Here is a 141861-nt window from a genome sequence, read left to right on the forward strand (position 1 = left end):
GGGACTTCACAGGTCACAGGGAGGCAGTTCTGGGCTTAGTTTCAGACAATGAGAGCTCTTCTAAGATGACATGCACTGAGCTTCCCACCAGAGGAGGTATTCAAGCTGTTGTGTGGTACCAGTTGCAGACAATTCCTGTTGCAGGTTTCATTCCGTCAGGGCACACACCTAACACACCTAGGTTTTGGGATCAATCCCTAGTCAGTCTGCATATGGGAGGTAACCGATTTCTCTCTCACATCTCTCTCTCTCTCTCTCTCTAACACATCCATGGGTGAGGATTAAAAAAAAAAATTCCTTCTAGGACACTGAGTCCCAGTCTCGGAAAGCAGCAGAGCCCTTTTGGTCGGCAATCTTGCTGGGCCCCCCAAATATAAGACACGCTCAAGGCAAGGAGTTCTAGTTTCAGCACTGGAGGAGGCAGAGGCCGCCCCCTCCGGGCCCCCTTGTCCTGAGCAGGAGGGTCCCTCTCAACAGTGGCCTGGCTGTATTGCCGAGTCATTAGATCAAAGGCACCATGTCCATTTCTTTTTCCTAAGAGGCCATACCAGGGACAGGAGCGTCAGACCCAACGCCCTAGCTCTACTCCTCCTACGGTGCCCGCAGGGGCTCATCCGGTCAGCTACAGAGATGCCCACAGAAGCCCTCCAAAAACACTGCATTTCTGACACCGTAGATCTGGGGTCACTGGGCAGAGGGAAGTGGGCAGGGAGCAGGCAGTGCTGCAGGCTGCTGCAGAGCACAGAGCCGAGGCTGAGTCTCGGGATTGGATTAGCAGTGAATGTGGAGCTCCCAGCCCTGCTGCCCACAGGGACCTGGGGATTACCCAGGCCTCTGGCAGGGGCCCACATTCCCTGCCAGGTCTCAGAACAAGGATCGTCCCTGAGCCGCAACATATGGGCCCGGGATTGTCCACCGCCTCCCACTTCCAGCCGTTAGCCCTCAGCACCCACCCCCAGCTGCCTGGGAAGACACCTGCCTCCGCGAGCCTGGGATTTGTAAGTTATTTAAATTGTGGTCCACAGCCTGGGCAGCATCCGCATTCCCCGGGAGCTTGTTAGGGATGCGAATTCATGGACCCCAATCCTAACACTGAGTCACAAGCATCAGAGTAGGGTCAGATCCATAGCTTAACAAACCCTCCAGGTGACTCTTAACACGCTGAAGTTTGAGAACCACTGGCTTGGGTACCTGAGTCCGTCCCATACCCCGGTCTGATTATGCCCCACACCTGACTCCAGGCAACTTCTTCCTCAGACTTCTCCTTTGGGCTCCTTCAACCCTTCACTTACCCGCATGAATTACAACGATGCTAATGGATTAATATTGTTAGGTGGCACAACTCCACTGCAGTTAGGTCAACAGCGGCCCCTGGAGGTGTGCAATGCTATGCCCTGAGAGCCCTTACTGTGGACTTCATTGCCCTTTATTATCCCCATGTTACATCTCAGTGAACTGAGGTTCAGAGGGGACAGGACTGGCCCAAAGTCACACAGCAAAGCCCTTCTGCTTCCTGCTCCGTGGAGAGGTGGCAGCTGTTTCTACATCTGTCCCCTCACACACACGCTGGGATCTCCTCCAGGGCCAAATCCCTGTCACCGCTTCCTGTGGAAAGCCTCCCTGACCTCCCCAGGCCTCCTGACCATACCTGACGGCCGGCCTCTGCCTTTTTCCTTACTGGCAGCACCACAACTTGTAATCACGTCACAATACGAGTATTTATGTCTGTTCCCTAACCAGTGGGAAAGCGCCGATAAGACAGGAAGTGGGCAGACCCCTCTAGATGCTTACCCACTATCCATTCTTTTTCTTACACAGCAGGTCCTTGATGAGATGCCCAGGAACTTAACTCCTGCTTATATCCACTAGCCTGTGGTAAAACTGATATCATTATGTGTCGCTTCACTTAAAGCAGCGGAACCTATTGACACCATTAAGCAGGGACTTGCTGTAGAACCTGATACTGTGGCAGCTGCGCACCCAGCTAAATTACCACCCCATCTCCCTGCAGCTAAAGGTGCCGGGTTCTGGCTTCTGGTCAGTGAGGAAGTGGCTGGGTACCTAGTGGCACCCAATAAATGCCGGCTGACTGCAGGGATGTTCGGCCAGTTCTGGGTGTGCAGCTGGTACTCAGGAAACGTGGCTAACCAGGCCCAAGAGGGAAAGACCCCACGCGGCCTTGCTCTCGGAAATGTTTTTATTGGTTCTGAGATAACAAGGCTGAGGCGAGCTGGGATGGGCACAGCGCTGAGGAGGGCAGCAAGGGCTTTGCCCTGGGGCAGACATGCTATGTGGGATCTGCTGGCGGGCTCCCTGGCCCGTCCAGCCGGCAGCGGCTGGGTACATGGCACTTGGCGCCTTGCATAACCTCTGTGGGCTTGGCACTGTGGCCTCCTTGTCGGTGGGCGCCCCCTTTCCAGTTGCAGGAGTTGTGAGTCTTTCACAGTGCGGAGGGCGGGGCTCCGGGGTGCAAGCAGGCCCCCTCCACCAGTCCATCCTGGGCTCTCGGCAGCTACGCAGCGGAGCGAGGAGAGCTCTGCCCCTCTTCTCCCGCCTGTGGGAGCTTGGCAGTCCTGGGGGGCCCTCACGGCCTCAGCGGGACATCATCCGGACGAACTCTGGTGGGTACAGGGCGGGGGGGAGGGGGGGGGAGAAAACAGCCGTCAGGGCCCAGCTCAGGACCCTGCCTCCGAATCGCCCTCAACCTGTCCCCTCGCCACCGCCCCTGCTCCTGATTCCATGCTGGTCCCCACCTCCATGCGGCCTCCTCCCGTCCGTCTTCTACACACAGCGGCTCGGGCTTTCTAAGCTGCATGTCTGACCCGTTCTTAAACCTCTCACGGACCCCACGGATCATGTCCCAGACACTGGCATGACCGCAGGCCCTCCCAGTGCCGGCCCCAGCTGGCCTCTCCGGCCTCCTCTCTCCCCTCACCCCCACCTCATGCCCCAGCCACACAGCTCTCCCTTCCAGCACCTCAGGTGCCGCTGGCTCCCTCTCCCTCCTCACTTTCCAGCTTTCCTGCCACTTGTCCCCTCCCTTCTCTTTTTCAAACTAGACTTTCTCTTTTAGAGCAGTTTTAGGTTCACAGCAAAATTAAGCAGAAAGTACAGAGTTCCCATATACTCCCGACCTCCACACAGCACACCCTCCCCCATTATCAACAGCCCCACCGGAGTGGTACAATCGTTAAAATTGATGAACCGACATTGACAGATCAGTACCACCCCAAGCCCAGGTCACAGGAGGGTCCACTCTTGGTGGTGCCCATTCTATGGGCTTTGACAAGTATATAATGACACATATCCACCATCATAGTCTCGTACACCATCGTTTCCCTGCCCTAAGAATCCTCTGTGCTCGGCCTACTCATCTCCCCCTCCCAGCACAGCCGCCGGCGACCGCTGGTCCTTTCACTGTCTCCAGTTTTGCCTTTTCCGGAATGTGATATCATTGGAATCATACAGTATGCAGCCATTTAAGTTTTCTTCTTCTCTCTGATAGCATTCCACTGTCGGGTGGACAGTCCATTCATCTACTAAAGCACTTCTTGGTTACTTCCAGGTTTGGGCAGTTATGAATGAAGCTGCTATAAACATCCATGTGCAGGTTTCATTTGGATAAACAGTTCTTCCTTCTTTTCCCCTGGTAGCTCCTGCTCATTCCTGAGGCTCTGCTTATTCACAGCCTCCTCCAGGAAGCCTTCCCGAATCCCCCTCCAGCTTGGCATAGGGGCCCCTCTGTCCCCACAGCCTGCTATACACTCCCTCAAAACAGCAGGAACTATACTGTTGGGTTCTGTTTTCCTCGCTGGTCTTAGGCTCCTCAGGGCGGGGGTCCGGTCTCAGCCCGCAGAGGTGTACAATACGTGCTGGTAGAATAAATGGGGGGCCTGGGCTTTCAGGGAAGGGCAGGCATCTGTGAGGGGCACTTACCTGGACACAGGACATCCTGAGATGTTTGGATCTTGTGGTAGCAAAGCCTTCTCTCCATCTAGTCACATTCTACCCAACTGTGAGGGACAACTACTCGCCATAAAGGCCTCCCCCCCTGTGTGTTCTGGACGCACTTACTGTCTGGCACATACTTATCCTGCCTTCCCTAGAACTCAAGTATCTGAGTACAGAGTCAACGTTTGACTGTCTTTTCCCTGCATCTCACACAGTTCCAAATGGTGCCATGCACAGTGTTATGTGTGGGTGAGAGTCCAGGCCTGGGTTTGACACAGCTCTGCCTCTTAGTCAGGTAACCCAAGCAAGTTACACTACTTCTCTGAACCTCAGTTTCCTCATCTCATGCGGGACTAATAGAGCAATCCATAGAGTCACTGTGAGAATTAAATGAGATAAAATATGTAAAGCTAATCAGTACAGTGACTCGTACATATATTTACAATAAATGATAATTATTGTAATTGCTACTGATTCCTTAGAAAAAGTGTTCATGTAGCATTAGCCAGGCACTGAGTTATGTGGAAAATGCAGTGATAAAGAAAGGAGGTTCCTCTTCTGGAAAAGTTCAGAGTCAAGTGGAGAGACCATAGTAGTCCTTGGAGGACAGTGTGAAGGACAAGGATGACCCTGAGGTGCTGTGAGGCCCAAAAGTTCAATCTGGAGAATCAGGGACGAAGGGCTGAACAAAGTGTCCCACTGCTGGATCTTGAAGGATGAACAGAATTGAGCCCAAGTGAACAATAGAATAAAAGGCATCTTGATCAAAAGAACCGTGTGTTAAACAGGAACCTAGCAGGTTCATGGACCACAAGTACTTTGGTGCAGCTGTAAGGTGCGGTGGGAGTGAAGGAATGGTAGGAGCTGTGGTCAGATCTTAGGGGCCTGAGTGTCATCTTGAGGCATGTGGCATTCAGAAAATACTTTCCATGGATGGAGGAATGTGGACAGACAGATGGATAGAGATGGATGGGGAAGATGGACACAGTAACAGATGTATGGATGAGTAGATGGCTACTGATAGGGAAATGACTAGACAGACAATTAGATCAATGGAAGTATGGGTAGAAATATAGGCAGGTGGTTAAAGATATATAAATATATGAACGAATGTAGAGAAGTACAGATGCATGGAGAGATATACATAGGTTGATGGGTGCGTGGATGAATGAATGGGTGAATTATGGAAGAAATAGGCATGGGTGGATAGATAAGTGCATGGATAAATGGTTCTATGGATACTTGTTTAGAGATGGATGAATGGATTAAATCGGACAGGTGAAGAGATGGATAAATGAATAGATGGGATGGGTGGATGGATGGATGGATGGATGGATGGATGGATGGATGGATATAGAGATGGGAGGCAGACTGAAGTGGTGCATGGATGGCAGGATGGAAGAGTAGGGGATGGAAAGTTGGAATGAAATGATGGTTGCATGATGGATATACAGTTGGAGGGCTCCATGAATGGTCCCTTTCTCTCCCACTTTCAAGCCCACCTACCTTCAAAGTCCACGTGGCCATCCCCATTGAGATCCACATCTCGGATAATTTCCTCTATGTCTCGGTGTCCCACCTGATGACCCAGGAGTTTCCTCATGGCCTCTCGCAACTCACTGGTGCTTATCTCCCCATCACCATTGGTGTCAAACTAGACCGGGCAGGAAGGAGGGAGAGGGAGCTATAACATGGAGACCATCAAGAGCAGATCCCAAAGTTGAGCTCCTTCTCCAGAGTCACTGTCCCCTTTCCCCCAGAGACTGTTCTCTGTCCAAGCTCCTTCCCTGGTCTGGGACCCAGGGTTCAGGGTTCTTTTCAAGTTGCCATGCTGGGGTTGGGCTTCTAACAGCCTGCCACCCCCTGCCTGTCCACTGCCCAGGACTCACCTCTCGGAAAGCATCTCGCAGTTCCTTTACACCAATCATATCTGCCGTCTCCGCCAGGAGTTTAGGTCCCATTAGCTCCACAAAGTCATCAAAATCCACTTGGCCACCCACTGGGGACAAAGGAAAGAGCTAGGTCATCCATCTAACCATTCTCCTCCTAGGCAATGGAAGGTACTACCAACCCACCCTGACTTGCACAGGGCCAGGCCCAAGGTTTAACCAAAGGCCAAATGATGACGGAGAGGTGACTATATGCAGGTAGTTTGTCAAAGAATGGCTCAGGGAAGTGGCCAGGGGTTGACAAAGGGAACAAATCAGGAAGTGAGTAGAGATAGATATTGATGAGAGGAAGAAACATTAGGTCACAGAGACAGGCAAATAATTTCAGAGACAGACACATGCAGTAAGGCAGAGAGGGAAGCAGAAATTCTGGGTGCCTGGCCCACGTGCTCCAAGCCTTACCCTTGTGCAAATGGAAGCTCAACTTCCAACAGGCTCTCTCAGGAGGTACAAGTGACTCCGGGCCCCTAGCAGCTGCTAACAGGCCTGCTCAACAACAGCTTTCACCAGTGACTGGCAGGAGTTTGGGGGGTAAGTGCCCCAGGTGAGGGCTACAGGCTAGCCCTGAGGGGAGCTGCTACACTGACTCCCCAAGTTCCCCAACAGAATTAGGCTCGCGTCAGTGGTAGCTGGCTTGAGAATGCACCCTTTGCTGGCTCCTCCTCTTCCCTGTCTCACTTCCCTATTCATCGCCTATTAAATAAATGACCTGTGCTTTCAAGTTCTTGTCTCAGGCTTGCTTCTGAGAGAACCCAGACAAGAGGAAAACAGTAATAACAGCATCCCTCTGTCCAACTCACTGCGGGCCAGGTACTGGGCTGCTTCAAACATAGTCCCTAGGTGACTTCCCGAGCTTCACTCCCCGCCACACCCCTCATTTTCCAGGAGAGGAAACGGGCACGTGGTTTTCCCCAGGCCACAGAGCTGCAGAGAGCTGGGCCCAGAACGTGAGCCCAGGCCGGAGTGACCGCAGAGGGCTGCAGAGGTGAGGACGGGAGGGAAGGAGGTGCCCAGTGCCCAGTGGAGGGACTCACGGTTCATGTTGATCTGCTGGGACAGCTCGATAAGCTCCATCTCGGTGGGCATGTAGCCCATGGTGCGCATGCAGTTGCCCAGGTCTCGGCAGTTGATGTAGCCGTCCTTGTCCTTGTCAAATTCTCTGAAGGCCTCTCGGAGCTCTGGGGAAGGGAAGAAAGGTGGACATGGTTGGGGCTGGGAGCTGCAGAGCCTCTGGAGCCAAAGGCAGACATAGGGCCCACTAGCGTGGGCAGCCAGAGCCGGAGCTGCCGGCTGTACACTCCTCTGGCCCCGGCTCCCTACCAGGCCCTGTCCCTGGAGGTCAGGGGGTCTCCGCCTCTCTTCCCACCGGTCTCCCTTCCCTCAGCTTCCTGGATGGCTGAGTAACCCTTTCCCCTAAGGGGCCGGGTCTCACCTTCAATCTCCTCTGGCCGCAGTGATCTGTCCTGAAACAGAAGAACGTGTCCTGTTAGCAGCTGCTAGGGGCCCGGAGTCACAAAGTCCAACCTGAGGGCCATGCAAGTGGCAGCAGGCGCTGGTGGAGCTGGCGGGGCTGCAGCCGAGCATGCCTGGGCCGTGTCCTTGAGGGGGAAATGAGCACCCCCACATCTCCCATAATGGCCAATGCCCAGGGCCCCAAGAGCCCCATGCAGCCGGGGCACAGGCCTCTACACCCAGCCCCTTGTTTCAGACACAAGAATGTGTCAGAGGACAGAGCTGGTCCGAGGCAAAAACCTGTAAATGAAACAGCGTCAGCGGGAGGTCACCGCAGAGAGGAGGCCTGCAAGGTAATGGGAGCAGAGAGGGCGGAGGAGAGAAAGCAGGGACCAGGCAGGCAGCCCGAGGGAGACGGAGGGGAGGACCCGAGGTGTGGAGGCAGGGTTAGGGCTGCGCCCTGCTTCCCGGGCACTGCTCTACCTTCTCCAATTTGACCCCCATGCTACACCCTGCCCTGCCACGGGCACAGCATAGGAGCCTGGGGGCTGCCAGCGCCTCCGGCCGCCGCCAGGCCCCAAAACACACATCCAAAGCGTCAAGCAGGGCCCAGCTCTCCTTGGGGAGCCAAGGAGACCCTGGGTCTCGGCATCACAGCAGATGGCAGAGGAGTCTCGAAAGAGCAGGCCCGGAGGACACGGGGCAGCTCCAGCTGGTGAGGGGCCCGTTGCCCCGGGCCTGCCCAGGAGGACAGACTGGCACGAAATGGATGGCTGCCCAGCTGGACCTGCTTAGTAAGCTCCCAAACTGGTCCACGGGGCTCCTCCTCCCCAGATGGCACAGTTCTCTGCCTCTGGGCAGGGAGGACATGGGGCAGGTGTGTCCGCCCTGAGGAAGCACGCCAGGTAGAGGCACACCTGTCATGAACACAGACACGCGGTGTGCGCCCGTGAGCGGGAGGCTGTTCTAGCCAACAGGGCCAGGGTGCCCACCCACTCCAAACTGGCCCCAGGGCATGGGACCCTGACTCTGGAAAATCTAAAATCTGAGCGTCTTCTAGAAGGGGCTCCTGAGCAACAGCTAGCGGAACAAGCAGGTGCACAGGCCGGTGCTTAGGAGTGGCTGTAGGTGGCGGACCGTGTGGAGTGTGTCCGTGTGCTTGGGCCCGGCAGCTGCAAGCTCCGGGTCCTGCAGGTGGCGTCTCTACCTGAGGGTGGGTCACGGAGGTATGTCTGTCTCTGTTAGGTGCCTTGCGGCGCACAGCGTGCGGGTCCTGTGGGTCGTACGCTTTCGCATACGTAATCCGACCTCTGTCACCCACGAGCTGCTTCAACTCAGACTTGGTGCTCGGGTTTTTGCGGTGCCCACACCCCCAGTAAGTGCAAGCGAGCAAGTGAGCGAGGACGTGCCCGCGCACGCACACACGGAGGACTCTCGAGGACAAGTTACTCAGATATAGCAAGTCCTTTCCACCGGTCAGGCTCCAGCACCCAGCTCAGAGGCGCTGGAGAGAAGTGAGGTGCTGCTGCCCCCACTGCACCTCCTCACACATCTCGCATAGACAGAGTCAGGGAGCGGAAAGCCAGGGGCCCCGCTGCGGGGGGCCTGGGGGCTGGCTGAGTCCTGGTGGCTGGTGCTTGGGTCGCCCCCGCCCCCCCCACCCCGGGTGCAGAGTGGGGGAGCTGTGTACTGTGCTTGGAGTAGAGCCAGAGATGCCCTCCCGGGTGGCAGGAAGACCATGAGCAATTGCGGGGGGGGGGGGGGGCAGGTGGAATGGAGCCTACATATATTCCTTTCACTCCAATGTAATGGTCGGGGGGAAGAGCTTGGCCTCTAGAGTCACACAGACCCAGGTGCAAAGCTCAGATCTGCTGCTTCCTAGCCATGGGCCTGGAGCAGGTCACTTCTGTGACCTAGCCAGTCTCCGCACCTGTAAATAGGTCAGTGCCAGGCCCCCCTGCCAGGGCCTCAGTGAGCATACCGTGAGACAAGACATGTAGCATTTAGCACGTGGCATTCAGGAAATGGAACCTACAAACATTTCCACCTGTAACACCATCCTTGTTCCCCCCTCCCTGTGGCTGTCCAATGCCTGCAGGAGGCTGTCCAGTAGAGGAGCCACACGTGGCTATTTAATCCGAATGGGAATGAAACAGAATTAACATCCAGTTCCTCAGCTGCACTAGTCCCACGTCCAGCGCTCCGCAGCCACACGTGGCCAGTGCAGCCACACGTGGCCAGTGCCGATCTCAGGAGGCTTCCATCCTGGCAGCAAGTCCTCTGGACAGTGCTGTGTGCTCAGCACCGATGCTCCGAGCACAGGAGGCCTAGTCAGACTCCCGAGTCTGAGTCCTACCTCCATCGCCCACAAGCTGTTACCTTCAGCAGGTTACTGCTCCAACTCAGTTTCCTCATCTGTAAAATGGGGTAACAGTACCTACCTCTTGGAGTTGCTCTGAGTCTTAAGCGAGGCAATGGGCCAAAGCTCTTAGCACAGTGCCGGGCACACAAAGTGTTCGGAAAGTCTCCCCAAACGTGCCCTGGCTGGTGTGGCTCGGTTGGTTGAGCGTATCCCATGCACCAAAAGGTCGCAGGTTCGACTCCCAGTCAGGATGTGGTGCAGAGAGGAGACAGCTGACTGATGTTCCTCTCTCTCTCCCTCTGCCTTCTCTCTCTAAAATCAATAAAAACACGTGTATTTTTAAAAATCCCCACAATGTTGGCTGCTGTCCTCATTCCTTGCTGGTGGAGGTGGGCTCAGCAGTGCTCTGCAGCCATGAGTGGGAAACTTCAGGGGTCAGATTTGCAAATGGAGGGTTTGGGGTGTATCTGCGGGGGAAGCACACTTCTGTGTACAGAGCCCCTCCTCTTCCCAGCACCTCCTCACGCCCGTGAAGCCAAGTCGAGCACAGCTCCACTGGGTGCGCTCCACCGGGGCCAACTTACGTACAGGCTGCCTGTTCTCAGCGAAGCCCTTGCGAAGGAAGATGCAGGCAGGGCCCAGCAGGTTGTGCATGACGGCGCAGTTCTGGGCCAGCATCAGGAGCGGTCCCGGGAGCTCGCCGCTGGCTGCCAGCCCCTCCTCGCTGGTCTGCACCACTCTGTAGCTGGCAGTCTCCTCCTGGCGCATCTTCAGCCAGCACCACGCAAATGCAAAAGAGAGGCAGGCATCACCTCCCTGCCCCGCCGGGCCTCCTAGAAGGGGCTCCTCAAGAGCAGACCCTGGGAGTCCAACAGCAGGTTCAGAGCCCTCAGAGGCACGGGGGCAGCATCCAATTGGTCCAACAGATGGAGTCGCCAATCCTTGACTGAAGCAGATGCTCCAGGGAGAGCTGGGTGTGGTACCCACCAGGTGGCTCATGTGCACGCGCGCACACACACACACACACGACACATACGTGTGCCTAGAATCGCACTCACGTGCATGCAAAGGCTCAGAGAGAAAAGCAGGCAGCAGGAGGCTTCTGTTCCCACCAATGGGAATTCGTTAAGAGATAAATGGAATACATCCTTTTCCAACACTGCCCCAATGTCCCAGCACAAACCCTGGGGCTAAGTTCCCAAACTGACTCCTGACCCTACCCCCACTGGACCCCACTGGACCCCGCTGGACCCCACTGGAAGGCAGTGAGGACAATCAGAGCAGCAACGTGGAGAGCAGGCTCGGCTAGACTGGAGGTTGCAAACACAGGGGCCATGGCTAACAAATGAAGCGCAGGTGGAAGAGGTGGGAGACCGGGACTAAATGATGCTGGGAGTCCGTCTTAAGGAGCAGCACTACGTAACTCCAGCCCAAGGTTGCCAGAGACCTTCCGGTGGGCGTGGGCGACACAAAGCACGCCTGTGGGTCGGATCCCACCATTTGCAACCTCGACACTAGACTCTCACACCAGCAAGTCTCCCTCCCCCTCCCGCCTTCTCTGGCTCCCTGCCGGGCCCAGCCTGCCTGCGACCTCTGAGGCTGAGACAGGGGCGCTGCTTACCGAATATAGCTGTGCCCCAGGCCGGGCCAATCCAGTCTCCTCCCTGATGGTTCCCATGCAGCTATAAAAAGTCAGCGCTGCCCACAGACTGCCCACCCCCGCCCCCAGGGCAGGATCAGCATCAGCATCAGCATCAGACACAACTTTCTATCCCACCCCGGCTCCCCAAGACGCCCAGGGCCCCACGCTCGCCACACTCTTCTTCCTGCCACGTTCCTCTAGCTCAGCGGTTCTCAACCTGTGGGTCGCGACCCCTTTGGGGGTCGAACGACCCTTTCACAGGGGTCGCCTAAGACCATCGGAAAACACATATATAATTACATACTGTTTTTGTGATTAATCACTATGCTTTAATTACGTTCAATTTGTAACAATGAAATTGGGGGTCACCACAACATGAGGAACTGTATGAAAGGGTCGCGGCATTAGGAAGGTTGAGAACCACTGCTCTAGCTCCATGAAGGCCACACCCAGAGGACGATCCTAACGTCGGGGCGGCCTGTCCTCCCGGGCTGAGAAGCAGAACAACCTGCCCCTTCTCGCCTTGTCCTCTCATGTGTCTTCTCCCCAACGCCCCACACTGTGGGCTACACACTAGACTCCCTTCCCCCTCCAGGCCTAGAGGGAGACAGTGTTCCGGTTCCTCGAAGGAGCCGCAGCAGCTCAGATTCGCGGTGAAGCACCTCAGCCCAAGGCCCAAGCTCAGTGAGTGCCATAGGGCCAGGCTCAGCGCGTCTCAGAGCGTAAGGGGTGTCAGGTGGGTCAATGGCCATTCGGATTTATGCCAAGTGAGGTCAAAGCCTCGGCCACACTCACACAGGCCTCCGGGACGTAGCTAGAGTGAGGGCAGAGCCAGAGGGGCCCTCCTGGCTGAGGCCGGCCCCCAGGAAGCCTGGGATTCCCGTGGCTTAGCCCCGGACGCAGTCTCCGGAGGTGCCGTGGAGAGGCAGCCTTTAGTCCTAGTGACTCGCACACACTTGGCTCAGAGTGACACGGCCCAGGAGGTGACACGGCAGCAGGGCAGAACTCTGACAGGTGCTTTTGTACACTGACTTTGGCCTCCCAATTCTGGCTCTGCCACCTGCTTGCTTTGTGACCTGGGGCAGGTCACATCACCTGTCTGTGCTCTATTTCCTTCTATACGCCATGGGCATGGGCATGGTGACTCACAGGATTCCTGTGAGAAGTCCATGAGCTATTGCATAGTGCCTAGAGCGTGATGAGAGTGGGATAGATGGAGTTGCCACGGTGACGACAGGATGATGACGATGACGGTGACAGTGATGTAACTTAGAGAGATGCTGGTGCAGAAGGCATTCACTTCTGGCCTCAGAGGAAGTGGGAGAATATTTGCCAATCAGAAGTGAGAAGGATGGAGAATTTGCTCCCACAGAGAATGCGCCAGTGGTGGCCGAGGAATTTCCACCGCATCTCTTGATGGTAATCCTGCCCGGCACCACGCTGCCCCGGGAAGCTGCTGTTCTTCCCGGCCAGTGATGGCACCTGACAGCTGGTCTGCTGCTCAGAGCCTGGAGCGGCCGCCTCTCACCGTTACCAGTTCCCCGAGTACCACTCAGGAAGCCAAGTGGGCAGCGGCCCACAGGCTGACCATGTCTCCTGGCACCGAGGGGCCGTCTCCTGAGTGCGGCCTAGCAACAGGAGGGCCCAGCGTGCCTCAGGACCTCACAGCTTTCTAACAACAGAGCTGGCCAAGAGTCTGCAGATCAGAGCTCCCACACTGAGGGATTCAGGAGAAGCTGAGTGAGCACTTGGTGAGGTAGGAGAGGCGACTGCTGTAGCCGGTGGGAATTTGGACCAGATGACGTGTAAGGGCAGACTCAGAGGTCTAAGAATAACGTTTTTGACAGCAGGAAGAAGAGAAAGGCAAAAATAAAAAATAAAAATACCAGCTCTGGATTCACACAGACCAGGGTTTAAATCCCAGCTCAGAGTCCAGTCAGCTGAGTGGCCTCAGCCAAAATAACTATTTGGTGGAAAAGAGAAAATAAGATAACAAGTTGGATACATTGTGAATATTCAGGAAAAAGCAATTATTATTTTTATAAAAAACATGACATTTCCCTGGCCAGGTAGCTCAGTTGGTTAGAGCATTGTCCCAATATGCCAAGGTTTCGAGTTTGATCCCTGGTCAGGGCACATACAAGAAGCAACCAATTAATGCATAAATAAGTGAAATAACAAATCGATGTTTCTCTCTCTCTAAAATGAATTTTAAAATGTTTTAAATTTAAAAACATGAAATTAAATGCAATAAGTTGCATGATCTTTAACCTTACTCCATGGACTCAAAACCTCTCCTATATTCTTTTTCCTCCATCCCCCTTTTCAGAAAACCCAGAGTGGAAAAATTATGATTATAACAATGGTACTAGCTAACATTTGCTGAGTACTATACTCCAGGCAGTGAATACAGCGCACAACACTTTTAGTTCTCACAATCACCTTGCAAGGTGGGTATTAGTATTTATACTTGATGGACAAAAGAACTGAGGCCCAGAGAAGTCAAGTAACTTGCCCAAAGTCACACAGCTGGAAAGTGGAGACCTGAGAAGCCCGATTCTTAAGCCCTCTGCTATGTAAGGAAGATGGGTGGGGTGGAACCAAAGGACAATCCTTATTCTTAAACTCACCTCTTCAAGCTCTGGACAAAGCCAGGGGAGGGGCTTTCACCCCGTGGTCCTTTAAACTAATTCTGACCAGTTTCTGTTCCTCTGCGACAGCGTGGAGGCCACTTCTGGTACAAAGACTCCGCTAAGAAGATAGCAGATGATGGGGGGAGGGTGCACAGAAGAAACAGTCACCCCTCAGAAGGATGTGAGGAGCAGCAAAGATGAAAAGGGATTTGATGTGAGCAGCTTAGCCACATGAGGAAGCCGATGAGCAGCAGAAAAGCCTGAGATGCCCTAAATGGAGAGGCTGTCAAACGGACGGAGGAGTGAGGATGGGCTTGGGGCAGAGGTGCCATTAGCTCACCTGAGACCTTGGGTAAGTGTCACTTAACCTCAGTGGCAATTAAGCTCCTTGTCTGGGAAATGCCAGCCCTGCAGGAAAACGTCCCTATCATGCCTCTTCCTTTAGATGCTATCAAGGAGTGTCTCACACGGCCTGACCGCAGAGGGCTAGACACACAGGTGGAGTCCACTTGAAGCAAAGCCCTATAGATGCCAGCCCAGTGCTTATTTGCTTTCCAAAAGGAATTCTTGCAAAAAGACAGCATCCTGGTGTGAGAGCAATAAATCCGCTACAGAAAGTGACACACGGACCCTTTGACTCAACATCCTCTTTCTCAATGGAGACAGTTCTGGTCCCTGAACCAGCCTGGTCCTAGTTGAGATTCTCTGACCTGGTTCCGTTCAGTGGCAACAGGATCTACTTCAAAACCCGCAGCCCTGAAGGTGTAGAGACCACCAGGGAGGGTCAGAGGCCCTCCTGCTGAGGAGGCTTAGCAGCAGCAAGGTCAAAGCTCAACCCCCTTCCAGTCCTGCCAGTGCCAAGGGGTCTGTCCGCTCTGACATCCTAAGGACCCACGCTTTTCACTCACATCCTAGCAGCCATGTGGCTCTTTCCTAAATCTTGTACCGATTCCCAAACACAGTCCCCCAGGCAGCTCCAAGTCCCAACTTCCTGGGACACAGGAAACTGTGACAGGAGGTAATCGGAGGTCAGAACAGGGCAGCAGCTCTAGGCAGAACCCACGGGAAGGTGACAAGCCTCAGATGCCCACCCCTCCATGCCCAACCCCTGGGGCCGATGGGAAGATGCCCCAATCCCCCAGCCCGGGTTTGGAAGTCCAGGAACATACCTTCCTTGAGAGATTTCGCAGTGGAGACTTGACACAGTTGCCCATCCTAAGCTGAGGCAGCGCCTCTCAGGATCCTGGGGTCCATGGAGGAGGCTCTTGGGCTGAGAGACCTCAGGCCCGGGCACTGCCAAGCCCAGCCGCCCTCTGCCTGCGCCGCTCTCCCTCCAGGACCGAGCCCTCTCTCGCGCGCGCGTGCTCTCTCACTCGTCTGCCTGCTCCTGCCTGCTCCTGCTGGTTCTTTTTTTTTTTTTTTTTTTGGTGGATTGTGTGTGTGTGTGTGTGTTTGTGTGTGTGTGGGTTTAACTTTCTGGGCACTTTCTTAAGGAGATGAAGGCAGGAGGGGAGCATGCAGGGCACAGAGAAAATCACCCAGAGAGCTGCTGGAGAGGGCAGCGGAGCTGGAGAAGGCGGCCAGATCAGCCCCACCAGATTAGCGCTCAGTCCCCTTCCCGCAGCCCCTCCTCTCCCGGCTGCCAGAGCAGCGGAGAGACTGCCTTGGGGAGGGGGGCCCCCAAGGGCAGCTGCAGCTGGGAATTAGGCCAGCAGACCCAGGAGGGGAATCAGGCTGGTTTGGGTCCTCAAAGCCAGGGTGCCTCCCAGCTGTGTGCTTGCACACACACACACACACACACACACACACACACGAAAGCACACAGGGACGAACACACAGGGCACCTCCTGACAAGTGCAGCTGGATTGAGCAGGCGGCTCCAGTTGAGGGCTTGGGGGAGTTGCGACGTCTCCATCACGCTTTTTCCACACCTGCCCGGGCACTGGAATGGGATGAGGCTCGGGGACTGGAAGCTCAGCTGAGCCAACAGCAGTTAGCAGCGACGCCTGCTCCCTTCCCAGGGCGCAGTCTCGGAGGGCGTGAGTGAGGGCCACTGACCTCGTAATCCTCCGCCTAATCTGAGCCAGGATCTCTCACCAGCTTCCTTGGGGTGTGGAGCAGAGAGGCCGCCCTTGCAAAGCGGCCTTCGAGGTCCCACGATGGACTTTGAGGGGACTGGCTCTGCCTCCTGTCCAGGCTCCAGCTGTGATGTCAGTCATCTCCAGGCTCACGTCCCAGTGGAGAGCTACAGCCCCAGCCAGACGACCCAAGAGAGAAGTCCCATCCCCGGCACCCAGCTTCCCCAGCAGGGGGCGCCAGAGGCAGGTCAGCCCCAGATGGACACCTTACACGCAGGCCTGAGCGTTCAGTCCAGAGGGGCTCCTCTCCCAGGAGCTTTCTGCCCAGTTTCGAGTGGCTGGTCAGACCTCCCCTTAGGGAGGATGAGCGGGAGGCCTTGCCCAGAAGGTGCCACCAGCTCGGTCCCAGGGAGCCGGGGAAGGAGGTCCCTGGATAGCTCTTGTCGACAGAGCTGCCGCTGACGATGTCACTGACATGGGGAGGGTTTAATCAGGCTACTCAGCGGCCCGTGTTTGGGCCAAACCTCCGGAGAGGGAATGGGAGAAGGAGGGGTACCCCCTGAGGGCCGATGGAGGAGGCTGGGGAGTTGTTTTCGCCTAACGTGTAGAAAGGAGTGAAGACGCTGGCGAGTTGGAATTGAAAGAGCAAGCAGCCAATTTAAGTGCCTTCTTCAAAGCCGCGTTCCTTGGAAATAGCTTAAAGCAGCATCTGGGGTCAGGGGTCAGGGTCATTCATGAAGAAGAGCAATGGACTGGATGAATGAGAGGATGGGCAGGCCTGGGGTTGAGTCCTGGCTCTGCTGGCTTCTGACTTCTCACATTCCAGAGCTTCAGTGTCCGTGCCTGGAAAATGGGGTTTCCTCTCTCTTACTTAAAATGCCTACATGGCAAAGTGCATGGCACATACGGGGACTCTATAAGTAATTATTAAAATGGAGAAAGAAGGATCATTTGTCCAGTATTTATGTGCCAGGCACTGTGCCTGGCCCTGAGAGCCTGGGGAACAAGAGAAACACAGTCCCTGCTTTCAAGGAGCTTCCATTCTAGCAGGTGGGCAAGAGCTATTACACAGCTGGGAACACACTGACTTCATTACATTTTAGTTACATGCTATGAAGGGGAAGCACAAAAACTCTAGGGATGCGCCTTAATTCAGGAAGATCAGAAAAGACATGCAGACCAAAGCCAGGAAACTGGCCATCTGCAGATTCTGTTGAAAAGCTAGGGCTCACAAATGAGGTATTATAGAATTATAGCCCTGAGACCTATATAATTTAATTAACCGATGTCACCCTAATAAATTCAATAAAAAATTAAAATTGAACAATTTTAAGTAAAAAAAAAAAAAGTAAAGCTAGAACTCACCAGGGACCCCATAGGGAAATGCGTTAAGCTTCACACAGGAACCCAGTTCATACGAACTACATGAGCAGATACGTGAGCAGGCAGGCAGCACAGTGTGAAGCAGCTTCCCTCCCGTGGCCACCGATGAGACTCACTGGGAGCTTCCCCGGAGATTCGGACTCATCAGGCACAGGTGGGCTCCGGACATTGCCGATGAGCGCACTCCAGGTAACTCTAACCTGCAGCCAGTGTTGAGAACTACTGACACAGCCTACTGGTAAGAGCTTGGAGTGCAGAGTCAGACTTGGGTTCAAATCTTGCCCTGCTGCCTAGCAACTACTGGCTGATCTTGAGGACAGTTAATCTTTCTGAGCCTCAGTTTCTTTATTGATCAAATGGGTAGTCTAATAACCCTTCCCTCAAGGGCTCTTCCGAGGAGTTAACGAGACAATACATGCAAAGGGCTTGGCACAGTGCCACAAGCATTGGTCATATATGGCCAGGGCACCCACTCCTGTCCCCTGCAGGCCATCCCAGAGCACAGCACCCACTTGTCACCCTTGTGATGTGCCTGTCCTTGGAAACAGCACACAGGACAGCTGTCTCCTGCAGAAAAGGCACGCGCTTTGCCCTGGCACACTCTTCAAAACGTTGCTCACTTTGGATGTAGATATTTGGATATGGGTCAGAGGTTTTGCTTGTAATGGACCGTGTGGACAGTTAAATAAGATAATAAATCATACCCCTCAACATGAAGCCTGGCACACAGTAGACACTCAATAAATGCTAGTATGATATTAAAGAATGTAGAATGTGGAGTCCCAACAGCTGGATTTGAGGCCCAGTTTACCATTTCCTAACCACATGGCCTGTAGAAATGATTCAATTTCTCTGGATCCCAGTTTCCTTAATTATAACATGGAAATAAGACCTGACCTTTCAATTTTGGAGGATTATGGTGAAGACCATGAGCTACAGATATGAAAATACTGTTAAGTACAGGCTTTGCAACGTACGGTATTATTTCTGCCCTCTTTTGTCACCCAGGGAAAAAAAAGATTAAAATAATAAATTCCTGATCTTAACTTGTTAAATGAAAAGTCAGGTACTTTGAAGAAACCCATCATTCTTTAGGGAAGAGGATGCAGTATTAACTTGAGTCTTCAGGGCAGGAAGGGATTCAGGGATTCAAACCTAGAGCTTGCTTAAGCTGTGTTTGGCTCTGCGGGAGGGGTGCTGATGATTGGAAGGGGCAGATGGCTTGACCTTCAGCAGAAAATTTTTAAAAAATATATATTTACTTATTAATTTCAGAGAGGAAGGGAGAAGTAGAGAGAGAGAGAAACATCAATGATGAGAGAGAATCATTGATCGGCTGCCTCCTGCAAGCCCCGTACTGGGGATCAAGCCCACAACCCAGGCATGTGCCCTTGGCTGGAATTGAACCTGGGACCCTTCAGTCCGCAGGCTGATGCTCTATCCACTGAGCCAAGCCGGCTAGGGCAGCAGAAAATTTTTAAAGGGCTGAACCGTGGGAGCTTCTAGAAGGAGCAAAGGCATCACACAGCCCCATCCCACCCCCATTCCTATTCACTGAGGCATCAGGCCCTGGGCCTCTGGAAGCCACACTGTGAGATTCCGACTCATGAATGGAATAATAGGATCAGGGGGATGAGAAGGATAAAGCCGTTGCTGATTATTCCTGATTAGGAGGGAGACTGGTCTTCAGTGGCCCTGATCAGTTCTATCGCTGCACGTGACCTTGGATGGCAGCCCAGTGCTAAGACGCTCAGGGAAAGCTGGGTCGTTACCTGAGAGGCACTTTGTGGCTGCTTCTGACAAATAGGAAACACACTTAGGTGACTTGCCACCAAACCAGCATGGCGCGGCACATGCAGGCTGTTCAGAGAGGCAGACCACAGCACAGTCCTGTGTGACCTTTGGACAAGCCACTTCCCCTCTGAGTCTCTCTTCTCATCTCTAAAATGGAGGAAGAGAATGCTAACCTTCACAGGTTGCTGTGAAGTTAAGATAATGAGAAGATACATTTTGTCAATTGTTTAGTGGGCTCTAGACTAAGGTCTCAAGTACCCTTGTTGCTTCCCCAGAACAGCTAGAGGCAAATGCAGACACCTGGGGGACTCTCTCTGATTTATGTTAATCACAACTGACCTTTTCAGGCCCCAGAGAAAAGGCCATTAGGGCTACCAGCCTTCTCAGAGAGCAGAGGGAGAAAGGTGGCCGGGCAGGAGTGAGTACTATACTCAGTCCCCATCCTAAAAACATAGGCCTAGTAGGACTAGATCTGTTAGGACCCAAGCCATCATAGCCTCTCTCCCCATCGAAACGATAGGAGCTAAGAACCCTCTGCAGTCCGTGGCTGGAGATATCAGCCATTCATTTGCTGATTCACTCATTAGGATACAGGATCACAGTGATCCTACTATGTGCAAAGCAGTTTGGGAATTGGAATAGCATACCCAACTCCAAAGAGGTGTCTCTACAGCTAGAAAAAGAAGGGTGGGACAAAGCTGTGGGTTTTATTTGCATTTGCTCCTCTACAAGGGGTGTTACTTCCCAAATGTAAGGTAAGGAGCAGAAAGACTGTTCCAAGACCCAGTGCCAAGCACTGCCCTAAGTTATGTCTATTCTGAGTTAATTTCTGGTACCACGTCTTCTCTCCGGGTGACATGTCCGCAGCTAGCCACTAAGAGGTTACTAGGAAAGGTCCTTTGCCATTCAGCTCCTTCCTTTAACATCCTTCCTCACCTGGCTCAGAGACAGCTTTTAAAGTACAGGCCCTCATTGGGACACTTACTCTATAAATAACAACAATAACACTAATGAAGGCTGCCCTTTTCCCAGCACCCCTCTGAGCCAGGCCATTTGACATACTGAGTCTTGTATACTTCACACAACTGTGCAAGGTAGTTTCTGTCAACCTCATTTCTGGATGAACCCAGACTGAAAGAGAAAATAAGAGGCCCAAGGCCACAGCACTAGGCAATGACGGCTCTGGGATTGGAACCTGCAGCTCTACTGTCTCCCCAGCCACCATCCCATGCTTTAGTCTCCCTGCAGGCAGCGAGGATGCCCTGTGAGGTCACTAGAAGAATCCTAATTGCTGTTCCCCCTAATTTAGGAGTCTATCTTGGTACCTTCACTTTGAACCCTTATTCTATTACAAATATAAGGAAAACGGCCCGACACAGCCCTTGGTGGTTAATCAACAGCAGCTGCAATAATAATAATAACATTGATAGAGCCTTTGGTCTGAACCACACACTGGTCCAAGCTCCGTACATATCACCTTATTTAATCTCCCCTAAACCTGGTGAGGTACTACGAATTATCCCTATTTTGCTGATAAAGAAACAGGCTTAATGAGGATGAGTCACTTAAGGTTAAGAAATATGAACTTGGGAGACATGACAAATATACTTCCCCAGGGTGATGTTTTGCCTAAGCAGGCCCGACCTGAAAGTGTCTGTACTCAGAAGCCCATTTGCCTTCCCTTGGTCCTGACCCTGTCTCCCGGGCAGAAATCTAAATGCAGAAAGAAGGGAGAGGAAGGGCAGCAGCGGCGGCGCGGTGGCCGGTGCGGGTGCTCAGAGGAAAAAAAAGAAGAAGAAGGGAAAGGAAGCCTCATTCCCCCTCGCAGGAGCCTGGCACCAAGTCCCAGGCCAGGTTTTGTTGTTGCTGCTGCTGTTCAGATGCCTGAGAGCTGTCAGCAGGAAGCCCAGACTGAATGTGCCCCAGCTTTAAAGGAAACGTCTGCAGCTCCAAGGGCAAGAGCTTCCAGAGGGAGTAAATATTTGATGGGCCTTCCAGCTCTTCCTGGCTCAGATGACTCTGGTGACATTTCAGAACATGGGGCTGGAGAATACTCTCCGTTTAATGATTGAGACAGTAGAAGTGGGAAGAAAAGCAGGCAGCTGAGAATGAAGAATGAAGCCGGATCACCAGCAAACTAACCTGAAAATGAGCGATTCTGAGCCAATAACCTACCCTTCCAAACTGCTAAACTGTAAGCTTCAAGGGCATCAGCTAGCAGACTGAAGGGTCCCAGGTTGGATTCCAGTTAAGGGCACATACCTTGAGGCTCAATCCCTGGTCCTGGTCAGGGCGAGTGTGGGAGGCAACCAATCATTATGTCTCTCTCACATCAATGTTTCTCTCTGTGTCTCTCCCCCTCCCTTCCACTCTCTAAATATCAATGGGGGACAGTATCCTCGGGTGAGGATGAACAACAACAACACACACAAAATACCCAGAACTCCAGCTACCTTGTTCACTGTTGTCTCCCTGAAGCCAGGCCAACGCCGGAGCAATGCCCTAACGCCCTACACCTGCTCACTAATACGTAAGCCACTGCAGTGAACTTCTCCCTCATCACGTTGGCACACTAACTCTCCCAGCTCTGCATCCACATCTCCACGATGGAGAACTGTTCCCAGCGAACTCGGAGGACTCCCCGCAGGAACAAAGCCACACGCCGGAGCCCTGTCACCCCACCACAGCAGCCCCGTGCAACCCAAATCCACGCGCAGCTGCCTTCATGTCAGCCCTCCTCCGGCATCAGCCGCTGCGCAGTAGTACTTTGAAAAGGAATGTGCGGATCTGAAGCCACACACACGGCCTCCTTGGAATTCTGATCCAGCATGGCAAGCCGGGAGCTTCAAACGGCTGCTTTACGCTACTTCCTAGCACAGACAGGCTCAGCCGCCTTCCCCCACACACCATGCAAACAGCCTGGTCAGACCTCTGCATCCGCCCCCCCCCCCGCCCCCCCTCCCCCCGCCGCAGAACTGTCTCAAGGCTGTGCAGTGAGTTTGATTTAATTATGGGCTCAGAACCAGAGGCTATCCTGGCTTTGCTCAGGAGTTCACAGGTTCCTTTCCGCCGAGCCTCTCCCCCCAGCAGCACACCCTCAAACTGGATTATGACTAAGGGATTGTTTTTAAAGGGCAGCTGCCCAGCTGCCCCGGACCCTTGAGAGAAAGGCCTAGGAAACCAAAGGAGCCACTGCTGACTCCGGAGTGACCTTTCTGACCCGAGAATGCACACCACCTCAAGCTAGGCGGCTCTGGGTACTGCCCCACATCCTCTGACTCACAGCTGCCCAACTGCCATCCGAATGGCATCCCTGAAGCAACAGCCTCCGGCAAACACCCCAAAGTTCCAGTTTGAGCAGTAGCTGTACAGCCCTCCAGACACTTCTCTCTTCCCATATTTTAGCTCTCCTAACTTTCCCCAGGTCTTTGTGGCCACCACAGGCAATGGTTAGGGTCCTTCGTCCCCAAGCAAGGCTGTGTGCCCCAAGGTCCCCCACTCTTGACCCCAAGACTCCAAACCCTTTGCTCTCTTGAGTTGCTCACTGGTGGTCTTGGCCAGAGTCCAGGGTTTCGCGCCCCCTGCTCAGAGCGCCCCTCCGTGACCCCTTCAAATCTCCGGGTGGCGTGCGGAGGCCGATCCCTCCCAGGACGGGCCCATTCTGGCAGGTGGACGGCGGCTTTGCAGGGTGCCTCGCCCCAGAAGAGGCCGGAGCGTGGACAGCGCCCAGGGTGCTGAAGCAGGCACCGGGGGAGGCAAGCGCAGGCAGGGGCGCGTGGCTGGGGGTCCCGGGCAGCAGGAGGACGGCTGTGGGGGCGCAGCCCGCGGCAGGGTCCCGAGCGCCTCACCAGCGAGCACGGACGGACGGGAGGTGCGGCCCTTACCTGGCCGAAGGCGGAGCTGAGCATGGGGCGCAGCCGGTGGAGGAACGGGTCTGCCTCGGACGCGGCAGCTGGAGCGGAGACCCCGCGACTCGGGGCTCGCTGCGCGCACCGGAGGCCGAGCGCCGGGGACAGCCCCCGTTCCTCCCCATCCCGCCCGCGGGCCGGCGGCAGCGGCGACTGGGGAGAAGGTCGGGACGCCGCGGCCGCCCGCAGCGCCTCCCGGGGCCTGCAGTGCGCCTGGGGGAGCCCGCAGCGGCTTCCCCTCACGCCCTCCTCCCGCGGCGCCGGCCGGCACAGGGGCCTCCGCAAACTGGGGTCCCCGGACGGCGGTGGCGTGCCAGGGCAGGTGCCGGGCAGCCGGCGGCTAGGCAGCCCGGGCTCCCGGGCAGGGCCCTGGCGGGGAAGCCGGCTGCCCCCGCTCGTCGCAGCCGCCTTCAGCAGCGACGTCTTGGACTCGCTTTTGGCGATGTGCGAGCTCATCGCAGCGGGGCAGGCGCTCGCATGGCCGGGCAGCGGAGGCGCGGTGCGGCACCGAGCGGGCCCCCCGGTGGGCAGAGAGCAGGGCGTCCGGCGGGAGCCAAGCCCGAGGACGCGCTGGAGGCGGGCGCCGTACCCGGGCCGCTTAAATGCGGCCCCGACTCCGCCACCCATGTGATAGCGCAGCCTCTACACCCGGAGTCCCGAGCTCCCAGGTGGCCGGCGGTCCAGATCTGTGGGGGTGCCCGCCGGCTGTCCCCTGAGAGCCCACCCCCAGCTCCGGGCGGCCCAGGTACTGCCTCGCCCCGCCCCTTTCCCCGCCCAGCGCTGGAGGAGCCTCGCTTCCGGGCGGCCCCTGGCGGCTTAGGGGGCGCTGCGGCACGGAGCAGGGAGCACAAGGGAAGGGGTTTGGCCCAGGGCCCCAAAGATGTCCAGTCTTCGGTATCGCCGGAACTGACCCTTAACACGCCTGGAGGCCCCCACGGGAACCCAGGACCCCCGGAACCTCCAGAAATGCAGGTGGGATGCACTCCCCAGGGGATACAACTTTGGAACGGAGGATGAGAGCCAAGGACGATGAAGCACTCCGTGACATCACCGCTTACACAGCATCCAGAATGACGTGGAAGGACAGGCTCCACTCTGGGTACGTCATCAAGTCCCAAGATCACGGAGTGGGGCTGGATGACCTGGTAAATCAGCCACAGAGTTCCCAGTTCTCGGAACAGAAGAGCAGCCAGGTGCCATGTCTAAGTGGATTTGCAGGGCCCGCTGATGCTCAAGTCTCAGGTAGGACCCATGTGTTGCCCTCAGCGCTCGTGTCCCCTCTCCTTCACGCCCTTCTAGATGAGAGACGTTTTTGCTCTTGGTACTTGGTAGGCAGCCAGGGAATCACAGAGGCCTGGGTTTCATGTCAGCTCCCAGCTCTGCCACTGCCACCGGGATGTCTTGGCCGGTGTCACCCACCTCTCCGGACCTCGTGTGCTTCTTCTGTTAAATGCAGATGATAACCCCAACTGCTTGGTCACACCGATGGCACCATGCACATAAGGCCTAGCCCAGTGCTTAGAACAGGGCACCCATGCGTGAAGCTAGTTCCTTTCCCTCTGAACCTTTTGAGGACCCAGCGACCACTCTTATTTAGTAATAGGAGACTTGAGAGTTAAAGGGGGTAGGGATGAACTTCCCAGGCTCTCCCTGTTCTGGTCTCTGGCCCTGATGCCACCCATGCATGAGAACAGGGAAAGTCTGGTCAGCCTCAATAGGAGGACAGGTGTGCTGACTGCCAATATGCTCCACATCACTCATGCCAAGTGCTCACCCTTCTCTCCACTGCCGTCTTCTGGTACATACCCAGGTGCGGGGAATTAAGAAAAACAGGATGAGCCCTAACCGGTTTGGCTCAGTGGATAGAGCGTTGGCCTGTGGACTGAAGGGTCCCCGGTTCGATTTCGGTCAAGGGCATGTACCTTGGTTGTGGGCACATCCCCAGTGGGTGGTGTGCAGGAGGCAGCTGATCGATGTTTCTCTCTCATCGATGTTTCTAGCTCTCTATCCCTCTCCCTTCCTCTCTGTAGAAGATCAATAAAATATATTTTTTAAAAAACAAAACAGGATGGGCCTTGCCAGTATGGCTCAGTGGATAGAGCATCAGCCTGCAGGTTGAAGGGTCCCAGGTTCGATTCTGTCAGGGCACATGCCCAGGTTGTGGGCTCAATCCCCAGTGGGGGTCATGCAGGAGGCAGCTGATCAATGATTCTCATCATTGATGTTTCTCTCTCTCTCTCCCCTCCTCTCTGAAATCAATAAAAACATATTTTAAAAAAAGAAAAACAGGATGGGCGGGGAAAGCAACTGCCCATAGGCCAAAGTGAACAAGAGAAGTTAGGTGTTCGCTGGATCACCTACTATAAGGGACTGAACTGCCATATCCGAGCTACGCAGGTGCCTATAGCACAGATACTGAGGCAGGCTGGGTGCCACTGCCCTGAAGCATCACTGCAATGTCCACTCGGATGTGAAGGGTGTAAAGGCCCCCCCAGAGTCTGGGGTCAATCAGTGTCGTACCTGTTCCGGCCTCAGAGTAATCAGTGTTGGGCAGGATTAACCACAAATGTACATTTCATGTAAATCCCAGGAGATAAAGTCCTTATCAGAATCCCTCAGGAGCTGATGAGATGCAATGGGCTGAAGGGTATTGTTAATCCCTGCTGTGCCACTAGAGCAGCGGTTCTCAACCTGTGGGTCTCGACCCCTTTGGGGGTCGAACGACCCTTTCACAGGGGTCACCTAAGACCATCGGAAAACACATATATAATTACATATTGCTTTTGTGATTAATCACTATGCTTTAATTATGTTCAACTTGTAACAATGAAAATACATCCTGCATATCAGATATTTACATTACGATTCATAACAGTAGCAAAATAACAGTTATGAAGTAGCAACGAAAATAATTTTATAGTTGGGGGTCACCACAACATGAGGAACTATATTAAAGGGTCGCGGCATTAGGAAGGTTGAGAACCACTGCACTAGAGGTTATCTTTCTGAAATTCCCTAAATAGTCTGGGCAAGACCTCTGTCAGTAACTGATTCCTGAAAAAGTGAAAAACCTGCTTACATCACCTATGAAATTAGAGAAAATAAATCAAGATTATGTTCATGGAGCAAATGAATGAGGCATATGTACACAGATCCTGGATAATCCTGGATATGTGCCAAGATTCCATTTCATTTATAAAATGTGTTAATTTGGTCATTCACTTAACAAATATTTCTAGAACTAGGCACTGTGTTAGATACCGAGGAACAAAGATTTATCCAATCATTCAATAAATACTTGAGTGACTGTTATTTCTTAGGCACTGTCCTAGGTACCATGGACATACTAGTACATGGTGATGAACAAAACAGTCTCCATCCTCAGCAACAAATAAGCTCTATAAACGCATGGAAAATTAATGGTGACAAACTGTGGCATGTAGTGCTGAGAAATAACGCAGGGAGAGGAGGGCTTCGTGGAGAGCGCTACTGTAGACAGTGATTAGGGAGGGCCTGAGAGGGGACATCTGAGCAGAGGCCACAATGAAAGAAGGGGGCAAGCCATGCACATATCGGGGGAAGAGCTTTCCTGGCAGAGAGGAGACAGTTCAGAGGAGGGAACATCTCGGCCTATTCGAGGAGAAGCAGAGACAATGAGGCTGGACTGAGCAAGGGGGGAGGGGTGGGAGAGATGAAACTGGAGAGGAAAGCAAGGGCCAGAGCGCCAAGGGCTTTGTTCTCCCTCCTCCCCCCCCAGTCTGAAGGGAAGCCACCAGCAGGTGTGTGGCAGAGGAGTGGCATATGGTTGTTTACATTGTTAAAGGATCACTGGCTGCTTCACAGCAAGTCCGCTGCTGGATAGCAGTGTGGCAATACGGAGCCAGTCAGGTGCTGTCACATGGAACAGGTGAGAGTGACAGCTTGGACTAGAATGGTCGTGAGGGGGGTGGGAAGAACTGACCAGATTCAGGAGATATGTAAAGAATTACAGAAAGACTTAGTCCCTGCTCTCAAGGAATTTGCAACAGCAACAACAAATAACAAAACCCACCATAATATAATGGGAATGACATGCTAGGCCACACGGAATCACCAATGCAGACCCTTTAGGGACGTTGGAGAAGGCTTAGAGAAGGTGACATCTGAGCTGCATTTTGAAGAAGTGAAAGTCCACCAGATGAATGGGGAAGGTGAAAGGAAGGTCACTTCAGGCAGAGGGAGCAGCTGAAGTGGAGGCCTGGGAGTGTGACACTGCATAATGTGCCTGGGAATCGGTTAGTGGCCTGGGGAGCAGGGTAATAGGGCTGAAAGTCAAGCCTAGAAAGATGGCTGGAACCAGACTGTGAAGGATCCTGAAGGTGATATTCAGGAGTTTATCCTTTTTTCTATAAACAATGGAGAGTCCTTGAAGGCTTTATGCGTGTACACAGGACGTTAGCAGAACTGTCTTGTTGAAGATAATGCTGACTCATTGTGGAGGAGACTAGAAGGACGCTGAAGACAAAACCAATTAGGAAATTAGGTTCATTCATTTAACAAAACTGACTGAGTACCCACCATGTGGTAGGCATTGGGAACAGGGCAGTAAATCAGTAAACACAGTGCCTTTCTTTATGGATTTTAAGTCTGGTGCAGAGGTAAGGACAATGTAGAGGCTGGCTCAGACTCAGGAAATAGTTCAGAAATACCATCATTACGACACAGAAAGTCTTGGGTATGGAAGTGCAAACGGCTTGCCTCTCTGTGCGATATAAGGGGAATATAGTAACTGCAAAGTGTCCTGCCACGTAGAAACAATTTTTAAATAATGTTTTTGGGTTGTATATACCTTTATAGCTTTAAAAGCATTTTCACATAAAGCCTCTCGCTTGCTCTAACTGGTTTGGCTCAGTGGATAGAGCGTCGGCCTGCAGACTGAAGGGTCCCAGGTTCGATTCCGGTCAAGGGCATGTACCTTGGTTGTGGGCACATCCCCAGTAGGGGGTGTGCAGGAGGCAGCTGATCGGTGTTTCTCTCTCATAGAGGTTTCTAACTCTCTATCCCTCTCCCTACCTCTCTGTAAAAAAAACAATAAAAAATATATATATACACACACACACATACACACACACACATATATAAAAGCCTCTCGCTTGCCTTTAAGTGTTATACAAATTGTAATTATTAAATAATTGTCATTATTTGACTGTATATCCTTGGGTGAAAGAAGCGCTATTTTGCAGATGCTGGAAAGACATCCCGTAGACAAGGGCAATAATAGAGAGAAGATGGGCCTGGGGCCACAACATCAGTCTAGAGCAGTGGTTCTCAACCTTCTGGCCCTTTAAATACAGTTCCTCATGTTGTGACCCAACCATAAAATTATTTTTGTTGCTACTTCATAACTGTAATGTTGCTACTGTTATGAATCGTAATGTAAATATCTGATATGCAGGATGGTCTTAGGCGACCCCTGTGAAAGGGTCGTTCCACCGCCAAAGGGGTTGCGACCCACAAGTTGAGAACCGCTGGTCTAGAGAGATCAGTGTGTTTAGCTGTCTTCATGTCTCATTTCTAAGAGGATCCATTCAGAAGGAGTAAGACAGGGTTAAGGACAAAATTCCTAAAATGTACAGGGGTCTCTCATAGAACAGGTGGCAGTTTAATAATGCCACAGCCCTGCAGTAAACTCCTTTAAAAACCGATCTTTCCTGACCAGGACTGTCTTACTCCTGAATGGAAGGAGTTTAGTCTTGAAAAAGGTTGTGGAGCATTTGCATGGTGGTGCTTGAATTAATTCTCTGTGACGTTTCTGGTCTAGCTGGTTCCTTTCTGCTGTTGTCAGAACCGAATTCTGCACTAATCTTTCCCTTGTTTTCAGATGACAAAATCTCTGTTAGGTTTCAGAAAGCTGGGATTACAAAATGTTCTGATGGCTTTAAGTCCTCTGTGGTGATTGGGGAACTCAGGAAAAGATTGGATAAAAATAATTTGGGGGTGGGGGGGACAGTCAGTGGACTGAATAGGGGATTCCTTTCCAGAAATCTGCCTTTGGGTCCAAATGTTCACCATTTAAGAGGATTCCAAGATTTTTTAAAATAAAATGCAAAGGGATGTGGATTACAAGAATATATGCATGTGTCAAAACTGAACTCTAGCCCAGCCAGTGTGGCTCAGTGGTTGAGTGTTGACCTATGAACCAGGAGGTCACGGTTTGATTCCCAGTCAGGGCACATGCCCAGGTTGCAGGCTCGATCGCCAGTGTGGGGAGTCGGAAGGCAGCTGATCAATGGTTCTCTCTCATCATTGATGTTTCTCTTTCTCTATCCCTCTCCCTTCCTCTCTGAAATCAATAAAAATATTTTTTTAAAAAACTGAACTCTACACTGAAGACTGTACATCTCAGTGTGTATAATTATAATTCAATAAAAGGAAAAATCAAGCAAGCAGGACAAATAGAGCAAAAATAATTAATACTGACAAGTAGAGCCAACTACTCTGGACTGTCTTAGAGATATGAATTATAATTTTCAAAACAGGGTGGCTGAACTCCGTGGGTAAGAAACTCTGACAGTGAGGCCAGGGTTGTCAGAAGCTGATTTCCTATGTAGGCCGTTAGCTATCCATGGTTTTGTGGGTACAGTTCATACCCCTCATCTGAGCTAGCAAGTTGTGTATTTGTTTCCTGGTTTCAAGGACAAAGGAGAGAAAAGGCATAAATGAAGGAAATTCTACCTCCTACAGATATCTGATTGGTCAGAATTTACCATCTTTCAGAACAGCATATCTGGTCTCCAAATATTAGAACATATAGTTGCCATGGTTCTCATTCAGAATCTTTCTCCCTTTCTGTCCCTAATCCAGAGCAGTTCTCAGCCTCTCTGAGATCTTGACTGGAGGTAGGAAGTGATCACCCCCCTCCCCATTCCATTACTCCTTTAATACAGATGCCACACCCCTGAACTCTAACAATGTAGACACATAGGATTAGCATACTACCCACCGGAAGTCACCATTACACCCATGCAGTTTCCATTAGTTGAAATGCAACCCATGTTCAGTGACCTACTAACACTCTAACCACAGCAGCCTCCTCTATTATCTGTCACCCCCACTGGACTGTGCATTCCATGAAAGCAGAGACAGGGTCTGTCTTATTCACTCCTGGATATCCAACACCTAACACGGTGACTGACACATAATAACATAGTAAGTGCTCAACTAATATTTATGACTAACAAATTAAAAGGAGCAAAAAGTTATTGTTTTTATAAAATGAGTCCCCTATGCTTAGACTCAGTGGGGGGAATGAAATTGAAAGATTCTACCTGGTTTAGTTTGTTTTTCTCCTTCAGACAGATCATTTCTGTTGTACAATCCGGGTGCTGAGTGACCAGCCAGCATAAAGGCACAGGTGACCTTTAGGGACCAGGCTTGTTTTTGCCACGGCGGGAAGGTTCTATGTTTTAATTGCCTGGGGGTTCCATCAAAAAACGGAGTCAGCCAACAGTGCAGTCTGTGAGCAGGGCGGTTACATCTGTGGCACTGGCATTGTGCCTGGCCCTACACCAAGCAGACCTCCTGGTACCACATGGTTGGAAACAAAATGGGTTCAGCAAAGGAAGCTCATGTTGCTGCCCGGAAAGGTACAACTATATTAATGAAATTACCTAAAATAAGACCCTCTCAACAGACAAGTATTAGCAGAGGGATGGGAGGCACTTGGGAGCTCAAAGAAATAACTATTTTCCCACTGATGTGAAAGTATTTCAATATTTTAACAACTGAAAGGCAACACTGGAACATGTCAGCTGATTTCCGGTCCAAAGTATCAGTAGAAATATATCCACTACAGAATGTCCATGAAGCTTCGGCTTCCTTGGAAGTTGCCATTTCTGGGTTTTTACTTTTTTATTTTTAAAAATATGTTTTTATTGATTTCAGAGAGGAAGAAAGAGACAGAATGATGAGACAATGATGAGAGAGAACCATCGATTGGCTGCCTCCTGCATGCCCTGTACTAGGGATTGAGCCCACAACCCGGGCATGTGCCCGGACTGGGAATGGAACTGTGACCTCCTGGTTCATAGACTGATGCCCAACCACTGAGCAACACCAGCCGGGCCATTTCTGGGTTTTTAGATGAGACATACAAGCAATGTCTTTGCCTGGACATCTAAACATTATGGTTTTGGCTGACGGCTCCTCACCGTACAGAGTTCTGAGATAACTTTCCTTTAGCAAGGGTGACATCGCTGACCTGAAGGTGGACTCTAGACAACTGCCCTACTGGGGACAATCAGGTACACGTATGCAGGTATGGGACTCACTGTGGGGGAGAGGAGTTCAGAGCCCTGATCAAGCGGATCTCCAGTCTTCCAGCTCTGTCCCTGGACTGCGTGTAACCCAGTAACAGGATGTACAGGAGGGACCAGGCAGGGTGAGGAAGTCGGAGGTATGGAGCTAAAATCTCAGAGACGCCCAGCTTTTCACGGAGGAAAAGATCTGGCTTTTAGAAAAGATCTGGCAAATTCTCTGCCCCTTCAACTTCACTTTCTGTTCTCTTTTTATCTGCATTCAGTATTTCCAATTAATTCCGATTGAGAGCCCAAGGCAAGAAGCCAGTGGTGCCTGAGGAATGCTAAAGAGCAAACGGATCCAGGGAAACAAATGCCAGCAAGGGACCCCACAGCAAAGAGACAGACACTGTGAGCAACTCTCCTGCTGCCATGAGGCTTCGAGGCGTGTGCGCGGGTCTCCGCATTGGCACCATCTGCCGATTCCTCGGGAGGACGGAACAAACTAGCGAGGCATGAAGATTAGATTATGTAACGCTCGAGGATTGCTGTTTTCAAAGAGGAAACAAATGGAACGAATTGATTTGCTTGTCAGAGTCATGTCACTAAAGGCGACTCGTTCCCCCCTCTACCAAGAGGATCTCATTAAAAAGAATGGTCTCACAGATTCAGAATATGGGAGACCACCGACTCCATTCATAAGAAAGTGAGTCCAATTTCCAGAACTGCACTGATAAATCCTATTTTGATCCCCTTGCCTGAAAAATGACTATTTACTACCTAAAAGGTACCAACATGGCAAGGAACATAACAGTCAGTTGTCAGCCATAAACAAGACTCAAAACCTGGGTGTTTTACCTGAACTGAACTCTCCTGCTTTTGGGGAAAAAGCACCTGATTTTGAGACCAGTGGGATCATATTTACTAAAGGGGTGCTAGGATGGAGTGAAGATATGTTCTTTAAAAATACATCCATCAGGAAAGAGATTCATTGCATTTCTGGGAACCTTTTCTCAAAATGCCCAGCACAATACTTTCTATCGTATGTTCAGTAGATCTGAAGAGTGAACCAGTGATGACCCTGAACCTGCTGCCATAACGCCATTCCTGACGGTTTCATTGTCTCACTAAGATAAGAAGATTTAAATGTTAAGTCTTCATTCAACATGAAAATGAAGCCTACGGTACCAGACTTTTCCCACTTGCTCCTCCAGACCCAGTGTCCACCCATCCTGCTCTCTACCCTGGGTGCTAACCCATCTGGACTACCGGCCCACTCCTTTGCCCTCTAGCTTCCCACTGGGCACAGCCAAGAATTGGAGGGCAGAAGGAGAATGCGGTGGAAGGATTTATTCTTCCCCAGTTCTCTCCCTGCCAGATCGCCTCAGGTTGGTTGTGTCTTTTAATAAAAGGTCACAGCTCCTTCTCAAGGAAGCCCTCTCCACACACAGCTCTCTTTCTGGGTTCTGTTATTTCTTAACCTTCAGCTTTCAGATCGAGCAGTAGTGAAGACTGGTTGTTACCAGCCCCCGGGTCCTGCACTATCCTTATGGTTCCCCTACACCCTACCCAAATCTTTATAAACCTTTCTCTAGCGATCCAACTTGAGCGTGCCATCTGTTTCCTTATGCAAACCCGGACTGATACACCTACCACATGTGTCAGTCTGTTCTCAGCCCTGCACTGCAGTTTTTAAAAAAGCAGCGAAATTAATAATACAATATGCTACTACTTTATAGTTATTCTTAATGTTCACCTTTTCCCAAGGCTATAATAACAACTTAAAGATAAAACCTAATCCTCTTTACAACATAATTGTGCGGTAGAGTTTGTATGAGCTAAATATAATTCGGAGAACAAGCTTTTCCATGCCATCAAAATTCATGTTAACTATAAAGAGAGAACTACAGAACTGATGCTCCTAGCTTAAGATTTTGCAGAAAACATATTCCATTATTTAAATCAATCCCACAAATATTCAAAAGCCTCCTCTGTGGCCAAAAAGAGATGATCTTACAGTGAGGGTTAACATAGAAATAGGCTTGTGGGCAAAGGACCTAAATAGACACTTTTCAAAAGAGGACATTCAGAAAGCCAAGAGACATTTGAAAACATGCTCAAAGTCACTAATCATCCGAGAGATGCAAATCAAAACAACAATGAGGTACCATCTCACACCTGTCAGAATGGCTATCATCAACAAATCAACAAATGACAAGTGCTGGAGAGGATGCAGAGAAAAAGGAACCCTTGTGCACTGCTGGTGGGAATGCAGACTGGTGCAGCCACTGTGGAGAACAGTATGGAGTTTCCTCAAAAAGTTAAAAATGGAACTCCCATTTGACACAGTGATCCCACTTCTAGGAATATTATCCCAAGAAACAAGAAACACCAATCAGAAAGGATATATGCACCCATATGTTCATAGCAGCACATTTTACCATAACTAAGATTTGGAAACAGCCTAAGTGCCCATCAACAGATGAATGGATTAGAAAACTGTGGTCCATCTACACAATGGAATACTACACTGCTGTAAAAAAGAAGGAATTCTTACCATTTGCCACAGCATGGATGGAACTGGAGAGCATTATGCTAAGTGAAATAAGCCAGTCAATGAAAGAAAAACACCACATGATCTCACTCATATATGGATAATAAAGACCATTATAAACTGATGAACAAAAATAGATACAGAGGCAGACCAGCATCGACAGACTGTCAAACTACAGCAGGAAGGCGGGGGGGGGGGGGGGGGGGGGGGGGGGGGGGGCGGGGGAGGGAGATCAACCGAAGGACTTGTATGCATGCATATAAGCATAACCAATGGACAGAAGACACTGGGGGGTAGGGGAGGCTGAGGGAAGGTCAAGGGGGAAAAAAAGGAGACATCTGTACTGCTCTTTGTAATACTTTAAGCAATACAACAAAATTTTTTAAAAAATGGGCTTGTACTTTGTGAACCTTGGTCTTGTTTTATGCAATAAATGTGCTCTTTAACAGTTGAATACAGCCCTAGTGTCGGCCCTCAGACTGGAGGGTCTCAGGTTCGATTCTGGTCAAAGACACATACCCCAGTTGCAGGTTCGATCCCTGACCACGGTCAGGGTGCATGTGGGAAGCAACCAAACGATGTGTCTCTCTCACATCGGTGTTTCTCTCTATCTCCATCCCTCCCTTCCACTTTCTCTAAAAATCAATGGGAAAAATATCCTCAGGTGAGGATTAACAACAACAACAAAAAGATGACTACAAATTGTATGTCTATATATCAAATATGTTGTGTAATCGTGGGGAGCTCACTACTTGAACAGTAATTATGTAAAATAATCACCATCTGATCTTTGAACCAATGCAGAGTTTTCATCCATCCAGTGCACTTCAAATGAAATGCATCTTCAGTCTGTAGGGAGGATTGGTCTCCTCTGCTGCTCCTGGAATAGCAGAAATTACGGAATTCAGAGGGAAGATAAGGGAACGACTATTTATAGGCCCATATAGAAGCCTAGGCAATCTGCATCTGCTAGCACATTTCATCCTGGAGTAACTACATATTCTACCATTCCCTTAGTTTCTACTTATGAAAAAATTAAACAATAAAAAGTAGTGAGGCAGGTGTGGAACTCAAATCTTTTTTCTTTTTTTTTTTACGAGCAAGCCAGGCAAAAATATTATTCCGTACAGGACTGTAAGGATCACATTAGCCCGGCTTGGCTCAGTGGTTGAAGGTTGACCTACGCATCAGGAGCTTGGGGTTCAATCCCGGGTACCGGGTTGGGTTGCGGGCTCGGTCCCCAGTGGGGGGCGTGCAGAAGGCAGCCGAGCAATGATTCTCTCATCATTGATGTTTCTCTCTCTCTCTCTCTCCCTTCCTCTCTGAAATCAATAAAAATATATTTATATATATACCACATTATTCCCCGGCTTCAAGGGCTTCCCACTGCTCTTAGGCTCAGCCCAAGATGCTTCCCGGCCGGGTTCGGCCCGAGCGCCCTCCACATCCCGGCCTCCTCCCACCTGCGCCCTGTTCCCGGGTCCCCGCGCGCCTCCTCCCCGCGTGTCCAGAGCTCAGCTCAGCCTCCCTTCTCCTCGCTTACACTCCCGGGAAAGGCCCGGTGTCCCCGCCCCAACACCTCCGGAACCAACGGGAAGGGCGGCCCGGGAGGCTGTCCTGCCGGACTGCGGCCATATTTACCGATTCCTTGGTCGGGGTTCCTTCGCTTCCGGGGCCCAGCCAAGCCTCCCCGGCAGCGGAAAGGCGGAAGGAACCTGGGTGGGGATTCCAGAAGGTTCGCATTCTCGCTCCACCTCAGGCGCATATGCAGGCGCCCGGGAGCCGGAGCCGGAGCTCCCGTCTCGGTGACGGGCCCAAGGGTCACAGAGCGAGCGGACTGTCCTCCCGCCTCGCACCTGCCGGCTGTGTGGCACCGGCCACGTGACTTGCAGAGGCTGCGCATGCGCGGAGGGTTACTTATCACGTGATCTCCCCACTGTAGCCTGGCTCTTGCGGCTGCTTGAGGGCAGGAGGTGGTATGGGGGTAGGAGAAGGATTCAGGAGGCACGGGCTGGCTTGGGATATATTGAGCACCGCCTAGGGCCGGTCATTGGCATGAATTATCTCACAGAATACTCTCAAAGGCTGAGTGTAGTAGGGATCGATGTGTCCATCTTACAGATGGGAAAGCTGAGGCTCCTGTGGTTTTTAGGACTTGTCCGAAGGTACAGCTCCCTCCCCCAGATGGCTCAGTGGTTGAGCGTAGACCTACGTTAAGGTTCGATTCCAGGTCAGGGCACATGCCCAGATTGTAAGCTTGATCCCCAGTGTGGGGCGTGCAGGAGGCAGCCAATCAGTGATTCTCTATCATTGATGTTTCTCTCTCTCTCTTTCCCACACCCATCCTCTCTGAAATCAATAAAAATATATTTTAAAAAACAACAACAAACAACAAAAATACACAAAGGTACAGGTACTGATAGCCCTGGGATTTGAACCCAAGTTTCTCTGGCTCCCAAATGCCCAAGCTCTATTAGAGCCAGGCTCATCTTTCAAAAGTTTGTTTCCCCAAACGTGGTTGCCACTGGGAGGAGGTTCCCTCTCTTCTTCCCCAGTAGTTCTAAGCCATCTGCCTGCCCAGGTTCATATCCTCCCTGTTTAAGTCATGTCCCCTCTGAGTCTCAATTTCATCATCTATAGAATGACAGTATTGCCTGCTGCCCATTTCTTATGAAAATTAACTCTCGTAACAAAATGTAGTGATGCCTACCAGATGCCAGGACTATGCTAGGTAAGCCGGGATATGCCAAAACAGAAGAGATCATGTAATTAAATGAGGTAGTGTGTGAACATGATAAAAATCCCAAAAACCCAGTAATAACATATGTAATATGTTAGATGGTGGTAAGAGTCATAGAGAAAATTAAGCAGGGAAAGGAAATAAGGAGTGCATTGTATGGATGTAAGTTTAAGTAGAATGATCAGGGAATGCCTCACTGAGAAGTTTGCATTTGAGCCCGGCTGGCGTGGCTCAGTGGGTGTCGACCTATGAACCAGGAGGTCACGGTTTGATTCCCAGTCAGGGCACATGCCCGGGTTGTGAGCTCGATCCCGAGTGCGGGGCGTGCAGGAGGCAGTTGATCTATGATTCTCTCTCATCAGTGATGTTTCTGTGTCTCTCTACTTCTCCCTTCCTCTCTGAAATTAATTAAAAATATATATATTTTTTAAAAGAAGTTTGCATTTGAGCAAAGACCTGAAGGAAGTGCTAGAGGAAGGCACGCCAGGGATTGCTATAAAACCTGGACGAGTTTGGACCGACTTCCCACTAAGAACAGATGAGATCTAAAAATGGCCCGGCATCCCCACGGAAGCCTGCAGGTCTCCTGTGGGCTTCCCTCCCTGAAAGGCAGGCGGCTCCCCGGCGGCTCTCACAGCTGGCTCCTGCGGAGAGGAAACAGCCTGTTACAGGTGTGAGGACTCAGCCAACAGGATCTCCCTTGCCTCTGCAGAGCAGTGGGTGTTCCCATCAGTTAGAGGAGGGTCTGCCCTGCCCTTGGAAACATCTACTTCCTGCTCCATTGCAAACAAAAAGAAGCAGGAGGACAGAAATAGAGCCAGGGCTAACGTTTTGCTGAAAGTCCCCTCTCAGCCAGGTTCCCAACACATGTAGAGGCTCGTTCACACAAATGCATCTGCTCACAGCCCCTGACATAGATGCAAGAGTGGTGGAATAGCTGCTCACAGGCTTGAACGCTCACAGAGAAGCTGAATCTGGCAGAAACATACCAAGCCAGGCCTTGGCCAGCTCTCCCATTAGCAAATGTTGTGGAAAAAATCCTAAAAGTTAGGCTGAAAGGAGAGAGCCCTAGGGCTGTCTGCACAGGGAGGTGGCTGAGTCTCACAGACTAGGGTCCGGAAAGGTGAAGTGAGCTGTCCAAGGTTCTGCAGCAGGTCCGTGACAATCCCAGTGAGTTCATGCAGCCACGTGTTCACTGAGCACGATCTGTGTGCCAGGCACTGTTCTAGGCACCAGGAACACAGCAGAGACCAAACCAGACAAAATGTTCTGTCCTCCCGGAGCTGACATTCTAATAGGAGCAGACAGATACCTGGGCCCATAGTCTCCCTTTATCCACGGTTTGCTTTCCACGGTTTCAGTTACCTGCGGGTCTGAGAATATTAAGTGGAAAATTCCAGAAACAATGCATATGTTTTAAATTGCTCACTGTTCTGAGTAGTGTGATGATCTCGCTGCCCTGCTCTGGCCCCCCCAGGACGGGAATCATCCCCTTGTCCAGCGTGTCCGTGCTCTAGCTGTTCCCCACCCGTTAGTCCCATAGTAGCCATCGCAGTGATCGGGTAGACTGCTGTGGTCCGCGATGCTTGTGTTCAGGTAACCCTTATCTTACTTCACAATGGCCCCAAAGCACGAGCGTGGTGATGCTGACAATTCAGATATGCCGAAGAGAAGCTGTGAGCTTCCTCATAGTTCGGTGTGTGTGGGGAAAGCACAGCGTAGAGGGTTTGGTGCTATTTGTGGTTGTAGGCATCCACAGGGGGGTCTTGGGATGTGTCCCTCTAGATGAAGGGGGGCTACTGTGATATGTACTATGCTAGATGATGGCAAGCGCCATGGAGAAAAATCAAGGCGGGAAAGGGTGTAGGAGTATAATGCATGAGTGTAACTAGGATGGCCAGGGAAGGCCTCCTGACAAGTTGGCATTTAAGCAAAGGCTGGAAGGAGGTGAGGGAGGAAGACATACCAGTATCCTGGGGGAAAGAGTCTTCCAGGAGGTGGGAACGGCCCTAAGGCAGGGACATACCCTGTATGTTCCCAGAAGCAACAAGCGCCACCGAGGTGAACAAGGAGGAGAGGGCAGAAGGGCCTGTGCGAGCTTTGTAGCCACCGTAAGGACCTTCCCTTTTACGTGCAATGAGATGGGGGATCACTGGAGAGTTTGAGGCAGAGATATGACATGATCTGACCTAATTAAAAAGCCTGCAGCTACTGCCATTCATTCATTCACTCGCTCATTCACGCCTCGCAGGTGCAAGGCACTGCTGACAAGCTGGACCCCTCCACAGTGAGCTACAGGGCCGTGAATTTGGTGCTGATTGGAGAGTCCAGAGCAAGGTGAAAGGAGGCTCAGGCACGGCCTTCCTCACCGCCTACCTTCCCCGCCTCGCCCAGGGAGAAGGAAGGGCCCAGGTGTCTGCGGCTTCTCGCTCAGAGGCTGCAAGAACCTGCAGGTTATAAATAGCATCTCCTGTGGCTGCTCCTTCTGAATGAGTCAGAGGCTCAGAGCCGCAGGCCCCCACACTGCGGCTTCACTCCCCCACACACCACTCTACCCGGACTCCCTTAATGATCTCTTTTTATTTTTTAAAATATATTTTTATTGATTTCAGAGAGGCAGGGAGAGGGAGAGATAGAAACATCAATGGTGAGAGAGAAACATTGCTCAGCTGCCTCCTGCACGCCCCCTACTGGAGATCCAGCCCGCAGTCCAGGCATGTGACCTCTGGGTTCATAGGTCAACTCTCAACCACTGAGCCACACTGGCCGGGCTCTTGCTGACTTCCTGATGGAGGCTGGGCCTCTGCTTCTCCCTAGGACCCTCTCTGGCCCTGTCACTTTCTCCTTATCCCAGGTCTACCTCCTAGAGCACAGCAAGCCCTTGGCTCATTAGTTCAGAGAGGCAGGATTGTGAATATTTAAAAGCCCACGATCTGCACGTGGACCTACCTGGACTTCGGTCCAGCTGTGTTACTTTCTGGTTGGGTGGCCTCGGACAAGTCACTTCACACCTGGGAGCCCCATTGTCCTCATTCATAATCATGGGGATGATGGTAATAGCAGCACCTACTTCGTGTAGCATTCGTACGGGGAGTCAGCGAGGTGCCCCACACAGAGTGCTGGGCCCAGAGCCTGGCATACAGGAACTGTTCAATGATCAGAGTGACAGTCCCTGTGTCTATTCGATTACAATCAGAGAAGTGTAATATAAATACGAAGACGACAGTGCTCACGTATTCTACTGAGTATCTACCGTGTGCTTGAAGTGTGGGTTCCTGACATATAACGCAGTACCTCTAATCTTCAGAGACAAGCAAATTTCACTGTCTCCTTTTATTTTTTAATATTTTTATTGATTTCAGAGGGGAAGGGAGAGGGAGAGAGAGAGAGAAACATCAATGATGAGAATCATGGATCAGCTGCCTCCTGCACGCCCCCTACTGGGGATCGAGCCCGCAACCTGGTCATGTGCCCGTGACCGGCATCAAACCCAGGACCCTTCCACCCGGAGGCTGACACTCTATTCACTGAGCCAAACCAGCCAGGGCTATCTCCGTCTTATGCAGGAAGAAACGGAGACTTGAAGAGACCAGGTGACTTGTGCAAGGCCACACACTGCCTGGGAGGCAGGACCTCATGGCAGCAGAGAGGCATCACCACACCCCCGGAGGCCCTGGGGGCAGGTACAGCCACTGCTCCTCGCTCACCCCACGCCCTACATGCCGCTGTGAGTGGACGCGAAAAACTAGAGATGGAATTGGGGGAGGAGGAAAAAGGGGGGCCAGGCAGGTGGGGGCGCAAGGTTCCTATAGCCACCCCTCCAGCTCCTAAAGCGAACCCTTTGTCACCTCCCCAAAGCCTCCTTGGGTGACACTGAGTAGCACTCTCACGACCGAGTGGCTCCCCCAGAGAGGCTGTTTAATTAGTTTTATACAGTCCACACATTGTTTAAGGATGAAGGTGATGGGGACAGGTTGGCTTCCTTGACCCTCTTTGGTCCAGGGTTGTGTCTGGTCATCCCCCGGAGCCCCCAGGTTCCAGAGAGACCCCTTAGTCCCCTCCTCCACCGGCTGGGCTCCCTCCTGGCTCATTACCAGCTGCGTGGCCTCAAGCAAGTCCCTGCAGTTCTCTGAGTCCCATTCGCTTCTCCATTTGTTTTGAGTGGCGGTCGCCAACCTTTGGACCTCCCGGACCGCCGGCTGGCGGCTGCCGGTTTGGGGAGTGCGTATTCGGCAATGCCTGCCCGGTGCCGGCTCTGAGGCAGCCCCTGGCGCCACTACAGTGGGTGCGAGACAAGCCTCTGCCTTCGTGGGGCTTTCATTTTGGTGGAGGGAGAGGAGAGGCGTTCTAGGCAAGCAAATCATCTCAGAAGTGGTATGTCCATGAGAAGATGAAGCAAGGTGGGTGGTCATCACTAGGGTGGGGTGGGGTGGGGTGGGGTGAGTGCTCTTCTAGAAGCAGTGGTTGGGGAGAAAGGGACGGTGACTCTGAGACCTGAATGATAAGCCTGCATATATGCCTTGGCGAGAAAATGGGTTTGCTGGTTTGGCTCCGTGGATAGAGCGTTGGCCTGGGGACTGAAGGGTCCGGAGTTCGATTCCAGTCAAGGGCACGTACCTCGGTTGCAGGCTCCTCCCTGGTCCGGGCCCTGGTCGGGGCTCGTGCAGGAGGCAACCAATGGATGTGTTTCTCTCACATCGATGTTTCTCTCTGTCTTTCCTTCTCTCTTCCACTCTCTAAAAATCGATGGGAAAATATCCTCGGGTGAGGATTTAAAAAAAGAAAGAGAGAATGAGTTGGGAGTAGAGTTGGCGTGGTGGGAGCGGAGCGAGCGGAGGGAGGGGACGAGGTGAGAGAGGGAGGCAGGGGCTAGACCACAGACACCCAGTAACTGGAACCCCAGCCTCATACGCTTGGGCATTGGTGAGATGAGGCATAAATCCAGCACAGGCCTGGCATATAGAAAGTGCTCAGTGCTCAGAAACAGTATGACGCTGATGAGCCTTCCTGCCCCCGCCCCAGGCACCCCCATGCCCTGCCTGCCCTTCGCCCCTCTCTGCCACCGCTCTCTCTGGTCCCAGGAAGAAGACAAGGACACCCGCAGTTTCACAGCAGGCGGAGGAGGCAGCCTCCTCCCTCCCCTCCCTCCTCCACACCCTCCACCACAGCCCATGGTTTTCCTGCCTTTAACAAGGCGATTTTATTAAACATCTCGAAAAAATATTCTCACTCCCTCTCTCTTTATTTATAAAAATCAACTTAACACCCTGCTCCTTTGTTCTATTTGGAAACTGGAACAGCCTGGTTTATATTTAGCCGAAATCCTGCTCCTTTCCCCGCGGATCCCAGCACAGCCCAAGGCCCGGAGGGGCGCGGGGGCTGGAGGAGGGAAGGGGGTCCTGAAGGTGCTACCTCCAGAGGCCCAGGTCTCAGCTGGGCTGAAAGGTCCCAGAAGGGTAAGAGCCGAAGAGTCCTTGTCAACACTCGGTGTGTCCCGAGCCAAGGCCTGGCCCATCGTTCCGTCCCTCTCTCGTCCTGTTCAGATGTTCCCAGAAGAAGGAAGACAGAATACGGAGAAGACAGAGCCCACTGGAACTAGACTTGGAAAGGCAGTGGACGGCCATCGTTAACGGTGTGGGTCTGCCTTCCAATCCAAACTCCCCGCTGCCTCTCACTCCTGGCTGCCCTGGGGAACGCAGTGTGCTCATTGCAGTGTATGGCACATAGTAGGTGCTTAATGGCTGTTGCTATTAGTCACTGTGGGCTGAAGGAAACCATGCAACTTCTCAAATCCTAAGTTTCTATTCAAGAGCTTCTCCTAGGAAGACTTCCCAGGCTAAAGCTCATCTAGTCAGCTGAGAGCACTGGGCTAGACACTGGCGCAACGGAGACAAATTAGCAGGAATACACAGGGCCCCTGGGTCAGAATTGGACAAACAGTTGCCACAGAGGCTCCTGAGTTCAGAGGAGACTTAAGCTCCACTTGGGCAAGGGCACTTCTCCTTTGTTCCCTGCTGTATCTGTAGAGCTAAAGAGCACCCAGTACATGGGGAGATGGCATAGAATAGTGGTTATGAAGATACCTGCTTTAAAATGCGGTATGTCCACACAATGGAATATTATACAGCCATTAAAAGGAAAGTCGTATTGACACAGCTACAATGTGATCAACCTCAAAAATGATATGCTAAGTGAAAGAAGCCAGATGGAAAAGGTCACATATTGTATGATTCTATTTCTATGAAGTGTGCAGAATAGGCAACTCCATAGAAACAACACAAACTGAGGGTTGCCAGGGACTGTGAAGAGGGGGAATGGACGTAACTGTTTTATGGATGAAGAGTTTCCTTTTGGGGGTGATGCAGATGTTCTGGGACAGGACAGAGGTGATAGTTGTGCAATACCACTGACTTGTTCACTTTAAAATGAGTTAACTGTATGTTATGTGAATCTCACCTCAATTTTTAAAAAATAATATATCTGGGTTCACTTCACAGTCATGTCATGTCAATTGATGTGGGAAAATATTTAATAAAATTAACACCTATTCATGGTTTTTTTTAAAAAAATCCTCGTTGTTACCTATTCATGGTTTTAAAAGACAAACTAACTTGAGCAGTGTGAGAACAGAAGGGAACTTCCTCAACATAAAATGTAATTCCTACCCCCCCCCCCCCATGGTGAATCTATCCTAATGAAAATTCCAGGAGGTTTTTATTTTCTTTTGTAGAAATGATCAAGTAGATTCTAAAATGTATATGGAAATACAATTTTTTAAAAAAAACTAGAACAGTGAAAGCAATTTTGAAAAATAGGAGCAAAGTTACAGCACTAAATCCTATTTAATTTCAAGAATTACTATAAATCTGCAGGAACCAAAACAGTGTGGTATTAGCATCAGGATAGACACGTAGATCAATGAAATGGAATCAAGTCCAAAAATAGATCACATACATACAATCAATTGATTCTTGCCAAGGTGCCAATATGCTTCAATGAAGAAAGGAAGCTGGCGCTGGAACATATCTGTACAGACGAAAAAATGAACTGTGACCCCTATCTCACACTATACACAAAAACTAACTCTGAAACTTCTAGAAAACAAGAGAACATCTTTGTGGCCTAGGGATAGGCAAAGATTTCTTAAGACACACAAAAAAAAAGCATGCATAATCAAAACAATTTATAAATACAACTTCATCAGAAGTTTAAACTTCTGTCCTTCAAAAGACATTGTTAAAAAATGAAACTGCAAGCCACAGACTGAGAGAAAACATTCATTTTATGGGTGTATATATGACACAGGACTTGTATTCAGAATATGTAAAGAACTCTTACAAGTTCATGGAAAGATAATAAAAATAGACAAAAGAATTGAACAGCCTGGCTGGTATGGCTCAGTGGTTGAGCGTGGACCTATGAACCTGGAGGTCACAGATTTGATTTCTGGTCAGGGCACATGCCCGGGTTGCGGGCTCGATCCCCAGTGTGGGGCGTGCAGAAGGCAGCCGATCAATGATTCTCTCTCATCATGGATGTTTCTATCTCCCTCTCCCTTCCTCTCTGAAATAAATAAACTCAATAAAATTATTTAAAAAATAATTGAAGAAATACTTCCCAGAAGAAGACAGGTAAATGCTCAATGTGCTACGAAAAGAGTCTCACTGTTTTTAGTTGAAGGGAGGTGCACACGGAAACCACCACAAGCTCCCCCTGCACACAGGTCAGTGGCTGAAACAACAAAACGTTAGTGAGGATGTGGAGCAACTGGAACTCGCATCCACTCCTCGGGGTGAAGCACCCATCTTATATAAAAACTGCTGTTTGAAATTTTAACCCTGATAGTATGGCTTCTGTAAATGCTTGCTTGCTTAAATGATAAGGAAAATAAGACCACTCCCATTCCAGAGAGGCCGTAACTATGCCCCAGACGAAGTTATCAGTGCTGGCACCCAGACAGTTGCAGGCCTTGAGATGTGGTCTCTTGGCCCCTTCCCAGCACGCAGGCCTTCTTTCTCGGAAGGCCCGGAAGTCTCATTCCAAGTTTGGGAGACAAAGGACTGGAAAAAGTATAAATAGAGTTTCCTCCATGCTGGGGGGGGCCCAGAATTTGAAAGACATTTTTCTCTGGGCCTGCACAGAATCTGATAATAAAATGTAACTCCCTTTCTCTAAGCGTGGCTTGGTTTTTAACCCGGTCTTCCACAACAAGGGGACTGTAAAATGGTACAATTACGTTGAAAAAGTTTGGCAGTGTCTTATTAAGTTAAATAAACACTTACTGTATGATTTAGAAATTCCACTCCTCGCTATTTACCTGACGTAAATGAGAACATAACCATACAAAGACTTTTACATGAGGCTCATCGCAGCTTTACTCATAACAGCCCCAACTGGAAACAACCAAATGTCACTCAACGGAGAATGACACCAAGGAATTATGCTACATCTACGCAGTAGAATACGACTAAGCAATAAAAATGAAAGAAGAGCCCTGGTTGGTTTGGCTCAGTGGATAGAGCGTCGGCCTGCGGACTGAAGGGTCCCACGTTCGATTCCGGTCAAGGGCATGTACCTGGGTTGCGGGCACATCCCCGGTAGGAGATGTGCAGGAGGCAGCTGGTTGATGTTTCTCTTTCATCGATGTTTCTAACTCTCTATCCCTCTCCCTTCCTCTCTGTAAAACATCAATAAAATATATATTTTTTTTTAAAAAAAGACTAGCAAAAAAAAAAATGGAAGAAGAGTTGCCAATCCATTAAACAATGAAGATGAACCTTACAAACATTTTTGTTCAGCAAAAGCAGCCAGTCACAAAATGCAACATCCCGTACGGTTTCATTTCTATGAAGGTCTGGAACAGAAAAAACAATCGTGGCAGGAAGCAGTTCAGGAACTGCCCGGAGCAGGACTGATGGCAGGGGGGCACGAGGGGAACTGGGGAGGGATAAAGATGTCCTATATCTCCATTGGAGTGGGGGTTTTTCATCTTTGTTGTTGAAAGTATTATAAATGTCCCCCCTCCCCCCCATGACCTCTTCTCCCTCGCCTCCACCCCCTGCCCCAGGCCTTCACCATGGAGGGGGGGGGGGTTTATTGTATGTATATTATAGCCCAATAAAATTGATTTAAAAAAAAGACCACCTGGGTTCAAAGTCTGGCTTTGCCCCTTACTAACTGTAATATTGGGTAAGTTATTTCACTTTTCTGCACCCATATTTCCTCACAGAAAAGTGAGAAGAATAATGATACTTCCTTTAAAATTTTAAAAATAAATAAATACAGAACTGTGGGGAAAACAATAATAATAATTAATAATAATGCTTACCTCATTGTTTTGGTATTTTTGTTTGTTGCTGTTTTTAGATAATCTCATAGGATTTTTAAAGGATCAAACGAGCAAATGTTTTATTACAAACCGCGGTAGCCAGCCTCCAAGGACTCCTGCCTCGGGGTGTCCTGCCCGTGTGGCCCCTCCTGGGTGCCTAGTCTATTGTCAAAATGATGGTCTGTGGCTTGAGATTAGGCCAGGAAACACACTGAGCCTGCGCCTCTTAAATCTCTCTTTCTCGGGGAGCCAGCACCACATCACGAGGACTCGCAGCAGCTGAAGGGAGAGGTCTGGGTGGCAGGGCACTGAGGCCTCCTGCCAGCAGCCAGCGCCAGCTGCCAGCCCTGGGTGAGCCAGGTGGGTCCTTCCTTCAGTCAGGCCTTTAGACGGCGGAGTGACAGCCGGACTGTCGCCGCGGGAGACGCGAGCCAGAACCACCTGCTCAGCTGTCCCAGTTCTTTTCTTTTTTTTTTTTTTAATATATTTTATTGATTTTTTACAGAGAGAAAGGGAGATAGATAGAGAGTTAGAAACATCGATGAAAGAGGAACATCGATCAGCTGCCTCCTGCACACCCCCTACTGGGGATGTGCCCGCAACCCAGGTACATGCCCTTGACCGGAATCGAACCCGGGACCCTTCAGTCCGCAGGCCGACGCTCTTTCCACTGAGCCAAACCGGTTTCGGCAGCTGTCCCAGTTCTTGACCCACAGAAACTGAGGTGATAAACGTTCACGTTGGCAGCCGCTAAGTCGTGGGGCCATTTGTTACGCAGCAGAAAGTGACGAATACGAGCGGTGAGAGCAGCAACACCCAGTGAGTGAGCTTCCTCCTGTGACCTGTGGGCTGGTGGTGGGTGAAAGTGGGATATCTAAACCACTCGCCCCCTTTTCTAACCTGCTCCGTGCCCTGGAGACTGACCTGTGAGCCTCACAGTCTTCCCTATTTCCTGGCCCCCCCAGGAGGGGATGGAGGGACAGGAAGAGACAGGAAGAGGGGGCTCAGGATATTTACTCCTCTCTCCCTCCAGGCAGGGGACCTCTGGCAGGCTGTGTCCCTCCACAGGGCACAGCTGGCTCTGGGGCGCAACTCCTTCCGGCTGTGAAACTGCTCCGTCAGCCCACCCCCCCCCCACACCCCATCATAGCCCGGCTGCACCCTGCGACTCCCCCCACCCCCACCCCCCGGCTCACACCTAAGTAAGTCCCTTTATCGCCCTTTCTCAAGTTACCCAGTTTGAGCAGCCATCTGTCTCCTTCGGGACTGACCGGCCACCCTCATTAGCTCCTCTACTTTCCAGAAGGACGTGGAAATGCAAAGAGACGCAGAGGTGACTCAGGAGCTAATGGGAAAGCAGCAGAGCCACCCAGAGGTGTCTGCAGGCAAAGGGCACTAACAGACGCTCGTGGGATGAATCCATGAATGAATGAAGAATGAACCGGCAAGGGAATGGCTCTGCGACCACCAGCCTTCGCCCTGCTTCCCTGAAGGTGGTGGGTGCAGGGAGAGGCTGACCCACCTGACTGCACCCACCACCTGCCGCAGCCTGGCCAGCGAGCACCAGCCCCGCCAGCCCGGCCAGCCCTGCGGCTGCAGCTGCGGCTGAGGCTGCGGCAGTCCCGCCTTGGGGGGATTAGCACACAGGCCGGGACACCAGGAAGCAGCCCCCGCCTTGAGAGATTCAAGAGTTATTTTTGAAAAGCAAGCAAGGCCCGCGGGCGGCCCTGGCAGAGCGCAGAGCCGGGAGGGAGAGGAACAGGCAGCTATAGCAGAACCCACGCCCCGACCTGTGACGTGGGCCCCACACACTGTGATATAACCGCGTGGCAGAGGGGGAGGCATCCTGCGTCCCCTCAAGGACTTGGATTGTGGCAAAATATATGTACCGTGAAATATCCTCGGGGATTTTTGAGCTGCTCCCAGCCCAGGCCGGATGGCACTGGGGACGAGTCCAGCAGGAACAGGGGCTGGGAACACCGGCCAAAAGTATTTGTGTCTAAATGGTGTGTGAGATTCTGCTCAAGTCAGGAAAAATCCTGAAACTGACGGAAGGGTCACTGCTGAGAGGCACAGCTGGGGCCAAGGGTTAGGAAGCAGTTGCCATCCCCCACTCTTGCAGAATAGGGGGAAGGCAGGAGTGGCCTTGGGGCAGGGAGGAGGGGAGCGAAAGCAGGGGTCAGGGGTCTGAGCTGAGGGCTGCAGGCGCAGAAGTGAGCAGTCGGGCCGGCTGGTGTGGTTCAGTGGTTGAGCATCAACCTCTGAACCAGGAGGTCACGGTTGGATCCAGGTCAGGGCACATGTCGGGGTTGCAGGCTCCATCCCCAGTGTGGGGTGTGCAGGAGGCAGCCGATCCATGATTCTCTTTCATTTTTGATGTTTCTATTTCTCTCTCCCTCTCTCTTCCTCTCTGAAATCAATAATATATATATATTTTTAAAAAGAGCAGTTGGGAGGCATCTGATGAACCCTGTGGTTGACTAGACAGGTGCTTGCACCTGGTAGGAGGGTCAGAGGCAGCCAGAGGGAGCCATCAAATCCCCCAAATAACTCCTGCTCCTGCAGGAAGACGCTGGAACCAGTCAAGGCGGGGATCATCTGAAAGCCCATCAGGGTGGAAGCTGAGAGCCTGGTGTCTCCAAGCAGGGATTGGAGGGAAGGGAAATGAACAAAAGCTGTGGTGTGCAGCGAGGGGCTGCTGTCCTAGAAGCCGGGGCCGTCATGAAGGTGAAGTCTGCCTAGGGCTTCCGTCGGAGGGGCAGCAGGCACTACCATCTGTTGAGTGCCTACTGTGTGCCCAGCCCTGGAGCATAATATGGCTAAGAATGTGAGCTCTGAAGTCAGCCTGCCTGGATTTAAGTCCCTGCTCTAGTCCTTGCTGGCTGTGTGATCTTGGACAAGTCACTTTTCTCCCACTCTGGGCCTCAGTTTCCTTATCTGGAAAATGGGGATAAAATGCCTACCTGCCCCAGAGCGTAGTTGAAAATAAGTGTTCGGTGCATGAGAACTTCTCATAGGAATGTTCTCAGCAACCCTGAGTGAGGGAAACATGAGTAGGTTTCCATCTCCCCATCTTCCAGGGGCGTAAACTGAGGCTCAGAAAGTCCAAGACCGCATGGTTAATATGTGGAAGTGTCAGGAACCCGACTCAGTCTCTATCGGAAGCATGTGCATCACTAGGTCTGGTGCCCTGGCTCCTCCTCAGTTGAGCAGAATGAAGGGCAGGAGCCCACAGGCAGGGCCCTGCCCCTCACCCACCCCCGCTCTCCAGGTCCCAATAGGGAGGCGGATCCGGTGTGGACACTGGAACAGCCTCCAGGTGGGACTATGGGGCCCAGTGGAGAGAACGTTGCCTGTGACTCAAGTCCTTTCCCCTCTCTGGGCCTCCGTTTCCCCAGGTGGTCACAGTTGGCAGTAGTCCTGGAAAGTCTAAATTCTCGCTCACTGTTCCTTTGTGGGCGCCTGGGCAGGGGCATGAGGACTGGCTGCTGCAAGGCCATCTTTCCTTCATTATTCCCATTCTGTCCTCTGGGGACCGGGTCCAGGCACAGGGAACAGCACACACAACGGTCAGAAGTGAGAGCGAGCGCGGCATGTTTGGGAGCTGAAAACAGAATAATCTAATAGCCTGCTTTATTCATCCCTTTGATCTGTTTTTTTCTTTTTTAAAACATATTTCTATTGATTTCAGAGAGGAAGGGAGAAGGAGAGAGAGAGAGAGAAACATCAATGATGAGAGAGAATCATGGATGGCTGCCTCCAGCACACCGCCTACTGGGGATCAAGCTCATAACCCAGGAATCAAGCCATCGACCTGGGTCATAGGACGATGCTCAACCACCAAGCCACACCAGCTGGGCCGTTTGATTATTTTACCGATGTTTTATACTGTGGGCCAGGCCCTGTGCTGGGACAGGGGACACAGCAGTGAACAACAGAGACAAAACCACCATCTTCAGGGGGCTCACATTCTAACTGGGGAGATGGAAAAAGCAAGTAAACAAACCAACAACCTGGGTAGTTTCAGAATGGGAGGTGTGCTATGTGAATAATAGCAAATATTTATAGAGCATCTACTCTGGGCCAAGCATCGTTAACAGATGTTCAATAATTTCATCCTTTCTCAACCCCGTGACGGGGTGATTAGCATCACCCCCATTTCACAGCTGAGGAACCTGGCACAGAGGGTTAAATAACTTGCCCAATGCTACCCAGTTAGGCAGCAGCAGAACTGAGGTCCAGACCAGGCCATCTGGCTCACTGCTGCTTGTGGGAAGAGCAGTAAATAGGGCAGTTTGTTCAGGGAAGAGCACTCTACAGAAGGTGACATTTGAACTGAGACACACAAGATGTCAGCCCGCCATGGGGAGTTCAGGAAGCAAAAGTTTCCAGGTGGAGGGAGCACTGAGTGCAAAGGCCCTGGGGCAGGTGGGAGCTTGAGATGTTGGGGGGAAAGCCAGGAGGTCAGTTCTACCCGGAGCAGAGTGACAGAAGAGGTCAGATGCTGGAGAGCAGACGTGGAGGCAGAGAGGAGGCTCAGGAAATGCTTCCAGGATCCTCCCAGGGACTCCCCAGGAGTCCAGTCCTAGTCCCGTGAGGAGTTGGGGTGTTCTTCAACCCGGTCTAACCCTATAGGCCAGAGTTAGAGTCCAGATTCCAGCCCTCGCCGGCTTGGCTCAGTGGACAGAGCGTTGGCCTGCAGACTGAAGGGTCCCGGGTTTTATTCTGGCCAAGGGCACATACCTCGGTTGCAGGCTCAATCCCGGCCCTGGTCAGGGCATGTGTGGGAGGCAACCAATCGATGTGACACATCGCTGTTTCTCTCTCTCTGTTTCTCCCCTCCCTTCCCTTCTCTCTAAAAAGCCAATGGAGCTGAAACCGGTTTGGCTCAGTGGATAGAGCGTCGGCCTGCGGACTGAAGGGTCCCAGGTTCGATTCCGGTCAAGGGCATGTGCCTTGGTTGCAGGCACATCCCCAGTAGGAGGTGTGCAGGAGGCGGCTGATCGATGTTTCTCTCTCATCGATGTTTCTAATTCTCTATCTCTCTCCCTTCCTCTCTGTAAAAAATCAATAAAATATATTTTAAAAAATAAAAAATAATAAAAAATAAATAAAAAAAATTAAAAGTCAATGGAAAAATATTCTCAGGTGAGGATTAACAAAAACAACAACTTTGTTTTAAGCCACAAAGTTTGGAGTTATTTATTATGCAAGGATACGTAACCCATTCTGCCTCTACACAAAGTTGCCGTTTCTCTCCAGTATTCTCAGCCAAGTCTTCTCCTTCCGGGCAGCAGTCTACTCACGTCACTCTAACCTCCTGAGGTGTAGCCTCTCCGGAACCTTCTAGCCCTGCCCTCATTCTCTCCGCCTTCCAGATAGTACCCAAACCCTTGGTGTGGCATCAAGACCCTGCCTGGCCCGGCAGGTGTGTTCCGTGGTTAAGCCTTGACCTATGACCCAGGTCAGGACACATGCCGGGATTGTGGGCTCAGTCCCCACTAGGGGGCGTGCAGAGGCAGCTGATCAACCATTCTCATCATTGACGTTTCTCTCTCTCTCCTCCCCCCTTCCTCTCTAAAATCATCAATAAAAATATATATATATGTATATATATATTTTTTTTAAAAAGGCCCTGAGTGGCCTGTCCCTGCCTATCTCTGCAGCCCCAGCACTCCTCACACACACCTCTAGCCCCACCTACTCACAGCTCCTGGAACTCAGCACTTCCTCTCAGCACGAGCTATCCCCCATCTGCAACACGCTTTCCTGCCACTTCTCTCTCCTGGAAGCCTCAACAGCCCTCACCACCTCCAGGAAGCCTTCCCTGACCTTCCGAGCTGAGTTAGATCCTTCCTCCGGGAACCCTCTTGCCCTCATTCTTCTCCTCATCACAGCAGTTGCCCCTAAATTGCTCTGACCACTTTAGAAACCTGTCTCTCTCAACACACTGTGAGCAATTTCAGGGCAGGGATGAAGTCTTCTCTGAGTTCTCAGAGCTTAGCACAAGCCTGGCACATAGTAGGTACTCAAGGAAACCCAGAGGAATGGCGGTGGGAATTTAGTAGTATGAGCTAGGGACCACCTCACATCTGACATGGGACTGTGTGGGGTGCTGGGGTGATAAATGTCAAGGCTGGGACTGTGGGCCCTCCTCCCTGTGCCCAACACTCCCACCCAACCCTAGACGGCAGCAAGTGAGCGACTTGTACATCTCCCCAGAAAAACGGGGGTCATGCGCTGGTTACTTGCATGAGCTGTGCGGCAGGGCAGCCAGGGTTTCAAATCCTGGCTCTGCTGCCTCCGGGCTGTGTGACCCTCTGAGCCACACTCCCCTCCTCCGTAAAACAGGCACGATAATGGCTCCCAGACGCCGTCATACGGAATCAGCGAGATATGCAGATAAACATGCTTAGCTCAGTAGCTGGCACAGGGCAGGTTCCCTGCAATGTCTCTGCTTGCCACGCTGTGAGCGACCCTGATCCAGGCCCAGCTCCGTGCCTGGTGCATGGCAGGAGTCCAGCCAATACCTTGGGAATGAATGAGTGAGGAGTCCGATAAGAAAATAATGATAATCATAACAGCACTCAAGTATTAACTTACTCACTCTCATGACTAACTACAGGAGGTGGGTGCTGTTATTGTGCCCATTTTACAGGAGTGAAATTGAGGCCTGGGAGCAGGCAGATCATAAGCAGTGGAGCCTGGATTCGAGCCCAGACAGTCCAAGTCCTGTAAGCCGTTACCCACCTCCCTATCCTGCCCCTCAAAGCCCCGAGGCCTGCCCTCCCTGGAAGCGTGGCTTCTGGCGGCTTTGTGATCTCAACCGCATGCGCCTCTCTCTGGGCCTCAGTTTCCTCACCTGCCAAGAGAGGATTGTAGGAGCCAGTGTTGGAAGGCACTTCCAATGGATCTACGAACCCAGACCCTGGCTGGCATCTGGCCAGAGCCAGTGACCTGCTGGCCAGTAGCCCCAGCTGGGCCAACACTTTCCAGGGGCTGGACCATCAAGGGTAAGTCCCTGTATATTGACGGCTGCACTACCCCCCTCCAACCACACTGGGGGGAGTCTGGCCGCTAGCTATTCCCAGCGCCCCCCCAGAGCCCTGAAGGAAGCTAAGGCGGCCACCCCCAGATGCCTATTCCTGTGCTTGGCCTAGCGCCGTGCTGGGGAAGCAACAGCTATTTTGAGCCCTTCTCCCTCCTAGCATGAGCGGTGGGAAGGCGCTGGGAACATCCCAAAGGGGAGGCCGCCCATCGCAGCCTCCCTCTGGATCTGGGCCACACCAGCCCTGCGGCTCTGCCCGTTTTTTTCCAGCTCTGGTGATGCGATCAGTTCTGATCACACCACCACACTGAGATAACCCAGGAGAACTGACACAAAGGGCTTCACCGGGGGCTGGAGCCGAGGGCAGCTGGGCCTTGCCCTTCGGGGAGAAAATGAGTAGCCACAGCTGGACCCCCATCCAGGAGAAGGACCCGCTCTGAGCTTGAAGTTGGGGAAGATAATGTTAGCAAAATGCCCTGGCCAGTGTGGGCCATTGCTTGGGTATTATCCTGTGCATCAAAAGGCTGCCTATTCCATTCTGGGCCAGGGCACATTCCTGGGGCGTGCGGGAGGCAGTTGGTCAATGTTTTCCTCTCACATCAATGTTTCTCTCTCCCTCTCCCTTCTTCTCTCTAGAAATCAATAAAAATATATATTTTAAAAACACCTGACTTTCATTGAGCACTCAGGGTGAGACAGGCAGATGTCAGCGTCTGTCAGGGGATGGAGGGACAGGAGGAGGGGAGCGAAAGCAGGGGTCAGGCCGGGGTCTGAGCTGAGGGCTGCAGGCGCAGAAGTGAGCAGTCGGGCCGGCTGGTGTGGCTCAGTGGTTGAGCATCAACCTCCGAACCAGGAGGTCACGGTTCTAAGCATTTGCCTTGGAGATTAGCCCTTTAACCCTCGGAGAGGAGACTGAGGTTCAGAGGGGAAGTGAGTTACCCAGGTCACACAGCTGGTGAGTGGCTGAGTCAAAACTTGATCCCAGGCAAGCTGGCCCAGAGTCCATGCTTTCACCACTTTCCTCTCCTCTGCCCCGTCCCAGCCCCGGAGGCCAATATAAACTAGGGGCATGAACGCCGGCTTGAGAGTCAGTCCCCTTTGCCATTCCTAGCCAGCGGCTGCTTAACAACCCCTGGGTGAGCTCCGCTTCCTCCCTGTAAAATGAAGATAAAGATAGCGCCCACTTCCAGGATAAAGGCCAGGATTACTAATAACATACTTTGGGGTCCGGGGCACCTATAAAATTAACATACGCACATGGTAAAACAAAATAACCCAGAGGACACGGTAAAAAGTGAGTCCCCTCCTACTTCACACCTTGAACTCCTCTCACCAGAGGAAACCATCATCAACATGCTTGGTATCACCGTTTGGGAATTTTCCACACGCAGAGAAGCTGTATAGGAGCCGGTTAAGGACATGGGCTGCCTGTGGCTCTGCAGCTTACTGGCTATGTGGCGCTGCCTTTTGCTCACAGACAAATGCTGCATGACACATCCTGTTCACCTGTCATTTGGCACAAGTGCAAGCATCTCTGTGGGATAAATTCCTGGCGGAGAAATTGCTGGGTCAAACAGTAGTGCCCTTGTAATTCCAATTAATTTTTGGATGAGCAAATCCTCGCAGCAGGTGAGGGAAGGGAAAAGAGGCCCACCTAGCAGTGAGGACGAGGGGAGCTGACATGTGATGTTCTGACTCTGAGGTCCAGGGAGGGCCATGTCTGCCCCAGCAACTTGGAGGATGTGGCAGCTCCCCAGGCCCCTGACCAGGCAGATGGAGGGTTTAATTTTATCCAGATCGTCCCCATAAAGGCTTGACAGGGAATTGGTTGATGGGATTAGAGGAGCAGGAGCCCCTAATGAGCAGCGGCTGCTTAACAACATGCCAAAGCCGACACGATTTTCCTTTGCCATCGTCCGCCATGGCAGCATTGCCCCGGCTCTGATAGGGAACCCCTAGGTGCCAACTGGCTTTGCCTTCTTTGAATATCCTTCTAGGTCCCAGCCATCCCAGAAGAGGCAGAGAGCAAGGGGTTAAGAGCCCAGGTTTGGAGGCGAGACCAAGGTCTTTTGTCGACTGGAATTGCTGTGTGACTTTGGGCAAGTCCTTTCCCTCTCTGAGCCTCAGAGACTCATGGGACCGGCGGGCTGGGAGGTGCTGAGAGGATTAAATGAAGTCTGGCACAGAAAGCGCTTGGTTCCGTGCCTGGCACATGGTCAGAGCCTAATCAGTGGCAGCCCATTGGATGAAGAAGACCCCACCCCAGAAGGCCCTGGACAGGTGGACAATTGTAGCTCCCCCTCGCGTTTTACCGAGCATCGCAGCAGTCGCCCCACCACCTCGTGGGATTGTCCCGGATTCCCGGTCCGAGAGATGCACTGTGTGATTTTCGTGTTCAAGAAAATTTTAAGGCTTTGCCAGGATTAATATTCGGTTTTGTGTCTGATCCAAACGCACAAATGGAGCGTGGGAACCCTCAGATGGGAAGAAGGGGAAGCGCTCAAAGGAAGTTTCCTAAGCCCCCCTCCTCCCCTGCCTCTCCCCCATCATCCGATGGGGACCTTCCCCCGAGTCCCTGGGGTGGCCACGGGCAGCCCCGGGACCGCTGGGGCGCGGGCTCGGGGTCGCGGTGGGCCTCTCCCCGCGCGAGCTCCGCCCGCGGGAGCGCTCCTCCTCGAGCCCCACCCTCCCTCCCTGCAACTGCGGACAATCGGGAGAGAGTGGGGGGCGCGGAGCACCCGGCCGCGCCCGCCCTGCATTCCGGGGACCCGCCCCGCCCCGGACACACACCGGTCCCCGCCACGCGAATCCCGCCGCAGGGAGGAGGCCGCCGCCCCCCACGCCTCCGGGGCGGGATCCGCGCGGCGGGGACCGGTGAGCGCGCGCCGCCCGCGGCCTCCTTGCAGGCGCGGGAGCAGCGCTGGCGGAGCCGGGGCCGCACTGGCTCGTCGCCGCGGACCCGCGGGGCTGCCGCCGCGTCCTGATCCTCGTGGGCGGCGGGAGGCCCGGCCTGGCCCGAGGAGTCTCCCTCCGGGGCTCGCCCGCGGGGAGGGGGAGATGGTTCATTCAAAACCGCGTTTACAGTCACTCCCCGCGGGCGAGCCCCGCGTCCCCGCGCTGAACTCAACCCGGCCTCCGGGGGAACCTGATCGCATCGCTCAGCGGGGACTGAGGTCTCGGGGCGGGTCAGCGTCCCCGAGGGGATGGGGCTGGGAAATGGCCAAGAGAGGATTCGAGCCTCGCGGTCTCTCCATTTACACAAAGTGGACCAGCGAGGCCGGCACGGACATCGCCTGTACGTGAGAGCAAGGACCGGGAGTCGGAGGCTTTGGTTCGAATTCTAAGCCCGCGTCTTACGGTGTGAGTTTGGTCTGCGCCCCAAGTGCATCCCATAAAATGTTGGATTAATGAGCTGAAGGCTGGATGTGTTAGGGGAGTTGTCCCGCGGGAGGGAGAAGGGGGAACTCGGAGTCCGTCTTTCTCCCGGCACCGCGGGCCTCTGACGCCCCCTGCTGGCGAGGGGGGCGCTGGCGAGAGGCCTTTTAGATGCTGAGGCTGCTCTTGGGTGAGGAGGGCGGAGACACCTCAGCAGGGCCACTGCTCTCCTGTCTCCTTGACTCCCCACCCCTCTTCCCTCCGCATCCCTCCTTTAAGGTGCTGAAAAGTGAGAGGTGGGAAAATCATTCCACATCTTGCAAGTAATCAGCTGTGAAACTGGCCTTCCTTTATGGAGCTCACAGGGCCAGCCAAGCCCTTGACAGTTCTAATAGGAATGGGGATAAAGAATAAAGACCTAACCACAGGCTGTGCACTCAACACAGGAGCTGCCGTGACCCGCACTGGCCATTTACAGAGAAACGGCACCGGGGACCTGGTGTCCACAAAGCAACACTCGGCTTCCCCCAACTGGGACACAGGTCCCACCACCACCCCCGAGCGACAGCCCACCAAATCGCAGCCAACGCTGCCGAGACCTCATGGCGCAAAATGCGGCCGACAGCCCAGCCCAGCTGTGGGTAGTGGGTAATGATGTCATGTAGCAACGCCCAGCTTCCTCACCCTAGCAACTAGCCTCCTTGGAGTTTCTTCAGCCCAGGAACACAACTTGCTTTATAGCCAGGTGCAAACATTTCACACTGTAACCAAATGTCTGTGAAGCGTTTTCCCGTGCCTCATTTGATCCTCACAGAAGTCCTGGAGTGGGTAGATAGGAGACTCAGTAGAATCCTATTTTCTTTTCATTAGCTGGAAAATAGAGATTTAGAAAGCTTAGAAACCTGAAAGCTTAGAAACCCAACTGAAAAGAAATAAGAAATGGTGGACCTTGAAAATGACTTCAGGTTTTCTCCCTGAGCAGAATATAGTCAAACACTGCTGCAGTTAAATATTTTACCCTTTGTTCTCCCTGAGTGATCTACAATAATAATCTGCTTCGTGCTGATATTTACTGCTGTGTTGAGACAATTACCTGCAAGAAGTTGGGGTGCCTCACTGGGCTTCTAGTCTTTCATAATAGAAGTCAGAATAGAGGCTACTTCTGGGAAGGATTTTGACTGTGAAGGGGGCGTGGGAACCTTCTTGGGCGCTAGAAATGCTCCCTTAATTTGGGCAGTGGTTTCACAAGTCTATGCATTTGTAAAAATACATTGAGTTGTACACTTATATGCATTGTATGTATGTTATACCTCAATAAGACATTTTAAAGAAGATATTCAAGCAGGAAAAAAGAGTACTAAACAGTATGATCCTCCTCTAAAAAGAAAATAAAAGAAAAATATAACAACATAGGGCAGCAGTTCTCATCTCAAACGTTTTTCATTATCTCAGGACCCCTTTACACTCACATTATTGAGGATCCCAAAGAGCTTTTGTTTTTGTGGGCTATATCGATACTTATCATGGATATTAAAATAGGAATATTTAAAACTCAATTGCATTAGCCATCAAAGTGAATAACGTTAGCATGTCATGTAACCTCTGGAAAACTTTACTGTCCATTGTGAGAGAGTAAAAAAGACAAATAACATCTTGCTGTTATTATGAAAGTAATTTTGAGCTCGGAGCCTTGGAAAACCCTGGGGTCCCTCAATCTCACTTTGAGGACCGCTGGGGGGGGGGGGGGGGCGTGGCTAAGGGAGACACACCACATCACCACATGATAAATTATTCTCTCTCAGTGATGGATTATAATTTATTTTTATTTGCTTCTTCGTGCTTTTCAATTTAAAAAATGGAAAATATGCCCTGGACGGTTTGGCTCAGTGGATAGAGTGTCAGCCTGGGGACTGAAGGGTCCCAGGTTTGATTCCGGTCAGGGATGCAAACTCAGTCCCCAGTGTGGGGCGTGCAGGAGACAGCCAGTCCATGATTCTCTCTCATCATTGATGTATCTCCCTCTCTCTCTCTCTCTCTCTCTCTCTCTCTCTCCCCCTCTCCCTTCCTCTCTGAAAACAATTTTAAAAAATTTTTAAAGGAAAATATAACGACCACTGATTGGTTTTGCAAACAAAAAAACGAGACTCATCTCCGTGAGACTGTTGAAAAGCCCAAACATACTTGGCGGTAAGGAAAAAGCAAGCCGAGCCCTAACCTGCAAGTAAGGCCGGATTTCCTGTGTCAGTCCTGGCCTGTAGGCTGAGAGCTCCACCGTCCAGCTTTAAAGATGGAATATGTAAGTGCATACGCGACTGTGTTGTAAGGGAATAGAAAGTAAGCGTCCTGAGGGCCCACGGGCAGCAGCTGCATGCTCTGCAGGATTGCACACCCCGGCGCGGACCGTAACTACCCATCACAGGCACCAACCCCCCAAACGCTGAGCCCAGCACCCAAATCAGGGTGAAACTCTGCAAACGCAAACGGGGGCGGGGCTTGAAGGAGACTGACACTGGGCTCGGCCTCTCAGCATTACAGCTCCGCCTTTCTAGCCTACATCCCTCTCTGAGTGGTTGAAGACTGCGGAGGTGAATTCCCATTGGCCACCAGCAGACACCAGCTTTGCGCGTCAGGGCGCCGGAGCGGAAGTCGCCATGGTGCGGTTCAAACACAGGTAAGCGGCTCGTGGCTCGCCCCTCGTGCCCTTCCCTGCCCGGTGCCCGCCGCCCTGGCCTCTGCTCACCTCCCTCTCGTCCGCCCCAGGTACCTGCTCTGCGAAGTGGTGTCTGACGACCCCCGCTGCCGCCTGAGCCTGGATGACCGAGTGCTGGGCGGCCTTGTACGGGACACGGTCGCCCGCCTGCACGGGACTTTCGGCGCGGCCGCCTGCTCCATCGGCTTCGCGGGTACGAAGGTGCTGGGGAACCCAGAGGGCTTGGGGGCCGGAGGAGGGAGAAGGGGCACAAGCGGCCCACGGAGCTGCCAAGCCTGGTGCACCATCCACGAAGTGTTTTTTGTTTGTTTTTAATATGTTATTCATTCAGAGAGGGAGAGGGAGAAACATCAGTGATGAGAACCGGCTGCGTCCTGCACGCCCCCTACTGGGGACTGACGTGACCTCCCGGTTCATAGGTCCAGGCTCAACCACTGAGCCAGGCGGCTGGGCCACGAAGTGGTCCTTTCCAGGCGTCTGGGACTCGGAGCTCCAGGTGTGGACAGTCCAAAGTCAGGCGGAGAGCTAAGACAGAAGGCAGTGGAACTTTGGGCAAGAATCCCCTGTACCTATTTGACACGTGTATATTGGTGATTGCTACTGAATTTAATAGGATGACTAGAATTAAATGAGGGGAGGTGTGTATAGTTCCTATGAAGTTAGGTGACTGGTTACATTAGTATCACATGGGGAAAAGTCAGAATTAACCCTGAAAAGCCCTTAATAGGGCCTGTAAAGCACAGAACACACAATTATATGAAAATGAGGAAGAACTGGTGCCTCCCAGGAGCCACACAAATCTATATTCCTTCCCTTTTACTATATGTTTAAATGGGATCCTGGGAAACTATATGCACACTAGGGGCCCAGTGCATGAATTCGTGCACCTTGAAAGGAACTGTGGGCCGAGAGGCTGTGGTGGGCACAGGGGCGGGTCTCGGCCTATCCTCCGTGGCCCCTGTACCCTCTCTGCCAGCAGCCACGCTTCCACCACTGCCGCTGCTCCCACGCACTGACAGCTCCAGCCCCACTCGCACCCGCTGACTGCGTGGAGCAATTGGGCCAGCACCAGCAGCAGATGCAAGGGGGTGCAAGCAGTGGCTGCTGCTCCAATCACCCCTCAGGAGCAGGGGGAGGTGGAAAAGCCCTCAGAGGTGATCAGGGCCCGCAGCCGCTGCTCGCACCCACTGATGGCGCCATGCGATTGGGACCAGCGCCAGGCACCAGCAGCGGGTGTAAACGAGGCCAGCACCAGCAGTGAGTACGAGCGGCGGCTGCCAGCGCTGGCAGCAGGTGCAAACACCAGGTGGGACCACAGTGCACGGGAGCGAAGAATTTTCAGTAATCACCAGAGGCTCGCCCCAATGACAGCAACCAGCACCCCACCTTGGTCTGGCACCCCTGCTCACCTCCTCCACCATCCCACCATGGCTGACACCCACCATGTTCCGCGTGCACCCCCTGGTGGTCAGCGCACATCATAGTGACGGGTTATTTGGTTGTTCTGCTGTTCGATCTATTTGCATATTAGAGTTTTATATATGTATAGATAGAAGACAGGCACAATGGTACATCAGGTGAACCTCAGCTGGCTACAGAGCCTAGCTGCAGAGCCTTTCTTCAGCCAAGGGTTTGGATCTCCACCTCCCCACCCCCAACTTATTAGCCAGTCAGTGAATTAGAAGAACATTCAGAATTCTAAATTCATCAGTTGTGAGTGGTGTGCAAGGCACTGGCTATTGTCTCCCTCTGCCCCTTCCATAAATGACAATCCTTTTCCTTCAGGAATCTGTTCTTACTCAGTGATGTGTCCCAAGTGCCACTGCTTTGAACAGTTGTTGGCACTTAGTAGGCTTAGTTACCCTAAGACCTTTGACCTGCTGCTAAGAATCCAGTTTCCCAAAAATTTTTTTCCTGCTGTAGTGCGATACCTCAATGCCTATACTGGAATAGTGCTACTCCGATGCCGAAAGGAGTTCTACCAGCTTGTGTGGTCAGCTCTTCCCTTCATCACACACTTGGAGAACAAAGGACACCGTTACCCGTGTTTTCTCAACACCTTGCACGTGGGAGGTAGGCTGCATGGGGTGTGGCTGATTTTCAGTGGGTGTCAGGCTCAGAGTTCAGTCCTATCTGGTGGGTGGGTCTTCCTATCCTGCCAAGAGCAAGATGCTTTCCCCTAACTCTGAAAGTCTCTGAGGCAGACACCTGTCACCACAAAGCTCTCTCATGTGCCAGGTACAATTAGAACATGTCAAAAGTTCCTGATTCAGTACAACAGGAGACAGCTGTTGATCTTGTTGCAGAACTGCACTGATGAAGGTAAGCAACACTAACCCAGTGCGTACTAAGCAGACTGGCTCCCAGCTGTCAAGAACATCTTTCACCCATGCTGCCTGCCTTTCTCCAGGAGAGCGGGAAGCTATCCAGAAGTCCGTCACAAGAAGCTGTTTGCTGGAGGAGGAGCCGGGTGAGGAGGAGCTTTCAGATGGTGAGGAGGCTGCTGAAGCAATGGAGTGAACCTCTGCGGGCTGCACTGTTCCAGGCCTCAGGGGCCCACTTATTGAACAGGGCATTCTGGGAGGCAGCTGGATCTGCATTTCTAGGATCTGCTTTCTCCATCCTAGAATGGATGTCACTCAGAGTCCCGGACACATCTGGTAGATTTGTGACTTCTGCCTCAACCTGCCCTTTCACCTCAGGCTGGAACGCCCTCATCCCCCCCGAGTTCCTGACCCTGGATTTCTGAACGGCTTTCGGTTAAGAATGACAGGTTAAAGCTAAGCCCAGCTCACACTCATACTAGCTGATACTTTAACTTATTTATAATAAGTATGTCCAGCTGACCTGAATTGAACTTTTTTTTTTTAAAAAAAAGCTGCCCTATCCAGGCAGCTCAGTTGGTTAGAGCATCTTCCCGATACGCTAAGGTTGCAGGCTCGATCTCCAGTCAAGGAACATACAAAAATCAACCAATGAATGCATAAAGAAGGGGAACAAAAATCGATGTTTCTCTATTTTTTCCCTCTCTAAAAACTCAATGAATTAAAAAAATAAAACAGAAAGCTCATATTGCTTGTGCAGGTAATTTATTGCAACTGTTTGCCTTCACATTCTGTTAGACCTAGAGGTTACTTTATTAAGCAGCAAAAGAATTCACATCACTCAAATTTAGCTCAAACCAAGGCATAAGACTACTCTAGACAACAGAGGCAGTGGGCAGCCCTGCCGCTTTCAAACCTGTCCTACTCTACCTCCAGGTGTGCTGGACGCCTGCTCCTACAACTCGGGCTACTGTCACTTTAAACAACTTTGATTTAAAGGTTGGAAGGTCCTAAGCCTTCCTTAGTGAGTTATGTCTTTCCTTGCCAAACAGAAGCCGTGTGGAAGAGGCAAAACCCTCCATCATACATGCAAGTGCAGCCTAGGTCTAGCCCCAGAGCCTGGCCATGTCAGACGAAAAACTGCAATTCGAGCTGAGTATCCTAAATCCATTTTATTCCATCCCTCTGTTTCTTTAGAGGACTGGACAGACAGAAAAGATTCAACTACTTTTAAAAGACTCACTGAAAGGTGCTAAAACCAGGATGCTCTGGCACATGACGTCAGAGCACAATAGTGCTATTTAACACTCTGTTCTGGGCTGCTTTTCCAAGGGATGTTGAAGGGACTTGTTTATTTAAGGTTGAGAAAAACTAATTACACATGGTCAAAAAGACTAACCTATAACAAACTAAAAACCTTGGCAGGAAGAGATCTCTTATGAGTGTCAATACTTTATTTTGGTGTAAAGACGGGAAGCTGGAAAATACACTGTATTTAAAATCTTGGTTCCCCCTCATATTGTGGAAACCCCCTCCCCCCAGAACTAATCTGTTCAAACTCAGATACTTAAAAATTACAGCAGCAAAACAAAAGCATGGAAAAAAGAAAACCAGCTGGAGAAGTCGCCTGGGCCGGTAGTGTCACTTGGTGTGGACGACTGAGGTGCTGAACAGGAGCTTCTGTTTCTGTTTTTTTCTTTTCTTTCCTCCTTTCTCTTCTAAACGGAAACAGAAAGAGAACTTAGCTTAGAATGCCACCCCTTGTCCCCTGGCCAGTTTTCATGACTGAGAGTGACAATGGCAGCTAAGAGTACAGGTTCTGGAATCAGAATGCCAGTATTCAAATACCAGTCCTTGCACACTCTTTGTTTTTGGACAAGTCTCTTTATCTCCCTAGAACTGTTTCAACTGTAACAGAGTTATACCTATTTAATCTGGCTAATGGGAGAGTAAATTAGCGCAATGCCAGCCACACACAGGAAGCACAACATAAATGTCATTCTCTAATCATGAATGTCAGAGTTGGCATGGGCTTCGAGCCCAATTTCTGCATCTATGAGCCACCCTTTACCAACTCAGGATTCCAAAGTCTACTCTCCACTGCTGTGTCTTAGAAGCGGAAATAAAAGTTCCTTCGAACGTCATATCCAGGCCTCAAGAATGAATCTGAGGTGGCAAAAAGGTGCTATGTGACACCCAATGGAATGTTAGCTGCCACGAGAAGGTGAGCCTAAGGGCTCAGGGAAATGCCCGGCTGATGAGTGCCATCTGCCACAGGACCCAGGCTGGAAGGATAACCCTGTGCTGAGCACTCCCCCTGCCTTTACCAGAGAGGGCATCTGAAGTAGCGGGCGTGTCCAGTTTCATGAAGGCTGCTTCGATAGCTTGGCTGAAGGAATTCTGGAAACTGGGCACAGGAACACGGTCCGAGTTATCACTCTCCCCATCACTGTCCATGGTGGCAGGAGGGACTAAGCTGTTTTCATCTAAAAAACAACCAGTGTTACGATTCTAGGAACAACTCTAGAGACTTCTATCTTCTGAAAAGAGAAAAACCGCCCTTCACCAGGAGGGCCATCCTCACCTTTCTTTGGAATAGTTTTGGGCCACACATCTGCTTTTGCTTTTCCAACTCTCAGCATCTGCCAAAGTGGGAAAGGGGGGGGGGGGGGGGGGGGGAAGAAATCTAATGATTTGCTGAATAATGAGAACACTGATTCTCCCTCAACTACTCTTAGCCTCTCTCTTTGGTACGTCTACGATAATATCTGAGACTAAATCTATGAACTTCCCTCTTAAGAAAGCCTTGTGATTATCAGAATCAGTGCAACATTAGCCTATGAGCCCGTCCCACCCCCCACCCCCCAAACAGAGTGGTTTCCAGAAAGAACAAGCAGTGGAGTTTGTGTTAAATATCCTTGGCTGCTTCCCAAGCACAGGATTTACCTGGGCAAACGAAGGGAAGGGAGAGTCTTCCTCCAGGCTCCCAATGCAGAGTGAAGGACTGCCCTGGCTCGCAGTGGGTGACACAGGGGTCAGCAGAAAGTCTGAAAGGGAACCAGATATCTGATTATACGAGTCAAGTTCCAAAGAGCTTGTGTCTTAACAAGAGTGAAGAGATGAACCCTGAATCAGGTATGGATAATTACCAATCTCAACTCAAAAAGCAAACTTTGACCCAATTTCAACTCTGCCATATTCTCAAAAAGCCAAGAACAAGGCCTATTATTCATACCAGTGATCAGAAGAGAAATGTTTTGCGTTTACAATAACACTAGAAGGTCTGGCAGAATCTAGTCCCACAGTAAAAGACCTTTCCACATCAGCTGACTCTCAAGGACTAGGTTTGGTCTGTCATGACTTGGTTTTATGTAGATGAAAACACTCCAAGGAAAAGCTATAAAATGGAATCAGGTCAGCTTTTATGTTCCAGTCAGCAGATGTCTAAGACTTGGGAATATTCAGTTAGAATCCAAACACACATCAACAAATCCCAAATGAAGATACCAGCTTTTTCCTGATACTCCCTTGGGAACAGTCTTCCCCATCCTTTGACCTTAGGTTGAACGTTTCCCACAGATCAGGTCTACCTGCTGTCCTGATCACTACCCGGGGAAGAAGCCTATTCACTCTCCCACTAGCAGGCCCTTCCCCCGCCAGCCAGAGCTGTTCTATTTCTAGGACCATCCAACTGCTCTTGCTCAAATACCTTCAGAAAAACTAATATGTGAAAACACAATCTTTATATCACATATAACGTGGTTGATATTCTGCTGTATTCCTTTGTATAGCAGCTCTCTTCTTAAATATGCTCTTCAGAGCATCATGGTCGTGTAGCCCTCAAGATCAGCCCAGGTTCTAATCCCAGTCCCGGCCACTAACTAAGGCCCTGCCTTAACCTTAGGCTCCTAATCAATGATAGCCATATCATCAAAGGGTAACCAAGAGTTTTAAATATTATGATCTTGGACATTTTGTTTAAAATAGCTGAAAAATAAAATTTAAGTATCACAATGTCTGCCAGGTGGATGAAGATCAGAAATGATAGCTCTGAAATTATAGCAACTCTTTCTTATGTGTTTAATTTCATAACATAGTAATACATTCTACAGGAGGGAAAAAAATATTTTTTAAAGGCTAAAGGCCTCTTTGAACACTCTCTCAATCCTGGTCTCACTCCCTAGAGTGGAACACAATTACCTGTTTGGAATATAATCACCCCACTATTTTTCTATACACCTAGACATACAAACCCATAACATGTTTTGCGTGTTTTTCTTTAAACCCACAAATGGTATCATGTTCTGTTTGTTCTAAAAGTTCCTTTTATCCTACAGGTCTACCCATTAGTTCATGAAGAGAGCTATTTCTTTCTTCCTTAGGTATAAAGTACAATGTTTCAAAGTATAAATACTATAATTTAGCCATTTACTTATCAGTACACTTTGTAAACTATTTCACCCCCCCCCCCCCACGCACCTGCTATCCTATCTAATAAAAGAGAAACATGGTAATTAGCGTACGAACGCTACCCTTCCCACTGGCTAATCAGGGTGATATGCAAATTAACTAGCAGCCAAGATGATGGCCGGCAGCCAGGCAGCTGGAAGTGAACATGAGGCTTGCTTGCTTCAGTGAAGGAGGACTCCAACGTTCCCTGCCTGCCTTGCTGGCCTCTGAGCTGGCTGGCAGTCTGAAACATTGTAACAAATATAGAAGCTAAACAAAACCCCAGAATCCAGCTTTCAGCCGCAGGGATCTCAGAGCTGGAGATGATACAGTGTTTCGATTATAGAACCCAAACAAACCAGATACCTGCTTTTACCTGCAGAGGCCTTGGCCCAGAATAAAAAGAAAAAGAAAAAAAGGAGTGGTTGGGAGCTTCAGTCACCCACCAGCCTGAAAACAGCCCTCAGCCCCTCACCCAGACTGGCCAGGCACCCCAGTGGGGACCCCCACCCTGAAGGGTGTGTGACCAGCTGCAAACAGCCATCATCCCCTCATCCAGGCTGGCCCGGCACCCCAGTGGGAACCCCCACCCTGATCCAGGACACCCTTCAGGGCAAACCAGCCAGCCCCTACCCATGCACCAGGCCTCTATTCTATATAGTAAAAGGGTAATATGCCTCCCAGCACCGGGATCAGCGGAACCGCGAGGCCTCCTGGCACCGGGATCAGCAAACAGGGGGCAGCGCCCAAACCCCCTGATCGCCCTGCGGCTCTGTGTGTGACAGGGGGCGGGGCCACAACCTCCCTATCCGCCCTGCTCTGTTCGTGACGGGGAAGGCGCCCCAACCCCCTGATCAGCCCTGCTCTGTGCCTGATAGGGAGGAGCTCCCCAACCCCCTGATCGCCCTGCGGCTCTGTGTGTGACAGGGTGCGGCGCCCCAACCCCCCCCCCCCAAAAGGCCCTGCTCTGTGTGTGACAGGGTAGAGCCATAACCTCCCCATCAGCCCTGCCCTGAGTGTGACAGTGGCGGCGCCCCAACCCCCTGATCGGCCCTGCTCTGTGTGTGACAGGGGGCAGTGCCCCAACTCCCCTATCGGTCCTACTCTGTGCATGACAGGGGGGAGCTCCCCAACCCCCTGATGGGCCCTGCTCTGTGCGTGTCGGGGGGGGGCTCCCCAATCCCCTGATCGACCCTGCTCTGTGTGTGACAGGGTACGGATCCCCAACCCCCCTGATGGGCCCTGCTCTGTGCGTGACAGGGGGCAGCGCCCCAACCCCCTGATTGGACCTGCTCTGTGCGTGACAGGGGGTGGCGCCACAACCTCCCCATCGACCCTGCCTTGAGTGTGACAGGGGGCGGTGCCCCAACTCCCCAATCAGCCTTACCCTGAGCATGATTGAGGGTGGCATTGCAACCTCCCGATCCGCCCTGCTCTGTGCATGACAGGGGGCAGCGCCCCAACTCCCCAATCGTCCCTGCTCTGAGCCCTACCAGGGGCTGCACCTAGGGATTGGGCCTGCCCTCTGCCACCCGGGAGCAGGCCTAAGCCAGCAGGTTGTTATCTCCCGAGGGGTCCCAGACTGCGAGAGGGCATAGGCCGGGCTGAGGGGCCCCTCCTCTCCCCCAAGTGCACAAATTTTTGTGCACCGGGCCTCTAGTCTATATATATAAAAGGCTAAGATGCTATATGTGTCTGAATGTCTGACCGGTTGCTATGGTGCGCACTGACCACCAGGGGGCAGACACAGGAGCTGCCATGACCCACACTGGCCATTTACAGAGAAGCGGTACCATGGACCTGGCACCAACAAAGCGACACTCGGCTTCCCCTAAGTGGGACATAGGTCCTGCCACCAACCCCAGAGTGACTGCCCACCAAATCACAGCCAACACTGCCGAGATCCCATGGCACAAAATGTGGCCTACAGTCCAGCCCAGCCCAGAAACGGTCGCTGTGGGCGCTGGGTAATGAGGTCACATTAGCAACACCCGGTTTCCTCTCCCTAGCAACTAGCCTCCTTAGAGTTTCTTCAGCCCAGGAAGATGACTTGCTTTATAGCCAGGTGCAAACATTTTACATTGTAACCCAATGTCTGTGAAGCATTTTCCCATGCCTCATCTCATTTGATCCTCACAGAAGTCTTGGAGAAGGTAGATAGGAGACTCAGTGGAATTCTATTTTCTTTTCATTAGCCGGAAAATGGAGATTTAGAAAGCTTAGAAACTTGTCCTGTCTGAAAAGAAGTAAGAAATGGTGGACCTTGAAAATGACTTCAGGTTTTCTCACTGTGCAGAATATAGTCAAATACTGCTGCAGTTAAATATTTTACCCTTTGTTCTCCCTGCGTGATCTACAATAATAATCTGCTTCGTGCTGATACTTACTGCTGTGTGTCTGACAATTACCTGCAAGAAGTTGGGGTGCTTCACTGGGCTGGAAAAAGTTTAGCTATATCAGAAAGCAGGTCTAATTAAGCAAGTTTATTCTACATCTATAAAAGGCTAAGTTGACTCGCACATGTGCCATACATATAAAGCTCTCACTGGCGCCAATGGTACACGTGTGTTTCGACCTGTCACTGTCGATGGTGAATTTGATTGACACTTCTATTATAGAGAAAGGGCAAATAACAATATTAAAATATTTCTTCTAATTAATTTCCGTTCAATGTGCACGAATTCATGCACCAGGCCACTAGTTTATTATAAACAATGCTACAAGGAAACACTTGTACCTTCATTCTTTACATCCCAACTTTATTTACCTGCTTGGGAACCTGGACTTCTGCTAAGAGGAGAAATGGAGAAAGCCCCATGGCCCTCAGTGCTGGTGGGACCCAAAGCAGAATCAGAGGAGCAAGTATAGGAATTGAAGGCAGGAAACTGCTGTAGATTCTCCAGGGGAATGTGGACTTCTGGGTCTGCAAAGGAAAAGATGAGAATGGTAGGCCCATTTACAGATTTCCTCAAAAAAATTTTTAAATATATTTTTTATTTCAGAGAGGAAGGAAGGGGGAGAGACAGAAACATTAATGATGAGAATCGTTGATTGGCTGCCTCCTGCATGCCCCTACTGGGGATCGAGCCCACAACCTGGCTTGTGCCCTGACCGGAATAGAACCATGACCTCCTGATTCATAGGTCAACGCTCAACTACAGAGCTACACTAGCTGAGCATATTTCCTCAAATCTTTTTCAACAGTGAGGACTCTCCCAGGGTAGCAGGATCTAAGCATGTCGAACTCATAGCCCGCTGGCCACAAGTTTGACATGCTTGATAGATGTTTCAAAACCTACATTTATAACACTCCTTAGAGAGTCAAAGGTGAGGTCAATGATCCATCCAGAGAACACATGGGACAATTATCCCCAGCATTCAGCAGATCTCTAATTCTCTCCCCCACCAGGTTTTCTCACCCACTATACCAAAGATTAATTTAATCTTACTCCTTACTATATGCTATGCACTTTGACCCAAATTAACTCATTTAATTCTCAAATAAGCCTATGAAGGAGGTACTCTCACACTTCACACTTAAGAATTGAAGAGAACAAGTGGCAGAGCTGGGATAAGAACCCAAGAAGTCTGGCTCCGGGGCTTGGGCGCTGAGCCTCTGAACAATGATGCACAGCTGTATTAGTCAATGATGAGAGTTCTTGAACTTACACTTGCCCTGTTTCTTGTTCTCTTCCATCTCAATCCTACGCTCTCGACGGCGCTCCTCCCGAGCCTTCTTCTGGCGTTGACGCTTCCTCTTCTCAATGTCATCTGTGGGTTGGTCAGATTATGAGGAGGCAGACCCAAGACAACCTGGCCATTCCCTCCTCCTAGCTGACTAGTACCTAAGGCTCGGTTGGATTGGATGAATAGATGGCGTGTATCAGGAGCTTCTGAGACTCTTGACACCACTCCTGAAGTCCTCCCACACTGGGTGTCTAGTAACAGGAATCCCTGAACTCCACTATGACGAAAAGCAAAGTTGGGGCACTCTTACCTGAGAATATCTCTAGGGTTTCCTTAGAGACCACAGGGGGCTGCAGAGCCAGTTCACAGATGCTGAACTCACAGGTGAGGGGCAAGTGAGAAAGATATCTATGACGCTGTCGAACATCCTACAGTGGAAAAGGGACCAACACTCAACTAAGACCAGGCCTTACTCTGTAGACAGAAAATCCCACCCTAGACATTCAACAGTCTACACACACTCACAGTCAGCACTGGGGCTCATAGAGTAGTGCTCACAGAAAGTGTCAATTAAGCAACAGTAAGGTAGACTAAGCAACCAAAAACGGTATTTTTGGTTTGTGCTGCAAATGAATAAACGGAGCCTGGCAATAAATTATCTAAAGCTGATCGGCTGCTTCTATTTTCTGGGGTCCATGCCTCGGGGGAGAGAATAAGGAAAATAAAAAGAGTAACTTGTCAAAAATGTGGGAGCCACTGACAGAATTAATGATAAGTAGGTAGATACATAAAGCAGATTGCCCTATGGCATGAAGGTCGGCCTAAAACAGTAAAAACGAAGCCCATCACCTTAAATTTAATTTTGTTTCCTTTTTCTGCAAGTTTTATGGAAAATTTATAGTACCCCAAGAGTCTAGGCTTATAAAAAAATTTCAGATCAAAAGAGAAATAACTCTCAATGGGCAAATTTCATGTATGTAAATTATCAGGCAATTAACTCATAGATGTATAACCCAAAAATGCATTTAGAATTTGCATAAACTAGCTTTTCAAAAGTCCTAAAGGACTTTTCATTTTCTTGGACATTTCTCCTAAGCAATAAGGAGAAACAAAAAAACAAACTCATCTTGAATGAAAGTAGGAGACAGCTATAGTCCCAAACCACAGTAAGTAACCTGTGAAGCAGAGCACTAGTTGACTTAACAGAACCTAGCATCTAAATTTCTTTTAAATAAATGTTTATTGATTTCAGAGATGAAGAGAGAGGAAAAGACAGAAACATCAGTAAGAGAGAATCATCGACCGGCTGCCTCCTGCATGCCCCCTACTGGGGATCGAGCCGAAACCCAGGCATGTGCCCTTGACTAGAATCTAATCAGGGACCCTTCAGTCCACAGGCCAATGCTCTATCCACTGAGACAAACCAGCCAGGGCTAGCATTTAACTTTAAAAGGTAGCACCATTGACCTGGCCACATAGCTCAGTTGGTTAGAGCATCAATATGGGTTCGATCCCTGGTCAGGGCACATATAAGAATCAACCACTGAACACATAATTAAATGAAATAACAAATAGATATGTGTGTGTGTCTCTCTCTCCCTTCCCCTCTTTAAAAAAAAAAAAAAAAAAAGGTAGCACCATTTAACTTTTTTTTTTTTTTTTAAATATATTTTATTGATTTTTTACAGAGAGGAAGGGAGAGGGATAGAGAGTTAGAAACATCGATGGGAGAGAAACATCGATCAGCTGCCTCCTGCACACCTCCCACTGGGGATGTGCCCGCAACCAAGGTACATGCCCTTGACGGGAATCGAACCTGGGACCCTTCAGTCCACAGGCCGACGCTCTATCCACTGAGCCAAGCCGGCTAGGGCCACCATTTAACTTTTTAAAGATCCATGGGTACCATCACCAACAAAAACAGACTTAAAAAATACAAAAAAACCCTGGTGGATGTGGCTCAGTGGGTTGGGCATCGTCTCATGCACCAAAAGGTTGCTGGTTTGGTTCTTATAAGGGCACATGCCTGGGTTACAGGCTTGATCCCCGGTAGGGGAAGTGCAGGAAGCAGCCAATCCATGTTTCACTATCATATTGATATTTCTCTGTCCCTTCCTTAAAAAAAAAAAAGAAAGAAATCTTGGGGACTCTTTCCTTCTCCCCACGTGGGAGTCTGTACTTGTTCTTCAATAAATCTCCACCTCTGCTATACAAAACGAAAGAAATCTAAAAAAAAACACCAAAACAACAACAACAAGTAAACTAAAAGGCCTTGAAGATTTGTGAACTTGGGTTGAGTAGGCCCAGCTCAAAGACATGAGGTTACTGATGCTCCCGACCCTCCACCTCTAAGAAGACCTTACCTCAGACATGGAGTACCCAGCGATCTCCACCACCACTGCTGAGATCTTCTCGGGGCTCTGCTCCAGGCTGCCATACTCCCGCACGAGGCAGCGCACATTCACAGGGTGCAGGAACATGTACTGCCCATCCTCCGCTGAAGACAAGTGGCTCTATCACACAATGGTCTTGGCCAGTCCTCAAGATGGGTCCCTCCTTATAGCTAGGTCTGTCTCTCCCACCCCAAGCCGGAAGGCCCAAGAGACCTAATGGCGATGCCTCCTTCTGCTCAGAGTTAGGTCATCTCTCTGAAATATGTCTGTTGCAACCCAGCCCTCCTCCTCAGGGCCCCTCACCTTGGTAAAAGTAGTAACAAGGAGAGCTGCTCAGGTGTGTGAAGCCTGAGGTGGGTTCCTGATGGCTGGACTCAGGACTAATGGTTCCCTCTCCAAGATTGTCATCTGCTAACTCCGAGTCATCACAAGCCTCTGGACAACCCTTCGGATCAGGCTCCGGTTCAGACACTGCTTCCTCTTCTTCTACCAGAGGGAGACCAAGAGGACGAGAAGAGCCCAGAGAACAAACTTCGGTGGTTTCTTCATCAAAAGCAGACAGGTACTCTAGCACTCCCTGTTGGGACAAATTCTAGGTCAACAGAAAGTACACCTGGCAAAGGTAGGCATAGGAACCAAGTTCTCTGGATGTTTACCTTAGCTGACACATCACTGATGTAACACCCCTGGGGAAAGAACTAATAAGTATCCAGAAAAGACTCATGGTTTCTTCTTCATCCAAGAAAGTTTGGATCTCACACAGTGCCTACCAGCTCAGCAGCAGGACTTGAGGAATGGCAGCCATTTAGTTTGGAACACGGACACACTAACCTTCCTGGGTTGAAAAATAGACTCCTTCGCCAAGGGAGCCATCAGCACCAGTTGTTCCAGAGCAGCCACCACACCAGTGACCTCCCCTCTGCTTTCAGCCAATCCTGAAAGAGCCTCTTCCCGAGTCTAGATCACCAGAGAGAAGACAGGAGAAAGCTGTTTCCAGAAACACACTTAAGATGAAGGGCAAGGGCTTTCAATGGCCTCTCTCAATAGGAATAGAAGTTAAAAGGCAGCCTAGCTGGTTTGGTTCAGTGGATAGAGCGTTGGACTGCAGACTGGAAGGACCCAAGTTCGATTCCAGTCAAGGACACATGCACGGGTTGTGAACGCGATCCCCAATAGGGGGTGTGCAGGAAGTGGCCAATCAATGATCCTCTGTCATCACTGACATTTCTATCTCCCTCTCCCTCTCCCTTCCTCTCTGAAATCAATAAAAATGTATATTTTTTAAAAAAGGTAACAAGACCTACGCTGGCCAGGTAGCTCAGTTGGTCAGAGTGTAGTCCCAATATGCAAAGGTTGTGGTTTGATCCCCAGTCAGGGCACACACAAGAAGTAACCAATGAATGCATAAATAAGTGGAACAATAAATCAATGTTCCCCTCTCTCTCTAAAGAAATAAAATAAAATAATTAATTAATTAATAGCCCATGTGTGGCTCAGTGGTTGAATGTCGACCTATGTAAACCAGGAGGTCTCCATTCCAGGTCAGAGCATATGCCCAGGCTGCAGACTCGATCCCCAGTAGGGGGCGTGCAGGAGGCAGCTGATCAATGATTCTCACTCATCACTGATGTTTCTATCTCTCTCTTCTTCCTCTTCCTTCCTCTCTAAAAGCAATAAAAATACATTTTAAAAGTTTTTTAAAAAGTTAATAAAAATCAAGCAATGAATGCATAAATAAGTGGAACAACAAATCAATGTTTCTCTCTCTCCCTTCCTCTCTAAAAATCAATTTAATAAGACCCAACAGGTCTTATTGTTTTTAAAATTATTTTAAATTAATTTTTAGAGAGGAAAGGTTCCCAGATCCTTGACCTTTAACAAAGCCAAAAGCATCTGGTATTCAAACAGGATGGCATTCTGCTTAGAGTTTCTGACAATGAAAACACTACACAAAAACTTCCTCGACAGAAATCCAAGAACACAATACTAGTTTTTACAAACACGGCTGAGAGAGCCCCAGCACCCCTAGCACAGGAGGCAAACAGGGTTTGGCCAACCCCTACCTCAATGTAGACAGCTCTACTTCTATGTACCTTTTCTTTACCTGAAATGCATGTGGACAAATGCTCTGTCCTGTAGAAAGTAACAATTAAGTACATGTAGTAGGATCCTGCCCAAAGAGGACTTAGAAGTCAGAGAGACAGGAATTCAAATACCAGATTCACCTCTTATTAGTGAGGTATCTTCAAACAAATTACCTAATCCATGATTCCATTTCCTCATCTGGGAAACAGGATAATTGTGTCTATCATGCCAGAATATGAAGCTTAAGTGAGATAACTTCTTTTTTAATCCTCAACTGAGGATATGTTTTTAATTGATTCTTAGGAAGAAAGAGAAAAAATTAATTGGTTGCCTCCCATATGCCCCCCAACCAGGGGTCGAACTCACAACCTAGGTAAGTGCCCTGACCAGGCATTGAACTCGCAACCTTTGTGGTGCACGGGATGATGCTCCAACCAACTGAGCCACCAGGTCAGTGCTGAGATAAATGTCAGTACAGTACCTACTGAATCAATCTCTCAGGGTATAGCTCAACAACCAGTGATTCTGATGCTTGTTAAAGCTTAAGAATCCCTGTTGCAGCCCTAGCTGGTTTGGCTCAGTGGATAGAGTGTCAGCCTGTGGATTGAAGGGTCCCAGGTTCACCTCATCAAGGGGACATGCCTAGGTTGCTGGCTCGATCCCCAGTAGTAGGAGTTCATGAGGCAGCCAATCAACGGTTCTCATCATTGATGTTTCTATCTCTCTCCCCCTCTCCCTTCCTCTCTAAAATCAATTAAAGTATTAAAAAAAAAAAGAATCCCTGTTGCAGAGGATACAAGACATAGGAAATTTTTTAAAAATATATTTTATTGAATTTCTACAGAGAAGGGAGAGGGATAGAGAGTTAGAAACATCGATGAGAGAGATCCATCAGCTGCCTCCTGCACAGCCCCCAGTAGGGATGTGCCTGCAACCAAGGTACATGCCCTTGACCGGAATCGAACCTGGGACCCTTGAGTCCGCAGGCCGACGCTCTATCCACTGAGCCAAACCGGTTCGGCAGGAAATTCTTTATTTGGGTAATTTTCTTGCTGCTCCAAAATCCTCAGCAGATATTGGTAGGGCCTGCTGGATAGGTCATAATACTTTCTCCATAATGTCCCTCAAATAAAACATCTCTAAAAATAAATCCAAGTGTTTTTCTAGAATACAAAAAGCATACCTTGCTGAACTAAGAACATAGCTAACCTCACAAACTCCAGTGTCTCAATGAGTTATAAGGTCATTATGACAAGTTCCTCTCAGCTGCAGAGAGTGCCTAAAACCCACTTTGCCCTTCCCTTCCAGAGCCAGTCAGCCTTTTCAGTCATTTCCTGCTTTATCTTAAATGTGGGGCTGACGTAACTTACGCCCGCCATCCAGTCAGTTTCCAGGGCACCTCTCACCTTGAGCTCCTGGATGGCTGCCTCAATAAAGCAGGACTCGGGACTGTGCTGCTCCTCTGCCAGCTGCTGTTCCAGCGCCACTTTCTCCTCCTGGACCACCCGGCGCAGTACCTGCTCCTTGGAGGCCAGCAGCAACTTGGAGTACTGGCTGTGCTGTTCATCTACAAGAGAGCCAGCAGGTCACAAACCTGCAACACTCAGAGCTCACAACCACGTGGCTACACAGAAACTGTCACACACATCTGTCTTCTAAGGTGAAGTAATTCAGCATAATTTCCCAAAAATATTTTAATAATGACCTTAATATAAGGTTTATAACTCTGACCCCATCATATGAGAAATCTTTCCTAAGAAACTCAAAGATACAGTAAAAAATTTAGTCAAAGAGAATTTTGCAGACAGTACGTAAGAAAAAAAGATGCCAGACCAGAATAAAACTTTTGGGGGTACCTCTGGGTAAAAGGATTATAAATGATTTATTGCCTTTACTTCTCCATATTTTCAGTACTTTTTTAAAAAATATATTTTTATTGATTTTACAGAGAGGAAGGGAGATAGAGAGTTGGAAATATCAATCAGCTGCCTCCTGCACACCCCCTACTGGGGATCAAGCTCGAAACCAAGGTACATGCCCTTGTCCAAAATTGAACCCAGGACCCTTCAATCTGAGGGGTCCACTGAGCCAAACAGGGTAGGGCTTTATTTTCAGTACTATTTAAAAAGTTTAAAACCATGTTATCTTTTGAGAAACTCTTTTTTTTTTTTTTTTTTTTTTTTTTTGAGAAACTCTTAAAATGCCCTGTGTTTTCCCCTTTCCATCCTTGTACCCGCCCAGAGAAAACCATTTACAAATTTGTATATGTATCCTTCAAATCTTTTATATACGTTTATATACTCATGTTCAGCCCTGGCCAGTGTGGCTCAATTGGTTGAGCGTCATCCCATGCACCGAGAAGTCACCACTTAGATTCCCAGTCATGGCACATTCCTGGGTTGCAGGCTCAATCCCCAGTAGGTGGCATTTGGGAGGCAGCCTATGGAGATTTCTCTCTCTCATTGATGTTCCTCTCCTGCACCCTTTCTCCTTCTAAAAAAAGGAAAATCAATACACACACACTCATATTTATAAAAAAATAAATATTCTCCAAAAACAATAAACTATACATTTTGTTTTGGTTTTTCATTCAATGTCTTAAAATTTTTCAAAATATTTTTCCCCAAAATATTAACACAGAGATCTATCCCATTTTTACCTTCCGTATAGTGTTCCATAGTATTATATATTCTGACAAGTTCCTTATGGAACATTTAGGTTATTGCCAATTTCGTGGTTACAAAATAAATCCTTATACACACTCCTTGATACAAATTATTCTTTATTATGTTTAAGTATAAATGCTGGATTTAGGGTTGTGCATATTTTAAATACTACTGAATCCCTACCCCCAAAGGCTGTTATTGATTTATACTCCTACCAAGAACAAGAACACCCCTGCCAATAACTGGTGTTGCCAATGTCTTTTTTTTTTTAAATCACCCTAATAGGGATTTAGATTTGCATGACTGTTAACAAAGTTAAATCTGTGTAGATATTTGGAGGTTATTTAAATACCATTTCCTGGGAAAAGTCTGGTCATTATGCCTAGTGCATTCTTCTACCAGGTTGTTAATCTACTTTATAGAACACCTTTCTGTTCTGGACCTTAATCTCTAGCTTTGAATGTGTAAATTTTCCTCTAGTCTATTTATCACCTGTTGACTTTGAGGAATCTTTTCAGATAACAAACTTACTAATCTTTTCTTTTTTATTAACTTTATTTGGGTAACACTGGTTAATAACATTATATAAATTTTAGGCACACACTATAATTCGACATCTGTATACTTTATTGTGTGCTCACCACCTGAAGTCTAGTCTGTCACCATAGTTGACCCTGTTCACCCACTTCACCCTCCCCCATCCTTCAATCTTTTCTTTTATAGCATCTACGGTTTCAGCCTGATTCAAAAATCCATATATACCTTAGGATTTATAAAGATATTGTCCTATATTTTCTTTTAAAGGTTTTGGATGTTTACATTTAGTTCTTTAATCCATCAGGAATTGATTTTATGAATGGTATGAGATAGAGATTTATTTTTATTCTTTTTTTCCCCTAATCCTCACCTGAGGATATTTTTCCATTGATTTGAGTGAGGGGAAAGGAGGGAGGAGAGGAGAGAGAGAAAAAAACATCAATGTGAGAAAGACACATCCATTAGTTACCTCCTACATGCGCCCGACCAGGGCCAAGGATCAAGCCTGCAACTGAGGAACATGCTCTTGACCATGCATTGAAACCATGACCCCTCGGTCCACGGGCCGACCAGCCAGGGCTACTTTTATCCTTTTTTCCATAAGAGGAGTCAATTGTTTCAATACCATTTATTAAGAAAGCATTTTAGCCCAAAACTGAAATGCCACTTTAATGTTCATTTCTACAGGGAAGCACTTGCACACTCTAATGTTCATTTCCCCTCCGTAAGCACTTGCACACTCTATTATACCCTAATTGCCTGCCTTCCAGTCTGTCTCTTCTCTCAGACTGGGTCCCTTGATTAACAGGTACCAAGAATGGCTAATTGGAATCCCCAAGACTGGGCACAGTGCCAGATACTATTCAACAAAGTCTTGCAAAATAAGAATTAAAGTATATATAACTGGCCCTAACCGGTTTGGCTCAGTGGATAGAGCGTCGGCCTGCAGACTGAAGGGTCCCAAGTTCAATTCCGGTCAAGGGCATGTACCTTGGTTGCGGGCACATCCCCAGTAGTAGTTGTGCAGGAGGCAGCTGATCGATGTTTCTCTCTCATCGATGTTTCTGACTATCCCTCTCCCTTCCTCTTTGTAAAAAAATCAATAAAATGTATTTTTTTTAAAAAAGTATATATAACTGAACCAAACTTGAAACCAAGTTAAGCCACTCTCTGCAAATGCCACCCTAACCTACTAGAATCCTATGACTAATCTGGAAATGCTAGAAACTGCATACCCAAAGGCTAAATTCTGGACAGTAGAAAGATATTCACTAGCCTTAAAGAATGTACCCAGGTTAATTTGCCCCCAAAATTAACCGAACTCACCTCCTAGATGAATAGGATGGTCTACATTCATCCATTTGGATTTGGGCAAGGCCACCAACACACCTTTCTCCCTCTTCATCAGCTGCATCGTAATGGTATCACCAACAACATACTGACGAGACTCTGTGGCAACAACGCTGTAATATGGACATTCAGATGTAGCAGAGCAAGGAGTTAGCAAACTGGGGTCTAATCTAGTAAATATCTCCATCTCACCTCTTGAGATCCTTCTTATGCACAGAACTGTAACAGATGGGACATTTACTCCAGGTCTTCTCACTCAGTGAAAGATAATGCAGGATGCATGCCCAGCAGAAGATGTGTCCACATCGGGTTATCTTGGCTGCAGTAGGTGGATATAGGCATATTGGGCAAGATGGCACTTCATGGCTACAAATACGCTGAAACAAAATGCCACCACAAGTTACACAAGTCGCACTGCTTTCAGAACTGACTAGGGATTATCAAAGTTAAAGCCTCTCCTCTCCCATCCCCATACATCGCTACTCAACACACCTTCATAAAATTGTAACATTTAATATAATAAAACAACTACGTAACAGGTTATCTTGAGGGTTCTATAGCAAAGGGGGAAAAATGACAGAAATCAATATATGATCCCATTTAGAAAAAAAGATTTATAGGTATACGTCCACACATAAAGGCACAAAAGGGGCTTAGAAGTAATGTACCAGTAATTTCCAACAGGAGTCAATGAGATTTGCATTTTCTATGAATCTCTATTTTTTAAACCAGTGCATATAAAACAAGTTTCAGAGGCTTCATGTCATTCTCAGATGACTTTATGAATTTTCACAGTAATGGGAGTCCAGGCTTTGGGACCTACCGTTCTGAAAGGTATTTTACATGATAAAACCTAGGAGCAGCAAGGGGATACCCAGAGCTCATTTCAATGGAAAACATATGTAGCAGAGGCTTGGACAGAAGTACATCTGTGTGGCTCATTCACTGGCCACAAGGCTGAGGCTTGACTTGATATTGATCACTACAAATGACTACCAATGAAGCCATGTCCATGTAATGAGTCTACTCTGGGTCAGGAGGGTAACCAGAGCTCCTCACGTTAGGTAGTAGATAGGACTGCTTTTATACCTTCAGCTCAGAGCCCACCAACTCGCCAGTCTTGCAAGTCAGTTCCAAACAGAGAGCCCAAAATGAACTCCAGGAGGAACGAGACCTGATCTCTGGGCAATGTCTACAGTAATGCCAGCAGAAAAGGCATCAGCAGGGGACCCAGCCAACAGCTGCTGTGTCACCACAGACCCAGTCCCTTTCTTTAGTTCTCTCCCCCACTAACAGCTTATAAGCTAAGTTGAGCTACTCACCACTTGTTCCACAAAGTCCCAGTTGACTAAGGTATCAGGATCAGCAAAATGAACTGTGTAGTCTTGGTCTTCAGACACCACAAACTGGCAGCTAGAAATAGGAAGGAAGACAAGGAAAAGGCAGACTGTCAGAATTCACCAACAAGCCCTCAGCAGAAATTCATCTTTTCACTTAGAAATCAAATGCAGGCCATTAGCAGCCATGGTGTGTGAAGCACTGAACTCAGTTCTGAGCCCTGGCTCTGGAGAGAATCCAAAGACTCAGCAGGTAGGAGTCTAAATCCATGAACTGTTTTTTCCTGCTTCCAAGCCCAGCCATGCTGCCTATTCGCCTCCCCTGAACTAAAACTAATCCGTACTGTGACTCCATCAACCAGCAGGAAGCCAGATTTGCTCCCTCACCCCCAGAAAGCCGAGAACATAGCTAATCTTCCATGCAGTAGAGAAGGCTGTTCTCACTCACATCACCTGAGCACCTGTTTATGTAAAGCACTAAATGGTTAGTTCAGTCTCTAGATCCAAGGTTAAACCTTACAATAGAACACCACACAAAAAGAGAAAGGGAATCAGTATTTCAGCAAATGTATGCCAACCACTCAAACTTGTCATTCAACTCTCCCTTAAGTAATCTCTACTGCTTTACAGAGAAGGTGAATCTCAAAGTAGTTAGGTAAATTACCCAAGATCAAGGGCCAAAACAAGATTCAAATCTGGGTTCAATTCCAAAGCAAACATTTTTACAAACTCATCATGATACTTAAGCATTATTTAATTTTAGCATTTATTTATTCACTTACTTTTAAGCACCAAGAGCATTCACTTGGAAAATGGGTTTTTTAACACTAGCCAGAAAAAGAGCCCGACTGGTTTGGCTCAGTGGATAGAGCGTCGGCCTGCGGACTGAAGGGTCCCGGGTTCGATTCCGGTCAAGGGCATGTACTGGTTGCAGGCACACCCCCAGTGGGGGGTGTGCAAGAGGCAGCTGATCGATGTTTCTCTCTCTCATTGATGTTTCTAACTCTCTATCCCTCTCCTTTCCTCTCTGTAAAAAATCAATAAAATATTAAAAAAAAAAAAAAGAAGAAGAAAAAAACAGGAAAAAGAAAAAAAAAAAAGGAAAAAGAACCAGATCCAGTCCCTTTCTGCCTCTCTCCCGCAAGTTTCAAAGAAGTTTCTTCTCAACACAACTGCCCAGAGGCTCAATTTCACTTTCCTCCTAAGGGAAGCCATACTCACTTGGCCTGTAAAAACAGCTCCTTGTTAAAAGGCTTATGCCCCCACTTGTTCCTTCTTCCCCAGCTGCCATGTCCACTGCCTTCAAAGTGACCTGCCTGGCCACGTGGTTCAAAAGTGAAATTCAACAAGTGGTTCAGGTTGATCTTCTTTGGACCAGACAACTGGGCAGGGCTAAACTCTGCCCGTTGAGCCTCTGCTACCTAAAGAGAATGAAAATAAATCAGAGTATTTTGATTAGAATGACAGAGCGTCCGCCTGCGGACTGAAGGGTCCCAGGTTTGATTCCAGTCAAGGTCACATGCCTGGGGTGCGGGCTCGATCCCCAGTGTGGGGGCGTGCAGGAAGCAGCTGATCAACGATTCCCGCTCATCATTGATGTTTCTATCTCCCTCTCCCTTCCTCTCTGAAATCAGTAAAAAATAAATTTTAAAAAACCGACAGAATTAGAACATGTAGGCAGACTAGCTGTGTCTAGAAATAAACCCAATCAGCAGACTCAGAAATAGTTTAGAAAGGGGCAAGAAGCAACATAAGAAATACCACCGCACACAAAGATGGAAGAAATCTGCTCTACGTCAGCTGGTTCATTTTCTAATCCCACTCTCCCATTTAATGTCATAAGTACAGTGGGGCCTTGACTTACGAGTGTCCCGACTAACGAGTTTTTCGAGATACAAGCCGTCTCTCGGCCGATTTTTTGCTTTGAGTTGCGAGCTAAAATTCGGGTTACGAGCCAGCTTCAGATACCCCACCGCTAGTTGGCGCAGCGAACGTCACAGTGAAACGCCACAACATCAGCCCAGCATCACGTGTCTCACTCGTTCACTTTTTGATTTGACATACGAGTAATTTGAGTTACGAGCTCTGTCACGGAACGAATTAAACTCGTAAGTCAAGGCTCCACTGTACTTTACCAGGTCACTAAATGTTACTGTGCAGTCACTTTAAAGGGCTATATATCATTACATAAAGGGCTATATAATCCCCCAGTGTAGGACACAGATTGTACATAGCTTTTCCACCGTGAAAACACAATAATGCAATAAACACACTTATGGATAGACATTCGTGCACAAATATTTGGGCACCTACAATTATTTCTTTTGAATGTATAGTAGGAATTACTAAGTCAAAGAAAATATAATTTAAGGTTTTTGCTGCTTAATCAAATTCAGAGATTAGTTATCAGCATTTGCACATGTAATAAAGAATCTGAAGAGTATAAAAGGGCAAAAGATACCTTCTATTTCAGATGCATTCTCTGCATATGTTCTATGTATACAGAATCATAACATATGATACAGCGACATACCATACAGTTAGACACTGTTCATGTAACTCAGCACAGGAAGCCCACGACTTCCATCATCCCATCTCATCCCTTAGATAAGTGCTTCTCAACCTTCCTAATGCCGCGACCCTTTAATACAGTTCCTCATGTTGTGGTGACCCCCAACCATAAAATTATTTTCGTTGCTACTTCATAACTGTAATTTTGCTACTGTTATGAATCGTAATGTAAATATCTGACATGCAGGATGTATTTTCATTGTTACAAACAATTCTACTCCTCTGCCTTCCAAACCTGCTCTCCCAACTCATAATTAAAGCATAGTGATTAATCACAAAAACAATATGTAATTATATATGTGTTTTCTGATGGTCTTAGGCGACCCCTGTGAAAGGGTCGTCCGACCCTCAAAGGGGTCTCGACCCACAGGTTGAGAACCGCTGCCTTAGATGCTTATTTCTATAGGGCTGGGCTCTGCTAACCACTAACCTGGTTTTCTACTTCCAATACCCAAACTTAGGTAAGAGCTATGCTCACTTAACAAAATTCCCCCTATCTCAGCCTCATATCTTCACCTTGTTGTCCTAGCTGGCCCACTGTCACTCTCCCCCATACAGCCCATCATAATTCCTGATTATCCTTCCAACATGATGATTTCTCAGTTCCTTAACCTCTTCCTCTCCTCCAATCAGCTTGCCCTCTACCCCTCCCAAGGGCATACCATCTAGGGCTGTGCTACCCTGGATGTGGCTGCTGAGTACTTCAAATGTGGTCAGTACCATGCCGTATTGAGAAATAGCATTTTAGCTGTATTGGGTTAAATATATTCAAATTCATTTCACCAGCGTTTCTTTACTTTTGTAATGTGGCAACTAGAAAGTTTTAAATGACACACATGACTTGCATTTTTATCGAACAGTACTGCTCTACTGTCTAGATCAGTGGTTCTCAACCTTCCTAATGCCGTGACCCTTTAATACAGTTCCTCATGTTGTGGTGACCCCCAATTTCATTGTTACAAATTGAACATAATTAAAGCATAGTGATTAATCACAAAAACAATATGTAATTATATATGTGTTTTCCAATGGTCTTAGGCGACCCCTGTGAAAGGGTCGTTCGACCCCCAAAGGGGTTGCAACCCACAGGTTGAGAACCGCTGGTCTAGATCGTGCTGGTATAAACTACCAGCCTCTTCCACCCTATATCCAACCAGTAACTCATTCCTGTCCCGGCCTGTTCTATTCAGTCCTAACCCCAACAATTCTTCATCCCCACTGGGATCTGCAAGCCAGTGACCCAACCCCCAAAAACCTTCTTTCCTGATTTGCCTTAGATCCTACGGTCCAGTGCCTCCTTCTCATCAGTTGCACTCACCCAGCAAAAACCTTCCCCTGATTAACCCAACCCTCCGCCTATTCCACACCAGCACCAGAGCAGTTAAACATGGCTACAGCACACAGCCACATCAGACTGACCAGCCTCACTGAAGCAGATGCTTATGCTGCCTGGCAGTCCTGCTACAATTATACTTCTGTTCTCCATTAATCCCCCCAGTCACCCAAACAATTCTACTCCTCTGCCTTCCAAACCTGCTCTCCCAGCTCATCTTACCTATTTCACGCAGACAATAAGAACAATCAGAACAGAACTCCTGCACCCTCCTACCAGAACTCTGCCTTCCTCTCTTTACTGTGGATGAACTGGCGAAGCTCCTATCTAAGCCAACTCCTCCGGAACTCAAGGACACTGTTCCGGCAGTTCTCCCCTTCCTGTGCATCAAATTTTCCCTTTCACCAGGACAATCCTGTTAGCGGAGATATGCTTTAATTTCTCCAACCTTAAAGTCTCTCTTGACCTCACATTCCCCTCAAGCTACTGCCTTCAGAGCAAAGCCACTAGAAAACGCTGTCTGAACCTGCAATGTCTCCCTCCTGTCTCCCATTCTCCCTAAATCAGGTGTTTGTCCTCACCATGCCACCAAAGCAGCGCAAGGCCAACAACCTACCTTCACATTTTCAAATCTAATGGTCAATGTTCAGATTACTCAGCCTATCAGATCACAGAACAAAACTGATCACTTTCTACAAATAGCTTTCAATTCTCTTCCTCCCTTTTTGCTGGTTCCTTATCATTCTGACTTAGGGTTCAGTCCTTGAATCCATTCTTCTTTCTTTTTTTTTTTTTTTGCAACACTCACTTCCTTTTACCTTACTTCTCTTCTAAAACCCCACAATAGCTCCCCATTTCTCTGAATAAAAGCCAAAGTCCTCAAGGGCCCACAAAGTCCAACCCCTCTCTCTCATTATTTGGCTTCTTTTCCAACTTCTCCACTCACGGTAGCTACTTGCTTTACCTCAAACACACCAAAATCAGTACCACCTCTGCTCACTTGCACTAGTTATTACTTCTGGCCAAGACACTCTTCCTCAAATTGTATGGTGTGCTCCTTTGATTCACTCAAGGCTCTAGTCAAAATTCACCTCCTCAGAGAAGCTTTCCTCAGCCACCTTCTAAAACTGTATTACTTGTTACTCTCTATCCCTTTACCTCTCAGTCTACTTTTATTTTTTAACTAGGGTCCCTAGCGGCTGTGTACTCCCTCCCTTCCCCCAGCTGCCTGCCAGCTTGGGGGACAGGATGAGGGGGCTCCCTTCTCCTGGCCGGCCCACCCCCTGGCCGAACTCCTGGAAGAACTCCAGTGGAGGGGACAATTTGCATACTATGCTTTTATTATATAGGATTCAATAAGCACTTACTATACAATGGTTATTTAATGTCTCCCAAGCTAGAATATAAGCTCCTGAAGGACAATGTTCTACTCAATGTTGTATTCCAGACTCCTCAATGGTATGTGGTGCACAGCAGGCAAGGAGTAAATTTCTGTGAATGAATGAACTCTTCCGTGAGTGCATCCATTATATCTGTCCTGTTCTATAATGGTTGCATTGCATGGGACATTCAAACAGCAGGATAATTTATTTAACCAGTCCCTTGGTGATGACCTTTGTTTCCTAAATTTTGCAACTATACAAAATGCTGCAGCCCTAACCGGTTTGGCTCAGTGGATAGAGCGTCGGCCTGCAGACTCAAGGGTCCCAGGTTCGATTCCGGTCAAGGGCATGTACCTTGGTTATGGGCACATCCCCAGTAGGGACTGTGCAGGAGGCAGCTGATCCATGTTTCTCTCTCATCGATGTTTCTAACGCTCTATCCCTCTCCCTTCCTCTCTGTAAAAAATCAATAAAATATATATTAAAAATAAATAAATAAATAAAAATGCTGCAGTGAACTCCCCTCAACATAAGTCTTTATGCCCTTACAGAAGGATATCTATGAAACTCCTAAAATCAGAGTGCCTATGACTAAAAATATGGAATTTTACATTTTGCTAGACACTACAGGGCAAATGTCATTAATTAATTAATGTCATTTTATCACCGAAAGAGAACCGTAACTCAAGAGTGATAATGAAATGACTGTACAAATTAAGGTGCCCCAAATTTGCTATAATTTCTCACATTTCATGATTATGATATATTCTTCCTGCAAGGGAATTTTCATAATCTTCAGGGGGGAAAGGAGGTAAACCTACTCAACTACTCAAGACTACTTTGGTTACTTACAATTCCACCTCTTGCTCTACACCCCTGCCCAACTACTTATAAACTGGAAGGGAGGGCGAAGAATCAGACCTCATGCTTACTCTCTAGAAAAAACATTTCGGAAATCCCATACCTCATCTCGTCTTCCACCATTGAAAGAAGAGCTAAAGAGTTTGCTGCTGCCGCCGCCCTTTTGAGGAGGCATCTTATTAAAAGTTTTGCTTTTCTGTGAATTGGAGCGACGGGACTGGTTGCTAAAATTTTCATTTTTGGGGCAGTAAGGTTCACGTTTTCGATTATAACGCTTGGATCCACTTGAGTTCTTTCCATCTAAAAGCAAGAGACACAAAAGAATTAGGTGAGAAATTATGTATGTACTTGGCCAATTACTCTTCACCTCCCAACAAAATTGTGTTTAAGCAAGGATAAATGGGGGCTCTGTCTATGAAATAGCCACTCTGTCTCATTACTTCACTGATGAACTCGTTCTTTTATATATATACTAGAGGCCCGATGCACGAAATTTGTGCAAGAGTAGGCCTTCCTTCCCCCGGCTGCCAGCACTGGCTTCCCTCTGGCACCCGGGACCCGGGCTTCCCTCTGGCCGCCAGCAGGCACCCGGACCCAGGCTTCCCTCTGGCCGCCAGCAGGCACCCGGACTCAGGCTTCCCTCGCAGCCCTGGCTTCATCCAGAAGGACTTCTGGTCTAATTAGCATATTACGCTTTTATTATTATAGATAGACTAGCGGTCCAACGAATGGATTCGTGCACAGGTGGTGTCCTTCGGTCTGGCCTGCAGGGATTGGGCCAAAACCAGCTCTCTGACGTCCCCCAAGGGGTCCCGCATTTCAAGAGGGCAGTTCTCAGGTGACGCACCCCAGAATCAGGCTCCCTCCTCTCTGGTTCCAGGTGTGTCACTTGAGAACTGCAGCTGCCAAGTCACCACAGCTCGGCAGTTCCTGTGTTGAACATCTGCCCCCTGGTGCTCATTACACGTCATAGCTACCGGTCGGATGGTCGCTTAGGCTTTTATATAGAGAGATAATAGCCAGGCTACGTTAAACTCTCTTTTTTTTAAAATATATTTTGATTTTTTACAGAGAGGAAGAGAGAGGGATAGAGAGTTAGAAACATCGATGAGAGAGAAACGTCTATCAGCTGCTTCCTTCACACCTCCTACTGGGGATGTCCCCGCAACCAAGGTATATGCCCTTGACAGGAATCAAACCTGGGACCTTTCAGTCCACAGGCCAATGCTCTATCCATTGTGCCAAACCAGTAAGGGCTAGTTTAAACTCTTATAAAAAAAAAAAAAGTTAAATGGGCCCTTCCAGGAGCTCCAAGAATTCTGGGTTTGGACCAGAGCATTAGTGCTTTGGGTAAGATATCACATAGTAAGGTGGTTTGTGTGTGTGTGTGTGTGTTTTAATGATGAAACTTAAAAGGTCCCTCCCTCAGGATGAATATGATATAGAACCACAGAGAGTCTGTTTACAGAGCTAACCACTGCCCTTGTAAAAGTCCATTCAGGCCGGGCTGATGTGGCTTAGTGGTCAAGCATTGACCCATGAACCAGAAGGTCACCGTTTGACTGCTGATCAGGACACATGCCTGGGTTTTGAGCTTGATCCTGATCCGCAGTAGTGGGATGCAGGAGGCAAGTGATCAATGACTCTCTTTCATCATTGATGCTTCTATCTCTCTCCCTCTCCCTTCCTCTCTCTGAATAAAACCATTTTTTTAAGTACATTCAGACAAACTAATAAGAAAAGGAGTAGCCTATCTATGTTAGGGAAAAGTACTTTATCTGGAGAGAGGATAGAAGATATTTTCTCCTTAAATTACTACAACATTGCTAGATTCTACACTACAACAGCTTGGCCTAGCTAGCCCCTAGCAGATATAGTCATGAGGCACAAAAGCAAAACAATATTTACATATGTTCTAGAGGTCAAACTGAGAATCTATTAAATTGACAAAAGAGGTTGAAATCGAAGAGCATATTAGATCAGCTTGAGTTATACCCTTTTATAAAATATTCCTAGCTTTTTTTTCTCCAATTGTAAGAATAATGTTCAATTTTGAAATCCAAAAGAATTTACATTTGCCAATACTCACAGAATGCTAACCTATAAACAGTGTTTAATTTCCTTTTACTCTCCATTTTATCCACATGCCACACATCTTCCACAAAATGACAGATATACAAGATATGCTGTCTTCTACCTATTACTCCATAAGCATGTTCATGCTTCCATACTCTTCAAAAGCATGACGAATGGCTGCATTATTGTGTACCATTTATTTATAGGATATAACCAATCCCCCATTGCTGAATATTTGGGTGGCCTCTCATTTTTTTGCTAATGTAACAAAGTATTGGGAGCCACTTTACAGAGAGGCCTGGGTGTATGGTTACTTCAAATTCTCAAAGTAGAATGAGCAGATCAAGTACAATCATTAAAGCCTTTTTACACATTCACAAGTTGATTTCTAGAACCATTATAACAACAATTTACTTATATTCTAACGATACTGTAAGAATGTCTAATTCACTATATTCTTGATAATACTGGGTTGAATAAACTTTGTTAAACTGAATGGTCAAAATAACTTCTTGTTTTAAATTTGAATTTCTCTGATTAGCAACACTTTTTCAGTCTGTTGACCATTTGCAGTTTGTGTAAAGAGCTTGTTTGTATTTTTTGCCCCATTTTCTTCTACTGAGGAGCTGAACTGCATAGATTATTTTGTCCCAAATTAACAAAGAATCCTTGCCAGATATATTTAACACTAGAGGCCCGGTGCACAAAAACTTGTGCACTGGGGGGGGGTCCCTCAGCCTGGCCTGTGAATTGGGGGATGATCACCTGCTGGCTTAGGCCCACTCCCCAGGGGATTGGGCCTAAGCTGGCAGTCAGACATCCCTCTGGCATTCCAAGAGCACTCGGGGGATGTCCACTTGCCCGTGGGGAGCAGGCCTAAGCTGCAGTCGGACATCCTTAGCGCTGCTGAGGAGGCAGGAGAGGCTCCCACCACCACCACTGTACTGGCAGCTGTCAGCCTGGATTGTGGCTGAGCAGAGCTCCCGGTGTGGGAGCGCACTGACCACCAGGGGACAGCTCCTGCATTGAGCATCTGCCCCCTGGTGGTCAGTGTGTGTCATAGTGACCAGTCATTTCCAGTCTTTCTGCTGTTAGGGTCAGTTTGCATATTACCCTTTTATTATATAGGATAGAGGCCTGGTGCACGGGTGGGAGCCGGCTGGTTTGCCCTGAAGGGTGTCCCAGATCTGGGTGGGTGTCCCCACTGGGGTGCCTGGCCAACCTGGGTGTTTGCAGGCTGGTCACACCCCCTTCAGGGTGGGGGTCCCCACTGGGGTGCCTGGCCAGCCTGGGTGAGGGGCTGATGGCTGTTTGAAGGCTGGTCACACCTCCTTCAGGGTGGGGGTCCCCCCTGGGGTGCCCGGCCAGCCTGGGTGAGGAGCTGATGGCTGTTTGCAGGCTGGTCAAGCCCCCCGCCAGAGGGGATCCTCACCTTTGGCCAGCCTGGCTGAGGGGCTGATGGCTGTTTTCAGGCTGGCCACACCCCCTTTAGGGTGGGGGGGTCCCCACTGGGGTGCCTGGCCAGTCTGGGTGAAGGGCTGAGGGCCGTTTTCAGGCTGGCCAAGCCCTGCCGGCAACGGAAGCTCCCAGTCTCTCCTTTTTTTCTTTTTTCTTTTTTTATTCTGGGATTTATTTACCTTCTATAATTGAAACTTTGTTGCTTTGAGTGGAGCTCAGAGCTGGCAGCGGCAGGGAAGCTTGGCTTCCTGCTCACTCCAGCTTCGTGGCTATGGCCCGCTGAAAGCAGGTTTCTGGGGTTTATTTACCTTCTATAATTGAAACTTTGTTGCTTTGAGTGGAGCTCAGAGCCAGCAGCGGCTGCTGGGAAGCTAGGCTTCCTCTATCATTGGGGCAACCAAGCCTCCTGCTTGCTCCAGCTCCGTGGCTGCCGGCCGCCATCTTGGTTGGGTTAATTTGCATATAGCCGGACATGCCCTGGAGCCAACCTCCCGCAGTCCCTCCCCAGCCGGCCACACCTAGGGAGGCGCTGCAGCTCAAAGGTCGTCTGTGGAGTGAGCAGGGTCCCTCCAACAGGTGGGGTCCCTCAGCCTGGCCTGCGGGGATGGAGCCAAAACCAGCTCTCTGACATCCTGAGGAGTCCCAGATTGTGAGAAGGCGGTTCTCGGGTGACACACCCTAGAATTGGGCTCCCTCCTCTCTGGTTCCAGGTGCACCATCCAAGAACCACTGCTGCCAAGTCACCACAGCTCGGCAGCTCCTGCGTTGAGCGTCTGCCCCTGGTGGTCAGTGCACATCATAGCACTGGTCGGGTGGTTGGACGATCGCTTAGGCTTTTATATATAGAGACTGCATATACATAGAAAATTCAGAGGGATACAGAACTCCAGCTAACATTACCATGAGAACAAATGAGATCTTCTGAAGAGAAGAAAACACATATTCCCCAAACCTCATTACCCAAGACTATTTCAGATGATCCTATATTTGACCCTGATGCTTTCTAGACAAGCAACTTGCATAGATTCAGGCAAAGCCAGGTTCTATATTTTGAGGGCTCAACAAAGTAAGCTGGAACTCAGCAAGAGGTTGTTTTCATTTCAGTCACTTATTACCACACTGGCAAGGAAACAGTTTCATAATGCTTGCAGAACTGCTCTCTGAAGGAAAGAGAAGTGCCATTTCTAAAACAGATTACAACAACTGACCACATATGGATTAATGATTTTAGTTGCTAAAATCAACTCCTCCATCTTCTCTCCCACTTACCTAAAGGTATGAAGTCAGACATCTAACGTGAGAAGTTGTCTCTTATCTCTACTCCCAGGCAACAGGCAGCTAAAGATTGAAGGTACAGTCAGGCCAGGGACCCAGAGATAAAATTCAGAGTACTGTTTGTGACATGTCTTATATACAACTTGCCAGGATATACATGTGAATAACTTAGGGATAAAACTCTTCCTCTTTTCTCTTATAGGAGACAGCAATGAGATGATCTGATTTAAATTTTGGAAAGCTGACAAAAATGTCAAGTTAAGTTCCTGGGAGATACATATTCTCTGTTCAACAGAATTCCTTTCAGAGACTTCTGAAGCTATGTATGCCAGGGCCCAAGGGCCCAACCCAGACTGAAGAATCACTAGGGAAGGGCTCCACACATCCGTTTTTATAAAGGTCTTCAAGAGATTCTAATGCAGAGGCCAGAGCTGAGAACTAACTGCCAAAAAGTACTGTCAAGACATATTCCAAGAAGGCCAAGACCACTAATTAAATGGCTTAAGTCCAGAAATCAGAATCTCAGAATCAACAAGAGATTTGGAAACTTAATCCAGTGTCTCAGTTATTCCACATTTCCCTAATAGAAAGTTCCCTACCAAGTAAAAGTAAGCATATCTCAGTCTCTTTCCCCCATTACCAAATTAAAGGCCATAAATTTTCCATTAAATAATTTGGCATCATCAAAATTTCTAGCTCTAGTGCTCACAAGTGGCACAGCGTAGAGTTCAGATCACACAGGAAGTTTCTGCTGCTGATTCATGCTGTAAACACAAGCAAGTTGCTTACCCATCGTCCAGAGTGGTTGACAAGCACCTCCGGAGAGGCAGTATGTGGCTTTACTACAGAATCAACTGACAACAAATTGAATCTAGCTCAAATTACTAATTTTGACTGAAAGGAAGAGAGAGGTAGTATCAGGAATGGTGTATGTGCCAGTAAGTTGCCTGCTTGCTAAGTGAATTTATACAAAGTGTATTTATAAATATTACCTAGGACTTCTTAAGAATTCACTTGGGGAAAAAAAAAAAGAATTCACTTGGACAAATCACTCTAACCCCTCTAAGCCTCGGTTTTCTTGTCTGTAAAATAGGGCTAAGCCTCTACCCTCCCTCCTCACAAGGTCATGAGGATTAAGAGAAAACTTCTGGCCCGGTTGGTGTGGCTCAATGGTTGAGCATTGACCTATGAACCAGGTCACGGTTTGATTCCCAGTCAGGGCACCTGGCAGGGGTTGTGGGCTCAATCCCCAGTGTGGGGGCATGCAAGAGGCAGCCAATCGATGATGCTCTCTCATCATTGATCTTTCTCTCTCCTTCCCCCCTTCCTCTCTCAAAAATCAATAAAAATTTATTTTTTAAAAAGGAGAAAACTTCTGTGAAATGCCTATCACAGTGCTTGGCACACAGTTGCTATTATTATTTGAAGGCCTATTATTAATAAATCTAAATCATTCGTCAAGAGTACCCACTAAACAAAGCCACATAAACCAAGGACTGCAGCCAACAGGCCCAGAAATTCTTATAACTTCTCTAGCTGGTGTTTTATTGAAGGCTTCAAGTCACCTCAATTTTCAAAGCCATCGAAACCCCCAGGTCCATTTGCAACTCAGAGGCATTCTTTAAGGCAGATTAACCACTAGCAACCTGGCTTCTGTTACCGGAATAAGAGGAAGAGTGCAGGACAGTGCTTCATATCACCAACCTCAAAATAACTGCCTCATAATGCCTGACCTTCCCTTAACCTCCAGTGCAGTGCAGTACTATCCCTTGCCCAGGGAAATGGGGCAAGAGCCCGCTTCCGGGCTAGGGTCCACTGTTTGCCCATGAACTGCTTAAGCTCTCTTTGCTTTTTCTAAATGACTTTCCCCAAACCTCTAGGATTCCTTGGATATTCACCATTAAACATTCTTAGGACTGCATCTTAACCCTACCAGAACACAGCTGTTGGAATATATCCAAGGGAATGTTATGTAAAATATTTGAAGCAATTAGGCAACACAGAGAAACTGTGGTATGCCACTCCGACCAGAAAGATCAAATAAATCTCGGTGGCAAGTTTACCTATTTCCTGTGTGCATGTAGGGCAAACTTAAGCCAGCCCCAGGAACAAAGACTCAAGTATATTAATCAGGCAGCTTGGAAGCAAATGCCCACTTATGACACACACGTTTTAGGGAATAGAAACCAGAGGTTATTTCTTCACATGAGGTAGGGAAAGGAGAAAGGAAAATAAAATTGACAAACTTATTTTTTAATATATTTTTATTGATTTCAGAGAGGAAGGGAGAGACACAGAAACGTCAATGATGAGAGAGAATCATTTATCAGCTGCCTCCTGCATGCCCCACATTGGGGATTGAGCCCACAACCCGGGCATTTGCCCTGAGCGGGAACTGAACCTGTGACCTACTGGTTCATAGGTTGATGCTCAACCACTGAGCCACAGTGGCTGTGCTAGAAATGGAAAAACTCTTAAAAAAAAAAAAAAAAGGCAAGTTATGTCTATTCTACCTACCCTTCCTGTTCTTCACTCAGTACTCTGAAACTCAAGAGGTCCTTTCCACTATTTCCAGCAGCATCAAGTACATCAAAAGTGGAGTCAGCTTTTCTGAAACTTTTGTATGGAATTATGCTGAATCTGAGTCTACCTTTTGCTCCAGCAACCATCCAGAAGTCTCTGTAGAGGAGGTCCTGAATGCTATCTGCTGTGGCAGCACTGGTCTTAGCTAAATGTTCTGAAGGCAGCATATGCTCCCCTTCACTTCAACCTTAAAAGTTTATTCCTAAATGCAAGCAATGTGGGTTATGGATGAACTGTGTATTTAGCTACAAATCTTCCTTTTTATTAAAGGAAAATACATAGCAGTAGTCAGAAAAGTAGGCCCTGGTAAAGGCAACTATGTCCAAACTTTCTAACACATTGAACAAAAACTAATGATACCAGAGGGCACACTTGTGTATTTCATATAACCTAGGAAAGTCTTTTACATGACTTTCTCAGAAGCTTTCAATTAAGAAGATGAACAATGTCCTGGCTGGTTTGGCTCACTGGATAGAGCGTCGGCCTGCAGACTGAAGGGTCCCGGGTTCCATTCCAGTCAAGGGCACATGCCAGGGTTGCCGGCTTGATCCCCAGTGATGGGCGTGCAGGAGGCAGCCAATCAATGATTCTCTCTCATCATTGTCGTTTCTATCTCTCTCTCCCTCTCCCTTCCTCTCTGAAATCAATAAAAAAATATATTTTTTTTAAAAGATGAACAAGTATTTTAAGAGTGCTTCATAGTATTTGTTTAAAAAAAGAAGAAAAATAATAAGTCATTTTAGTAAAAATGTACCTAACAATTAATATTTATTCTATACAAGTCTGAAAAGTTGCTGACAAATATTTGCTTTGGTCACCCTACAACAGAATTCTTTATGATCCTGGCATTAGTTCTACTAATCAGCATATTCAAAGTCAGGGACAATATGAGTAAAATGCCTTAAATACCTCAATTTAACTGTTTTATATTGTTTGGGTTGTTGCAAACTTTCACCTACTGCCTCACTAAAGAATCAACATTAAGGCATTTATTACTGCTGTCTCATTTATGTTAATGGCTTGAAAAGGAGCCCCAGAAAAATTAGTTGAGAATTCAGATAGCTGGAGAATCAAAATCTTCAACTTTATATCTGGGAATAGTGTGCAAACGTAATCACCTACACCTACCTCTCTAAACCAGTTCCCAACACTGGCCAGAACTGGCTACCCTCTACCTCTAAAGAGCTCTGTGATAAAACTATACAGGTGCAAAACCCCAATATTAATCTACATAATACTGCCTGACGTGGCCTTGAGAGTCCCTCTAATCCCTGATTAGACATTTAAAACATTCATTATCTTGTCAACTGGATTCCACCTGAGTTCCCTAAGCAGTCCTAGAAGTCCTCAAAACCCCAGGTAAGCAAGTTTACTACATCCAGCAGGTAAACTCAAGTCAAGTCAGCCCTACACTTGTTTTTCCTTTTAGAGTCAGCCTTACAGTTTTTTAATCTTAAAAAGTTTTAAACAACTGCACTCAAAGTGTTTCCCTCTCTGACACATTTTCCCACTGAAAACATCTTCCTACCACTGTTAATATAATCACAATACAAAAGAGCAGGGATTACAACTCCAGACCTGCCAACTCCTAACTAAACTCTGGCCTCTCAACTTTTTCCTTCTTTAGATGAAAATTCCACCTTGTTGGACCGGTTAGCGACTGGCGTCTCCACAGCAGAGGCAAAAGCCTAGCCCAGTACCTGCTACCTGCTACCTGCTACCTGGTAAGCTCTAGATAAGTGGTAGCTATTATCATCATCATGGTCATAATTTAATACTGAGGCATGACTACAGAAATGACAAAATCTTCCCTGTAAAAGAACACAACCAGAGCCTAACAGAGGGAAATAGGCGTGATGTGTATTTGGTGCATAACAGCTGTCAGGTACCTTCCTAAACCCTTGGTTCATCTGTTTTCTAAGTTAATTTATTTAATTCTCATTATCTCCATCTTTACCGGTAAGGAAAGTCAGGCACTCACTCAAGGTCTGGCAAATCTAAAAAGCCTGGACCCCAGAGCCTGTGCTCTTAAACACTGCTCCACACAAAACAAAGCCTTTCACGGATATTAAACCGAAGATTTGAGTTTGAAAAGTCTTTGGGCCCCACCCTCTCCTGTTTAAACTTGAACACTATCCAAAGCCAATTCAACATTAAGGAGTAGAACAACTTCGTGTTTTTAAGAGCGTGAGCTGATGAGTCAGACAACTAGGTATTAGGGCGACCTTAGCTTTGCTGACCTCAGTTTCCTCATCTGCAAAATGGGAATAAGAACAGCACCTACTTCACGAGCTGTTTCGAGTCTCGATGCCAGAATTCACGGAAAGCACGCAGCTCTGGGCTCATTAGAGTTCATTGTAAGCAAAGGAAACCGGGGAAGTGAAGGGGGCGGGGGTCTTAGGAACCAGAGCAGAACGCGGAGCTTGTCCCGGGTGGACCCCGCTGACCGGAGGAGGATCCGCCCCGCGCCCACCGTGGCCCGCGCTTACCGCTCTTGGGTTTAGACTCGCCGGCCGGCCCCGCGGACGCGGAGCGGGGCGGCTGTTGCCCTTTGCTGCAGCCCGAAGAGGCGGAGCTGCTGGGGCCGCTGTTCTTGTCCATGTCGGAGGCGGTGGCGGCGGCGCTGGGGGAGCTCAGCGGCATCAACGGGGGCCTCGGCGGCGGCGGCGGTCGGAGCGGAGCGGGCGCGGCAGGGACCCAGGCTCATGGCGTTCGGGGCCGGCGGGGGTCGGCGGCGGCAGCGGTTCTCGGCCTTCATGGCGACATTTTTCCCTGTTTCCTTCCTCGGCTTCTCAAATTGGGAGGAGAAGCGGCGGGCGGGGCTGTGGAGCCCGGCGGCGGCAGTGAGCGAGGCGGCGGCGGAGGCCGGGGCTCGGAGGTCCGGGCCGGGCCTGGCGGGGCGGAGGCTGCGGGGCGCAGGGGGGCGAGGAGCGCGCGCAGGCCCCGCCGGCCGGCCGGAGACGCTCTCCCGCCGCGGGGCAGGGGAGAGGGCTGGCTGTCTTGGTGTCGGGGACGGGTGTCTCCGACACGGCGACCGACACTCGCCCCTGGGCCGAGGCCGAGCTGCTCAGGGAATGGCGACGAGTCGCCAAACAGCATCTCGAAGAACCCGGATGGAGTATATATATAGTGGAGAGGTGGCATGGTGCACTCTGGGAAATGCAGTTTTCAGCCTTCATCCGGGTCCAGTCATTTCCGCCTCCCCTCACAGAGTTGAGAGCGTACAGGATGATGGAATTTGTAGTCCAGTTTTTAGTATTAGCACGCTAATAGTGTTACATTACATAATAATACTATACACTACTACTTATAACCCACCCAGACATTGGAATACCTGTGTAATTCCTTTACTGTTTCATTAATTTATACTTATACTAGAATTAATATCAATTTATTCATGGCTTATCCTAGTTCTTAATAATAATAGCAACGATAATGGCAAAATCTTACATTTAATATAACTTTACAGCACTTCCTCATGTAAACTTTATTTCATTATTAATAAGTCATTTATTAATGTAATTCATTGTTAACATTTCATTTCATTAATAAACGTCGTCATTCAGTGCAATGCTGTGCATTTTATACAGATTATCGCATTCCTCACAATAACTCAAATTTAAAGATTAGAGAATGGGTTTAAAAAGCTTAGATCAATACCCGGCCCATGTTGCCCAGTGGCTGAGAGTCCACCTATGAACCAGGAGGTCATGATTTGATTCCTGGTCAAGGCACATGCCTGGGATTGCGGGCTTGATCCCCAGGGCGGGTGTGCAGAAGGCAGCAGATCAATCATTCTCTCTCATCATTGATGTTTCTATCTGTCTTCCCCTCTCCTTTCCTCTCTGAAATCAACAAAAATATATTTAAAAATGAAAAATAGTTTAGTGGGAAGCATGTTCTCTTTATTGGTCAGAGTTGCCTACGTCAACTTGAGAAAGCCTACAAAAATAAGCAAAAGCATCCCATCTCAGGAGCTTCACAAGAATCCTGGTGAAATGGATGACAGCCAGCTCAGAAAAATTCGTTTGGATAAAGCACTACAGAACAATATGGAAGACTAGATCGAAACTTTTTCTGGTGTCTATAAGAAGCTCACAAACAAGGATGTTAATTTTGAATTCCCAGAGTTCCAGTTGGAAACAAAAATGACTAAATACAATATCATTCACATGAAGAAAAGAAAAAAGAAACTACAATGGAAGATTATGATAAGGGCTATAATAAAGTTAACACCAAATGCTGACCAGGGCAGAAGCTCCAAGGAGAGAAGTACAAACAGTTGAGAGGAATAAAAGAGGACTTCCCAGAGGTGGTGTCACTTGAGCTGAGCATAGAAGGTCGAGTGGAATTTCAGCAAATATGAACAAACAAATAGGTAGACAAAATCCTTGGATTCCTGTAATTGGGCCTTTTTTTGGCTTCTTATTAATCATCACATTATACAAAGCATTAATGAGTATATATAAGCTGATCAGTTTCTTAAAATTATCAGTTTTAACCGGGACAAAGAAAAGTAGATACTAATTTTATATATTTTTTATATTTTTATTGATTTCAGAGAGGAAGGGAGAGGGAGAGAGATAGAAACATCAATGATGAGAATCATTGACTGGCTGCCTCCTGCATGCCCCACACTGGGGATCAAGCCAGCAGCCCAGGCATGTGCCCTTGACTGGAATCAAACCTGGGACCCTTCAGACCGCAGGCCGATGCTCCATCCACTGAGCCAAACCAATCAGTGCTAATCTTATATTTTTAAATTTCCTTAATGTGCCCTCCACCAGTCCTTATCTTGGTTCACTTTTTCCAGTTTTTTGCCCCCACAGATCATACTAAAATGAGAGAATACCTACATAATGTTGGTCTGGAAATTTAATTTAATATTTAGAAGAAACATCTCAAATCCTGAGGTCCATTCTCATGCATGACTAGATTTGGAAGACATACTAAGATTCCTTGATGAATTTTTATATTTCCTTTAACAAAGGTATGAGAACTCTGATTACATGGATGAATCATTCCATCTATCACACATAAAGATAAAAGAGAAGGGACGAGAAATCCCAGTGCAGTTCTTCCAAAACAAAGTGGTAGGTGTCCATCTGTCAGGCTACATTACACCAGAAAGAAAATTTTCATTTCCAAAATAGTTTCTTAGGGTCCGTGTGGAATATTTGCAGGAAACATACACTTAAAAAGAGAATCAAACCGCCCCATCTTCTTTTGCGCAAGACGTACTCTACATTACCCTTTCCATAAAAAGAAAAGAATGGGGAAGTCTGGGTTTGAGGTAAAATACCCATGCTATGCCAGCTGGAGCTGGAACTGTAGCTGTGCCTCAGCAGGAGAGGAAGCGTGAATGGTGATTTGTTCTGACTTGCTAACTAGATACCAGAGCCATCATTCCCACTTCTTTCCAATGTTTACTTTTCAGCGTAGTCTAGCATATGTTTCTCAAGAGTGGTCTGTGAATTCCTTGCGTCAGAATCACGTGAAAAGTTTGGTAAAGTAAAGATTCCCAAAACCCATATCAGATTGGCTGATTCAAAACCTCTAGTTGGGGGCCTGGTACTCTGCATTGTGAACGCTCACACCAGGTGATTCTTATGCATGCCAAAGTTTGCGAGAATTGACCTGGAACTTAGCCTCTCCCCACACCGTACCTCAGTGCCCCCTCTTCACCAGAAAACAGGAGTTATTGGGTATCTTGCGAGTTGGTAACTGGTACCACTGGTTGGCAAGATTCAGAGACGTGGCCGCTGAGAGGTGATGGGGGGTGGTCTCCCTAAGGTCCGCTTACCCTGGTGAGTTGTGTTCAATTTGGGAAGAGAAAGAAAGGACTTCGGGACTCAATGAGTAAGCAGACTCCGGATTCCAGCGATCAGGCATGACTCCTCGACTTCAGGATGCAGGACGCGTTCGACTAATTGTGCCTCTGGCCGGCCGCCGTCAGCCGTCCAGTGACGCAACGTGACGTATGGTCCGGCTGCTGTCAGCCGACGGTCAAGATGGCGGCCCCCAGGAGCTGCGCTCTATGGGGCTACTACGGCCGCGGGTGGTCGCGCGTGGTGCGGGGCTGCCGGCTCCCCGGGCTTCGTAGCTCCTGGCCAGGGAGTCCGCTGGGTGCGCGGCTCTTGTCCCAAGAGAAACGGGCAACGGAAACGCACTTCGGGTTTGAGACTGTGTCGGAGGAGGAGAAGGGGGGCAAAGGTGAAGGGGCGCGGGGGCGGGGGCGGGGGCGGGGGCGGGGAGGGCAATGCCGTCTGCGGGCCTGTTTCTCTGCCCGCTAAGGGTTGACTTAACGTCGTGCTATGTGAGCTCCGGCCCTGTAGCCGCGGGGCGGGCCCGACTCTGCAGAGCTTGAACGCCTCCTCTTTTTAAGCGGAGCAGTGATCGGGACACCCCATCAAGTTAGCGTTTACACTGTGCCAGGCGCCGTGCAGACATGTCCAGTTTCCATTTCGACCTCTTGGTGGTGGGCGTTGTGCTCCCCAAGTTACCCAGGAGGACACCGAGACTTGAGGTTAATCCGGAACGTGTGCAGTTTAACGCAGGAAGGGGTGAGACCGTTACTCCAATCCAGCTGGTCTGACTGCAGAGCCACGGTAACCTCCTGCTAAAAGAATAGGTCACTGCTTTTATAGAAAGGAAAGAGGAAAGTGTCTTCTCTGTACCTCAGCTTCCACATTTGCCAAGTGGGAAGAATAGTAGCACTTTTCTTAGATTTCTTGTGAGAATTAGATTACTTGACACATTAAAAGTATTTTGAACAATGCCTGACACTTCGTAATTGTTCAATAAATAGTATCCATTACTGAGCAGTTTCTTGGAGTCCAGCCCGGTGGCACAGGCCTGGGAAAGGACAAGAAAAGTTTTTAAACTCCAGTTTTTAAAAATGACCGTTTATAACGGCTGTGGTATTCCGCCCATTTTCCCGATGGGTAAGGTCAGGCTCCCCGAGGGCCTTCACGTAGCCTATGGTCACCCAGGAAACAAGAGGAAGAGTCTACAATGGAACCTCCCATCCTCTTAGAGACTGCTACAGTGTATTGCCTCTCACCTCAACCTTTCTAAGTGTGTGGCTCTACTGTAACTCTGAATATCGGATTTAAATTTATTTCACTGTGAATCCCCAGAAAGCTAGGACAGTGGCTCATTCATGTTTATATCCTCAGTGCCTGATGTACATTAGGAGTTTTATAAATGCTTGTGGAGTGAAATAAGGGGAGCCAAGTTAAACAATAGTAAACATTTATTGAGAGCCTAAAACCTCTTATGGTACTTTACATTATTTCTTTTTTTTTTAATTTATTGATTTTTTACAGAGAGGAAGGGAGAGGGATAGAGAGTTAGAAACATCGATGAGAGAGAAACATCGACCAGCTGCCTCCTGCACACCTCCTACTGGGGATGTGCCCACAACCAAGGTACATGCCCTTGACCGGAATCAAACCTGGGACCCTTCAGTCCACAGGCCGGTGCTCTATCCACTGAGCCAAACCGGTTAGAGCTAAAGTTTATCTTTTAGATACAATCAGCAGGGTAAGTAATATTGGGAGGACACATGTGTTTGTAGTGTCTTTTAAGTAAGGGCATCCAGGGATTAAGCATAAGGATTCCAGTAAACACCCGGGGGTCTGCACGTGGACAGACTTGTTTGGAAAGGTCAAGGAATAATTCGGGGCACTGCCTTCAACACCCCTAACTCTCCCGTAAGTTGGAATTCCAATAAACAGGGCAGGCGGCCTTCCACACACTTCCCTTTTCTCAGAATGTCCTCCTTACAACTTTCCAACCGAGTCTCGTATGCTCCCCAACCATTAAGTTCTGTTATTTCTTTGTAAAAAGTGTACCCATAGTTTGCACAGTGTTTGCTACCTTCTCAGCATTTAATTTGCAGTAGGGAGTGGGCATCTTCTCTCTGCGTTGGCAAATTGCCATACTCCTTCCTAAGTTTCAGTCAGTTTCTAACATTTTATCCTTTCACTTTCAATGTCATGAAATATCTCCAAGAATTCCTTTAATGTGAATTTTTTTTGCTGGCGTCGTTTCCTCTGGGGCATCTTTAACGTTTTCATCACAACCACATCCTCATTTATGTCAGTAAGTTCATCTTACAAAGATCTGGCTGCATCTGGAGTCTCTTGAAGGACAGCAGTGTCAGCATTCCACGGTCAGCCGTTTCTCCAACAACTCCATTGAAATCTATGTAAATTTCACTTCCACCATTATCACTTTTTTTTGTTTTTTGTTTGTTTGTTTGTTTTTTAATATTTCTTACAGAGAGGAAGGGAGAGGGATAGAGAGTTAGAAACATCAGTGAGAGAGAAACATTGATCAGCTGCCTCCTGCACACCGCCTACTGGGTATGTGCCCGCAACCAAGGTACATGCCCTTGACCGTAATCGAACCCGGGACCCTTCAGTCCACAGGCCGACGCTCTATCCACTGAGCCAAACCGGTTAGGGCACTCTTTGTTTCTTTGCTGCACTTTCATTTTTGTTGGCCAATTTCCTCTTAATTACCCAGTTTTGTAAAATGCCATATGTTTTCAACAGAGATAAGGAGGTAACACAACTACATGCTTTGCTGTCTGTGTGTGAACTGAACAACTGGTAGTGACCTACCACTTACAAACTATGAAAGAAGTTACATGACTGGTTATCGATCATGATGCACATCTGTTATTTATATAGTAATTTGTGGACTGAAGAAGTGCGAGTGAAGTTTATACTTTATGCAGTTACAGTTAGTATGCCATTGTGTCTTAAAGATGTTATTGGGGGACTGGTATTATTTAACTAAATCATAGTGACTGAAATTCATGCATTTTAGAACCATGCAAAGCTAGGGGTGGTTATACACAGTGGTTTGAGCCTGTGTTCCTCGACTCCTCAAAAGATGCTCAGAAAGAAAAAGCACCCTAGCCAGTTTTGCTCAGTGGATAGAGCATTGGCCTGAGACTGAAGGGTCCCAGGTTCAATTCGAGGCTAGGGCACATACCTTGGTTGCAGGTTCCTGGCCCTGGTCGGGGTGCGTGCAGGAGGCAACCAATCAATGTGTCTCTCACACCTCGATGTTTCTCTCTATCTCTCCTTCTCCCTCCCTTCCACTTTCTCTAATAATCAATGGAAAAATATCCTCAAGTGAGGATTACAAAAAAAAAAAGGAAAAAGCAACCTTGGAGATCCCAGGGTGGAGAATAGGCATTCAAGATTGAATTCAAGGAGTAATTCTGTGGTCCGCAGACTCAGCCGAGGGCAGTCATGTTTTGGATCTATGTGGTACATTTCATCTGAAAAACGCAAAGCATCTCCCCTCCACTACCTAGTTCAGCCTTGTGGCAGGGAGGTCGGGAGGGACTGGCACTGACCTTCTCATCTTATGGGCAGAGAAACTGAGGTGCAAAGAAGTTACTAGTAAATGTAGCCTGTGTCTTAAAGTAAACTCCTCTCTTTCCAGCTAGCCCAGACTCCACATTCTACCTTGATCCTATGGAGATGATTCACGAGGACCCTCCACAATGTAACTTAACCCTGATTCGCATCCTGCCATCCACCTGCCCACCAAATTGTACCTGAGGTTTTTCTCGGCGTCACAGGCAGAGATGACCTGAGGCTTTCCCATCCATTAGCCATGTGTCTTTCTAATGGGTTTTGTTGTCTCATTATAATAACCATTAGAAAAAATTCCACCTTCACCCCTATCCTCTAAGAAACAAATCTGTTTAGTACCAAGTATGTGTATGGCATGATTACAAAGTAATGGTCCTAAGATAACTAAGACAGTAGGAAAGAGGTTGATTTTTTTATATGAAGTAATATAAACCTCTTATAAAGAGGTGATGCTAAGGTGTAGGTTTGGACATGAAGCATTATGGCTTAGGTTCACTTTGGAAAGACAGGCAATTTCAGGGGTTGAAGCTTCCTTCTCTTTCATTTAGGACTTTTCCAAGTTAAACTTGTCAGTAGCACAATTATATTGTATTTCTCCCATGTCAGTCTATCAGGTGTTTGAGAGTGTGGCCAAGAAGTATGATGTGATGAATGATATGATGAGTCTTGGCATCCACCGTGTGTGGAAGGACTTGCTGCTCTGGAGAATGCACCCGTTTCCTGGGACGCAGCTCCTCGATGTCGCTGGAGGCACAGGTAATGTCCACGTTAGTATCCCCAGGTACCACTGAGCGCCTTTTCCACAGATCGGTGTCTCCTGTTGGAATGAGCCACCGCACCTACCATTCGCCTGAAGATAGTTGTTGAAAATCAACACGCTTCTAAGAAAGGTTCACTCTTTTTTTTTTCACTGAATGTCAATCAAAAGCACAGAATGTCAGCTTCGTGCCTGTCACTTTCCTAAAATGCACAGATTACAAAGTGAAAAGACCAGTTTTTTACTCCCGTGACATTTTACCATCTAAACGACTTTTACCTTTTCTTTGACCTTTGACCACCTTTAACATCTTTCCGGGGGCTGGGTGGATGCCTTTTATCATATTCTATAAGCTTTCTAGGCAGCTTCTCCTGCTTAATCCATTGTCACACCAGATACCAGCAGCTCATTTGTATATGCATGCTCCTTTGGTGCACGCTAGACATTCAGGACAGTATCATGGGTTTCTAAAATACCTCTTGGTGATATCATTACATGGCTAATGTACATGTTAAATGTGCATTACAATGTATAATATAATGCAATAGTGTTATTGTACCAACAGAAAAATGTATAATAAATTATAGTAGAATAATCTCCATGTTTGAAACAAATGTGGCTTTGTTGATATGGTCCTCTCCCCAAATGAATCTTAGAAGGCAGAAAGAAAATCCTGCTCAGTGGAGGACAGATAATTTAGCAGAATCTAATCTATCAAAGTGTAACATGTTTATAGTAGGATCCCACAATTGTAACTCTAGGTAGCGAATCTAAAAAACATGGCAGAAAGATAACGTACAGAAGGGGTTCAGTCGGAGCTGCCTCCATCTCTGGTGTACCATGACCAGTAGCATCACTTCATGCTGACAACTGCCCATTTAGAAAATATACTTAAAAGGTAATCCCATATATTTTAAAAGACATTTTAAGAAGATATAGCTACCCCTAGCCAGTTCGGATCAATGGATAGAGCATCAGCCCGAGGACTGAAGGGTCCTGGGTTCGATTCCAGTCAGGGGCACGTACCTCAGTTGCAAGCTCAATCCCCAGCCCTGATGAGGCCGTGTGTGGGAAGCAACCCATCAATGTGTCTCTCTCTCACATCGCTGTTTCTTTCTCTGTCTCCCCGCCTCCCTTCCATTACCTAAAATCAATAGAAAAATATCCTTGGGTAAGGATTAACAAAAACAAACAACCAAGATATAACTATAAATATGCTCACTGCACCATTTTTAGTAATACTAAAAAAATTAGAAATAACCAATTTTTCCTTCAATAAAGCAGTTGCTTTAGCCCTAGCTGGTTTGGCTCAGTGGATAGAGCGTCAGCCTGCGGACTGAAGGGTCCCAGGTTCGATTCCAGTCAAGGGCACATGCCTGGGTTGCGGGCTTGATCCCCAGTAGGGGGTGTGCGGGAGGCAGCCTATCAGTAGTTCTCTCTCATCATTGATGTTTCTCTCTCCCTTCCTCTCTGTAATCAATAAAAAAATATTTTAAAAAAATAGAAAATGTGATTTCAGCAAGCACTCGCTTTGCCGGAACAGTACTTACCTGGTCACATTATTTAAACACTTTGATTTTCAGCTTTTTGACTCAAACCACCAACATAGCGCAGAAGGCTCAATTATAGCTGTAAAACAAACAAAATGTTACCAATCTTGACAGTAGAAGTACATAGGATGGAAGATTGAAGGGAGTCATCTGTGGTTGACGAAATAGGAAATCAAATATTGATTCGTTTATTATGCTAGGTTACCCAGGTATTCTGAGGAACTGTGAAAAGTGATATGAATATATTGAGTAGAGGCAAGCAGAGATGGGGGAACAGGATATCATTACAATTTGCTAAGGAAAGAAATAGCTGTAACTTCTAGAAGAAACAGCTAAAAGAGTTGCAAAGATGATCTCTGGAGAACTGAACTGGGAGAGAGATGTGGGGGTGGGACAGGGAATTATTGCTTGTAACTATGTTATTTCCATAAAAATTATTAGAAAAAGACTAGAAGGCTGTACACTAAACTCTGAATACTTGTAATGTCTGGAGAAGGTATGGACAGAGAATGCAAAGTTCATGTTTTATTCTAAAAATTGAGATAGTGAGTCTTTTATAGTAAGAATACATCCATACATTATTTATGCCATTTTTAAATAAAGTTTTCTAAAGAACGTTAGAAGTTAAAAAATAACAGTTACCGTGGAGATGAGTACAAACTTCATTTTCGTACACTCCGCAACTCCTGTACCCTGTTGTCCCTTTGGAGTTAGGAGATGCTGGGCTTTGTCTTTATGCTTCCATCTTTCCTCCCTGGCTTCCCACAGGTGACATTGCATTCCGGTTCCTTAATTACATTCAGGCACAGCATCGGAGAAAGCAGAAGAGGCAGTTAAGGACCCAGCAAAATTTATCCTGGGAAGAAATTGCCCAAAAGTACCAGAATGAAGAGGATTCCTTGAATGGTTCCCATGTCGTGGTCTGTGACATCAACAAGGAGATGCTGAAGATTGGAAGGAAGAAAGCCTGTGCCCAAGGATACAAAACTGGCAAGTCCTACAGAAAGTGCTCAGAGGAAATGCTTATATGTTTATACAATAAGAGGGAAGGGGGAAATGTTGAAGTGCTTTACTTTCCTGCTTTAGAAACTTGTAGCTAGGTAGGAGTGGAAGATACTTTGTGGGGGTGGATCCAGTATGTGCAGTTTTATGCACATTATTTCAGCAGCCTAGAGAGTTAGGTTATCAGCCCTTTGTGACAAGGGAGCTGCTCGAAGCCCAGAAGGGTTACATGTCTTCCCCAAGAAACACAACTTGGGTGGCAGATCTCCAATTGGAGCTGAGTCTTCTGATCTCAGCTCCTGGACCCTGAGACAGAAGTTGTGCTTTCGATTCCCAACACCTCCGCATGACCGACGTCCTATTCTTGAGCCACTCCACTTCCCTGTTAGTACTAGGATGCTTTGATTGATGTGGAAGCCGAGAGGGTGCACTGCCCTTTAAAAGGGGACTTGCCCTTCCGCCACGGGAGTGTAGTTAGCTGACAGCCTCCAGCTCTTAGCACCTGCAGGCTCCGCCTCGGCTTGCCAGCCAGGCAGCACCCAGCGGACGGCTGAGCACGAGGAGGCTGAGCACGAGGAGGCTGAGCACTAGGAGGCTGCGAGGGCCTGGACTTTCGAGGCTGGACTCTTCACAAGCAGCCTTTGTTCCAGGGCCCCCTGTCGGTAGGCTGAGGCTTTGGGTCTAACAGGTTTCCCCATCCAGTCTTGCTTCCTCTTCCTTTGATCTCTTTTATCTTTCCCAGGTGCCCCCCCCCACCCCCCACCAAGAAACAAAAAAACCTTTTCATTTCATCTCAGCATCAGTTTCTCAGAAGGCCCAACTGATACAGTGAGGGAGCACCTGTAAACAGTACAGCAGGTCCTAGAATAAAATTTTTAAAAATATATCTTTATTGATTTCAGAGAGGAAGGGAGAGGGAGGGAGAGATAGAAACATCAATGATGAGAGAGAATCATTGATCGGCTGCCTCCTGCACGCCTCCCACTGGGATTGAGCCCGCAGCCTGGGCATGTGCCTTCACTGGGAATCGACCCGTGACCTCCTGGTTCATAGGTTGACGCTCAACCACTGAGCTACGCTGGCTGGGCTAGAATAAACCTTTTTTTTTTTTTTTTTGGCCCTGACCAGTTTGGCTCAGTGGATAGAGCGTCGGCCTGCGGACTCAAGGGTCCCAGGTTCGATTCCGGTCAAGGGCATGTACCTTGGTTGCGGGCACATCCCCAGTAGGGGGTGTGCAGGAGGCAGCTGATGGATGTTTCTCTCTCATCGATGTTCTACCTCTCTATCCCTCTCCATTCCTCTCTGTAAAAAAACAATGAAATATATTTAAAAAAAACAACTTTTTTTTTTGGTTCAATGTTGTTTTATTATAACAATGACGAGAGAAAAAGGTTTGATTCCTGGCCAGGGCCACCGTCTGTGTGGAGTTGGCATGTTCTCCCCATGTCAGTGTTTGCTCCAGGTACTGCAGTTTCCTCCCACATCCCGAAGCTGTGCACGGAGGTGAACTGGCCTGTGATAATTGTCCCAACCTGAGTGAGGGAGGGTGTGTGAGTGCCCTGTGATGGAGGGTGTCCTGCCCAGGCTTAGGTCACCTTTCTGCCTGAGCTCCCGGGACAGGCTCCGCCCAGTTGTGATCCGGAACTGGAATGGTTAAATTGGAAAATCATTATCTGATTTGTTTTTAGTAATTTTTCTTAAACTTAGTATCTATGGCTCACATTTATTTCATTGTTCAATATGAAAATGGTTTTGAATCTTTCTTTAGAAGTTGGGTGATGTTTTTGTGGCCAGAGAGATGCTGTAAGGGCTTAACTCTTGTTTTTATCAGTTAGCCTATGGTCAGATTGGTTTTCGTTACCCGTCATCTCACTTGAAGTCATAGTTTCCAAGAACTTATCGGCAATGTGAGTGAGCACTGACTGTCCTCCCAAGCCATAGCACTCTGCAGCAGCTAGGGGACTCTTAGCTCCGGGAAGCCACTGCAGCCACAAAATGGACAATTTGTGGCCTCGCTTAAAGATGTACACTTTAGAAGCATTTATCTCAGTCTGTTCAGAAAAAAAACACATACATTTTACATTTGGCTTTCTGTTTGTTTTGCTATTTTGAAGTACTACTTTCCCCACAGTATTTTCCGGTAGAAGTAGTGACCCTGCAGCTGCACCATGTTTGCCGAGTTTTCCAGAGCCGCCGCCTGCCCTCGCCCATGCTGGAAGCCCTGCAGGCAGCACTGTGAGAGGCAGGCTGTACAGCAGAGAGAGCCAAGTCCCTCAGTCATCAGCACGTGTCTCCTTCCCGCCCCACAAGGAGTGTCTGTGGTTATTTTAGCTCAATTCTTTCTCCTCCTCCCCCCTCAGAACAGCTGCCTACACAGGGGCAGCCCACTGGGCCCCCAAGATGAAGGGCTCTTTTGTTCACCATCAACACTGACCAGGAGGCAAACAGTCCCTAGTGTTCTTAGACAAAGCCACTATGTTTCCTTACTCCTACTGGAAAACGTGTTTCCTTTCGCTCTGGTACTCAGCCATACAGAATGGCAAACAAAGACAGAAATGATAAGTAACGTTCCATTTCTGGAATCATCTCGTCTGTAACATAGCTTGTCCTTCAGGCTCTCCTAACTGCCAAGACTAATCGACCTGCATAGGAATCATTAAATGCCGGATAGTACAATTGTCTTCTTCTTGTTATTAATCCTCATCTGAGGATATTTTTTACATTAATTTTTTTAGAGAGAGTGGAAGGAAGGGGGAGAGACAGAGAGAAACATCAATGTGAGAAAGATGTATCAATTGGTTGCCTCCCACACGCACCCCAGCTGGGCTGGGGATTCAGCCTGCAACTAAGGTACCAACCGGAGACCTTTCATTCCTCAGGCCAAAACTCTATTTACTGAGCCAAACCAACTAGGGCCAGAAAAGCTATTTTCATTTGCCTTCCTCTATAGAGCATTCCTTTTATGTCATATATTATGTCTAATTCACTGCATATGGAATAATGTTCAAGCTGAATCAGGATCCTTAGAGGACACAGCCTCTCTGCTATGGGGCTCCCTTAGGTAATTTCTGAATTCATGACCAGACTTAGGGACTAGACACTTTGATTCTCTAAGACTCTGACAGAATCAATATAACAATGCTAAATTCTGTACTTAGAGCACTTCCAGTGACCCTCTAAAGTGGGTGTTATTGTTAACTCCATTTTACAGATGAGGAAACTGAGGAAGAGTAGTTTTTTCAAGATCATACAGTTAATAAATGGTGAAACTTGCCCAGCCAATGTGGCTCAGTGATTGAGCATTAACCTACGAACCACGGTTTAATTCCTGGTCAGGACACATGCCTGGGTTTCAGGCTTGATCCCCAGTAGGGGGCGTGCAGGAGCCAGCTGATAAATGATTATCTCTCATCATTGATGTTTCTATCTCTCTCTCCCTCTCTCTTCCTCTCTGAAATTAATAAAAATATATTTAAATAAATGGTGAAGCTGGAATTAGAACCCGGGCAGTCTAACCCCAGGATCTGGGCTCCTAACCACAGAACACTATACAAAACACTAAGCCACGTAAAAGCTGCTTCAGGGTGTCAGGTTTCACTTAGGGTCTTGGGTGAAGGACTTTCCCTAAACTTCAAGGATACCAGCTTCAACTCCTCAGGATTAGAGGTCACCCATGAAGACAATAGCCAAGAATCCAAGGGAGAAGTCAGGTGTGTGATATTTTCTGACACCAAATGTTATGTTTGCCCATCACCAGACAGTTCTTCAATTTCTTCCACACCAAGGAGGTGTCTGACAGTTCAGTTCAATTCTGACACGTAACTACCAAGAGTTAGCATCAGATTCAACATGTTTAAGGGCTCAGTCTCACAAAACTGCCCCCACTTCAGAAGCCAGCCACAAATGGGGTGTCCAGGCTGTCCAACTTCTGCCTGGGTGACCACAAATTGGGGGGTTCCCAAGCCCACCTCCTCAGGTTTGGCAATTCCCTGGGTGCAGGAGAGACAGCTACCAGACTAAGACAAAAACTAATTTTCTCTTTCAGGACTTGCTTGGGTATTGGGAGATGCTGAAGAACTACCCTTTGATGATGACAAGTTTGATGTTTACACCATTGCCTTTGGGATCCGGAATGTCACACACATTGATCGGGTACGAACGGCTGCATCTCAGGATATTAGCTCTCCTGGTGTGGCTCCACAGAATGAAGAAAGATGGAGAGATTCTTTTCTGGGTTCGGCTCTTGAGTGGAATGACTGTTTCAGAGTCAGGGGACTCAATCCTTTAAGTTGCCAATATTCCTACTCTCAAAATTGATGAGGACCAAATAGAGCAGATCCCATAGAAGCCTTTGTTGCTTCGGTTGGGATTTATTTCTTTGAGACTGTCCATCTTGCTCTAATATTTCATCTGTTTCCTCCCACTTGTGAAGCATTCCGACCCTGAGAGTTTGCAGAAGCTTAGTGGCATTTCTGAGGTTGACGTAGAAAAAAGCACTCAAACGCTATTTTGGCAGAAGGTAGCTACTAGATTCGTAATTCCTCTATAGAGAGAAGGGAATGTTCAGTTCTTAATCTGATGCAACTCTTTATTTCCACTTTATCATTTGAAGACAATGTACAGGGCCTCAGTTTCGGTTCAGTAATATGGGCTCCAGTTTCCTGATTCTTCTGCTTTGCTAGGCCACCCTTTGTGATGGTCTTTAGCTTTTTAGCTTGGCTGTTGTGATCTGTCCTGTGTCTGTAGTCAGTTTATTATTTCTTTTAATTAAAAAGAAGTGGAAGAGCCCTGGCTGGTTTGGCTCAGTGGATAGAGCGTCAGCCTGTGGACTGAAGGGTCCTGGGTTCGATTCTAGTCAAGGGCACATGCCCGAGGTTGCGGTCTTGATCCCCAGTGTAGGAGGCAGCCGATCGATGATTCTCATCATTGATGTTTCTGTCTCTCTTTCCTCTCCCTTCCTCTCTGAAATCAATAAAAATATAATAAAAATATACATATCTTGGAGATTTGCCATGTCAGTGCATAAAGAACATGGCTTTTCCTTTTTTCAGTAGCTGCATGGATTCCATTTGCATAGAAGTTCCATCATTTAACCAGTCTCTCATTAATGGTTAAGATGCTTCTAATCTTGTGCTGTTCAAATAGTGCTGCATGTCATTTCCATAGTAGAAGCATTTCTATAAGATAGATTCATTAATGTAAAATTGCTTGATCAAAGAGAATATGCATTGTGATTTTGATAATCAAAAATTGACCTTGGTGGGGGTTGTACCAATCTGAATCTGTTTATATCAAGTAACCTTCTCTTTTATATGTACACTAGAGGCCCGGTGCACGAATTCGTGAATGGATGGGGTCCCTTGGCCTGGCTGGCAATTAGGGCCGACCAGGGGGTGGGGGAGGCGCTGGCCAGCCCGGGGGAGGGACGCAGAGGTTGGCTCACACAGGAGGTTGTTTGTAGGAGCGCACTGACCACGGGGAGGGGGGGGCAGGGGGGAGAACTCCTGCGTTGAGCGTCGTCCCCCTGGTGGTCAGTGCCCATCATAGGAACCGGTCAACCAGTCATTCAGTTGTTCAGTTGCTTAGGATTTTATATATATAGATATATATACACTGAGTGGCCAGATTATTATGACCACCCCATCAGTATTTCATTGATACTTCTAAAAATACTGAATATTGAAAACTTCCTAAGCAAATACTCTCAAGTTTTTATTATTATTACTATTATTATTATTATTTGCATAACTAATTCACTTCATCGTACTGATGGGGTGGTCATAATAATCTGGCCACTCAGTGTATATATGTGCTAGTGGCCCGGTGCATGGGTTTGTGCACATTGAAAGGAAATTAATTAGAAGAAATATTTTAATATTGCTATTCACCCTTTCTCTATAATAGAAGTGTCAACCAAATTCATGATCGACAGTGACAGATTGAAACACACACATGCAATTGGCGCCAGCGAGAGCTTTGTATGTATAGCGCATGTGCGAGTCAACTTAGCCTTTTATATATATACTAGAAGCCTGGTGCACAAAATTTGTGCACAGAGTGGGGGGTACCCTCAGACTGGCCTGAACCCTCTCCCAATCCGGGACCACTGGCTCCTAACGCTCACCTGCCTGATCGCCCCTAACTGCCTCTGCCTGCCTGTATGATCACCCCTAACCACTGGCCTGCCTGCCTGATTCCCCCTACCCACTCTGCCTACCTGCCTGATGCCCCTGACTGCTCGGCTGCCTGCCTGATCATCCCTAAACACTTTGCCTGCCTGCCTGATCACCCCTAACCACTCGCCTGCCTGCCCCATTGCCCCTAACCACTCTGCCTGTCTGCCTGATGCCCCTAAACATTCTGCCTGCCTGCCTGATCACCCCTAACCGCTTGCCTGCCTGCCTCATTGCCCCTAACTGCTCACCTCTCTGCCTGATCACCCCTAACCACTTTGCCTGCCTGCCTGATTGCCCCTAACCACTCGCCTGCCTGCCCCATTGCCCCTAACCACTCTGCCTGTCTGCCTGATGCCCCTAAACATTCTGCCTGCCTGCCTGCCTCATTGCCCCTAACTGCTCACCTCTCTGCCTGATCACCCCTAACCACTTTGCCTGCCTGCCTGATTGCCCCTAACTGCCTCTGCCTCGGCCTCCACTGCTACAGCTTCGTCCAGAAGGACGTCTAGAATGACGTCTGGAAGGTCACTCAGCTGTCTGGTCTAATTAGCATATTACGCTTTTATTATTATAGTGACCTGTCTCGTGAAATCGCACAAGGCCCCTTCCCCCACCCCCTGTGCCATGGGACCACTACAAGTCCTGGAGTCCCGCCCCGCGTGGCCAGCGTGCCACAGGAGGGCCCGGAGTCCTAGAGTGCCGCCATGATGCCCTGCCTTTAGGCTGCATGCAGCGGCCACCAGGCCCGCAAAAACACCGGTAGAAGCTGCGCAAAGTGGCCGCCGGGACCCCCGCACCCCTACGGGGCCACAGGAACCCCAGTGGAAGCTGCTTAATTAGACCTGCTTTCTGACGTAGCTAAACTTTTTCCAGCCTAGTGAAGCACCCCAACTTCTCTTTCAAGTAATTGTCAGCAACACAGCAGTAAATATCAGCACGAAGCCCTAACCGGTTTGGCTCAGTGGATAGAGCGTCAGCCTGCGGAATGAAAGGTCCCAGGTTCGATTCTGGTCAAGGGCATGTACCTTGGTTGCAGGCACATCCCCAGTAGGAGGTGTGCAGGAGGCAGCTGATCAATGTTTCTCTCTCATCGATGTTTCTAACTCTCTATCCCTCTCCCTTCCTCTCTGTAAAAAATCAATAAAATTTTTTTTAAAAATAAATAAATAAATAAATATCAGCACGAAGCAGATTATTATTATAGATCACACAGGGAGAACAAAGGGTAAAATATTTAACTGCAGCAGTGTTTGACTATATTCTGCGCAGTGAGAAAACCTGAAGTCATTTTCAAGGTCCACCATTTCTTAGTTCTTTTCAGTAGGGTCAGGTTTCTAAGCTTTCTAAATCTCCGTTTTCTGGCTAATGAAAAGAAAATAGGATTCCACTGAGTCTCCTATCTACCTTCTCCAGGACTTCTGTGAGGATCAAATGAGATGAGACACGGGAAAATGCTTCACAGATATTTGGTTAAAGTGTGAAATGTTTGCACCTGGTTATAGAGCAAGTCCTATTCCTGGGCTGAAGAAACTCCAAGGAGGCTAGTTGCTAGGGAGAGGAAGCCGGGCATTGCTACGTGATGTCATTACCCAGTGCCCACAGCGACCGTTTTCAGGCTGGGCTGGGCTGTGGGCTGCATTTTGTGCCACGGGTTCTTGGCAGCATCGGCTGCGATTTGGTGGGCTGTCGCTCCGGGCTGGTGGCGCGGCCTGTGTCCCACTTGGGGGAAGCTGAGTGTTGCTTTGTGGGCGCCAAGTTCGTGGTGCCGTCTCTGTAAATGGCCAGTGTGTGTCACGGCAGCTCCTGCATTGAGCATCTGCCCCCTGATGGTCAGAACGTGTCATAGCGACCGGTCAGAGGGACACTTAACATATTAGCCTTTTATATACTGTATATAGGTATTTTATTGATTTCAGAGAGGAAGGGAGAGGGAAACGGAAACATTAATGATGAGAGAGATTCACCGATCTGCTGCCTCCCATATGTCCCCCACTGGGGATTGAGCCCGCAACCAGGGCATGTGCCCTTGACTGGAATCAAACCTGGGACCCTTCAGTCCACAGGCTGACGCTCTATCCACTGAGCCAAACCAGCTAGGGCTCAAGTAATCTCTTCATGAGCAACAGAAAACCTATAAAATATAGGATATTATTGGATTATTTCTGCTGTTACATCTTCCCAACTGAGCATGAACAGAGGATCAGTGCGAAATAACTTATAATGTCCACAGAAGCTAAAGCTGTCTCGGCCTCGTGGAATTGAGTGAGTCTGCTGAGCAATGTGTTCTGTTGTTCCTTTTCTCACTCAGGCACTCCAGGAAGCTCATCGGGTCCTGAAACCAGGAGGACGGTTTCTCTGTCTGGAGTTTAGCCAAGTGACCAATCCCCTTGTGTCCAGGTTGGTATTGTTAACAGGGCTTGATTCTCATTGTTTAGCCAAGGGTTCCCATTCCAAATGTATAGAAAGTAGCCAGTAAGCAAGAAGCATGAGCCTCAGAGACTGACTCTCTGAGGGATAGTGCCACCTCAGAGGGCAGATGTTGTCAGCCACTCCTGAATGACAGCATCTAGGCCAGAAGAGTCTCAAACCAGCAACCAGAGGCTTCAGTCTGTCCACAGATTTTGAGTCCTGGCATTTGAATAAGTTGATTTAGATGTCCATATTTACAATTCATAAAAGTTTACATAAAAATCTGGATTTCCAGCTTCACCTGAGAAATCAGAAAACATAGCAACTCTGAGTAAGCCGTATTCCCACATGTCCGTGGTCAGAGCTGAGCAGTAACTCTCCCTTCTCCACTTTCATGGTACTTCCTAGCTATACCTGTCACCACATCCGTATTGCTCCCTCCTGACCTTGCACCTGGACCACTTCACTTATTTTAGGTACTTGCTTGACCCTCTAGGCATCTGAGTTTATGATCCCAGGCTTAGATCTTCTTGCTTCTCACCAAGGGGCATGTTCTAATCTGAATCTTTTGCCTTTTTGTTTAGGCTTTATGATCTCTATAGCTTCCAGGTTATTCCTGTCATGGGAGAGGTTATTGCAAAAGACTGGAAGTCCTACCAATACCTTGTAGAGAGTATTCGACAGTTCCCAGCTCAGGTACAAAACCTCTGTAACTTATGACAAAGGCCTGAAAGGTGAAATCGAGGTGATCCTTGCCATATCTCCCTTTGTGTTTTAGGAGGAGTTCAAGGAGATGATAGAAGATGCAGGTTTTCAGAAAGTGACTTATGAAAGTCTAACATCAGGCATTGTGGCCATTCACTCTGGCTTCAAACTGTAACTCCGTCACCATCCTGGAGCATGAACCACTCCCATCCTGTCAAAAGCCTGCAACTCGAGGATAATCAGGCTGGTGCGACCAGCAACAGAATATCTCCTCTTAAGGATATGTGCCTTGGACTCATGTTCTGATATGACCAGTCTCAAAATGGAAGAAACAAATTCCTGTCACTTTATTTCAGCTTTCACTAGGAACTGCTTCCTGCAGGCCTTCTCCCCAAGGTATTGTGCCTGTAGTTTTTGCTCAGTTCCTGCTATTTTTCCTCAGCTGTGCAGTGTGTGGTTAAGCCAGCATTGAAGCTCAGTTTGGAGTGTGTTTGTAGTTTCTCTGCTGGTTCTGACTTCAAGGACAATGGATCATTTGAATCTAATGATTTGAACTAGAAAGCTTCCTAACTGGACCTGAGTCAATCTTTCAGCCTAGGACTGGTTAAGGGCCAAAGCCAAGGCCCGTCAGGGCTAACGATCACAGCTAGAATTATGTACTGAACCTCTAAATGAGTTTACAATTTGTATGGAATTTGTACATTTTTTTCTTGAGGGAAATACATTTGCCATCATTCATTCAATGCTCTTCTACCAAAAGCCACTATTGTTTCCTTGTGCCTATCATGAAAACAACAAATCCTTAAAAGAATAAATACCAGCAAACTCCAGCTTTTATGTCTTAGAAAGCTTCTTTGTCAGAATATATTTGAAGAAAGGATTTTATAGTAAAAAAATGTTTGAAAAGTATTTATCTAGCCTAACCTCCTCCAGTACTTGGGGGCAGAGCTGGGCAGAGCTCTTGTATCCTTAATATAGTAATTGATGTTAAAATGAGGCCCTATTTTTTATCTGGATAAAGCCTAAGGTTTTTGTGGGGCCTTGCTAAGAAATTGCAGAAACCAACCTGTGAGTTGGCTGGCAGTTTAACTGTAGATAACTTAGATCAGGGCTATTTGAACAGGCTGTCTCTTGCCCTAGCACAGTAGGGGTCATTTATGTACCTTCACTGAAGATTTTGCCTGTCACTGAAAAGCTTTCCGATATAGCTACCTATATGCAACTATCTCAAAGACAGCAACTAAGCACTTAATAAAATGCTAAACCTTATACAAACTTTAGCTTACTTCCCCTCCTCCCCCAAGCTGGAGCCTATGGGCCTTTGAAATTAACAAGGAGCAGGCACTAGGGGGAACTTCATAAAACATCAATGCAGTCCTATCTCCACAGCAATGTGGTTTCTTCACATCTTAATAAAAAAAATAAGGTAACGCCGAACCGGTTTGGCTCAGTGGATAGAGCGTTGGCCTGCGGACTCAGGGGTCCCAGGTTTGATTCCGGTCAAGGGCATGTACCTTGGTTGCGGGCACATCCCCTCTGGGGGGCGTGCAGGAGGCAGCTGATCAATCTCTCTCACTGATGTTTCTGGCTCTCTATCCCTCTCCCTTCTTCTCTGTAAAAAATCAATAAAATATATTTTAAAATATAAAAATAAATAAATAAACTTTCTTAAAATAAATAAATAAATAAGGTAAGCCTGGCCAGCAATGGTTGAGCATCGACCTATGAACCAGTAGGTCATGGTTCGATTCCTGTTCAGGGCACATGCCCAGGTTGCCGGCTCAATCCCCAGTGCATGCAGGAAGCAGCCAATCAACGATTCTCTCTCATCTCTGATATTTCTTCTCTTTCCCTCCCTCTCCCTTCCTCTCTGAAATCAATAAAAATATATTTTTAAAATAATAAGTTTAAAACTGCCAGTCCTCGCAAACAGATAAGGGCCTAATCAAGTCAGAACCCCTCATGTCCAGCCCCTTGTATTTATATGAACAGACTGAAAATGTTCTCAGTCCTAACACAGCTCAAGTTCACTAGGAATCCTAAAACTCCAAGTTCTGGTAAAGAAAAACAATTTTGCCCTGGCTGGTTTGGCTCAGTGGATAGAGCATCGATCGGCCTGTGGACTGCAGGGTCCCAGGTTCAATTCAGGTGAAGAGCACATGCCTGGGTTGCGGGCTCAATCCCCAGTAGGGGGCGTGCAGGAGGCAGTCGATCCATGATTCTCTCTCATCACTGATGTTTCTATCTCTCTCCCTCTCCCTTCCTCTCTGAAATCAATAAAAATATACGTATGAAAAAAGAAAAACAATCTTCCCAAAGATGTTACCGACCTAATACTGCTCTTAAGATGGAATCATCACCTGTCAATTAAAATCTATCACCCCCTTCTTATAGCAATAGCCTGGCTGCTCAGAAATCCTAATTGTATCTCACAGACCCAAGATCTAAAACAAAAAGCCGTCCCTCATGTGAGCACTGAGCATAGGATAACTAGAAAGCCCCGACCTTCCTTGCAACTTCCCAAGATGGATGCGTATTGTTTCAGCCTCTGGAGTATTTCCTTTCTACCTATAAGACAAGGCTGCCATGTTTGCTTTTCTTAAAAAGCTGAAGTCTTTATAGCCCTGGCTGGGCAGCTTAGAGCGCTGTCCCAATACACCAAGGTTTCGGGTTCTATCCCCACTCAGGGCACATACAACCATCAACCAATGAATAAATGGAACAACAAATCAATGCCTCTCTCAAATCAATAAATTTTAAAAATAAACAACTGAAGTCTTTAAGTTGTTTAACCTAATAAAACAATTTGGTAGGGGGAGGAAAAAAAGACTGAAGTCTTCCTAAAATTGATGGCAGGAAACCTTTAATGAAGGCTACACTGGGTCTTTCAATGGACATTTCAATTCACATTTGTAGTTCAAGCACAGCACAACAGGCTTACACATTTAAATTCCTGCATGGAGGGCTGCTGCTAAAAACTTTTTCCCTTTTAAAACCAGCTTTAATCTTTTTTTAAAAATATATTTTGATTGATTTCAGATAGGAAGTAAGAGGGAGAGAGAGAAATATCAATGATGAGAATCATTGATCAACTGCCTCCTGCACACCCCTACTGGGGATGGAGCCTGCAACCCAGGTATGTGCCCTTGATTGAAACCGAATCCGGGACCTTCCAGTCCGAAGTTGAACGCTCTACCCACTGAGCCAAACCAGCTAGGGCCCACCTTTAATCTTTACAGTATCCTTTTGGGGCCTGGCAGGGAAGGGGAATAGTCCAGAGACCAAATTTCTCATTAGCCCATTATCAGCTTATTTTCACATTTTACAGCCATAGAAAGCCTATATAAAGGAGTTCTGCCACCAATAGCAACACTTTTTTTCCCCCCCAGAGAAGAAGGGAGAGGCATAGAGAGAGAGAAACATCAAAGATGAGAATCACTGTTCGGCTGCATTCTACAGGCCCCGCACTGGGGATTAAGCCCACAACCCTGGCATGTGCCCCCACCGGGAATTGAACCATGACCTCCTGGTTCATGGGTCAATGCTCAACCACTGAGCCATGCCAGCCGGGCTCTACAGCAACATCTTTTAACAAAATGAGCACCTAAACACAGTATTTACCAATTTAGGAATAAGACTTAACCCAAAAGTTTCTGACATGCACTTCTGAGTATTCTATCATGCATAACAGTTGCAGATGCATGAGAATTAAACTGAATACGCTAGCCCTGGCTGGTTTGGCTCAGTGGACTGAAGGGTCTTGGGTTCGATTCTGGTCAAGAGCACATGCCCAGGTTTTGAGCTCAATCCCCACTGTGGGGTGTGCAGGAGGCAGCCCATCAATGATTCCCTCCTCACTGATGTTTCTCTCTCCCCCTTCCTCTCTGAGATCAATAAAAACATTAAAAATATAACAACCTGAATAGGCTAGTCTACTATATTCCACAGAAACTTACTTCAAGGACTCACCCGCAATGACCTAGATGGCTAAGGGCCACCTTCAACCCTAGATTAGTTGAACAAATTATCACACACAGTTCTCCGACAAATTTTATTTTGGGAAAGGAATGGATATTGAGGAGAAAAAAACATGGGGCAGAGAGGTATGGAATAGAAAATAAATACAAATGTAAGCTGCTTTGCTAATTGTTTTATAACCACAACAAATGAGTACAGCGAATACCCTGTACAAAACAACACAATAAAGGTTCAAGATCAAGGTGTTCCTTTAGGCAAGGCTGAAGATTTCAGTCTCTGGTATTTGGAATTTAGGCTGCAATCCTTATTTTTGGATGGATCACTGGGTGTGTAGTACAGTCCATGCTTTTAACCCGATTTGAACAGAAGAATGGCCACCTGGCCCAGGTAGAAGTAGATGAAGTGTTTGGTTTCATGTGTCACGTAACTACCGAAGTTCCTCCCCACGATGCAGTGCCAGGTGGGGTTGTACTTCTTGTCAAACTCCTGGGGAAGAGGGTGGTGGAGAAAGAGAATACTAGAATTTTAAATCAGAGGTCAGAGCCTGCTGGGCAGAGAGGAGGAACGTTAGCATCTGCAAATTCTTAGAATGAAAGAATGTTTCCCAGTTCCAAGTCGCCTACATGGTGCATTAATGCAAACATACTTGCAATCTGCGCTAAGCTGGCAAAGGGGGCTGGGATGTAAAAGGCAGAAAGGGCGGCCTCAGAGACTGAGCACTTTGTTACGCAATTCCACCTTCAGAACTTCCAAAACATCCACTGATAGCAGGTAACATCAACAGTTCCAGTTTCTTGTTCTTGTGTGTACACAGAATTAATCCTTATGTCATGCACCCCCAAACGTAAGAAAATGGTAAATGTTTAGCTCAAAATACCCCATTATAACTCATTTCCTTAACTGCACTCCAGTATCCTTGATAAGGAAAGACTTCCAAAAGGAGAAAGTCTCAATTTGCATCACTGTGGATCAACATTTTAATTTAAAGAGACCAGACATCTGGCCACCACTCCTGTAGAAAGAATGCTGGAAACAACCACCTGGTCAGATTTTATCCTTCATTGTAACTTCAAGAGCCCTCCTCACGTCTGTCTTGCTGCTGATGTACCCCCTGGCCCACAGGATAGCAAGTTGCAGGGCACTGTTCCCTATTTTCCCTACCCCGAGAGGTTTGGGAACGAACTAGAATGCCCTGTTAATTTCTCCACCAGGTGACTGTAAACAGGCGCCAAAATTAACCCTTATCTCTAAAATTATTACAAGTCTGTGGTTTGGCTACTCTTATCTTGGGTGCAGCACGAACATCTTTTAGATTGAGGAGAAAACATTCTTGCTGCGTTTGTCAAAAAATGGTCTTTATTTCTATTCCATCTGAAGTCTTATCTTCCTATTCCCGACTGGAACCCTGTCACAGCTGAGGTTGCCCGTTTCCTTCCCTTCCAGAAAACATGCCAGCAGCTTTCTACAGCCCGTCCTTTGCCAAGCGCCCACCCCAGCCCCCCAACCACCACTCCCACCCACTCTCATCTGCCGACTGAACTCCCCGCGGGAAGGCTGGCAGCATCTCCCTCCGGCTGGCTGGGCACACCCCCGCAGCCCCCCCTCCCGAGCACCCAGATGGATCTTCTGCGCAGAAATCGTGCAGAAGGGGGGACCCGCTGCTCCCTGGTCTTAGAAACCGTTGCTAGGTGGCGCTTTCCCCCGCGGAGCTGGATAATAAAAAAAACTTGAGGCGCCGGGGTTCTGGTCTTTCCGAGAGGAGCGCAAAATTCACTTGCATTCTTTCTGGAAAACTCTACACCCAAGCTGCCCCGCGTGCCCTCAGGGATCTCCGCCAGGCGCTCTGGGGATGCATGACCCGGACAAGAAGTTGTGACTCCCGCCAGCTGCGCGCGATCAGCCCGAGCCCCCGCCCCGCGCCCCAGCCTCACCTTCTTAATATGGGCCGCAATGTCCTTTTCTATGTTATATTTCTCCAACGCCTGAGTAGCACATTCCACGGAGTCCTGTTGCATCTCCTCCGACATATCGGCATTTTTGATCACCGCCTTTCGGTCGCACATGGTTACCTGAGGAAGGAGGCCCAAGCAAGGGGTGAGGAGATGGGGGGCGGGGGGTGTGGACTGCGCCTGCCATGCGCCAGCTCCCCCGCCCACTCCGCGCGCCCCACGCCATCCCGGATGACGCCCCCCACCCCACTTCTCAGGGAGGGCGGGCCGCGCCGATCCAACCACGGGGGAACTCCGGCGGGCTACAAAACCAGGCAGCGAAGCCCCCCGAGCCCCTGAGCCTCTCACAGTGGAGCAGCGGCTGGCCGACTGCAACAGTCTCCTGGGGGAGGGGCTGGCGAGGCTCAGACCCAGCTAGAGAGGCCGTCGCTACTGAAGCCGTGGCGCATCTAAGCAGCCCCACACCAGCTGCCGCCGCCGCCTAGAGCCTAGGCTCCGCCCTGCTCTGGAGACCCCGCCCCCAAAACGTTCCTACTGGCTTGCCGCAGCCCCAGGGCTCTCCCATTGGTCCATGGGCTCAGCGTTCCCTCAGGATCTTTCTCCAGCATTTTGTTGCAGACCACAATGCACTGCTCGTGGCGTCTGTTGCCCCGGCAATGGGCTGGCTGCACGCGTTGAGGCCCACACACCCCGAAGGTGGAGCTGGGCCGCGCTATGGAGAACCACCCAGCAGCTAGACCGGTGCGAAGGGAGTTTCTGTCCAAGCCAAGGGAAGTGATTCCAAATTTACGGAGGCTGTTCCAAGATTTGTTCTTGGATAGATAGTTGGGTCCATCCTACGTTAGAAGGACTTACGGAGTCTCACTGAGCTGGCCAATCCCTTTATTGAAAGGATCTCTGAAACAGGGCCGGCTACCTAGGCAAATGGCTAATGCAGTTACAGAAGAGGGAACCCCTAGACTTGATTTAATGATCTACTGTCTCATTCTTGAAATTGTTATTATTTTTTAAACAAGAGATCCCACATTTTATTTTTGCACTGGGACCCGCAAATTATGTAGCCTGTCCTTTTAAATATCGGGAGAGGTTCCTCAGGAATGGGAGAGGGATTCCTTATGATTTAAGGGATTATCTCCACATATGTAATACCTTTTGTAATACTTTAAGCAATAAAAAAATTTAAAAAAAATTTTTTAAACTTAAAAAAATTTAAAAAAAAAAAGGGGGGGGATTATCCCAAGAGTTGGGTCTCCCTGCTGTGCAATGCGGACCTCCTTTAAGGGGGTTAAGGGCCCTTTAGGTGGCTTTGGGTGTGTGTGCCCAGGGTGGGGCTTCTTGCTCCAAAGAGGCTGTCTTTCCTGTATGGTAGTTTCTTGGTTGAGGACTTTTATCTAGGGCAGAGGTGCCCTAATGATTAGAAAGGTATCCCTCAGAGGTTATTTCCTCTGGTGTAGGGAGGCTAACCTAACCATTAAGTGGTTGAAAAAGCAAGGTCTTGAGAGGGTAGGGAGCAAGGTCAGGTCTGGATTTAAATCCCAGCAGTCATTTACTAGCTGTTTGAATCTCATTTTTCTTATCTGTAAAGGGGGATAAATATAAAAGGAATACACTTTATCGGCATGTTGCATTAAATGAACTAATAATGCCTTTTAAGTTGTCAGCACAATGTGTGGCATTTAGTAAGTGCCTAGCGAATCTTATCAATAACTATCAGTTTATGGAACTATCCCCAGAGTCAAGGCAAGGTTTTGAACCAACCCTTAAATGCTTATAATGTATTTTTGAACTTCCATAAACAAGTCATCAGGTTAATCATGTAACCAGAAGCTTTCTGTTTACTGTTTACATTTCTGCATTTTCTTCTTGACCATCTACTCTCATGAACCCAGAGCCCCTTACAGTTTGACCAGAGGCACACAACTCCAAAAAGAAAGAAGTGGGAATAATGAGAACGTTAGGTACAACATATGCATATCAATTAAATTAAGAAATTAAGAGGCTTTTCCTAGTTCCAGGTTTCCAATACTCAGACTATAGGTTTGAGGAGTGAAAATAGTTATATATGGTGTCATTCCTGAAGAAGTTGGGAGTGAGGTTGGGCTAGTGCTTCTACCTGACTAGGGTGAGGCTGGATCAGTGCTTCTACCTGCCTTGGGTGTATGATTCAGAGCTGTGGAATCTGATGACACCAGAACCATGGGGGCCTTTTATATACTAATGACCCAGTGCATGGATTCATGCACATTGAAAGGAAATTAATTAGAAGGTGGCCGGCAGCCGGGTGAGAAGGGCCAGACACACCCTGGAGCCAACCTCCCGTGGTCCCTCCCCAGCTGGCCAGCCGCACCTAGGGTGGCGCCACAGCTCGAAGGGCATCTGCGGAGTGAGCAGGGTCCCTCTGGCAGGTGGGGTCCCTCCACCTGGCCTGTGGGAATTCGGCCAAAACCAGCTCTCTGACATCCCCCGAGGGGTCCCTCCTCTCTGGTTCTGGAGTGGGTCACCGGAGAACCACCGCTGCCAAGTCACTGCAGTTCGGCAGCTCCTGCATTAAGCATCTGCTCCCTGGTGGTCAGTGCGTGTCATACCTACCAGCCGATTGCTTAGTCTTTTATATATAAGTATGAAAAGTATATATATATCCCTCTGCTCTATAGCTTGACCAGCTTCTTGTTTGAACAGAAGTTGCCAACAGTAAAGTGGATGAGGTAATAAGAATAGCAGCTGTTTATTGAGTGATTGCTTACCACCAAGTGCTTTACATTCACTCAGTTATTCCTCACAACTGTGCCTGGGACCCCTTTCCTCTATCTCCCTCCTGGCATGGCTGTCTGCTTATTGAGTTTCAGCTCAAATGCCACCTTCCCTGAACTCCCACCTCTGCTTGCTCTCTACCACTACCCTTCAGTTACTCTCTACAACACTTTCAGTTCCTCCATTGTACTTGCCTCATTTATTCCTTCAAAGGAATTATCTCATGTATTTATTTGCTTGGTTATTGTCTACCTGCCCCTGCCTGTCTTATGCACTACTGCAGCTTCAGCATCTAATTCCTGTCTTCCGCATAGTACGCATTAAATTAAAAATACCAGGTCTTTGCCTGACCGGTGGCTCAGTGGTCGAGCATTAACCTATGAGCCAAGAGGTCATAGTTTGATTCCCAGTCAGGGCACATGCCCGGGTTGCAGACTTGATCCCTGTGGAGGAAGCGGCCAAATCAGTGATTCTCCCTCATTATTGATGTTACTCTCTCTTTCTCTCTCCCTCTCTGAAATTAATTTAAAAATATTAAAAAACAAAACAAAACACCAGGTCTTCTTGAATCACTATGCTGTTCACCTGAAACTAATATTATATTATACATCAACTATACTTTAAAAATAAATAAATAAATTCTAAGTTATTAAGATTTTAAAATAACAATAAAATTGAGTAGTTTGCATAGAAAAAAAATACCAGGTCTTATATGCCCATTTTACATATTAGGATATTGACTTTCACTAGGTTATGCTATTAATAAATGAATAAGTTCCAGACCTGGATGAACCTAATATCTATTCTCTAAACCTCAGTACAGTACTACCTTTAGCTGAGTAGACGGTGTGCCTTTTTCTGATTCATGACTTTCAAAAAAAGGAGTTTGAAATGGGATAATGTTAAGATTTCCTAACATAAGATTTTGGGGCTGGGTGAAAAAGGTGAAGGGATTAAGCAAAAGCAAAAACCCACAAACAAAAACCCAATTCATAGACACAGACAACATTATGGTGATTACCAGAGGGAAAGGGAGCTAGGGGAAGGTAGAAGAGGTATAGGGGGGATATATGGTGATGGAAGGAGACTTGACTTAGGGTGGTGAACACAATACAATATACACATGATGTATTACAAAATTGTACACCTGAAACCTATATAATTTTATTAACCAATGCCACCCCAATAAATTCAATAAAAAAAGATTTTGTTTGCTTAAAGCTGTGGTTCTCAACCATGGCTGCACATTAGAATCACCTGGGAATCTTTAAAATCCTGATTTCTGGGCCTCATCCTCTGGAAATTCTGTTTCTTTGTTACTAATGTTGTGGCCCACCCCATAACAAAGAAACAGAATTTCCGGAGGATGAGGCCCAGAAATCAGGATTTTTTTTTTTTTTTTTAATAATTTTTATTTCTTAAAGTATTACAAAGAGTATTACATATGTCTCCTTTTTTCCCCCCCTTCACATTCCCCCGGCCCCTACCCCCCGCCCCCCCCGCCCCGTGTCTTGTGTCCATTGGTTAATCTTATACGCATGCATATAAGTCCTTCAGTTGGTCTCTTAATCCCCCCCCCAACCCTCCCCAGGCTTCCCACTGTAGTTTAACATTCTGTTCAATGTTGCTCTGCTTCTGTATCTACCCCTGTTCATCAGTCCATACTGGTCCCCTTTATTTGTCCCAACCTCACTGGAGTAGTCTCAACCTCACCAGGGCCGTTTCAACTTCACCGGGGCCGTCCCTACCTCACGGGGGCCGTTTCAACCTCACCGGGATCGTCCCTACCACACCGGGGCCGTTTCAACCTGACCGGGGTTGTCCCTACCACACCGGGGCCGTTTTGACCTGACCGGGGTTGTCCCTACCAGACCGGGGTCGTTCCTACCTCACGGGGGCTGTTTCAACCTCACCGGGGTCGTTCCTACCTCACGGGGGCCGTTTCAACCTCACCGGGGTCGTCCCTACCACACCGGGGCTGTTTCGACCTGACTGGGGTCGTCCCTACCTCACGGGGGCTGTTTCAACCTCACCGGGGTCGTCCCTACCTCACGGGGGCCGTTTCAACCTCACCGGGGTTGTCCCTACCACACCGGGGCTGTTTCAACCTGACCGGGGTTGTCCCTACCACACCGGGGCTGTTTCGACCTGACTGGGGTTGTCCCTACCACACCGGGGCCGTTTCGACCTGACCAGGGTCGTCCCTACCTCACGGGGGCCGTTTCAACCTCACCGGGGTCGTCCCTACCACACCGGGGCTGTTTCAACCTGACCGGGGTCGTCCCTACCACACCGGGGTCGTTTCGACCTGACTGGGGTCGTCCCTACCTCACGGGGGCTGTTTCAACCTCACCGGGGTCGTCCCTACCACACCGGGGCCGTTTCGACCTGACCAGGGTCGTCCCTACCTCACGGGGGCCGTTTCAACCTGACCGGGGTTGTCCCTACCACACCGGGGCTGTTTCAACCTGACTGGGGTTGTCCCTACCACACCGGGGCCGTTTCGACCTGACCAGGGTCGTCCCTACCTCACGGGGGCCGTTTCAACCTCACCGGGGTCGTCCCTACCACACCGGGGCTGTTTCAACCTGACCGGGGTCGTCCCTACCACACCGGGGTCGTTTCGACCTGACTGGGGTCGTCCCTACCTCACGGGGGCTGTTTCAACCTGACCGGGGTCGTCCCTACCACACCGGGGTCGTTTCGACCTGACTGGGGTCGTCCCTACCTCACGGGGGCTGTTTCAACCTCACCGGGGTCGTCCCTACCACACCGGGGTCGTTTCGACTTGACCGGGGTCGTCCCTACCTCACGGGGGCCGTTTCAACCTCACCGGGGCCATCCCGACCTCACTGGGGCCATCCCAGCCTTACCGGGGAAACAGGAAGTTTGGCCCTCTGTCCCCTGCCGGCGGCTCCCAACCTGACAAAATCTCCAGGCGTTCCTGGTGGTTGAACATCCAGCACTCCTGCCCTCCACCAAGTGCACAGACTGCCTGTCTGCTGTCCCCCAGCGCCCCACAAGAGACTGGGACCAGTGGGCATGTTTGTGCGCTTGCTGGTACAGCAGTTCCACAGTGCCGGCCCAGTCAGGCCCAGCCCTGGCCAGCCCCGGATCTGACTCTGCCCCCCGATTGCGTCCCTCCCAGATGCAAGGAGCTGAAATCTGCAGCCTGCTGGGATGGGCTCTGTACTTGGTACCTCTGCACATCCTACTCAGTCTCAATGCGCTTCTTTCTATGCGAGGAGTTGAAATCTGCAGTTTGTTGGGTTGGGCTCTGTACTTGGTGTCACATCCTACTCAGTCTCAATGTTCTCTCCTTCCAGTTGTAGAGCTTCCACTGGGCCAACTTTCCCATGGTTCTGTATGATAGGTGTTTGTCTGATATTTGGTAGTTTCGATGTTGTTGTATGAGGTAGCACGCACAGGTCTCTTCCTTATGCCGCCATCCTGGTTCTCCTGGGTCTGCTTCTTGAGTGTGTCTCCCATGGCTGCGAGCAGTTGAAGTCTGCAATTTGTTGGGATAGGCTGCAAAAGCGCAGGTGGGTCTTTTTGTGCACCTGGCACAGCTTGGATGGGGATGTAAATTGATTAGGGCCGAGACTCAGGGAGTCGCCATGGCGGAGCAAATAGCACTGGCTGAGTCTCCGCGGCCCCTTGAATCTCTGCCAGGGCTTTGTGTCCCCCAGTGCCGGCGAGCAGCTGTGCAACAGAGTCTCCCTAGCTTTCTGATGGCTGCAAGGCCGTGCTGCCTCTCCCCGTAGGGTCTGGTGCCTCATGATCCCGCCTGAACCAGCTCAGTGGATTTGAAAATTTGCAGAAGCAAAGGCGTTTCTACTTGTGAGTCTGGCACAGCCCAGATGGGATTGTAAATTGCATAGGGCGGGGTCACAGGGAGTCGCCGGGGCGGAGACTCAGCGGCCCCTTGCCTATCCAGGACTCCAGGACTTTGTGTCCCCCAGTGCCGGCGAGCAGCCGAGCGCCAGAGCCTCCCTCGCTTTCTGACCGCTGGAAGGCCGTGCCCTCTCTCGCCTTGGGGCCTGGGGCCTCAGAGACCCGCCCGAACCAGCTCAGTGGATTTGAGAGTTTGTAAAAGCACAGTCATTCCCTCTTGTGCCTCTGGCACAGCCCTGAGGGTAGGGCGGGGTCACAGGGAGTCACCAGCGTGGAGGAAATAGCGATGGCGGCGTCTCCGCGCCCCTCGCCTCCCCGGGACACCAGGACTTCTTGTCCCTCGGTGCCGGCGAGCAGCCGCGTGTCAGAGCTTCCCTCGCTCTCCGACCACTGCAAGGCCATGGCCGCCTCTCCCTGTGGGATCTGGGGCCTCAGAGACCCGCCCCGAGCAAGCCCAGAGGATTCGAGGGTTCGTAAAAAACCGAGAATCCATTTGCAGCCCGCGTGGCGTGTGACTGCGTACCTCTGGTTTTGGTGCCTCCGTAGCTCCCACTCAGTCTCACTGCGCTTCTTTCTTTTCCTCCAGTTGTAGATCTCCCACTGGGCCAACTTCCCCATGGTTCTGAGTGGCGGTTGTTTACTTCATAGTTGATAGTTTCAATGATGCTGTGAGAGAGCAGCACACACAGGTCCGCTCCCTACGCCGCCATCTTGGTTCTGTCGAAATCAGGATTTTTAAAAAGATTCCCAGGTGATTCTAATGTGCAGCCAAGGTTGAGAAGCACTGGCTTAAAGGTTTTTCTCCATTTGTAGCACCTGCCTTCCCTAGTATTGCCTGTGTATGAACCAGCTCTTGACCCTAAATATTTTCTTTAAATTTGAAAGAAGGGCACTACCAAAACCCCATGCCTTTCAGGTCCATATTTTGCCCCTAAGTCCATTTGGGGGCATTGTTTTTAGGAACCAAAAATCTTTCACCCTTGCCCAGCTGGCATGGCTCAGTGGTTGAGCATCAACCTATGAACCAGGAGGTCACTGGTTTGATTCCCAGTCAGGGGCATGCCCAAGTTGTGGGCTCATTCTCCAATGTGGGGCATGCAGGAGGCAGCCAATCAATGATTCTCTTTCATCATTGATGTTTCTATCTCTCTCTCTCTCTCCTTCTCCTTTCTTTTTTGAAATCAATAAAAATATATTTGAAAAATTTTCAGCCTTTTTCATTCCTTTATACCTTGTCTCTGCAAAATAATTTCTCATTTCCTATCTATTCATCCAACAGGGAAGCAAGCAATACATATCCCCTAATTACCAGAAAAAGGTACTATGCAGCATTTGGATGCTTGAAATATGTACCTAGAATCAGTTACAGTCTATCCTCAAGGAATTTCTAGCCAACAGTAACCTAATCCTTCCAATATCATAGTTTTGGGAAATGCTGCCCTATACGGGGGCTCTTAAAGGGTGTCCACAGATTGATTTCAAAGGTTTCATAAGCCTCCAACCCTATGCACAAAGTGTGTGTTGTACCTACAGGCATTTCTCCACCAGATGGATTAAAGGATTCAGAACCGAAGGAGGATAAAGAATAATTGCTCTAGAATAAATCGAACTCCTGGAAGAAAGTAAGATTCCCTCACCGGGTACCACTGAACTGGACCATCTGGGGTTCCATAGCATCACATATGTGGACAACTCACTCTATTCCATTCCTAGCTGCTAAATTTGATAGAAAACACTTCTGAGCCTGAACGCATGCCTATTCTATTCTTATCACAGGAAATAAAAATTAGACGGAGGCAAAATTTCTGAGAGCACAGACTTTAGAATCAGACAGATGTGGGAAAAGCCTAAGTTGTGTGACCTCCTACAAGTTAATTAACCTCTCAGAGTGGCAGGTTCCTAATTTTTAAATGGAGATAATACCTTCATGATAGGCTGGGGGAAGGATTATCTTAAATAATGCATCTAAAAAACCTAGCCAAGGTAAAAAAAAATATAGCTCTTGCTATTTTATACTGACACCTTATTATATGCCAGGCTTTTAGGACATATTATCTCATTGATGTCTCACAACTCTATGAGCTGTATTTCAAGAACTGAACAAGTTACCTTTGTACTTGAGCAATCAGATTCTCCCAGGGTCTTGAGAAAGTCCTTGGGGATTGTTCATAAGCAGGCTGAGGGGTTCCTTGCAGGACTTGGAGCTGTCCTCTCCCGCAAACAGGCTAGAAAGGACCACAGACTGCTCCACCTCAACCCTGCCACTAGCCTAGGATTGCACTGTTCCCAGCCCTGACCAGCAATCACTTCTCAAGATTTTCTGAGACCTCAGCCCTTTCTTGGACCATGAGTTCTGTCACCAACTTAGCAGCTCCAGCCCTCCCTTACCTGGAAGGAAGTGTGAGAGGTGACCTTGTGACCCTAAAGTTGACTCAGAGACCCTTGTCAGGAAGGAGAGGCTCCATGGAGCTCCTGGACCTGAATTCAGAAGCTTCCTCCAAGTGGAGAAGGACTGGCACTAGCCTGGGGCTGGCAGGAGAACTGAGCTTTGGAGCCAAGCACTGCACTGCAGGGCAGGGCGAGTGAGGTCACAGAGGCAGGGACAACCCACGGAAGAAAGTCTCCCTTCTGGCCAACAGCCAAGCCTCACCTGAGTGGATGGATACCTGTGAAGGCCCGGTACTCAGCCTCCTGTCCCTAGGGGCAGTGGGTAAATTCAGGCACATCCAGAGATGCCTACTAGGCCCCCCTCAGCTCCCAATCAGTGGGCAGACCAACGCAGAACAGGGACTAAAAGTGCAGACTCGGAGGCCAGGCAGACCTGGGTCTACAGATGTTGACTCTCCCCTACTAAGGTGTATAACTTTAGATAAGTGAGCCCCAGTTTCCTCGTTTGTACACTGGGTATTGCAATAGTCCTTGTTTCTCAGGGACAATTTGGAGATGGAGATGGTGCATGTAAAGTATTAGCACAGAACTTGGCCCATGGCAGAAGTCAATGATGCTAGAATGTTACCCTAAACCGGGGTTTTTCAACCTTGGCACTAACATTTTGAACAGAAAGTTTTTGTTGGGGGCGGGGGGGCATCCTGTGCATTGAAGGATGTTACCAGCATCCCTGGCCTCTACCCACCAGATGCCAATTGCACCTCATGCCCAGTTGTCACCTAAAAATATTTATAGACAACACCAAATGTGCCCTGGGAGGTGAAATCACCCGCAGGTGAGAACCACTGCCCTACATAATCTGGACTGAGTCCGCATGTCAAAGTTCCCAAACTCGCCCTAGCCAACTTGGCTCAGTGGATAGAGCCTGAGAACTGAGGAGTCCCGGGTTCGATTCCGGCCAAGGGCACATGCCTTGGTTGCGGGCTTGATCCCCAGTAGGGGGCGTGCAGGAGGCAGCCGATCAATGATTCTCTCTCATCATTGATGTTTCCATCTCTCTCTCCTCCCTTCCTTTCTGAAATCAATAAATATATATATATATATATATATATATATATATATATATATATATTTTAAAGTTCCCAAACTCACAGCCCCATGTAAAGACCACAAGGCAGACAAGCCTACTTACAAAGGCAAGGATGGGGAGGGGGTCCAACAATTACAGAACAAGTTGCCTTCAGCATGGACCAAGAGGTAGGATGTGCGTCTGCTCTGGGAGCCAAAGAGCCCCCTCTGACTCACTAGGTGACCTCTGTATCACTCTTTAATTATATAAAAAGTGGTCGAGTTAAATCTCAATTATTCTAGACCAGTGATGGCGAACCTTTTGAGCTTGGCGTGTCAGCATTTTGAAAAACCCTAACTTAACTCTGATGCCGTGTCACATATAGAAATTTTTTGATATTTGCAACCATAGTAAAACAAAGATGTATATTTTTGATATTTATTTTATATATTTAAATGCCATTTAACAAAGAAAAATCAACCAAAAAAATGAGTTCGCGTGTCCCCTCTGACACGTGTGTCATAGGTTCACCATCACTGTCCTAGAGCCTCAGACAAAGGTATTTGGTATCTGATTTCTGGCATCTCCATTCTTATTCACTGATGGGGAGATGCCATTCTTATTCCCTGGACCTTGAGATTTTATTGAGACCTACATTCAGGATTGCAGAGAGATTTTTGAGAGAGAACTACTCTGGGTGCTGGGGATTGTGATATTGTGATTTATAATAATAAATGCATATTTGGTGTTTGTCCCAGTTCCTGGCTCACTACTCTCCAAACCCTTGAAATTTCCTGAGTGATATGAGCAATGGGAGCTATACACCAGCAAATCTTAGGGATGCATAAGAGAACAGGCAAAGTCCCTTCTCATGGAATGTATATTCTATCAGGAGAATAAAAATAAGCAAACATTTTGTCATAATATTTATTTAGTTTTAAAAAAATATATTTTATTGATTGTTTACAGAGAGGAAGGGAGAGAGATAGAGAGTTAGAAACATCGATGAGAGAGAAACATCTACCAGCTGCCTCCTGCACACCTCCTACTGGGGATGTGCCCGCAACCAAGGTACATGCCCTTGACCAGAATCGAACCTGGGACCTTTCAGTCCGCAGACTGATGCTCTATCCACTGAGCCAAACCGGTTAGGGCTGTCATAATATTTAGTCTCTTGTCCTCAGTTCCTGGAATCTCTTCAAAGTCGTAAGGCGAAGTGGGTGTCTTGCTGTTTATAACAAGCCGCTTTCCACCACACCTGCGTTTGTGTTAGTAAGGTGACTTTTGGAAAGCACCTAAGGATGGGGGCTGGTCTCCAGGAGGGAAGAGGGGCTGGAGGTTGAGTTCAATCAGCAATTGCCAGTGATTTAATCAAGGTGCCTGGGTAATGAAGCCTCTATGAAAACACAAGAGGACAGGGTTCAGAGGGCTTCCTGGTTAGTGAGTGCACGATGGGCTGGGAACGTGGCATCCCTGGGTACATCTCCATACAGGCGACAACCTGGGCTTGTGACTGGCACCTGAAGGATGCCAGTCGGAGAGGACTGAACCCCGAACCTGAGGAATCGGATGCTGACTCTGGGTGTCAGAATTGAGCTGAAATTGTCGAACACCCAGCTGGTGTCTGGAGACTTGCTTGTTGGTGTGAGAGAAACCCTGCCCCTCTCCACACATAGTAACTGGTGACCAGAACCCTATCAGGGATGCGTAAGAGAACAAACAGGCAAAGTCCCTTCTTCATGGAACATTCTATCAGGAGAAGATAAGCAAAAATGTCAAACCCTGGTAAGTACAATGGACAAAAATAAAGAAGATAAGAGACCAGAGTGACAGGCAACAGGTCTTGTTTCAAATAAAGGTTTCAGGCAGGCCTCTCTGAGAAGCTGCCCTTTGAGCCAAGATGGGATGTCCTGGCTACTGGGTAGAGGACAGAGGGTAGGGAAGCCAGGGGGAGCAGAGAGGTCAGGTAGAGGCTATTGCAACCGTCCAGGCAAAAGGTGATGGAGGCTTGGACCAGGCAGAGGTAGGGTGAGTGGTGGTTGTATTCTCGATATATTCTGAAGGTGAAGCTGATATATTTGCTGATTAATTTAATATAATGTATGAGGGAAAGAGAGGAATCAAACATGATTCCAAAACTTGCAGCCTGAACAATGACAAGAATAGACTGGCTTGGAGAAGGTTGGCCAAAACAGAAACAAAAGTTTGGGCCATGTTAGGTTGAGATGCCTATTAAGCATCCCAAGTGGAGGTGGCAAATAGGCAGCTGGATATATGAGTTCTGGGAAGAGGTCCAAGCAAGAGCTATAATCTGGGGAATCATCAGCTTGTAGATGACATTTAAAGCCAGGAAACTGGATGCGATCAGCACCAAGGGAGGAGTATGGGCAGATAAGAGAGGTAATGCTTATTCAGCTAGCAACATTCTCTGAGCTGTTACCTTGGGCCAGGGCCTGACCTAGGTACAGAGACGTACATCCCTCAGCATGTACCCAAGCGACACCCGACTACTTATTTAATTTTTCCTGCCTAAGTGCTTTGGCCAGTTAGAGGATAATCACTGAGCATTCCTGCCCTGCCTCTTACTCACTTACTTATTTTTTCAACAGATACTGAACATCTACTGGGTACAAGACCCCATCTAGGCACTAAGGACATGAAAGAAAGTCAGTCAGATATAGCTCCTGTCCTAATGGAGTTTACATTTTGCATGTGGAGGAGGTGGGCATTGAACAAGATGCACACAGTAATGTGATTACAGTTGGACAAATACAATGACAGAGAAGGTAGGCCGGTATGAGAGCTATCAATGGGGCTCTGCCCTCACCTGGAGACAGGGAAGGCTTTCCTGTGAAGTCATACTTGAGCAGCAATCTAACGCAGCAGAAACTAGGCTAAGGAGAAGTATATGGAGCTTCTCAGATGAAAGGAATACCATGTGCAAAGACCTGAAGGCTGGCAGGAGTTTGACAACTGAAGGGAGGCCAACTTGGCTACAGGGGTGGGCAGCAGCCAGACCTTAGGGCCTATGAACCTAAGACACCTGGATTCTGTCCTGAGGCCACCACTGGCCCTGAAAGACTCTAGGTGGGGGCTCTAATGATCAAAAGGCCACTGAGGAGAATGGGCCCGGGGGCCAGTGTGGCAGTGGGGATAACATATGAATTTGGGGAAATATACATGGAACCCCCAAATTTGTAGTCAGCCAGGAAGAAGTGGGTAAACTAAGAACCTCATTTGGGGCCAGTGTCTGAAGTGATGGGAAGTCTTGTGGGACTAAGCCCCTTAACCTGAGAGGGCAGCGTCAGAATCAAATTGTTGGACCCTGAGTTGGTTTTGGAAAAGTGGTGTATAAAAACGACACATATGCCCTAGCCTGTGTGGCTCAGTGGATAGAGTGTCAGCCTGTGGGCTGGAGGGTCCCAGCTTTGATTCTGGCCAAGGGCACATACCTCGGTTGCAGGCTCTATCCTGAGCCCTGGTCGGGGCACGTGCAGGAGGCAACCAATCGATGCTTCTCTCTCTCATCATGTTTCTCTCTCTTTTCCTCTCCCTCCGCTCTAAAAATCATTGGGAAAAAATATCCTCGGGTGAGGATTAACAAACAAAAAACAAAATAAAATAAAAATGACACATTTGCTGTCAGAGGTGATGTCAAAAAAGACAACACAGGAAGTCACTGAGTAGGAGCACAGTGCTAGACATACTGGCTGCAATAAAGATTATAAGCCACAAATAGAAACAAATGTGAATAAATGGAAAGTGATTCCAAGCTTCTGGATGGGAAGGCCAAATATAGCAAGAATGCAAAAAAAAAATGTGCCCATGTAAATGTATAGATTTAACACCATTCCAATGAAAATACCAACAAGATGCCATACAGAAGCTGATGAAAAGATTCTAGAATGTGCTTAGACAAATCAACCAGCAAAAATACTGAGGGAATGAAAGGAGCAATAGGGGAGCACCTGGGCCTTACAGAGGTACAAACAGAAAGGAAAGTTCTAGAGTTGGATTGCACAGGTCTTGGCACCACTGAACACCAACTCACTAAACCAGGGACCTGGCGGCCAAGGAGGGTGTGGCCAGGCAGAAGACTGGTGAGGCAGCGGTGGAGAAATCAATGTTCCACAAAGGAGCCCCTCCAAAGACTAATACAGGCTTCAGACACAGCGGGTCCTAGAGAAGCTGGCAGAGCTGTAGTGGGAGATGAGAAGCTGGTGGAGGCAAATTATGAAGGGCCAAAATGAGGGGGAGGCAGACACTGTCTCCTCCACTGCTCTGTCCCTAGCTTCTAGCACAGTGCACACAGTAGGAGATCCAGAAATCGTTGGGAGATCTCCTCATACCTGCGTATATATGGCCTTGGTCTTTTTAATAAGCGTCTGCATGGTATTCAGAACTGTCCATTTTCCCATGTAACAAGTTCCCTCTAGATCAGCGGTTCTCAACCTGTGGGTCGCGACCCCTTTGGGGGTCGAATGACCCTTTCACAGGAGTCACCTAAGACCATCGGAAAACACATATATAATTACATATTGTTTTTGTGATTAATCACTATGCTTTAATTATGTTCAATTTGTAACAATGAAATTGGGGGTCACCACAACATGAGGAACTGTATGAAAGGGTCGCGGCATTAGGAAGGTTGAGAACCACTGCCCTAGATGGATCTTGAGGTCCTTTCCAGTTTTAAGGGGAAGCATAGTTATTATCAGTAAACATCCTAGCATGTTGAACACAGCACCCCTGTGGCCCCTCCTCAGGCCTGAGAGGGATCATTGGATCTTTGCTTTAGTCCTGTTCTGCTTTCCTTCTGGCTTCCAAACAAGCACGCTTTCGCTATTCATGGCTCCCCTAGGAGACTGTGAGGCTGTACCCCCTCAGGCTCTCCCCTCCCCCCAGCCTGAACATCTCATCCCCTTTACAATCATCCTATTCAGGGATATACAATACATATTTGTATGGTAAAGGCAACTCACACTTTGAGCAGCTGAAACCCTTGGGACTGACATGTATAATCGAAACCAGCCAGGCTCTGATTTACATGAAGGCATCTCACCCTAAGACACTGGTGGCTGTAGAGTGAGAAAGAACACCCCTCACTCCCACCCCTGTCCTAACTGTGCGGAGCTAGTTAGCTTCCCCCAAGCACCAAGCTCTCTCCTGTCCTCCCAGCTTTCTCTCCATCGGCGTCTCCTTCTGTCTGCAGTGCTTTTCTTCCCCTCTCCTCATTTACCGAGCTACCACCAGCTGGTTGTCCAGATCTCAGCTTAGAAGCTACTCCCTCCGAGAAGTCTTCCATCAGCATCCCACTCCAGTCTGCAAGAAGAGATTCAGGGGCACCCTGTTTTTCTCATAGGACATAGCTCACTTTGTCGTAATTCATTCTCTCTCTCTCTCTCTCTCTCTTTTTTGTGATTGTTTTTTGAGTTGTCTGTGAACGATGTGAGGGCAGAATTTGGGTCTCGTTCACTGTTGTATCTCTGGCACATAGCACAAAGCCAAGCATTCTGTAGCTCAATAAAATTCGAATGAAGGAACAAATGTTGAGTGGACAGTAGTGGGGAAGCCACCAAAGCACAGATGCCAGGTAAGAAACCCTGGGCTCTCAGAACTGGGGTGGAAGCATTCAATGAGGGGAAAAATCTGGGCTCCTGTGGGCCCCATCAAGGAGTGTGCCATGACAAGCCAAACTGGCAGCCATGAGAAGGATGGAATAACAAAGGAAACTGGTCCCCAGCTGCCGCGCTGCAGGGAATGTTCGTCAATGTGACATTCATAGAAGCCCTGCACATGTGCAGCAGATGGGGAGAGCCAGACTCGGCCAGACAGAAGGCACCTCAGTTACTGTGCACGTGTTAACCCAGAGGGAGGTGTGGCTTACAAGTTTCTTGGCTCTCTGTTCATTTGTTTTTATTTTTTTATTATTTTAAATATATACTTTTATTAATTTCAGAGAGGAAGGGAGAGGGAGAGATAGAAACATCAGTGATGAGAGAGAATCATTGATTATTTGCCTCCTGCACACCTCTTATTGGGGATCGAGCCCACAACCTGGGCATGTGCCCTTGACTGAAACTGAACCTGGGACCCTTCAGTCCGCAGGCCGATGCTCTATCCACTGAGCTAAACCAGCTAAGGCCATTTGTTTTTAAATTTTTAAAAATCTCCAGATATTTTCCTGTTTTTTTTATATATATATTTTATTGATTTTTCACAGAGAGGAAGGGAGAGAGGTAGAGAGCCAGAAACATCGATGAGAGAGAAACATCGATCAGCCGCCTCCTGCACATCTACTGGGGATGTGCCCGCAACCAAGGTACATGCCCCTGATCGGAATCGAACCTGGGACCCTTCAGTCCGCAGGCCGACGCTCTATCCACTGAGCCAAACCGGCCTCGGCCCTGTTTGTTTTTTTGCTTTTTGTTTTTTTAATCCTCACTGGAGGATATTTCTTCCTTTGATTTTAAAAAGAGTAGAAGGGAGTGGGGAGAGGGAGAGAGGAGAGAGAGAATCATTGATGTGAGAGAACCATATCAATCGGTTGCCTTCCACACGTACCCCAACCGGGGCTGGGAACCTGCAACCTAGGTACATGCCCTTGACCAGAATCGAATCCAGGACCCTTCAGTTTACGGGCTGACACTCTAACCATTGTGCCATGCCACCCAGGGTACCATATTTGTTTTTTTACCTTTAAGAATGTGTTTATTTTTAAGGTGACATTGCCAAATTACATTAACACAATTCATTAAAAATCTGCTTAGTACAAAATTACTTTGAATCCAAAGACATTAGGATTCTATTAAAGTCTCCTCTTTCAAAAAAAACATTATTAGCATTGTTATTAATTTTTTTCACACCCCTTTAAGCCTTTGCTTATGTTTCTGGTTTACTCTGCTGTAAAGTAGGTTTCCAAGGTATGTGACAGACTGGGAAATGTTTAGGGAAAAGATCTAGGTTGAGGGAAGGGTTTGGGGCTTAGAAAATACAACTTGGTGCACTTAAGGAGCCCATGTGTCCTTTTCTACCTCGGTTCCCTTTTTCTGGAGCCGGAGTAACTCTTCTTTAAGTACTAGTTAATAAATCAACAGGTGTTTTTAAAGCACCTATTATGTGCCAACACAAAGAGCTGTAAAGGAAAGTGATTGGTCCCAGCGGATTGTGGTTCACACACCTTTGAGAATGAACTGCACTGTCCTATACGCAGCCACTAGCCACATTTGGCTATTAAAATAAAAATTAATTGATTACAAATAATAGTGCAGTTTCTCAATTGCAGGAGCCACATTTTGAGTGTTTAATGGCCATAGGCAGCAAATGGCTATCATATAGAATTCAGATATAGAATGCTCCCATTATTACCCAAACTTCTAATGGTAGCATTACAAGGATATTCTCCCAGAATAAAAGCTTTTCTGCTCTCACAGGCAATATTTTGGATCCAACTTTACAACTTGTACAACTTTGCAAGGTTGGGGTGGGGACTGGCTGTTTAGGCAGCAGTTCACTGATCCTTGAACCCATGAATCCAAGAATAGGAAGCCCTGATACAACAAGCTATATTCCATCTCAGAATGTAGCAAGTTGGCCAAAATTGAGCAATGAGCTGCTACAAACTCAGTACCCTCACTGCTTTACATGCACCTCATATAAAACCAGGCCCTTGTGTTACTACCGGTCTGGCTACATTAAAAAAACAGTTCAGCCCTAGCAGGTTTGGCTCAGTGGATAGTGCGTCAGCCTACGGACTGAAGCAAGCATGTCAAACTTGCAGAATGTGGCCCACAACTAATATTTTTGTGGCCCAGCCAATATAACGGTATATAAGAAACGTTTTAATAAAAATTTCGTAACTTAATTTTTACAATATCATGTTATACATAATTTTTTAAAAATATATTTTATTGATTTTTTACAGAGAGGAAGGGAGAGAGATAGAGTTAGAAACATCAATGAGAGAGAAACATCGATCAGCTGCCTCCTGCACACCCCCCACTGGGGATGTGCCCGCAACCCAGGTACATGCCCTTAACCGGAATCGAACCTGGGACCCCTCAGTCCACAGGCCGACGCTCTATCCACTGAGCCAAACCGGTTTCGGCTATACATAATTATTAATAACAAACTACAACATTCGCTAATTACTGATTACTATAATCGTGTTGCATTCATTTCCCTTACGTGCCTTATGCGCAGGCGCACCATTTCTGTCCACTAATACTAGCAGTGAATATTTTAGCAGCCGATGGTCATTAGTCTTGGACTGCCTTGTGTGGTGTGTGCAACAGGAAATATTTTGCTTTCGGAGAACAAGAAAAATTGGTTTATTTGCATTACTCTTATTAATTTGTGCAGTTATTCAGTGTCTGATAAGTTAATGTTCAAGAAAAAATATTAATTTTTATTAAAATGTTCTATTGTTTTATGTTAACGGTTACTCATTTATTTCAGCCCTTTGTATTCAGCATGTCTCAACTGAAATAAACCTACGGTTCTATGAAAATTGAAGCTTTTGTTTTTTTGCGGCCCACAGAAAATTAAACCTTGTTTATTTGGCCCTTGTTAACCTTTGAGTTTGACATGCTTGGACTGAAGGGCTTTGGGTTCGATTCCGATCAAGGCCACATTCCCAGGTTGCGGGCTCGATCCCCAGTAGGGGGTGTGCAGGAAGCAGCCAATCTATGATTCTCTCATCACTGATGTTTCTCTCTCCCTCTCCCTCTCCCTTCCTCTCTGAATGCAATAAAAATATATTTTAAAAGTAAATAACTAAAATAAAACAGTTCAATCTCCAAAAATAAGTTGAAAAGCAATATTAAAGATTTTCTGAAGTCTCTTACAAAACACCAAAGGGGAATGATGTTCACAACACACTGTAACTCTTCTTGCATTATCTTTCCGATTTTTCTCCTCTTTTCATCTTCCCACACATGGCACTTGCTTCCCTAAAGCTCTCTGTACCCCCATTCCAAATTCACTCCAAACCTCCCAGCTCTGCTGTTCCCCTCCCCCCCGACCCCCACCGCATGGCAAGTTCTTTATTAGGTCGCTCTGCAGAAGAGGTTTTATTTTATCCCATCACACAAATCTAGTGGCAAAGAACGACACAGAGAGAGCTCCCACGGTGCTGTGCCCAGGAACACATTCCACAGCAGCCCAGCCCACAGATCTCCCTGCCAGCCCGGACTAGTTCCTCCGGGATGACTCATCTTCCCACTGAGGTCCACTCCCCATCACTTCCTCTCCTGCCCACTGCTCCCAAGGGTCAGTGTCATGACTGAGCCTGACAGAGAAAAAATTGTTTGGCTGGGATGTCAGAGGAGACTGATGTCATAGGGAAAGGAAGAAAACCAGATGGGCAGGTTCAGAGAATGTTTTATCTCCACTGTTAATTGTTTTGTTTTTTTATAGGGCACTGCCCAACACCCTACTAGGAAGCAAATGGCTTGCTGTGGGAAATGCATAAATTCTTAACAGTCTGCCAAGATCAAGGCTTCTTTTTCATCTGAAGACAAGCTCAAGCCCATTGGTCCCATTCTTTTTTTTTTTTTTTTAATCCTCACCTGAGGAAATGCTTAGACAGAGGGAGAGAGGAGAGAGAGAGGGACATCTATGTGAGACAGTTGCCTTCCGCATGCTCCCTGACCAAGGATCAAACTGACCAGGGGCAGTTGCCCTGACTGAGAACTGAATCAGCAACCCTTCAGTGCATGGGATGACACTCAACCAACTGAGCCACTGGTCAGGCCCATTGGTGCCATTCTTATCATATTAGGAATGGTTAATTTTATTGAACTCCCTTATATACATTTTTTCATTTTATTTATTGATTTTAGAGCGGGAAGAGAGAGAGAGAGAGAGAGAGAGAGAGAGATTTGTTGTTCCACGTATTTATGCATTCATTGGTTGATTCTTGTATGTGCCCTGACCAGGGATCGAGCCCACAGCCTTGGTATATCCGGAGGATGCTCTATCCAACTGAGCTACCCTGCCAGGGTTGAACTCCCTCATATTTTAAGAGAAAGCTGATCCCTGCAGGAAGGATAGTCCTATCCCATTTGACTCCAATGTCCATTCATCATCATTAGGTCATGCACCTGGAATTCTGTTTTCAGTGGAGAGGGCACATAGAGCCTAGAGTCATCACACTTCTTCTTCTTCTTTCTTTTCCCTCCTTCTTATGTCCTCTACACATATCTGAGCTCATCACCACCCATCCCCTGCAGCTCATTTCCATCTGCTTTATTCCCCGTCTCAGAATGCTACCACTGCCTAGCCA

At 48.3% G+C, this 141861-nt stretch overlaps 5 protein-coding genes across 9 annotated transcripts; 2 read left to right on the forward strand and 3 right to left on the reverse strand.

The window, feature by feature from the left end:
- Positions 1–2190: 2190 nt before the first annotated feature.
- Positions 2191–23860, reverse strand: CABP1 (calcium binding protein 1). Of its 3 annotated transcripts, none has more exons than XM_070399274.1 (7): positions 23129–23860; positions 10303–10482; positions 7333–7363; positions 6935–7078; positions 5841–5950; positions 5458–5605; positions 2191–2618 (listed from the first exon to the last, which is right to left on the reverse strand). In XM_070399274.1, exons 1-7 carry the CDS (start codon positions 23777–23779, stop codon positions 2593–2595), a joined length of 1290 nt encoding a protein of 429 aa, XP_070255375.1. In that variant the 5' UTR covers positions 23780–23860; the 3' UTR covers positions 2191–2592. The 3 variants fall into 3 exon arrangements, with proteins under 3 accessions (XP_070255375.1, XP_070255374.1, XP_070255373.1); XM_070399273.1 differs by lacking the exon at positions 23129–23860 and adding an exon at positions 15159–15564; XM_070399272.1 differs by lacking the exon at positions 10303–10482 and having other exon boundaries at positions 23129–23857.
- Positions 23861–59016: 35156 nt separating this feature from the next.
- POP5 (POP5 homolog, ribonuclease P/MRP subunit) lies at positions 59017–62253 on the forward strand. The gene is made up of 5 exons (XM_070399275.1): positions 59017–59144; positions 59234–59376; positions 61107–61256; positions 61422–61505; positions 61594–62253. Exons 1-5 carry the CDS (start codon positions 59125–59127, stop codon positions 61701–61703), a joined length of 507 nt encoding a protein of 168 aa, XP_070255376.1. The 5' UTR covers positions 59017–59124; the 3' UTR covers positions 61704–62253.
- A 2-nt stretch (positions 62254–62255) lies between these two features.
- Positions 62256–96278, reverse strand: RNF10 (ring finger protein 10). Of its 2 annotated transcripts, none has more exons than XM_070399270.1 (17): positions 96040–96278; positions 86262–86458; positions 81233–81432; positions 79997–80087; positions 78867–79051; positions 78651–78787; positions 75528–75688; positions 72868–72993; positions 72340–72613; positions 72007–72140; positions 69954–70071; positions 69626–69727; positions 68724–68879; positions 64454–64554; positions 64092–64149; positions 63835–63993; positions 62256–63225 (listed from the first exon to the last, which is right to left on the reverse strand). In XM_070399270.1, exons 1-17 carry the CDS (start codon positions 96191–96193, stop codon positions 63149–63151), a joined length of 2430 nt encoding a protein of 809 aa, XP_070255371.1. In that variant the 5' UTR covers positions 96194–96278; the 3' UTR covers positions 62256–63148. The 2 variants fall into 2 exon arrangements, with proteins under 2 accessions (XP_070255371.1, XP_070255372.1); XM_070399271.1 differs by lacking the exon at positions 96040–96278 and adding an exon at positions 90962–90998.
- Positions 96279–99550: 3272 nt separating this feature from the next.
- Positions 99551–116377, forward strand: COQ5 (coenzyme Q5, methyltransferase). Of its 2 annotated transcripts, XM_070399205.1 has the most exons (7): positions 99551–99763; positions 103555–103704; positions 106024–106245; positions 110303–110409; positions 114742–114830; positions 115427–115538; positions 115621–116377. In XM_070399205.1, the coding sequence occupies exons 1-7, from the start codon at positions 99562–99564 to the stop codon at positions 115720–115722; spliced, it is 984 nt and encodes a 327-aa protein (XP_070255306.1). In that variant the 5' UTR covers positions 99551–99561; the 3' UTR covers positions 115723–116377. The 2 variants fall into 2 exon arrangements, with proteins under 2 accessions (XP_070255306.1, XP_070255307.1); XM_070399206.1 differs by lacking the exon at positions 103555–103704.
- Positions 116378–119584: 3207 nt separating this feature from the next.
- On the reverse strand, positions 119585–121936 carry DYNLL1 (dynein light chain LC8-type 1). The gene is made up of 3 exons (XM_070399207.1): positions 121823–121936; positions 121457–121594; positions 119585–120011 (listed from the first exon to the last, which is right to left on the reverse strand). Exons 2-3 carry the CDS (start codon positions 121586–121588, stop codon positions 119874–119876), a joined length of 270 nt encoding a protein of 89 aa, XP_070255308.1. The 5' UTR covers positions 121589–121594; positions 121823–121936; the 3' UTR covers positions 119585–119873.
- Positions 121937–141861: the final 19925 nt, after the last annotated feature.

The sequence above is a fragment of the Myotis yumanensis genome, unplaced genomic scaffold (genome assembly GCF_028538775.1).
Source record: "Myotis yumanensis isolate MYYU_CA2020_CCGP unplaced genomic scaffold, mMyoYum1.0.hap1 SCAF_19, whole genome shotgun sequence".
Lineage (NCBI taxonomy): Eukaryota > Metazoa > Chordata > Mammalia > Chiroptera > Vespertilionidae > Myotis > Myotis yumanensis.

Coding starts and splice junctions, on each gene's coding strand:
- RNF10 (XM_070399270.1), bottom strand. CDS start 96,193: ATGCCGCTGAGCTCCCCCAGCGCCGCCGCCACCGCCTCCGACATGGAC. Junction 80,088..81,232: donor GAGCTGTTTTTACAGGCCAA/GTGAGTATGGCT, acceptor TCCTATTTCTAG/CTGCCAGTTTGTGGTGTCTG. Junction 72,994..75,527: donor CAGCCATCCAGGAGCTCAAG/GTGAGAGGTGCC, acceptor CTGGTGATCTAG/ACTCGGGAAGAGGCTCTTTC.
- POP5 (XM_070399275.1), top strand. CDS start 59,125: ATGGTGCGGTTCAAACACAG. Junction 59,377..61,106: donor CTGCTCCATCGGCTTCGCGG/GTACGAAGGTGC, acceptor TTCCTGCTGTAG/TGCGATACCTCAATGCCTAT. Junction 61,506..61,593: donor GCAGAACTGCACTGATGAAG/GTAAGCAACACT, acceptor GCCTTTCTCCAG/GAGAGCGGGAAGCTATCCAG.
- COQ5 (XM_070399205.1), top strand. CDS start 99,562: ATGGCGGCCCCCAGGAGCTGCGCTCTATGGGGCTACTACGGCCGCGGG. Junction 110,410..114,741: donor ATGTCACACACATTGATCGG/GTACGAACGGCT, acceptor TTTCTCACTCAG/GCACTCCAGGAAGCTCATCG. Junction 114,831..115,426: donor ACCAATCCCCTTGTGTCCAG/GTTGGTATTGTT, acceptor CTTTTTGTTTAG/GCTTTATGATCTCTATAGCT.
- CABP1 (XM_070399274.1), bottom strand. CDS start 23,779: ATGGGTGGCGGAGTCGGGGCCGCATTTAAGCGGCCCGGGTACGGCGCC. Junction 10,483..23,128: donor TCAGCTCCGCCTTCGGCCAG/GTAAGGGCCGCA, acceptor TGCTGGCTGAAG/ATGCGCCAGGAGGAGACTGC. Junction 2,619..5,457: donor TGGCCACGTGGACTTTGAAG/GTAGGTGGGCTT, acceptor TGTACCCACCAG/AGTTCGTCCGGATGATGTCC.
- DYNLL1 (XM_070399207.1), bottom strand. CDS start 121,588: ATGTGCGACCGAAAGGCGGTGATCAAAAATGCCGATATGTCGGAGGAG. Junction 120,012..121,456: donor TTGCGGCCCATATTAAGAAG/GTGAGGCTGGGG, acceptor CCTCTTCCCCAG/GAGTTTGACAAGAAGTACAA.